This window comes from Scyliorhinus canicula, chromosome 6 (genome assembly GCF_902713615.1).
Source record: "Scyliorhinus canicula chromosome 6, sScyCan1.1, whole genome shotgun sequence".
NCBI classification, from domain to species: domain Eukaryota; kingdom Metazoa; phylum Chordata; class Chondrichthyes; order Carcharhiniformes; family Scyliorhinidae; genus Scyliorhinus; species Scyliorhinus canicula.
The window spans coordinates 188,346,852-188,467,173 of NC_052151.1; the positions used below are offsets into that span (position 1 = coordinate 188,346,852).

The 120,322-nt window shown below is 49.0% G+C and overlaps 1 protein-coding gene and 1 long non-coding RNA gene across 2 annotated transcripts; both read right to left on the bottom strand.

Annotated features, from left to right (window-relative positions):
* Positions 1–9,144: 9,144 nt before the first annotated feature.
* lgsn (lengsin, lens protein with glutamine synthetase domain) lies at positions 9,145–37,652 on the bottom strand. Its single transcript, XM_038800665.1, has 4 exons — positions 37,551–37,652; positions 21,749–22,487; positions 18,965–19,137; positions 9,145–11,341 (listed from the first exon to the last, which is right to left on the bottom strand). The coding sequence occupies exons 1-4, from the start codon at positions 37,596–37,598 to the stop codon at positions 10,163–10,165; spliced, it is 2,139 nt and encodes a 712-aa protein (XP_038656593.1). The 5' UTR covers positions 37,599–37,652; the 3' UTR covers positions 9,145–10,162.
* Positions 37,653–68,043: 30,391 nt separating this feature from the next.
* LOC119967753 lies at positions 68,044–111,570 on the bottom strand. Its single transcript, XR_005461062.1, has 4 exons — positions 111,399–111,570; positions 77,481–77,696; positions 76,877–77,081; positions 68,044–68,550 (listed from the first exon to the last, which is right to left on the bottom strand). It is a non-coding gene; the product is annotated as an uncharacterized LOC119967753 (long non-coding RNA).
* Between the last annotated feature and the right edge of the window lie 8,752 nt (positions 111,571–120,322).

The window sequence follows — 120,322 nt, forward strand, 5'->3', positions numbered from 1 at the left end:
GTATTGCCATTGTCGCCAGGCAGGAATGTTTCTTTCCAGTCGGAGAAAACTTCAGCAGTCAAGGGCATTCAGCCTCTGATCTTTGGGTAAGCGTTCTCCAAGGCGGGCTTCAGGACACGCGACAATGCAGAATCGCCGAGCAGAAACTTATAGATCATAGAATTTACAGTGCAGAAGGAGGCCATTTGGCCCTTCGAGTCTGCACCGGCTTTTGGAAAGAGCACCCTACCCAAGGTCAACACCTCCACCTTATCCCCATAACCCAGTAACTCCACCCAACACTAAGGGCAATTTTGGACACTAAGGGCAATTTATCATGGCCAATCCACCTAACCTGCACATCTTTGGACATTATAGCCAAGTTCCACACACATCAGTACGGCCTCAACCGGGACCTTGGATTCATGTTGCATTACATTGACCCCCCCCCCCACCAACTGTCCTGGCTTGAGACAATTCACACCTCTTTAACCTGTGATTATCCCTCTCTTTAGTTGCTCTGTCTGGACCTGTAGACTTAATTACCTGCAAAGACTCGCATTCAAAGTATCGTATTGCATCTTTGACTTTGTCCATAGTCATGTTTCTGGAACCCATCTCTTTATTCACCTGAGGAAGGAGCTGTGCTCCGAAAGCTAGTGATTTCGAAACAAACCTGCTGGACTTTAACCTGGTGTTGTAAGACTTCTTACTGTGCTCACCCCAGTCCAACGGCGACATCTCCACATCGTGGTACATCTCTGCATGCGTAAGCACAGGGGCAATAGGTAAATGGGACCAGGTGCAAGTTCAGATTCTCAGGCAATGGTAAACCCACATGATGGATATAAAAGATTCCAAGGGCACTAGTTTGGATCAAGGATTGGCTGACTGACAGAAAGCAGAGGGTCGGGATAAATATATCCTTCTCTGGCTGACAAACTGTAACTAGCGGGGTACCACAGGGGTCAGTCCTGGGATCTCAACTGTTTACAATCTATATCTGCAAGCAGGACAGAGTATAACATAGCAGAATTTGCAGATGATACTAAAATCGGTGGTAAAGTAGGCAGTGAAGAGGAGATAAAGATTTTACAGATGGATGTAGATAGGCTGGGAGATTAGGCCAAAATTTGAAAGGTGGAGTTTAATGTGGATAAGTGTGATGTTATCCATTTTAGCTGAAAAAATAGAAAGGGAAATTATTATCTAACTGGAAAGCAGATTCAAAATGTATCTGGGCAGAGAGATCTGGGTGTCTTTGTTCATGAATCGCAGAAAGCCGATATACAGGTACAGCATGCAATTAAAAAGGCAAATGGAATTTTAGTGGTTATTGCAAAACGACTGGAATATAAAAGTAGAGAGGTGTTGTTGCAATTGTACAGGGTGTTGGTGAGACCACATCTGGAGCAGTGTGACCAGTTTTGGTCTCCTTATTTGAAGAAGGATGTGGTGGCATTGGAAGCAGTTCAGAGGAGATTCACCAGAGTGATTCCGGGGATGAAAGGATTGACCTATGAGGAGCGATTAAACAGTTTGGCTTATACTCGCTGGAGTTTAGAAGGCTGAGAGGGAATCTGATCCAAGTATATAAAATACTAAGAGGGATTGATAAAGTAAATGTAGCCCAACTGTTCCCTCCCTGGTGGTGCAATCTTGAGCAAGAGGTCACAGATATAGGTTGAGAGGCGGTAGGAACTGAGATGAGGAGGAACTACTTCTCATAAGGGTGGTGAATTTGTGGAATTGCTGCCCCATACTGCAGTGGAATCTGAGTCATTAAATGGTTTCAAGAAGGAGAGAGATATATTTAGGATTAAAATAAAATGGGTTAAAGGGATATGGGAACATGCATGGAGGTGGAAGAGATCAGCCATGATCCGATTGAATGGCGGAGCAGACTCAAAGGGCTGAATTGCCTTCTGCAGTTAATTCCAATGTTCCTATTAGGAAGAAGAGCAGGAGAGCATTCCCCAGTTTTCCAAACAATATTGATGCCTCAACCAACATCAGTAACAAAATACACAATCTGGTCTTTATCACATTGCTATTTGTGGGAGCATACTGTGCACACATTGGTTGCAGCATTTCCTACATTACACCATTGATTATTCTTCAGAGATATTTCACTGTCTGTAAAGCACTTTGTGACATGAAGAGTATTATGTAAGTGCAAATTATTTAATTTAATTATTTAAGCAAATTCTTTTATTTTTCTCTCAATCGTGGTGTGCCTACTATTCTATTTACAATAAATAAGCCCCATCACATTCTTACTTAATACACAATAAAAACAGCAGGGACACTCATAGCCTCTGCCATCGTTTTACTCGGCAACTATTTGAGCCTTTGTTCTAAATACTCCCTTAACTGATGGTAAACAGTGCCGTTGCTGCCGCTGTCTGACGGATAACAAAAAGGCACTGTCCTGCTATTGTCCGATTGAGAAGCAATTACTGCCAATGCTGTGTCGAGGTTGCCCTCTAGTGATAGCTGGATTTTTAATCTTCACAACAAGGCATCGCTGTTCTTTGCCGAGTAGATTATAGCTGCCTGCTGATGCAATTAGCCTGTTTACTTTTATGCGCAGCTTGCTGCAGCTCATTTGCTTTGGTGTCCCTCTGATTATCTGGAGAATAGAGAATAACACAACATCCCACATGTACTCAATAGTTTATAAAGACAAAAACAAAATACAACACAATGCAGAAGTATACCGCAACAGAGATAAACCACAGAGCAGTTATTCCACAGCAGAGATGCACATCACAGAAATAAACAACACAGATATATACCAAATCGCAGAAATATACAACAGATATATACATCACAGAAATATACAACAGAGATATACAACATCACAGAGATATACCATGACACAGAGCTGTACAATACATATACCTCATCACAGAAATATGCAACAGAGATATATGACAGCACAGAGATATACCATGACACAGAGATATACAACGCAGAGATATACCTCATCACAGAAATATACAGCAGAGATATACGACAGTACAGAGGTATACCATGACACAGAGATATATCATGACACAGAAGCATACAACAGAGATATACCACATCACAGAAATATACAAGAGATATACGACAGCACAGAGATACACCAATGCACAGAAATATACAGCAGAGTCCAGAGCCATACCACGACACAGAGAAATACCATGACAGAGAAATGTACAACAGAGGTATACAACAGCACAAACTATGATACAGAGGTATACCACGTCACAGAGATATACCACGGCACAGAAATACACCGCACTAGAGCATTTCACAAAATATAGGTTTATACCACATACATCTGCAGGACAAAATTGTATTCCTTTTAATTCATCTTGCAGTCTGTTAATCTTTTATTGTACAGAAATCATCATTAAGGCATAAGTAAATCAATCTAAATATCTTCTGTCCTGCGCGTAGACTAAACAATTAAAGCAGCTCGAAGTTGGATCTTTGTAGAAAAGTCCAACAGAAGGTAGTCGTGATTCACTGATGGGGTTGAAATTCACTCAGGCCTCGTTCCCTCTGCTCGTTGTCTGGGCTGGAGGAAGGAGTTAACGGGACGTTATCAATTCGGGTTCTGTCTGGTAGCCAATATCTCGGAGAATGCAGAGAACCATCTTTCTTTCTCCTGTGTCTTGTTTTAGTTATCTGTAGGTGCGGAACAGGCTATCCAATTAATCCCACCACCACTGCACATCCCCATAGCCAATGCCTTTTTGAAAGTTCCTCTTGAATCTGCTTGTACCACTCCTTCATGCAGTGCAGTCCAGATCATAACAATTCACTAAATACAGAAAAACTTCATTATCCCTTGGCTTGTTTTTCTCATTATCTTAAATCTATATCCTCTAGTCACTAACCCTCCTGCCAGTATCAAAACAACACGTAATTTTGAACACCTCTATCGAACCTCCCTTAACCCTCTTTGCTCTAAGGAGAAGACTCCCAGTTTCTTCAGTCTCTCCACATATCTAAAGTACTTTAATCCTGGTACCATTCTAGTAAATGCCCTCTGCACCTGTTTCAAGGCCATGACATCCTACCTAAAGCGTGGAAACTGGCACATTAATCCAGCTAAGGCCTAACCCACGAATCAGAAAGGCTTCATGTAACTTCCTTGCTTGTGCACCCTGTGCCTCCATTTATAAAGTCCTGAATCCCAGATGCTTTTTTAACAGCCTCATCCTACCTCCTTCAAATCACAACCTGCCTGTCCACCCTAAGCTTTGTTATGAATTGGTCCTCTGTAATGTTCAGTGGGAGTGATTGCACTGTGGAAGCATGGTAGTTGTGTTGTTGAACCAGTAATTATTCCAGAGACAATGATCTCTAGTTTCTCAGCCCAGTGGAGAAAGACTTGGAGACAGGGTGACCAGGAAAATAGAGAGTCATGTCAGAATGGCTCCCTGTTGCATTTCCACCATCAGAGTTCCCCACTCCGTCCCCTACTGCCCCCGCGCCAATATGTAGCTATTGATGCGACCTCCAGATAGCCAGACCAGATTCCATCGGAACCAGAGACTCCATGTCCCACCAAAGACATTGCCAAGACAAAAGGCCTCTACTCTGGCTGAAACCAATCCTGTGAGGTATTCCTCCTCCATATCATGGTTCTTCCTGCTGTTGACTTTCTTTTACAGAAGACATCATCAGGAGAATCCATGCTTCATAGATTTCACAGAATTTACAGTGCGGAAGGAGGCCATTCGGCCCATCGAGCCTGCACCGGCTCTTGGAAAGAGCACCCTACCCAACCCCACACCTCCACCCTATCCCCATAACCCAGCAACTCCACCCAACACTGAGGGCAATTTTGGACACTAAGGGCAATTTAGCATGGCCAATCCACCTAACCTGCACATCTTTGGACTGTGGGAGGAAACTGGAGCACCCGGAGGAAACCCATGCACACACGGGGAGAACGTGCAGACTCCTCACAGACAGTGACCCAAGCTGGGAATCAAACCTAGGATCCTGGAGCTCTGAAGCAATTGTGCTAACCACTATGCTACCGTGCTGCCCATTGATGGGCATGTTAATGAGCTCGCACCCTTGTCTACTTGCCTCAGCAACACCCACCTCTTCCAGCGGGACTGACAGTGAGACATGACTGTGGGCCTGATTTTGGGCTTCCCAGTTCCCTGGTCCACCCACCGTCCTTAATTGACCGGGCTCACAGAGGCAGCTTCTTAATGGGGTTCCTCCAGGGGGATTGAGGCCAATTTCCCTCCACAGCCACTTCCAGCTTGCTGGTCCAGAATTGAGGCTGACGTCGGGATCTCAACCCAAACGGGAAAATCTAACTCAGTGAGTTCAAATCCCACCACAGCAACATGAAAATTGTAATGAAATTTAAAACAAAGAATCTTGAAATAAATGTTTGCATTAGGGTAAGTGAACATAAAACCCAATTAAGTCACGCCCTTCAAAGATCCTTACCTGGTGCGGGGGCAATTGTAATTCCAGTTCCTTTTCCGGCCTTTTCAAGGCTCGATGATCTTACTCTTTAGAGATGTCCACTCTAAGTTGTTGGAGGCCCATAGAATGTCAGTGACCACCGCCAGAGCGACCATTGAGAAATAGTGCCTGTCCTTCAGTACACAGGGTATCCCAGAGATGTTGGTTACCGGCAATGCAACATCTGTCACAAATGAAGAGTTCTTGGGATTCCTGAAGGCCAACGGATTACGGCACATCCGCATGGCCCTGTTTCACCCAGCTTCAAACAGGCTGGTGGAAAGAGTGGCACAAGTATTCAAACACGGATTAAAAAAGCAGATTTTGGGGTCAATGAACATGAAACTGAGGAGGGCTGGGTTTCTCCCCTCCCGGCGGGGCGGGGGGGGGGGGGGGGGGGGGGGGGTCCTGGTGGGACTGGGTGGCGTGAACCAGTCCGGCGTCGGGCCTCCCCAAAGGTGCGGAGTGGCTCCCGCTCCGCCAGCCGGCGCGAACGGGCTTTGGCGCCCCGCGCATGCGCCGGTGCGTCAGCGGCTGCTGATGTCATACCGGCGCATGCGCAGGGGAGGGAGTCTCTTCCGCCCCCACCATGGTGAAGGCCATGGCGAGGCGGAAGAAAAAGAGTGCCCCCATGGCACAGGCCCACCCGCCGATCGGTGGGCCCCGATCGCTGGCCAGGCCACCGTGGGGGCACCCCCGGGGTCAGATCGCCCTGCACCCCCCCCCCCCAAGGACCCCGGAGCCCGCCCGCGCCACCAATCCCGCCGGTACCAGAGGTGGTTTAAACCACGCCGGCGGGAAAGGCCTGTCAATGGCGGGACTTCGGTGCATCGTGGGCCGGAGAATTGCTGCGGGGGGCCCGCCGACCGGCGCGGCGCAATTCCCGCTCCCGCTGAATCTCGGGGGGGCGGAGAATTCAGGACACGGCGGGGGCGGGATTGACGTCGGCCCCAGGCGATTCTCCGACCACCCGGGGGTGTCAGAGAATTCCGCCCCAGGTTTTTGTTCTGCTATGGGGGTGGCACGGTGGTGCAGTGGTTAGCACTGCTACCTCATGGCACCAAGTACCCGGGTTCGATCCCAGACCCAGGTCAATGTCCATGTGGATTTTGCACATTCTCCCCAATTCTGCTTGGGTCTCACCCCCACAACTCAAAGATGTTCCGGGTAAGTGAATTGGCCATGCTAAGTTGCCTCTTAATTGGAAAATAAAAATAATTGGGTATCCAAATTTATTTTTAAAAATACTGTTCTGCTTTATGACCGGTCCGCATGCCACGACCGGGGTGGCACCGGCTAAATTTCTAATGGGCCAGAGGTTTTGAACCCATCTTAGCTTGGCTTTTCCTGATATTGGCGGTAAAGTGCGCCACAGCCAGGAACTGCAAGGGCGTTGCCCTGTTCGTCGAAAACCACCCATATTATTTGTACCACCTGACACAGTCTGTGTTCCAAACTTTGCAGATGGCACCCAGTGGGTCTCAGGGACAATTGTCCACCAGATGGGGTCGGTATCTTATCAAGTTCAGGCGCCAGGTCGTGTCATGAAAAAGCACCTCGATCACATATGGTCCAGACGTCCAGTTGTATGAAAAATTCCTTGGGAGAGGAAAGTTAGGGCAAAACTAAATCCGATGCCCGCAGAGACTTGAGTATTATCGCAAGCGGGTCAAGATGCTGAAATGAGATTCTAGATACGGAATCTCACATGGAAACCCAGGCATCGGAGGTCTACGACAGGGAGCAAGAAATGCAGCAGTCTCAGACAGTGCATCCACTACGATGTACCGAACCAAACGACGTTCGCCATCCAGATATATGTCACCAGATCCAGCCCTGCAAGTGCAGGAAGCACAGCCATGGGCGAAGAAAGACCAGTGCCCTCCTACTCTGCAGTCGTCAGAAGAGTCTTCGGACTTAAAAAAAATTCATTTACAGGAAGTGGGCTTTGCTGGTTAGACCAGCATTTATTATCCATTCCTAGTTGCCCTTCAGAAGGTGGTGGTAAGCTGCCTTCTTGAACCACTGCAGTCCTTGAGGTGCTGGTAGGAATGGAGTTCCAGGATTTTGCACCAGTGACAATAAAGGAACGACGATATATTTCCAAGTCAGCATGGTGAGTGAGTTGGAGGAAACCTCCAGGTGGTGGGATTCCCAGGTATCTGCTGCTCTTGTCCTTCTAGATGGTAGTGGTCGTGGTTTGGAAGATGTTGTCTAAGGAACCTCAGCGAGTTACTGCAGTGCATCATGTAGATGGTATATATGGCTGCCACTGTTCGCCGGTGGTGGAGGGTTGAATGTTTGTGGAAGGGGGAGAAATCAAGCGGATTGCTTTTTCCTGGATTGTGTTGAGCTTCTTGAGTGTTGTTGCACACATCAAGGCAAGTGGAGAGTATTCCATTACACTCCTTACTTGTGCCTTGTAGGTGGTGGACAGGTTTGTGGGGTCAGGAGATGAGTCAGAGCATTAATGTGACTTGTCCAGTTCAGTTTCTGATCAATGGTAACCCCCAGGATGTTGATTGTGGGGGATTCAGCGATGGTAATACCATTGAATATCAAGGGGCAATGGTTAGATCCACTCTTGTGGGAAACGGTCATTGCCTGGCACTTGTGTGGCGCAAACATAACTTGCCACTTGTCAGCCCAAGCCTGGATATTGTCCTGGTCTTGCTGCATTTGGACATGGACTACTTCATTATCTGAGGAATTGCAAATGGTGCTGAATATCGTGCAGTCATCCGCAAACCTCCCCACTTCTGACCTTATGATGGGTGGTCATTGATGAAGCAGCTGAAGTTGGTTGCGCCTAGGAAACTACCCTGAGGAACTCCTGCAGTGATGTCCTGGAGTTGAGATGCTTGACCTTCAACCACCACAACCATCTTCCTTTGTGCCAGTTATGACTCCAATCAGTGAAGAAATTTCCCCAATTCCCATTGACCCCAGTTTAGCTGGGGTTCCTTGATACCATACACATCAAGGTCAAATGCTGCCTTGATGTCAAGGGCAGTCACTCTCGCCTTACCTGTGGCATTCAGCTCTTTTGTCCATGTTTGAACCAAGGCTGTAATGAGATCAGGAGCTGAGTGACCCTGGCGGAACCCAAACTGAGCGTTATTGCAAGTGTCGCTTGAAGGCACTGTTGATGACTCCCTCCGTCACTTTGCTGATGATTTACATAGAATTTACAGTGCAGAATGAGGCCATTCAGCCCATCGAGTCTGCACCAGCTTTTGGAAAGAGCATCCTACCCAAGGTCAACACCTCCACCCTATCCCCATAACCCAGTAACCCCACCCAACACTTCGGGCAATTTTGGACACTAAGGGCAATTTATCACGGCCAATCCACCTCACCTGCACATCTTTGGACTGTGGGAGGAAACCGGAGCACCCGGAGGAAACCCACGCACACACGGGGAGGATGTGCAGACTCCGCACAGACAGTGACCCAAGCCGGAATCGAACCTGGGACCCTGGAGCTGTGAAGCAATTGTGCTATCCACAATGCTACCGTGCTGCCCTACAATGCTACCGTGCTGCCCTACAATGCTACCGTGCTGCCCTATGTCGGTGTGATTGGCCTGTCAGCGGCGGGACTTTGGCCCATCGCGGGCCAGAGAATCGCCAAGGGGGGCACGCCGATCGGCGCGGGGAGCACGCCAATTGGCGGGGCGCGATTCCCGCTCCCGCCGATTCCTGGGTGGCGGAGAATTCCGGCCACGGCGGGGGCGGGATTTACGCCAGCCCCGGGCGATTCTCCGACCGTGCGGGGGGTCGGAGAATTCCGCTCCTGATGTATATCGTAAATAAGCCAAGTTTTCTTCCTACCAACTCGGTGGCCTACTAAACGGCCTTTCTTTTGATAATCTCATTTGCCCATTTTAAGATGATGGTTTGAAGGCTGAGGGGCAATCCGTTGCTGGGAACTGGGCTCGTCCATTACTCTTGACAACTGTTTTATTAAACTTAATGCCTAAAGGAAACAATGGTCCAATATTTCTCATAGATCTCCTGGTATCAAAGCAAAAAAAAAACACTCTTCAATTAGAAATAATTTATAAGTAGCTTGCAAAGAAAAAAGCAAGACAGTTTTGTTAATCCGTCAAAGTCCATTAAAATGTTACGGCGTACAGCTTTCTAAAGCATTGTAGAAATATCCTTAGCTCCATGGTTTCATGGCACAACCAGAACTGAATTGGAAAGAAAATAATTTCCTTCCCAAGCATTAGCTTAACAACCCAGATTCCTCGTCATCACATAAAATGGTGTAAGGACTCCTACTGTAGGGAATGACACTGTCCTGCCAGCACAGCACAACTTAAAGAATGAGGACTTGGTTTGTGATCGGAGAACTTTGGCATTGTCATTAAGCAGCATGATATATTATATATGATATATTGTCCATTACATGTTGTATATGGTATATTCTATGGTGAATATAGTATATTTCAGTGCATTTGATATATTGTGGGTTATATATTAAATATGATCTGCTTCATGTGATATGTAATGTACGGTCTGTAGTATATAATATACTGTATACTATTCAATACAAATGATCTGTTGTATATGATATACTGTATTCTGTACATTGTATCTCATACATTGTACCTTATATATATAATGTGCTGTACATGATGTGGTATATAATGTTGTATATGATATATTGTATGGTATCTGTTAATATTTTACTAGATGAAGTATTCTAGGTACTTGTCATCCTCGCCATCTAATGCCTGCGTCTTCAATTCAAACCGTTTGACAGCAATGAAATGTTGGATGAAAGGTTCGCCCAACGCCCGCCGGATGCAGTGGTCGTGCTCCAGTGCATCAAGTGCATCCTCCAGACGAACGGGAATGGCACAGGGTTTGAGCGGGTGAAGAATGGGGGCAGCCCGCGTTTCGCTTTCAGACGACCCCCTCCTGAGCCCATCCAGGCCCGCGGCCACGGTGGCAGCGAGGACGATGTAAGGATTGGCCATGGCCGACGCCAGGCGGTTTTCGAGACGGGCTCCACTGCCCCCATGGAACTTGGCGTTAAAGGCACAGCTGTTGTCGTTGGACCCGCACGTCACACCAACAACCCCTTCGCCTTTCCCATTGCTGTAGCGCTTGCGGCAGCATTGACCTGGGGCTACCAGGCAACTGAGGGCTGCGGCATGCTGCGCCAGGCCAGCCTGCCACCTCTTCCCGATGCCTGACAGCTCCTGCGCTGCTGTTGGATCACAGAAGAGGTTCTGCCTCCCGTTCGCATCCCACAGAGAGTGGGAAAGGGTCCCGGAGTTGCCAAAGCCGGAGGGTGTGAAGAAGCTGGCAGCGATATCGTGTTTCCTTGCCAGCTCTTTGACACCCGTTCTGAACGTGAAGGCATTGTCTGCTGCACCCATCCCAAACTCAGCTCGAAGTGACACCTCCATTTGACCGGGCCCCCGGGAAGAGGAAAAGCTTTCAATATCAACCCCAGCACCATACATGGCATCAAATAACTCCTGCACAAAGTTCTGGTCATGATTATTCAGGAGGGTTGCAGCAGGGAAAGATGTTGATGTGTTTAGTGTCTGAGCAAAAGTGTAAAGCCAAAACTCATAGGTGAAGGACGAATGCAAGGTGAAGCCATAAGCCCGAAGCTGGTTCAGTTGAAGCTTTGCTATTTGTCTAGGAGATGTCAGAAGAGGGTTGCCTGTTATTGAGCAAGAATCGCAAATTACCCTGGCTGTTTTCTCAGCCCACGGGAGGACTCTGAAGGTTGAGATGTCGGGCATTAAGAGTATGTCGCTATTGAAACTGGGATGATCTGCTTCATTTTCCTTTGGACTCCACGTCAGCTCCAGGTAACCTCTTGGGAGGGGCACCCCGTAAAACACTTTCTCCTGTGTAGGAAGCACAAGTTTGACTGAGTTAATCTCCATGCAGTTCTCTGGCAATTCAAAACCATTTAGAATGATAGAATCTCCTCAGCCCATCGAGTCTGCACCGAATATTTGAAAGAGCACCATACCTAGGCCCACTCCCCTGCCCTCTGCCCATAATCCCACCTAATTTACACATCTTTGAACACTAAGGACCAATTTTATCAAGGCCAATCCAGCTAACCTGCACATCTTTGAACTGCAGGAGGAAACCGGAGCCCCCAGAGGAGGCCCAATGCAGACACAGGAGAATGTGCAAACTCCACACAGATAGTTACCCAAGCCGCATCAAGTGTTGGCTATTGAAAAGTGTATTTACACCACCAGTTTAGCACACGGTAAAATGGTCAGTTGTCTTGAAGTCCCTCCAGAGTACAAGCTTGTATAAATCTGTCAAGCAAACGGGACTGGGGGCTAATTTAATTGCATCTACACAATTAGATAGTTAAACTCAGAATTGAAAATATGCTCATTAGAATGCATGAACAAGTATAGGCCATTTTATCCATCGAGTCTGTTTTTACTGATGGCTGTTCCTATAATGGACAAGCAATACTCCGGAAACTAGATCCAATTTCATTCTCCACCCATTCAATCATGGCCTGCAAGTCACCTTCCTCACTGTGCCATTACATACCCTCCCCAGCCACACCATCTTCTTCTGCTGAAGAGAACTATAGTGAGACATGGAATACTTAACTCCTAGCAACTCAGCACTCAAACCTGTTCCATCATTCAATCAGCTCCTGGCTTCTTTACTTACATCCAGGAGAGATGGTGGCATGATGGTAATGTTAGTGGATTAGTAACTCAGGCACCCAGGCTATTGCTTTAGGGACACAGGTTCAGATCCCACCATGGCAGCTGGTGGAATTTAAATTCAACAAGTTAATCTGCATTCTAAAGCTAGTTTTTTGAATGGCAACCAGGAAATTATTGTTGTAAAGATGCATTTCCAAAAATGTATTGGCTGGATGTGGGCATTGCTGACTGGGCCTGCATTTTTGCCCATCTTCACTGTGGCTCACAACTGTCCTTTAGGGAAGGAAATCTGCCATCTTTCCCAACATGGGGGGGGGGATTCTCCGATGCCGAAATCGCGTTCGCCAACCGGCCGGAGAATCCCCGTTGCTGCCAAAATCGGGGGCGGTGCCACATCCCCCTCCAAAACAGTGTACTCGCAGAGTACGCCGCACGCCGTCGGGACGGGCTCAGGACATTACCTGAGGCCCTCCCCCGATGCTCCGCCCTTGATGGGCCGAGTCCCGGCGGCGCGGGGCGCGTGTGCTAATTAATTCCGGGAACCCGGCAAGGTGGCTGCGGACGGAGACCACGCTGCCACAGTCAGTGGGGGGGAGCCGATCTGGGTTTTCTCCATCTGGGATTCCTCCAGGTGCTCTGGTTTCCTCCCACAGTCCAAAGATGTGCAGATTAACAATAATAATAATAATCTTTATTGTCACAAGTAGGCTTACATTAACGCTGCGATCGAGTTACTGTGAACAGCCCCTAGTCACCACATTCCGCCGCCTGTTCGGGTACACAGAGGGAGAATTCAGAATGTCCATAATTACCTAAGCACGTCTTTCGGGACTTATGGAGGAAACCAGAGCACCCGGAAGAAACCCACGCAGACACGGGGAGAAAGTTCAGACTCTGCACAGACAGTGACCCAAGCCAGGAATCAAACCTGGGACCCTGGCGATGTGAAGCAACATTGCCCACTGTGCTACTATGCCACCTGTGGATTGGGTGGATTAGGTGGATTGGTCATGCTAAATTGCCCTTAGTGTCCAAAAAGGTTAGATCGGGTTACTGGGTTACTGGGATAGGGTGGAGATCTGGGTTTAAGTAGAGTGCTCCTGGGCGGCAGAGTGGTGCAGTGGTTAGCACTGCTGCCTATGGCGCTGAGGACCAGGGTTCGATTCCGGCCTCTGGTTACTGTCTGTGTGGAGTTTGCACATTCTCCCGTGCCTGCGTGTGTTTCGCCCCCACAACCAAAGATGTGCAGGTTAGGTGGACTGGCCATGCTAAATTGCCCCTGAATTAAAATTTTAAAAATTTATTGGGTACTCTAATATTTTGTTTTTAAGTAGGGTGCTCTTTCCAAGGGCCGGTGCAGACTCGATGGGCCGAATGGCCTCCTTCTGCACTGTAAATTCCACGATATCTATGACAGTTGCACACTACATATTGTTTGAAAATGCCAGTCCAATGAGCGGACTGATTAGTGTTAAACAATTGTCTGTACAATCTGTTAAACAGGTCTGTATAGAAACTGTGTTTGTGTTTTCTATATGGATCTTTATGTGTTATTCCCTCGCTGAGTGTCAAGGCTGGAGACCTTTCTTCCTCCCAATTTCTCTCACTCCCATAATCTGCATGTCATCAAAACATGACTTATTGAATTACCTTGTCTTCTTTCATATTGTACTCAGCTTAGGTTGGACATATTAAATTATAGGCCTCTGGCCTGGACTCAATACAAAAAATAGTGAAGATTCATTTCAAAATTCTTTGCAAATATTGAGTTGCTCTAGGGCAAGGTCCCATAAATAACCATAATGAAATGGATGCTGGGCAAAACAGTAAGAAGACTCTACTTTAGCACAGGACATTGATGTCTCACCTAATGCTTCACATCTTTTTCAGTAATGTAATGAAGTAGGTTTTTGCACTCAATCCAGTGTGATTCTCCGGAAAGATTTCTAAGAGTGGGAATTGCCGCGAATTTCCCAGCGCTTGGCCCAGCGAGGCCGGCAACACTATTCAACGTTAATTGGTCCATTTAACGAGGCCTCACGGGCTTATAGCCACAAACGAAGGCTTGCCAGCTGATTCGCCGGCACTACGCTCGCCAGCCTCCCGCTACCAAGGTCGAGCAGCGCTTAAGCTGCACTTGTTCCTCCAACCCCCCTAGCCAGCTCGCAACAATGGCGCCAAGTAGACCGGCCTCCAAGATTCGGGGACGCTGACCTGGGAGGCTGCTAGACGCTATGGAAGCCAGTCCTGTTCTCCCGAGGGTCCAGGAGGGGCAGCAATAGGGCAGCTAGTGCCGCCTGGGATGCAGTGGCGGCGACAGTGAGCTCAGGCAGTGTGACCAGGAGGACTGGCCTCCAGTGCAGGAAGGTCAATGACCTATACTGGGCAGCACGAGTAAGTAGACACCAACGCCTCTCCCCAAGAACTTTCCACCCCCATCGGATCATCCACCCACCCCCAAAACCCTTTGCCCACCCCCTCTCCCCCTTCAACCCCCCAACCCTCCCTTCACACCCCACCTCCTACCACTGTGAACCATGCGTATGACTAATGATGCCCTCTTTGTGTCTCCTCAGGAAAAGCTCTCCCACAATTGCCAGGAGAGGGCCAGGCTGGCGACGGCGGGGGGGGGGGGGGGGGGGGGGGGGGGGGGGTACCAGACATCATATGGAGGTGATCGTGTGGCCGAGTACAGGTCACCAACACGGAGGCTGGAGGACGCCGCAGTGATGAGGAACCACCGGGTTCCACCCGGGGGATCTGTTAAATGTGAGTTGTTATTGTCTGACTGACTGACCCATCCCTCCCACTGACCGCGTGGCCATTCTCCCGCAGGTCCTCCAGCCGACGGTACCGGCCCATCCCGGGTGGCCTCCTCTCCAGACTCCCAGGAGTCCACCTCAGTGGGGAGCTGTGAGGATGCCACCATAATAGTCACGTTACAGTTGTCATCCCCGCCCTCCATCAGCGCAGATACACGCGCCTCGGTGAGACATGTTAGTGGTCAGGCCTCTGGGGCACAATCTGGTGAGCAGCACAGTGCTGCTGATGTACATCAGGTGGAGGCAGGAGCCCCCCAGGCAAGACAGCAGTCGGAGTTCTGCTGGATCCCAGCGCCTGGCACCATCGGGAGAGCGGGGAATTGTATTACACGTTAAACACCCTCATGCACAACCAGTATGATGTCTCTGTCACTTCCTTCTGCAATGCGGGCCGACCTCCGAACCCTTGGCCCATGTTGCCAGGCATCTTGCCCTCTCGCCTCCGGGCACACAGCCTACAGGTGACGGGTGTGAGCGACCACTCAGCAGACAGGCAGAGGTCAGGCTATGGCATAGATTGAGTAACACCGGCACCTAGCTCTCTGCGGGTTATCATCACCCCCATGCCCTTGACAGTTACCTGCTGATGGTGCTGTCACTATTGGGCGACTATAAAGGCCTCCTTGGCCCTCTGGACTTGCTGGAGCCTCACCGCTGTTGCCTGTCCCACAGCCTCAGGCTGGTCCTCAGGTTCCTCCCCGGCCTCATCCTCCAACCCCTGCTGGTCCAGCGCCACCTCATCATCCTCACCCTACTCCAGCTCCTCTTCGGTGGCCAAATGGTCCTCATCACCAACCTCCAGCTCGTCGCCCCGCTACTGTGTGAGGTTGCGGAGGACACAGCAGACCAGCACAAAGCGGGTGACCCTCCGGGCGGTGTACTGCAGGGCGCCACCGGAGAGGTTGAGGCATCGGAACCACATCTTGCGGAGTCCGATGGCCGCTCAGTGACAGCCTCTGTACTGGCATCATTAGCCAGGTCCTTAGCAGGTACCCCTTATCCCCCAGGAGCCAACCGCCCATCCAGGGGTACTCCTCAAAGAGGCCGGGGATGATCGACTGCCCCAGGTTGTAGCTGTTATGGACGCTCCCCAGGAAGCGTGCGCACACATGCATTATCTGGTGGTCGCACACAAGAAAGATGTATGTTAACTAAGGGCAGCCCCAGATGGTGACATGCATAACATCTATGACACACTAGACCTGGGCATCACTGCGATGGCAGAGAAACCTGCAGCCAGGGCATCTTGTTGGGTTTGGTTCACGTCAAAGAGGATCTAGTTTCCCACTCAGGCATACAGGGCATCAGTAGCCTGTCGGATGCACCTGTGGACTGCAGCCTGTGAAATTTACACGTCCCCACTCAAGCACTGGAAGGGTCCCGAGATGTAAATGTTCTGGGCTGCAGTGAACTTGACGGTGTCCTCCTCCTCCATGTGAGGACATGGCGCAGGTGCTGCACCGTCTCCTTGTTGAGGCATCCTGCGGCACACGCTGTCCGTCACCTGTTCAAATGATTGGCAGCCAGGTCCTCAGGGTGTGGAGCAGGGTCCAGCACATGGACTGCCGCCTTGAGCATCTGCAGACGCTGCTGCTGCTGCCGTCTCCGGCGTCTGGCTGCCCGGCCTAGCAGCAGTGCCACTGGGGCACATTCTGCATCCAATATCCCTGCCATAGCGCTCAATATCGGTCAGGAATTGGGGGAGGGTGTTAGACGGACAACCAGCGGTGGCTGCCACCCCAGGACTCTCCATCCCACCCATAATGCCTTGCCCATCCAGTCTCAGCTGCAGCGGGCCATCCTCACCAGACCCCAGACTCTGTATGCCGGACCCCCGTTCGTAATGTCACCTGGACCGGGTGCTGGATCCCTCCCCGTAGCACTCACCCAGCCTACGGCCGTGGACATGTCCCTGGAGCTGTGACCTTGTCCTGGGTATACGGATATTGGCCGCTGCGTGTGTGGTGTTACCTTCCGCAGTGCTCAGGCATCACGGGATACTAGGCAGTAACTCCCACATGCTACATGGCCCACCCACTCACGGGAATCCAATTGGGATGTGTGCAGTGCTCACATAACCACGATTGGCAATTCCCTATTAGCGATAGCCTTCAGCCGCGCAGCCAGAGGCCTCACCAGTCGGTGGGGGTTATGGGTGGTCAGTGGGCCAGGCGGGTAGGGACAAGGGTTGCCCCCAGAACGGGTAAACATGATTGAGTGGTTGGCACGGTGGTGCGGCAAGTGGTTGCACCCCAGTTGCCCCCCCCAGCATCCCCCTTTCCATGGTGGTCCACCCCAGCCAAAGGTCCGCCCCCCCAGCCAAGGGTTCCCCCAACCCCTATCAAGCACTGGGGTGATAGGTCCAGCGCCCCCGGGCTCTTTGCCTGTGAAAAAAGATGGCTACTTACCTCCTTGACTCCCCACAGAAGCCCTCCACCAGCTTCACGATCTTAAAAAGGAGTACTAATGGGCACCAGCGTGAGCACTTGCTGGGGAGGCCGATGGGAGAATGATGGGAGGCTTTAGGATAAGGGATGATTTCTGTTAATTGTATGGATAATTAAGAAAGCAAATGTAATGTTGTCATTTATCTCAAGAGGCTTGGAATATAAAAGCAGGGATGTACTTCTGAGGCTTTATAAAGCACTAGTTAGGCCCCATTTAGAATACTGTGAGCAATTTTGGGCCCCATACCTCAGGAAGGACTTACTGGCACTGGAGCGGGTCCAGCGGAGATTCACACGGATGATCCCAGGAATGGTAGGCCTAACATACGATGAACGTCTGAGGATCGTGGGATTATATTCATTGGAGTTTAGGAGGTTGAGGGGAGATCTAATAGAAACGTACAAGATAATGAATGGCTTGGATAGGATGGACGTAGGGAAGTTGTTTCCATTAGCAGGGGAGACTAGGACGCGGGGGCACAGCCTTAGAATAAAAGGGAGTCACTTTAGAACAGAGATGAGGAGAAATTTCTTCAGCCAGAGAGTGGTAGGTCTGTGGAATTCATTGCCACAGAGGGCGGTGGAGGCCGGGACATTGAGTGTCTTTAAGACAGAAATTGATAAATTCTTGATTTCTCGAGGAATTAAGGGCTATGGGGAGAGAGCGGGTAAATGGAGTTGAAATCAACCATGATTGAATGGTGGAGTGGACTCGATGGGCCGAATGGCCTTACTTCCACTCCTATGTCTTATGGTCTTATGGAAATAGGGCTTAAGTGGTGATTATAGGTTTCTCGCCACGGTACACGAGATCCCGATTTCGCCTGCGAGAGCGGGCCGGTTGCATTGCACACTGTTTGGCGCCTGGCACAGATTTTGTTTTCTGCCTCTCCACTATTTACCGGCTTCGTTCCGCTTGAGCGAGGGTGTAACGAGGCCGGAGAATCACGCCCATATGGTTTGAGCGCACAACCTTTGTGCTCAGAGGTTGCACTCACAACAAAGTAAAGCTGCATGATAGAGCTTGTCTGCTCACCATTCATCTGCAACATCTGTCTGTGTAAACGCGGAAGGGATTTGAACACATTACCTTACATTTCTTTTTTTTTTAATTTAGAGTATTTTTTTTTCTAATTAAGGGGCAATTTAGTGTGTTCAATCCACCTAGCCTGCACATCTTTGGGTTGTGGGGGCGAAACCCACGCAAACACGGGGAGAATGTGCAAACTCCACACGGACAGTGACCCAGAATCGAACCTGGGACCTCAGCGCCGTAAGACTGCAGTGCTAACCTACTGAGCCACCGTGCTGCCCTTACCTTACATTTCTAAGCAGCTTTCTTCAATGGGTGTGTTAACCTGTCAACCAAAAGCCAAATTACATACTGTCGACCATCACGTGAAGGCTGGGATGATGCAGGAGTGTGTGAATTCTCCCTGGAGCACAGCAGACACATGGCATGTAAGAGTTGCTCAGGGTATTCAATAAACTGCTATTGTTCTAAGCACTTGGTCACCAGTCATTGGAACCCAGCGCTTTTACACATACTATACCTGAAAAAAACGAGATGGCACAGTTTTCGATCTTGAAATCCCATGAAAGTCACTTGCTTCAAAACGGATGAACCTAATGTCTTCTCTTGTGATCTGTTGCTTCACTTGCTCAATAGTAGTGCTTGTTTGTGAGAGAGTTGCACTGCTATTCATAGGTAGCTCTCTCATGCTATCTATAGGATAGAAAATGAGGATTACATTACATGGAGAGCACCATACAGAAGTAGACCATATGGCCCAACAAGTTTATAATCATGGCAAGGTTGTTTATAATTAAATAGTGCATTATGTAACATCAGAATATCTCAAAGCACCTTCAAGCCAACAAAGCGCTTTTAAACTGAAGTCACTGTTGTGATATAGGAAATGTGGCAGCCATATTGTGCAAAGCAAGCTCCCTCAATTTAGTAATGTGATAGTGAACATCTAACCTGTTTTTTTTGTGATGTTTCCAACAAGATAACTATTGAGTACATCAATGACAAGGAAGAACTCCCCTTCTCTTCTTCGAAATAACACCTTTGGGTCAACCATGTCCAGATGATAGGGTAGATAGTAACTCGGTTATGTCTTCTTCGAAAGGCAATATCTCCACAAATGCAGCTCACCCTCAGTAACGTACTGATTGTCTAGATTTTGTGCTTAGATTTCTAAAGGGACTTGAACCCAAATCTTTGGACTCGATGCTGGCCACTGAGGCACGGCTATTACAATGGTAGACCATTGCTTCTAGGGAACTGCTATATGAGCATTTCTCCTTACACCGAGCCCATGCCAACTTTGCCTACATCAATCTGTGAGTGGGGAATAGCACTGTGCTATGCCTGTGGGCAATATCATAGAGGATGGTGTGTGACCTCCAACCAGCAGGTGGCGGTGCAGACACACCATGCGTCTCAAGACCATAGTCATGTGACCAGGGATTCCCATATAAGTGGAGACACAACCAGCCATCACCAGATGGTTGTTGGGGACAGTAGTAAGACATACAGGTGAACACTCAAGCTAGATGTAGTTCCAGAGGAGTACAAAGAAACTCCATAATAACTTACTCTGTCACAGATCGCTATCTTACCACATGTGATTTAATAAAGGTCCTGCATTGGACAAGACTAGGTGTTTGGTGGATTCCTTTGCAAGACATAGAAGACCAAACACAACAAGCACCAGTCCATAAATTCTAAGGCTGTATTTTGTTCAGTACAGAAGATTGAGGAGTGATACTAGTAGAAATGTTTACAGGGCAGCACGGTGGCACAGTGGCTTAGCCCTATGCCTCACGGCACCGAGGTCCCAGGTTCAATTCCTGCTCTGGGTCACTGTCCGTGTGGAGTTTGCACATTCTCCCCATGTATGTGGGGGTTTCGCCCCCACAAACCAAACAATTTACGGGCTAGGTGGATTGGCCACGCTAAATTGCCCGTTAATTGGAAAAAGGAATTGGGTACTCTAACTTTATTTTTTTTAAAAGAAATGTTTACAAAGCACTACAAGATGATTAAAGGAATTGATAGCAAGTTAGGTGGAGAGAAACTATTTCCTCTGCTGGGGGAGGGCGAGGAACACATTTCACTGACTGAAAGCAACCAATCGCACCAAACCCAGAGAGATAATCTGCTCATTTTGGAAAGGTCCCTCCTGAAGGAAGTCAACCAGTCCATCTTCAAGTGATTGATTTGAGCTCAGACCAGATAATCCTGGTGAAGACAAATTGCCATCTCCTCCAAGTGGAGAAATGGGGCAAAGGTTATTAAACACCTTTTCAACATGGTTTCTTCCATATTTCTATTAGAATATATCTCTCCATAGCCTCGCACGCGTCCATCCCTCCCTCCCCCATCTCTCCTCCAGCCCTACAGTCTCCAAGATATCTATGCTCTTACATATCTGATCTCTTTCACATTGTTTCACTACTATTGGCAACTGTACTTGGGGCTTTTCACAGTAACGTTATTGCAGTGTTAATGTAAGCCTACTTGTGACAATAAAAGATTATTTATTTATTTTATTTATCTTCAACTGACAAGGCCTGAGGCTCTGGGATTCTCTCCCTAAACCACTGTCTTTCTACCTTTTTTGGTCCTTTAAGGCACTCCTTACAAACTACCTTCTTGACCAAGCTTTTGGTGTTCTGAACTAATCTCTCCTTATTTGGCTCAGTTTCAATAGTCCTGTGAGGTGGCTTTGGATCTTTTCCTACATTTAAGACACTTCATTGTTGCTGCTGCTGAGGCCGGGTGAAATTCTCCCACCAGAAATTTCATCAATTGCTTTCTACTATATTTGAATTGGCTGATTGGATTAACAGAGGGGTAAAGGCAGGCACTAACCATGGGGGTCTTGTGGCTGCGTGAGGAGCTGGAATTCTCCGGCCATTGAGATTCTCTGTTCCCGCAGGCAGTGCAACCCAGCCGGTGGGTTTCCCGGCGGCATGGGGTGGCTTCATGGGAAATCCCATTGACAAGCGGCGGGAAGAGAGAATCCCACCAGCAGCGAACGGCGCGCCGCCGAGAAACACACGGGTGGGGAACCGGAGAATCCCGCCCCCTGTCTCTGAGGCAGAGGTTTTTGGAAAAATCCTACTCCAGAAATTGATGACCAAGGAAGATGTGGCAAATCCTTCCGAAAATGGCAGACGGGAGGAATTCCCGGTGGAAAGAATGTTGGCGTCTCTATCAACACTACCCATAGTTCCAGACTACAGCATGCTTGTAAAAGTGCATGTAGCCACATTAACACGGACTCCCTGAATGAACTGCAACACACAATCAGCAAGGTACTTACCTGTGACATTTGAATCTGAGTCATGCTTTGAACTTAGCCCGCTGTCAGTGAGAGTAGATATATCTGATGTCTTCAATGCCATTGCTTTGGTTTTGGTACTCTCTGAAGTTGCAGCATCTGAAGTGGACACTGGCAGCATTGGTAGCTCATCACCCGTGGATGCCTGGCTGGGTCTCTGTGCTGTCTTCTGTTCAGGGACCCGGGGAAATACTTTTGAGGAGGCAGAGGGTTTATCTTCTTCCTCCTGGGGTTTCTCTTCAGGATTCTGAACCTTCAAACAGGAGGGCGAACAATTGCTTTTACTGCTCACTTTCTGTCGGCTGGTAATTAAAGGACTCTCCTTTAGAAGGGCTTTCAGCTCCTCCATTGTTTCTTTTGAAATCCCGACCTTTGAAACAAATATGCCTCGAGTCTTTTCCTCCTCGCTACTTGTTTCCCAATCCTCTGCGGTCTTCTCGCCTTGCTTTTGACTGTCCCCACCGCATCGACTACACTTTCCGCCCCCGAGTTGCTCACCTGTCCCTGGGGATTCAGTCGGCTTGTAAAGGCCTGGTCCTGTGACAATTGACAGACCAGGTCTGTGAAGGTAGGAATGACCTGTGGAGCTTGATGTGTGCTTTTTCTCGATTCTTTCCCAGTCCAGGGGTGGCATGAATTTTCCACTGACTTTCACACTCCTCCTCTGCCCAGTGCAGGATATTCCACTGCCATCAATTTCATCTGTTCCATCAGTCGCTTCCTATCAATACGATATTGCATTGGGTTACTAATTGGAAAGGACACTATCATTTGAATGAACCTGGACAGAACAAAACATAGTCATACTTGAGAGAGAAAAGCAACTTATAGTGCAATTTGAACATTACCACATATATAAAATGTTTGCCAAAAGTATTTTAAACCAATTAGTATTTGCCATCAAATCAGGAACAGAACATCAAAGACCCTTCAATTTTCAAGTACCAATCAGCCACAGGCATGATGAGCTGAATGGCCTCCTCCAGCCCTCTATCATTCGATGCCTCTATGATGCTTTATAATTTTACTCTTTGACTTGATTCAGAGTAGCAAATTTGTATCGTACACCATAAGCCAATTCCATAATTGGTTCATGTTGGACCCCTCATTTCCCCTCTGTGACTGGGTATGTTCACTTGCCTACTTTTTAGATCAACAGATACCAGGAGGCTAACACAACTCAGTGACAAGTGAGCTTTGACAGGTTAAAAGAACAATGGTGCAGGCAGGAAAAACCTCTCGGCATCTCGTACCAGGCGGTGTGGTCATTCAGCCCTTGAGCACGTCTCACCATGTTATTACATCGTGACTAATCTGCATTTTAATTCCATCAACCCATCCTGGTTTGGTAATGAAACAAAAATTAGTCAACCTCAGTTTTGAAATATTTAGACACAATGGCCAGGATTCTCCGCTACCCAGTGGGGCGGGCCGTACCGGCGTCGAGGAGTGTCGTGAACCACTCCGACGTTGGGCCGCCCAGAAGGTGCAGAATCCTCCACACCTTCAGGGGCTAGGCCGGGGCTGGCCGGGTGGGCAGCGCGCCAACCGATCGCGGGCCAGGCCACCGTGGCCCCCCCCCACCAGGGCCATATCCCCCCTGTGCCCCCTCCCCCCTCCCATCCGAGGACTCCGCAGGCCGCCCGCAGAGCCAGGTTCCGTCGGTAAGGACCTTGTTTGATTTACGCCGGCGGGACTGGCCGAAAACAGGCGGCCACTCAGCCCATCGCGGAACAGAGAATCGCCGGACGGGGGGGGGGGTCACTGCCAACGGCCCCCGACCGGCGCAACATGATTCCCGCCCCCGCCGAAAAACCGGGGCCGGAGAATCCGGCAGCCGGCGTCGGGGCGGCGGGGTAGGATTCACGCACCCCCGGCGATTCTCCGGCTCAGCGGGGGATCGGAGAATCCCGCCCAATGGCTTTCTGGGAGGGAGAGTTCCACATTTCTATCACCCTTGTTCTGAAAAAACGCTGCCTGACGTCACCCCTGAATGACCTCGCTCAAATTGTAATGTTATTATTTGGCCTCCTATTCTGGAGTCTGCCGCCATCCCGCACCCACCCCCACACCCCATCGGAAGAAATAGTTTCTCTCTATCCGCCCCATTTAGTCGCCTCAATAAGATCAGCCATTAATCCTCTAAACCAGGGAAATACAAGCATAATTTAAGGAAGCAATCCTCATAATTTAAACATTTTGGTCTGATGCTGCAACCTGGAGTAAGTATCAGAGTGAGAGCTCAAACTAGGATCAGCAACACAGGGCAGCGCAGTGGTACAATGGTTAGCACTGCTGCCTCACGGCATTGAGGTCCCAGGTTCAATCCTGACCCCGGGTCACTGTCCGTCTGAAGTTTGCACATTCTCCCCATGTCTGCGTGGGTCTCACCCCCACAACCCAAAAATGTGCAGGGTAGGTGGATTGGCCGCGCACAATTGCCCCATAATTGGAAAAGAAAATAATTGGGTACTCTAAAAAAAAAATTTTTAATAGAATCAGCATCATTTGGGGAGGGCGAAGGCCAACTTGTTGAGGTAGGACAATCTCCCTCTTGTCGTTGCCGGGCTGGGTATAGGCAGTAAAGATGAATATTTTACCACAATTCTTGTTTTGTTTCAACATCTGCCGGTCTTTTTGTCCAAGGTATTTTTCAGGGAGATGACAGGCTGATCTCCTCATTTGTCTGGGTGGGGAAGGTTGCAAGAATAAGAAGGGTGATACTGCAGAGTGGACGGCAGGTGGAAGGGGGCTAGGCCTTCCAAATTTGATGGGCATCGAATGCAAAGGGGGTTCAAGGTAGAATAGGGAGGTAGGGTCTTTGTGGGTGAGGATGGAGGTGTTAATGTGTTTGTTGCAAATTATAAAAATGTTGAAAATTTGGAATAAAAATACTCTTTAAAAAAAGAATCAGCATCACTGAAAAATAACAACCTCCGTGCAATATTTTATTAACATTTTTCACTGCGCTCAAAGATCCCTCAAGTATTTAATCCCTCATAAAACAAACATTTGTATTCCTATTCCCACAACAAAAAGATAGCTACTCATTTAATAACCTTTGGGATTGTTGATTAAACTGGGAACTTAACATCACCAACTGTGATAATGACAAGTTATGGAAACAGTCAAGCATCAATAATGCAATAATGATAGCAATTAGAATGATACAATCCAAACAGTGCAGAAGGAGGCCATTTCACCCATCAAATCTGCACCTACACTCTGAAAAAGCACCCCATCTAAGGTCAAGCCCACACCCTATCCCCAAAATCCAACCTAACCATTTGGGCACTAAGGGGCAATTTAGCATGGCCAATCCACCCAACCTGCACATTTTTGGACTGTGGGAGGAAACCGGAGTACCCAGAGGAAACCCACTCGGACACGGGGTCACCCGAGGCCAGAATTGGACCCGGATCCCTGGGGCTGTGAGGCAGCAGTGCTAACCACTGTGCCGCCCTTAACAATAAATGTTATGTTAACAAGTATCTATTGAAATTGAAAGCACTGGATAATGGAGGGGGTGGATAATGGAGGGGGAGAGGGCAGCATGGAAACGGATGGAGAGGGCGTCCTGTGGAGATACAAGCCTGGGGGCCCTGGTAACGGCGCCGTGGCCGCTCCCTCCTACGAGGTATACCACGAGTCCGGTGGTGGCGGCTACCCTCAAGATTTGGGGGCAGTGGAGGCGACATAGGGGAGAAGTGGGGGGCTCGATGGAGGCTCCGTTAAGGGGGAACCATAGGTTCGTCCCGGGGAACATTGATGGGGGATTTCAGAGTTGGCACAGAACGGGCATCAGACAGCTGAGGGACCTGTTTATTGATGGGAGGTTTGCGAGCCTGGGGGAGTTGGAGGAGAAATTTGGGCTCCCCCCGGGGAACATGTTCAGGTATCTGCAGGTAAAGGCATTTGCTAGGCGGCAGGTGGAGGGATTCCCTTCGCTTCCTGCGAGGGGGGTGAGCGACAGGGTGCTTTCGGGGGTCTGGGTCGGAGAGGGGAAGATATCTGATATCTACAAGGTTATGCAGGAGGCGGAGGAGGCATCAGTAGAGGAGCTGAAAGCTAAGTGGGAGGGGGAACTGGGGGAACAGATCGAAGACGGGACATGGGCTGATGCTCTGGAGAGGATTAATTCTTCCTCCTCGTGTGCGCGGCTTAGCCTCATCCAATTCAAGGTGCTGCACCGGGCCCACATGACTGGGACGAGGATGAGTAGGTTCTTTGGGGGTGAAGACAGGTGTGTCAGGTGCTCGGGGAGTCCAGCGAACCATGCCCATATGTTCTGGGCATGCCCGGCACTGGAGGAGTTCTGGAAGGGGGTGGCGAGGACGGTGTCGAGGGTGGTGGGATCCAGGGTCAAGCCAGGATGGGGACTCGCGATTTTTGGGGTTGGGGTGGAGCCGGGAGTGCAGGAGGCGAAAGAGGCCGGTGTGCTGGCCTTTGCGTCCCTAGTAGCCCGGCGAAGGATCTTGCTACAATGGAAGGATGCGAGGCCCCCAAGCGTGGAGACCTGGATCAATGACATGGCGGGTTTCATTAAGCTCGAGAAGGTCAAATTCGCCCTGAGAGGGTCGGTACAAGGGTTCTTTAGGCGGTGGCAACCTTTTCTCGACTTTCTGCCTCAACGATAGGGTACGGGGACGGTAGCAGCAGCAACCCGGGGGGGAGGGGGGGGGGGGGGGGGGGAAAAGGGGGGTGGGGGCGGACAATGACTATGTTTGTTTATTTAATTTTAATTTATTTTTAAGTTCTTTTATTGTTCATTGGGGTTGGGGGGTGGGGGGATGGGATACATATGGTCTGGGGGTGTTACAGTTATTATGGGTTATTTTGTTGCATTTCATTGTTTGTCGTTATGTTTTATATTTTCTGTAAAAAATTCCAATAAAAATTATATTTAAAAAAAAGAAATTGAAAGCACATACCTTTTTCAACTCATGGACACAGTCAGGTAGTTTATTTTTCAACATTTAAAAGGGTAGCAGATTTAAATAGCATAACAGCTTTACTGTTCCAGAAACCTTCTCTGCTGTTCACAAATATTTATGTCAACTCTAAAAATTCATAAGTCACACACTGCCAGATAAGGCTCTTCCTGCAGTGAAAATGTTTGAACTCAGCACTGAGTTCAAGTGGCCCTGCTGAGCTTGTGTTTCCCCAATGCGTGAGTCACATCCTAACCCCCTTTCCCTGCTGGTGAAAATAGGAACTGTGGGAAACAGGCAGGAGTTCCAGATCCGGGTTCCCAGTGCCATTTTGAATGAGTCATGTCCTTGAAAATCTCGGCCTTTGTGTTCAAGTCTCTGGGAGTGGAACTTAAACCCACAACCTTCTGACTCAGAGGAGAGAGTGCTACTCAGTGAGTCATGAAGGAGTCAATGGGTGGCATGGCAGCACAGTCGTTAGCACTGTTGCTTCACAGTGCCAGGGACCCGGGTTCGATTCCCGGTTCATATCACTGTCCGTGCGGTGTTTGCACGTTCACCCTGTGTCTGCGTGGGTTTGCTCCGGTTTCCTCCCACAAGTCCCGAAAGACGTGCTGTTCGGTCAATTGGACATTCTCAATTCTCCCGCAGTGTACCCGAACAGCCGCCTGAAATTGACGACTAGGGGATTTACACAGTAACTTCATTGCAGTGTTTATATAAGCCTACTTGTGATACTAATAAAGATTATTATTATTGTTATGAATGACACCAGATTGCATCTCTGGGCTGTTTCCATTTACCAGAGATAATTGCTCATCCAGGTCTTTTCTGAATGATGAAGATTAGTTGTGTGATGCAGACAGTACAAAATTCAGAGTAAAAGGAACAATAAAAATGCTGATAACCAAACAGCTCTTTGCACCACACTGAGGGAGGACCTCCTTTTGTCACTCAAGAAGGTGATGCACTTGTCCGAGCATCAAGACTTTTGGATTTGTCTTCAGCTAAATTTTGAATTTGTCAGATTTGTTTCTGCTCTTATCATTTTAAGATGCCAGTAGTGCAGACACGGGAAGGATTCTAACGTAATTTCTGCAGAACACAGTCTCGCCTTTTGACTGTGCTAAAACTGTGCTTAAAATGTAATAGGGCCCCCATGAAATTGGCATTGAAAATCAGACAGCCCTTCAATTAATCCCTTAAACCACTGTTGTTTGTGATATACATAAATGATCTGGACGAAGGTATAAGTGGTCTGATGAGCAAGTTTACAGATGATACTAAGATTGGTGGAGTTGCAGATAGCGAGGAGGACTGTCAGAGAATGCAGCAAAATATAGATAGATTGGAGAGTTGGGCAGGGAAATGGCAGATGGAGTTCAATCCAGGCAAATGCGAGGCAATGCATTTTGGAAGATCTAACTCAAGAGCAGACTATATGGTCAATGGAAGAGTCCTGGGGAAAATTGATGTCCAGAGAGATCTGGGAGTTCAGGTCCATTGTACCCTGAAGGTGGCAACGCAGATTGATAGAGTGGTCAAGAAGGCATACAGCATGCTTGCCTTCATCGGACGGGGTATTGAGTACAAGAGTCAGCAGGTCATGTTACAGTTGTATCGGACTTTGGTTAGGCCACATTTGGAATACTGCGTGCAGTTCTGGTCGCCACATTACCAAAAGGATGTGGATGCTTTAGAAAGGGTGCAGAGGAGGTTCACCAGGATGTTGCCTGGTATGGAGGGTGCTAGCTATGAAGAAAGGTTGAGTAGATTAGGATTGTTTTCGTTGGAAAGACGGAGGTTGAGGGGAGACCTGATTTAGGTCTACAAAATTATGAGAGGTATGGACAGGGTGGATAGCAACAAGCTTTTTCCAAGAGTGGGGGTGTCCGTTACAAGGGGTCACGATTTCAAGGTGAGAGGTGAAAAGTTTAAGGGAGATGTGCGTGGAAAGTTTTTTACGTCGAGAGTGGTGGGTGCCTGGAACGCTTTACCAGCGGAGGTGGTAGAGGCGGGTACGATAGCATCATTTAAGATGCATCTGGACAGATATATGAACAGGTGGGGAACAGAGAGAAGTAGACCTTGGAAAATAGGCAACAGGTTTAGATAAAGGATCTGGATCGGCGCAGACTGGGAGGGTCGAAGGGCCTGTTCCTGTGCTGTAATTTTCTTTGTTCTTTTTTTTGTTCTTCAATTAGCACTTAGTCTGTTAAGTGGAACGGCCCCAAGATCTGTGCGAGGTGCCTGTGTCTGCATAATGTTTATTACTCATCTTTGGTCAGACTCTCAGCAATCTGAAGAGTTAGTCTGCAGCTAAATCTTTTATGTAATCTGACATTTTACAGGTAATTACTATTTATAAGGACTGTCCAAAGAAGATCAGGATGTTTTCCCTTTTGTTCTGGTCTTAGAAAGCTGTCCATATTTCAGTTGGTGAAGACACACACTAATATGAATGCGACCATAGGGGCTAGAATGGTCCTGCCTTAAACCCCAGACCGAAATTTATCAATTAGTCCACTATTTTTATTATTCCTTGGTTACACTCAGAATATCCTATGATATGGACAAATAGTCTAAAATGCAACTTTAGGGTCATTGAGAGTCGGTACAAGCAGCAGCTAATCTGAGGATCATAGAATACCACAGCATAAAAGTAGGTCATTTGGTTCATTGTGCTTCTACCAATTCTTTGGGAGAGTTACCCAACTAATCCTGCTCCCCAATCCATGAAATTGTGCCCTGGCCTGAATCAATATAGAGGTATAGAAAAATTAGAGCACAAATAACTTTAGACAACAAGGACAGAAACAATGAGTGAGCCCATATCCAGGACAAGCATCTTAATTCTTATAATCCCAGAATCCGTAGAATCCCTACAGTGCCGAAGGAGGCCATTTGGCTCATCAAGTCTGTACCAGCCCTTGGAAAGAGCACCCCAATTAATCCCACGCCTCTACCCTATCCCCATAACCCAGTAACCCCACCTAACCTTTGGACACTAAGGTGCAATTTATCATGTCTAATCCACCTAACCTGCACTTCTTTGGGCTCTGGGAGGAAACCGGAGCACCCGGAGGAAACCCATGCAGACATGGGGAGAAAGTGCAAATTCCGCACAGTCACCCGAGGCCGGAATTGAACCCGGGTCCCTGGTGCTGCGAGGCAGCAGTGCTAACCACTTTGCCGCCGTGCTGCCTAATGCCAACATTAGTCTCCAGATATGACCCCGTAGTGTACGAGGCTTGCTCTTGCACATCCTGCCCCTTGACCCAAGGAATCCCACAATGGGATCAGAGTCAAAGGCCTCAAAATGTGGCTCCACAGCATTAACAGGAGAAGCTGAAAAAGGTGTTGCACCACTTCCAGCCACTTCTGGCATCGGCCAGCTCAATGCCCTATCCTATGATTGCAACGGTGTGAATGTGGGTGCACCATGATTGCGCCAGAAGCATGCACAGATCGTGACATCAAGCAATCTCTCAGATGGGAGTTCACGTTGCCAATTTAGACCAAGCAGGTCCTGGCCTCACCCTCACCTAATTCCCAACTAAAGAGGCTTTCAGCTGCATGAGAGATCCACCACCTCCAAATATTTGAAGGGCCAGTGATCCAACTTACAGATAAGATGGTTTGGACTTTTGCTCTTACAAAGTTTGTGGAAGTCCTGTGATATGATATTGGAGGGATTTTGAAGCAAGTGCAGCTGTATCCTCACAAGGAGGTCAGAGTAATTTTCTCCACTGGAATTTCACATTCAGTTTGAGAGTGAAAGTGTGGGCCTAAAACTAGAGTCCTAAATTTAAATAAAGGGAATTACAAGGGTTGAAGACAGACAGTGGGATTTTCAGGCCTCACTGCGGTGTGTCTTCCAGTGGCAGAGGCGGCTCAGAATTGGCCACCGGTGGGATCTTCTAATCCCTCCGATGTCTACAGTATTTCTCATGGCTTGTCCATCCTGCCGTCAGGGAACCCGCTACAGAAAATCGCCTTTGGCAGGACCGGAAGATCCAGCAGGGTGGGGAAAGGCTGGAAACTCCCATGCAGAGTTCGCTAAAGTGGACAAAGGAAATAGGCTAAGATGGTAGAGAAGCAGTGGCAGACATTTAGAGAGATACTTCATAGCTCTCAATAAAGATATATTCCATTGAGAAAGAAAGATTCTCTGAGAAGGAAGCACCATCTGTGGCTCATTCAGGAAGTTAGGGATGGCATCAAATTGAAAGAAAAGAAAAACAAAGCTGTGAAAATTGCTGGAAGGCCAGAAGATTGGGACAATTTTAGAATCTAGGTTAAATGAGAGAGAAATTGAAATATGAAAGAAAAGCAGCAAGAAATATAAAAATGAACAGTAATAGCTTCAACAAGCTTGTAAAAAGGAAAGTGAATGTTAGTCCCTTTGAGGTTGAGACTACGGACTAATAATGGGAAACATGGAATATCAGAGACTTTGAATAGTATTTTGTATCCGTAGAAGGTACAAAAAAACCCAAGATTAGCAGAAAATCAAGAAGTATCATAGAATCATACAATGTACAGTGCAGAAGGAGGCCATTCGGCCCATCGAGTCTGCACCGGCTCTTGGAAAGAGCACCCTACTTAAGCCCACACCTCCATCCTATCCCCGTAATCCTGCAACCCCAAGGGCAATTTAGCATGGCCAATCCACCTAACCTGCACACCTTTGGAGAGAGGAACTTAAAACAATCACGATCACTAGAGATTAGATACTAGGAAACAAATGGGACTAAAGGCCGACAGGCATTCTGGACCTGATGGCCTGCACCCGAGGGTCTTTACGGAAGTGGCTGTAGAGATCATGGACACATTGGTTGTAATCTTCCAAAGTTCCCTAGTGATCCCAGTGAATTGGAAAGCCACAAATATAACACCTCTGTTCACAAGAGGTGGGGGACAGAAGGTAGAAAACGATAGGAGTGTTGGCCTAACATTTGTCATTGAGGGCTATAGTGGCAGTGTTTCAGGGTCTGTAACACAACAGGGAGATGCAGTGCAGACAGCAGAGAGGGAAAACTGCGAGCTGAGGGAAGAGGAGGAGGTGATCTCTCCATAGAAGCCCCAAGCCACCACGGATTGTAATCAGGGAGAACGTTTCCTACCTCCACCTCACCCAAGAGTAATGGCTGAGGCACCTGAGATTCGCCAGCAGGTTGGTCACTGAACCGAGAAACACGCAAACTTCTCATTTAAGACCTTCATGGCAGTACCCATCTGTGACTTCACGCTCCAGTGAGCTGGCACATGAGATACCGGTTTCCTCTGGCTTGTCTGCAGCTCATGCCCACTGACTCACCACGTGCAGATCCCAATTCTCTTCTATCCTCTAAGGTACGGTCTGTGTCAGTGTCTCAGCTGGTGACTGAATTGCCAGAACAAATGACAATGCTTCCCATCAGAGGTCTGGTGTGGTTCTTGCCCTCCCTTGTCAACGTTGGTGTTCAGAGAGACTTGGGTGTAGTCATACAAGGAACACAGGAAGTTAGCATGCAGGTACAGAAAGCAGTTAGGAAGGCAAATGGCATGTTCGCAAGGGGATTGGAGTACAAAAATCAAGACACCTTGCTACAGTTGTATGGGGTTCTGGTGAGAATACACCTGGGAGTTTGGCCTCCAAGTTTAAGGAACGATATATTTGCATTGGAGGCAGGGTAGCAAATGTTGATTAGATTGGTTCCTCGGTTGAAAGGATTGTCCCATGACGAGAGGTTGAGTAAATTGTGCCTATACACTCTGGAGTTCATAATAATGAGGTGACCTCATTGCCACGGCCAAGATTTCGAAAGGGTTTGGCAGGGTAGACAACGAGAGGCTGTTTCCCCTGACTGGGCAATGAAGGCACGGTCCCAGGGTAAGGGGCCAATCGTTTCTGACTCAGGTGAGAAATCACTCCACTCAAATGGGTTGTGAATCTTTGGAATTCTTTAAGCATGCTCAGTTGTTGAATATATCAAAGGCTGGGATGAGGAAGTGAACAAACGAATATGATGGACAGTAGGACCCTGAGGGTAATGAGTTCACAGACAGAGAACAAAGGGATGAGCACAGCATGGCTAGGAAGGGGGAGGGGAGCTTTGCCTCGTGGAGAGAATAGTGAAAAGGATGCTGGGTAACAAGAGGCCAGGATTGGGAAAATGGGAAGTGAGCCAATCAGGATATATGGCCAGGTCAGGAGGTGTGTAAAATGACCAATGGGAAGTTTGTATGCAAATCTTGATGTAATTTGAAGTATATCTCCAGTGTTCCTTTGTCCTGAGGTTCTCTTTATCCTGGGCTCTCAGAAGACAGTGTGTGTGTCCTGAGGTCCTATGGATTGAGTCAGCCTTGCAAGTTAGTTATTATTAAATGATATGATACCTGCAAATCCATCTCAGATTTTATTGAGTCCAGACCGGCCACAAAGAATCAGGAATTAACAGGGATAGACAGATTTTTTGGTCTCTCAGGGGACTATGGAATTGGGGGTCGGGGAGGGGGGAGGGCATTTGAAGCTGAAGATCAGCCATGATCATTTTGATAGCAGGCTCCAGATGCCGTATGGTCTATCGTTGCTCCAGTTTCTCATGTTCCTCATGAGGATGCAGTGGCTGGCCAGCTGGCAGGATTTGTGGGCCCAAAGGTGGAACATCAGAAGGGTTGGGGTGAGGGAAAGGGGTTTCGATTGGAAATAGAGAGGTACATGTTCTCACCATCTGTAGTCTGCATTTCATATCATATTTCAGGATGAGAGTGAATGTGATTGAGAAGAGCCTTGAGGCAGAAACACACCATCATCCTGGATGTTCTTGGTGATGCCGGATACAATAGGTTCTTTCACAGTCAGCCGCATGATATGGAGAAATGTCTCCCCCAGAGGGTTCAGGAGATGTAGGCCTGTCTGTGATGGGGGTATGGCACACTGAGCAACACGAGAGGCATTAGGGTGCAGTAGATAGCAGATGTCATGGGAAAATATATTCACGCACTTCGACCATCCAAGTCACGCCATTGTACTTTTTGTGGCACCTCTGCCAGGTTTTAGGAACATACTTCAGGATTTGGTCTTCCGGTCCTCCTGCTCCCTTTCCCTTTGGAGAGAGATCCTAGCTCCCAATGGAAACACGGCTGCTCTCCTTCTGTCAGCCAGCTGGAATAAAGTCAGTTCTATGTTCTATGCTTGTCGCTACATTTAGTGTGCTTTTGCTTTTTAGCCAATCCTTCAGTCTGTTGCAGCTTCCTTCCAATGAGTACAGCTTCCCTTTAAGAGGAGCAGGCTACCTAAAATACCTGCTAGCCATGGATGTTGCTGGACCTTCTGGTGAGAATTCAGCCAGTCAGCAGACTGTTCACTGCTGAGTTTCAACAGGACAGGGTGCGAACAAATCATCAATTATATCCTCTGTACCAAATCGTGCCTTTTACCCCACAAATCTATGGCAGACAATGGGATCTCACCCACATGCATATTTTGGGACAATAAATTTTGTCCATAAGCAAATTTAGATCTCTGACTCCAAGATCAAATGGAAAACTCTTACTATTTTATTAATGTATGAATATATTTTAACAGGAAGGTCTTACAACACCTACTTACATTTGTATAGCACCTTCAACATAGTAAATCACCCTAAGGTGCTTCACAAATGCGTTCAACCAAAATTTAGAAACATAGAAAGTAAAAGCAGTAGGAGGCCATTCGGCCCGTCAAGCCTGCTCTCCATTCATTATGATCATGGCTGATCATCAAGTTCAATACCCTGATCCCACCTCCCCCCCCCCCCCCCCCAGCCATATAATTAATAGAACATAGAACATTACAGCGCAGTACTTGTGACAATAAAGATTATTTATTCATTTATATTCCTTCGTCCCTTTAGTCCCAAGCACTATATCTAATTCCTTCTTGAAATTACACAATGTTTTGGCCTCAACTACTTTCTGTGGTAGTGAATTCCACAGACTTGCCACTCTCTGGGTGAAGACATTTCTCCTCACCTCAGTCCTAAAAGGTTTCCCCCGTTTCCTCAAACTATGACCCCTAGTTCTGGACTCCTCCACCATCAGGAACATTCTTTCTGAATCTACCCTATTCAATCCTGTTAGAATTTTGTAAGTTTCGATGAGATCCCCTCTCACTCATAGACTCAGAGAATTTAAAGTGCAGAAAGAGGCCATTCTGCACCAGCTCTTGGAAAGAGCACCCTACTTAAGCCCACGCCTCCGCCCTATCCCCGTAACCCAGTAACCCCACCTTGCCCTTTTGGACACTAAGGGCAATTTATCATGGCCAATCCACCTAACCTGCACATCTTTGGACTGTGGGAGGAAACCGGAGCACCCGGAGGAAACCCACGCACACACGGGGAGAACATGCAGACTCCGCACAGACAGCGGCCCAGCCGGGAATCGAACCTGGGACCCTGGAGCTGTGAAGCAACCATGCTAACCACTGTGCTACAAGCTGCACTCTTCTAAACTGGAATGAATATACTCCGAACCAATTTAGTCTCTCCTCATATGACAGTCCTGCCATCCCAGCAATCAGCCTGGTAAAACTTCACTGCACTTCCTCCATAGCAAGAACATCCTTCCTCAAATAAGGATACCAATGCCCTATACAATTGCAGTAAAACATCTCTATTCCTATACTCAAATCCTCTCACTATGAAGGCCAATATACAGTTATGGGCCAGGGTTTAGAAAACTCCAAAGTATTTCATGGAGTTCACCTGGCCTACAACTTTTATTGATTTCAGTTCCGATTAGCACACGAGCTTGATTTAGCATCAAAGGAAGGAGGCATTAGGACAGGTGACTCCTTGGTCAAGGAGTCGTAAAGGAGGAAAGAAGGTGGAAGGGATCCCAGAGCTTTGGGCCTATACAGCTGAAGATACAGCCACCATTGAGGGGGTTTTTGGGATGGAGGTTACAGAGATAAGGAAGGACAAGCCCACGGAGAGATTCTGACATTCAGATGAGAAATTTAAGAACAATGCATTGCCAGAGGGTGAGCCAGTGTAGGTCAATAAACACAGGGATGTTGGGTGACTTGATGCGAGTTAGGATTCGAGCGGCGAGGGTTTGGATGAGTTCCAGCTTATGCAGGTTCGGTGGGGGGAAAGGTCAGCCAGGAGAGTATTGGAATGATGGAACATGGAGGGTAAGAAAGGCATGAACAAGGGTTTCAGCAGTGAATGGGTTCATGCAGCTTGGAGAAGGGCACTATTACCGAGGGGGAAATGGGCAGTTTTGGAGATGGACCGGATATCGAGCCACAAGCTCAGCGAAATAAAATGCAAAGATTGCGGCAAATAGTGAGTAGCTTAATCTCATTCGTAGCAAATGAAGAAATGCGGTTGCCTTGCCATGCACGTCAACCATACCACGTGCCGCATCGTAACCATTTCGCCTGAAAAACCTATTAGATTCATTAATGAATCTCTTATATTTGGAAACACTCGTTTTGGATTTCCTCACCAGTGGTAAACTTGGCTTCCCCTACCCTATCACATCCCTCATGCTTCTAAAAGCCTCAACCAGGTTATCCCAACACCCAAGCCCATTCAGGTTCCCCGTGGTTATCACTTCTCAATCCATCCTTGCCAATTTTCTTTGCCCCTTCTCCAGTGCCTCCTTCTTCCTCCCCCTTCGGGTACCATGCCCTAAGAGTTACATTGTATTATTCCACGATTATGCTTGGAAATGTATTGCAGTGGTTTGCCGTTGCCTCCTGCAGTGTGGCGGACCAGGAAACTCTCCCACTCTTACCACCTGCCATCAAACATATTGGGTTTACAAGCTGGTAATCAAGCTGTTCAGTGCCTCTATATCCTTTTACAATAACACTCATGAACATTAAATAGAAAAATAATGGGAACATAGACTTTGTTTTCAAACAAGAAGGCTTTTTAACGCTCAGTACTGTTTATCCCGCATCTGACTGGCACACACACATGGCACTCAGGATTGTAGCTTTGGCTAAACACACCCTTTTCCTTGTTTGAGCTCAAAGGGAATGATAGGTATAGAGACAGCACAATCCGAGAGGTGATGTGCAAAGAAGTTAGGAGATGGAACTTATTCTCCTGACTCTCTGCCCTTCTTCAGGTCACCGTGTGGAATACCGATGGAGGGAGGCTTCTTCCAGCCACTGCCCCTCCATCATGGCGTCACAGTCGGGGACAGGGGTGGTTGGATTGACTGGGAATTCCAGAACTGCTGCCTGTGACGCCTTGCGAGTGCAATCGGTCCAGCCCACTCACCTTGCCCATTCCACTCTCCATTTCCAAATCAGAAACTCTAGCAGGGGTTCGGATACCCTGGAGTTTCCTCCTTGGGCCAAACTTCTGTGGAATTCTGAGCAAGATCCATTTTCCCCATGTCAAGTTAAGCCCAAGTATCCTTCCAAACTTAAAATGCGCATAGATTAGTATGAGCAATTGGCCCAAGGTAAAGAAACGTTTATCCATCATCCATACACATCAGGTACAACACGTGTTTACAAAACTGCTGTCCGGCCTCTTTACCGTGATTCACATTGAGTTCTGAAAATACTGCTGACATTCAAAGATAACACAAAGCGGGCTCAGTGAGGATAAATGTTTTCATTCGTGAAGAAGGAATTACGATTAAAAGACCAGAAGAATGACTTTCTCCCCTTTTCCACCTGAAAATGAAAATTGGAGCTTGACCACTGCTGCCTCTGGTGGAGGCGGGTAACTCAGCACGTTGCCCAGGGAACGCAAACCTAGGACACTTCTGATCTGTACTCACAAGACAGACTCAGTGAGCCAACCATGAAACCCCCAGGGCAACACGCATGCAATATAGATCTTTGTTCTTTGGCTTACTGTTACAGTGAGGATCTCCTCTTCCTCTATATCTTGCATCGCCTCCATTCAAATCGCCATTCAACATAATGTAAATTGGGCAGAACTTTGAAAGAATAGATGTCATCTGTCGAATATTTATAGATAGCCGGACAATGGTGAATAGATAGAAAATTCTGTGTTTAGTTTAATCAGTGACTTTGTTTTCCCCTGGCCTGAACAGCATGATGCCTGAAAGGAATTTAATCCCTCCCAAAACATCTGACTCCTTTATAACAAAGGCTGTAACTAATCCAGCTGACTTGCCCTGGAAGCGGGAGTGGAAAACTCCCGAAGCCCTCGCACGGTTCAACAAAACAAAACCATTGTTGTGGGGGGAAAATGCAACTCTTTGAAGAGACAGTGCAACAGCCGGGACATTTGACTTCTGTTTGTTTCTAAATGAAAGTTCTCTTTTCATTGAACAACAAATGAATAGAAATTAAGCAATACTTTACAAAAATCTAGATGGGGGTGGGACGGTTGCAACAGGGTCTTGGACTGTGTCTCCGTTGACTTTGCATGATCATGTAGCCTCAGCCCATCTTACATTTTTATTCCCGCTAAGATTCATTCCCGGTGGATGTCCTGGCTAAGAGGAGTCGGAGCTGCTCAGACTTTGGTCATGGTGCCTCACTTGACCCACCTGCTCCTACTGCTCTTCCTCCAGGTCCTCCACTTTCAGTAATCAAGCCTCCAGACCTCTTTGTGAGATACCAAACCACCTTACAACATATTCCAAGAGCTAAACATTGTGTGGCCCGAAGCCAGGCAGGCAGGCAGGCAGCCAAAAAGAAAAATGGCACTGCCAGCCTGCGTGCTGGTCTGCTATCTTCGTTCCCAACAACAACAATATTCATGAGGGCAGGGGAAGGGCAGGCTAGAGAGCTTTCCCACATTCAACAGGCCAATCACGATATGGAGCTAAGGAGTTCACTTTCTTTGCTGCTGTAATTTGCAGGGAGGCAGGCCAGTGGCCCTTGGCAGCTGACTGTTGCAAACTAGCTCAGCGAGGACTGGGACAAGGTCGGCTGTCAGCTTGCGTGCGTGAAGCTGCAGTTCGAAGTGGCACGAAAGATGCCCAGCATGGCAGAGCGGTGCTACCCCTTCATGGAAAATTCACTGATTTTAAAGAACACATCACCAGCCTTCCCCTGCCCCAGGCTCCAGGCCTCCTGTTGCCCTCCAAAATTGGAGAAAAGTTGCCAATTTTGTCGGAAAACATTAATGCACAAAAGCGAGTCATAAAGTAGCCCGTAATTCCATGGACCCACCTGTTTCCAGAGCTATGGCCACTGATTGGCTGTTCAGCCCATGCCCAGCCTCAACGGCAGGTCACGGCCACATTTCCTTTCAGGGGTGGGCTCACCACCCAGAATTGAACCCGATTCCTTACTCTCGCCTCCCCCAGGAAAATCCAGCCTCATATCATCATAACTCACTGCAGTGGCTTGAGATATACACTGGAGGCTTAGTCATAAACAAAGGAGTTTATTGATGAAAGGCAAAGGCATTTAGATATCAGGCAGAAAAAGACTATACACCAGGCCTTTATACTTCACTATCCTGGTCCACACTGTCCAGGGTCCTGCTCCCGGGGCCCCGCTCAAACTACCCATTGGCCAGGGTTCGTACACTCCCGTGTGATTGGCCCTGAGCCGGTCATGTGGTCAATGGACTCCCTAAAGGACTCATGTTACCACATCCACCTCTCCCCTTTAAATCACTTAACACACCACTCCAAAACTATGCACAAAAATTACAATGGTTAACAGGGACAACCAAGGGAAATGAGTCCATTAAAGAGTCAATTGGTCCGGAGACCTCCGGGTCATCCCAGACCTCTGTAGCCCAACCACAACCTCGGCACTCTTTTGGGTGATTGAGTGGTCCACAGTCGATGCCACCTCAGAAGGGCCCACTTCGACGGCTGGCGAACTGGTCTCACCGGCCTCGACAGGAGCAGCAGGTGGAACAGAAACAGAAGTCCCTGGCTCCCCCTGGATGGACCGGGTTACAGGGGTATTCACAATACTCGCTGGACTTGTCGACTCCACGTCAGGGATCTTCACTCCTTGATTCCTCAGGTGGTCGTTGTGCCTTTTAATCTTCCCATTAACATCAACAATATAAGAAACAACCCATCCTTCTAACCAATGCGAACCGGCAGCTAAATCTCAGACCAGAATCGGGTCCCTCACCCAGAATGACCTGCCGCCTCTCTGCTCTGACCGCAAACTCTCCTGGGAAGCCTGGCGTGCCTCCACCCTCCCTGCCAAATTTAGAAATACAAGATCCAATCAGGTTCTCAACCGACGGCCCATTGAGCAGCTCAGCTGGTGTGACTACCATGGTTGTATGAGGGGTTGAGTTGTACAAACTCTGGCGAAGTGGTTTACTTTTTCATGGCATACCCGGCATTCAGACCTTCGACTCCGGGTGGTAGGGGTTATCCTCATGTGTCGTACGTCATTTGCTGTCATGAAACGCTGGAAATCATCGCCAGTGAAGGGGTTGCCGAGGTAGCGGTCTCCATCTCTTGAACTGATAGTCATTTAGAGTGGGCATCTACCAGCACCAAAAACATCTTGCCAAGGAACGGGTCCTCATAATCAGCGTGGACTCTGGTCCACGGGCGAACTGGCCATTCCCAGGGGTGAAGCGGCAAAATTTGCTGCATTTGGTAAGTATGGCACTGTTGTGCTATTTTCAATGGCTTTGTCTATACCTGCCCACCAGATATAACTGCATGACAACATCTGCATCTTTGTCTGCTCTGGGTGGTCGCTGTGTAACTCTTAAAGGAGGGGCCCCTGGCCTGAGACAGGATGACCACCCGTGATCCCCACGGCATCACGCCACCTTCACCGGTCACATGTACATTTCTCACATTTTAGGCTAACACGTTGCAACCCAAAACCTCTTTAATACTACCTCTCGGCTGTCCATGTGTTCTTCTGGTGCATAGCCAGTGACTAGCATGTCATCAAAATGCTGGAACACCACACTTTAGAGAAGGTAAGACTAAGGGTTGATTTGATCGAGGTTTACCAGATAATGATGGAGCTTCGATGATTGTGTGCGTGTTGGCCAATTAGGGAGGATCAAGGGTCACTTTAATAAGTTAAGTACGATAAGAACTGGGTTAGATGGCAGGATGTAGTTCTTTTCATTTTCCAAGTTGGCAGCTCGTGTAGCGAACATCAACTCTCACAATTGTTTCAGGCAAGAGCAGGGGCTTGTATGAGGTAATCTTCATCCCAGCCAGAAATAAAAGGTAAGTACCTGGTAACAGTAATCTCACTCCTGGACCAGTTGGCATCACCCAAAGGGGTGCAGACAGGATGGTCAAAGAGAGATATTTCTCTCCGAATTCGCCAGGATATTTATCTTGTATTTTGGATTGGATTGGATTGGATTTTTTTATTGTCATGTGTACCGAAGTACAGTGAAAAGTATTTTGTTCTTCCCAGATGATCACATAGGATGCGGAGTGTATATATTGTGATGTAAATTCATCTTAACACTTTGTAACCGGCCGAGGGAATCCAAATACAATCATACCATGGTTAGAGCACAGATGCAGGCCATTTGGCCCGTCATGTTCATGCCGCCTCTCCAGAAGAACAGTTCAACCAGGGCCAAACCCCTGCCTTTTCTCCGAAGCCCTGCAAATTAATTTGCTTCAGATGATTATACAATTCCCTTTTGAAAGCCATAATTGACCCTGCCTTCCCACACTCTCAGGCAGTGCATTCAGCTTCCAGCCACTCGCTGTGTAAAAAGGTTGGGCTGGATTCTCCGGTTCGCTAGCCGTGTGTTCCTCAGTGGCACACTCTCACCGCCAGCGGGATTCTCTTCCCGCCACCTGCCAATGGGATTTCCCATTGTGGCCACCGCATGCTGCCAGGCTCGTAGGGTTGGGTGCACTGCCGGCGGAACGGAGAATCTGGCCATTGGAGAATCCCGCCCATTTTCCCTCATGGTCACCATTGGTTACTTTGCGATTGCCTTAAATTGGGTTCTTGACACCTCCGCCAATGGGAACAGTTTATTTCCAGCTACTCTGACCAGATGATTTGGAATGCATCTATCAAAATCTTCTCTCAACTTCTCTTCTCCAAGGAAAACAACCCCAGCTTGTCCAATTTATCCATGTAACTGAAGTCTCTCATCCCTGGAGCCATTCTCGTAAATCTTTCCTGGACCCTCACTAAAGCCTTCCAACAGTGGTGCCCAGAATTAAACACAACACACCAGCTGATGCTGAATCAGACTTATATAAATGTACACCATAGCTTCCTTGCTTTCGTACTCCCTGGGCGGGATTCTCCCCTAACCGGCGGGGCGGGCGTACCGGCGCCGAGGAGTGGCATGAACCACTCCGGCGTCGGGCCGCCCGGAAGGTGCGGAATCCTCCACACCGTCAGGAGCTAAGCCGGCGCCATGTCCCCACAGCATTAGCCTCAATTGCTGGGTTAGTCGTCCAGCGATAAAACCAGTAGATCGCCATCTCCTCAAGGTTACAGGGATTGGGATGAGCAAGTCTCTGGAGGAATTTGAACGTGGGATGAAAATTTTAAAATCCGAATAAGAGAGAGTGAGAGGAAAAGGAAGAGGGGAAACAAAAAAAGAAGAAATTAAAGTTGCAACCACATTCAGTCAAACAGTAGTTTGAAGTGACTGTTTCAACAATTAAATCAATCAGCACCTTCAACAGCATTGTGAACTTACCTGTTATCATCACCTCTGCCTTTTGTTTCAATGAGGGATTTGCTGTTCTCCACCAATCAGTTAAGATGAAAGATCGCCACCAAAAATGTGCACCCGATGTTATTTCTTTTTCCACCTGCCGTGGGTGCAATTTGAACATGGATGTGGTTTGTGACTATCTCTTGGCTGTCTAGAGCACAATCGGCAGCAGGGGGAGCTCTTCAATAAGTCAGTCGTAAGACTTGTCCTCAAAAGGCTCAAGCAGCTTGACTTCAACCAGCAGCCACGAGAATCATAAAATTTACAGGGCAGAAGGAGGTCGTTTGGCCCATTGAGACTGTGCCAGCCCTATCCCCGTAACCCAGTAACCCCACCTCACCTTTTTGGACACTAAAGGGCAATTTAGCCTGGCCAATCCACCTAACCTGCACATCTTTGGACTATGGGAGGCAACCGGAACACCCGGAGAAAACCCACGCACACACGGGGAGAAAGTGTCCGGTGAAGGGGAGACAGTCACCAGAGGCCGGTTTTGAAAACGAGACCCTGGAGCTGTGAGGCAGCAGTGCTTTTTGTTTAAAGTATTTTTATTACGGTTTTGCAGAATTTTTCCATAATAAAACAGTCGTAACCATAATAACAAAACAAACTAGAGTGAACATTAACATAGTGCAAAAAGAGAATATACAATAACAATTCAATAGACAATCCCCCACGCGACCCAGACGAGGCAACAGTGCTAAGCACTGCTAAGCACTGTGCCACCATGCCGCCCTAAAATTTTTAATAATCTTTATTATTGTCACAAGTAGGCTTACATTACACTGCAATTAAGTTACTGTGAAAATCCCCCAGGCGCCACACTCTGGCGCCTGTTCGGGTACACGGAGGGAGAATTCAGAATGTCCAATTCACCGAACAAGCACGTCTTTCAGGACTTGTGGGAAAAAACTGGAGCACCCGGAGGAAATCCAAGGAGACACGGGGAGAACGTGCAGACTCCGCACAGACAGTGACCCAAGCCGGGAATCGAACCCGGGTCCCTGGCACTGTGAAGCAACAGTGCTAACCACTGCGCTACCGTGCCGCCCACAAAAACTGCTGTAGGGACAGAAAAAAGAGTTGGAACATTCAATGAAACACAGCCACCCACGCCAACTGCTGCTGTGTTCGCCATCTATTCAGTAGCTACCGTAATATCCCACATGGGACCTATCGGGTTGGGAATGTTTGTCTTCCCCGTGCGCCTTGCGGAGAATGATCTCCCCCGCTAGGAGTGGGGTATCTCGATTATCTAATATGTATAAGGTTGGCCAATAAGGCCAATGAGAGAGGAACCCGGTCAGCATTTACCAGATAGTGTATATATCGTTCTGTAACTAAAATTTTGCTTCTCCTTTACTTGGTGTGAACTCCCCATGTCCTTATTAACTTCCTGCAACATGTCTGATTTCTGCCCTCAGGAAGACAGGTTTGCATTTCCTTCAGCATCTTTGATCACCTCTGGAAATCCCAAAACATCTCACAGCCAATATAATACTTTCAAAAGTGTAGTCACTGTTTTAATGTATGAAACACAGCAGCTAATATAGTGCAAGCTCCCATAGATAGCTGTAAAATAAATCTCTGGCTGAGGGATAAATATTGGCTAGGACACGGGGAGAAAACTTCTCTTCTTCAAAATATATGGGGCCGGATTCTCCGTCCCGCCAGCCCCGTTTTCTGGCGCAGCGCCCCTGCTGGCAGCAGCATTCTCCGTTCCTGCAGCCAGCCATGGGGTTTCCCAATGTGGCCACCCCATGCCATGGGGAAACCTGCGGGCGTGGCTGTGCTGCTGGCGGAGGGGAGGATGACACCGATGGAGAATTCCGCAGATGATATTTAATACTCACCTGGGTGGGCAGACGGGACTTGGGATTAACACCCCATTCGATAGGAAACACCTCAGCCAGAACTCCTTCAATACCGGCACTGAGTGCCAGCCTGGATTTTATGTTCAAGTCTCCATTAGGTTTATGAATGATTATGGATCCAACACTTTCATCCGCAGAGGTGGAAGTCCGAGGGGCTGAACACAGCTGAGACAGAAGATGGGCATTTAAACGACGTGGCAAAACTCCACAGCACAGATCAGCACAGTTGCACAGTGGTTAACACTGTTTCCCTCACGGGGGCGACGTGTGGCGCAGTGGTTAGCACTGGGACTGCGGCGCTGAGGACCCAGGTTCGAATCCCGGCTCTGGGTCACTGTCCGTGTGGAGTTTGCACATTCTCCCCATGCCTGCGTGGGTTTCACCTCCACAACCCAAAGGTGTGCAGGTTAATTGGATTGGCCACGCTAAATTGCCCCTTAATTGGGAAAAAAAATAATTGGCAACTCTGAATTTAAAAAAAACACTGTTGCCTCACAGCACCAGGGCCCTGGTTCAATTCCGGCCTCGGATGACCGTGCAGTTTGCACATTTTCCCCGCGTCTGCGTGGGACACCTCCAGGAGCTCCGGTTTCCTCCCATAGTCCAAAAATGGATTGGCCATGCTATTATTATTTGCCCCTTAAGTGTCCAAAGACATGCAGGTTAGATGGAGTTACAGGGAAAGGGCAGGAAAGTGGGCGTAGGTAGGGTGCTCATTCAGGGCATCAGTGCCGACTCGAAGGGCTGAATGGCCTCCTTCTGCACTGTAGGGATTCTATGATCTAACCGAATGGTGGAACAGGCTCGAGGGGCTGACTAGCCTAATCCTGTTGCAGACCAAGGAAGCTATCGGAAAGGTGTGCAGGTTTGGGAGGAATACCTGTGGCGACCTATTTGTATTACTAGGTAGAAATAGGTACTTTGCTTGAAAATAGTCACACCTCACAACTAAAATGGAGGTGTCGATAGTGATTAAGTTGAAAAACTGCTGACAGAACATCTTTAAATTATGTCAGGCACAGATAATATCTAGAGGCTAGCTGGATAAACAGAGGCTCATGGCAGGCTTAAAAACGCTGCCTTTTTAAGTCATGTTGAAGTGAGTCACTCGCGCAGTAATCTGGATTATGTTCTTTATGCTTCACTGTTACATTCAATGAAGGTCAACAAGATGTATTGGCCTCGTGCACTGGTATCAAGTTGTACTTTCTACAGGCTATTTATCTTTCCTCTATATGCTGCAAACCTGGCCATTACTATCTGCATAATCAACTTCATACACAAGACATATTTAGGTCTGACCTTTGTTTCTCGTGTGTTCACAAAGAAAAAATGACTTTTGAATAAATAGCACTGCACCGCAGGAGGTTCCAAAGGCCTTTGAAACCAATGAAGAACATTTGATGTATTGTCATGTTGGAAATGCAACCGCCAATTTGTGCACAGCAAGCTCCCATATACCACAATGTGATAATGACCGGGTAATGTGCTTCTAAGTGTCAGTTGAGGGATAAATATTGGCCACCCCTGCTCCGTCAAAATAATGACATAGGCTCCGTGGGTGGGATCCTCCACTTCACCAGCAGAGCACCCACGCCTGCGGGTTTCCCATCGGCATGGGGGTGGTCCACAATGGGAAACCCCATTGGCCGGGAACGGAGAATCCCACTGCCGGTGGGGTCGCGCCACGCAGGAAAACGGGGCTGTCGGGACGGGGAATCCCGCACCAGGTATTTTACATCTATCTCAGGGGGTAGATAGGACATTGGTTTAACATTTCAGCTCAGATACAGTAGGATGGAAAGCTGATGGAGGCCAATGGTGTTTAGGGAAGCGAGGTAGGTGAGACTGTGTGGATAGGAGGTAAGCAGCAGAGTATATGTAACTGACAACCAATGAGAAGAATGTTTGGGGAAAAAACAAACGGAGGCATGACAAAATCATGGGTGTCAGCCAGAGGATGTTATTGGAACCAGAGAAAAGTTATGGCAAAGAAAGAGGCCATTCAGCCCATCGTTTCTGCATTGGCAGAAAAATTAAACGGAGGACGGCTCGGTGGCGCAGTGGTTAGCACCGCTGCCTCACGGCGCCGAGGACACGGGTTCGATCCCGACCTCAGGTCACTGTCCGTGAGGAGTTTGCACATTCTAGCCGTGTTTGCGTGGGTCTCACCCTCACAACTCAAAGATGTGCAGGGTAGGTGAATTGGCCACGCTAAATTGCCCCATAATTGGGAAATAAAACAACTTGGTACTTGAAATTAAAAAGAAGAGAAATTAATCGTAGAGCACAAAAGTAAGGAGACCATTGTTAACCTATCAATAGAAGCATTAGAACAGGAGGAGGCCATTCAGTCTCTTGAACTTTCTTCTCCAATCTATTGGATCGTGGCTAATTTTAATGCTATCTACCCACCTTAGCTCCATAACCATTAATACACATGCTTAACAAAAAATTAGCAACCACAGTTGTAATTTTTTTAAATTGAGCCCCCCTCCCCCTAGCCTCAGCAGCTCTTTGGGAGAGAATGTTCCAGATTTTCGCTGCCCTTTGTGTGAGGAACAACTTCACCGACATCGATTGGATTGGATTGGATTGGATAACTGTCACGTGTACAGAGGTACAGTGAAAAGTATTTTCCTGCAAGCAGCTCAACAGATCACTAAGTATCATGAAAATAAAATAAAAAGAAAATACACAATAGGGCAACATAACGCACCCTGCATAGCCTGGCTCTAGTTTTAAGGTATGTTCCCTTGTTCTGGGCTCCTCCGCTGGAGGAAATAGTTTCTCTCTAATGCAACCTAGCCAATTCCTTAATCATCTTACATCTTGATTAGTTCACCTCTTAATCCTCTATGCTTCAGGGAAAACAAGGCTAGCCTCTGCAACCTGACCTCATAATTTAACCCTTTTAGCTCTGTAACATCTGGTACTGCAACACAGTAACAGGGAAACTCTCCCTTACCTATCATCCACCTACAGCTTTTGTTAGGCGAACGGATATGGGATCTGAGGTGGATGGACACAACGCTGGTGACCCTTGAAGTGAGCCATGGGCAGCTTGGAGAAGTGGAGACTAGACCAATTCTACATCATTTCCATCTACATTGTCCAACTCTCACCCACACCGGGCCAAATCTTGCACCTAAGTCATGGACAGGTGAATTCTGGAAGTAGGAAGTTGTAGCCATTGTCCCATATTTAGTAGGACACAATGTACTTGTGGTGTCTTCCGGATTCATCAGCATAGTGCTAGGATTAAATTATGGGGACAGGATGCAAAAACGTGGTTTCTATTTCTTTGACGATAGAAGATTAAGGGGTGATTTAATGCAGGGGTTTAAGATGATCAAAGGATTTCATTTGGTAGTGAGAGAGAAAAGAGGTTGGTTCGCACAAAGAAATAAGAGCATTTAATACTGTAAATGCTCAGTGGGTCTGGCAGCATTTATGGGGATATAGCTAGTTAATGGCTGGAATTTTCCCATATTTTTTTCAGTGTCAGCCGCTGACAGAAACTCGGCGTGTAGCTCCTGGCTTTTCAGCCACCCTGAAAAAATATTAAGCGGAGTGGTTTACACAGTCGCTGTGGTGGGAAGGTACATGATAGAACCGGCAAGGACAGCTCCACGGAGATTGAAGGGTGCCCAGATCTGCAGAAGATAAACACCCTCAGTCCCTCCCTCCAGCAGCACCCCCCCCCCCCCCCCCTCCCCTGCCCAGCAATAACTATCAGCATCGGTGACTGCTCCCCCTCCCCCCATATCACTATCAGCACTGGGGCTGCTACCCACACACACCCCTCCCCCCAACCCCACCATCAGCATCCCGCATTCCCAACAAACATAATGACCGCAGCTGGGCTCCCTCGAAGGTCCGCCCCAGCACTGCCCCCCCCCCCCCCCCGCCCCAGCACTGCCCCCCCCGCCCCAGCACTGCCCCCCCGCCCCAGCACTGCCCCCCCCCCGCCCCAGCACTGCCGCCCCCCCACCCCAGCACTGCCGCCCCCCCACCCCACCACTGCCCCCCCGCCCCAGCACTGCCCCCCCCCACCCCAGCACTGCCCCCCCGCCCCAGCATTGACCCCCGGCCCAGCACTGCCCACCCCCCCCCCCCCCCATGTTCCTCAACTGATTCCTTTCTTCCAAACCTGTTGTAAACCTGCCAACGTAAGGTGTCACCGGCAAGATTTAAATATTCAGTGAGGGAGGTTTGTGTAGTGAGGGGGACTCTGTAATGAGATTAAAATATATTTAAATCTATTCAAATGAGATGAGGGCAGCGCGGTGGTTAGCACTACTGCCTCACAGCACCGAGGACCCGCATTCGATCCCAGCCCCGGGTCACTGACCGCGTGAAGTTTGCATATTCTGCTCGTGTCTGCGTGGGTTCCCCCCCCCAACAACCCAGAGATGTGATGGGCAGATGGATTGGCCACAGTAAATTGCCCATTAATTGGGGAAAGAATAGAATTGGGTACTCTAAATTTATTTCTTAAAAATGAGATTCTCGCCCTTCGTGGGTGTGAACCTCATTACATTACCAGCGAGAGGTGTGGGAAATCGGGAAATCGGATCTCGCCAAGCCATGGCAAATCTCTTCTCCGGATTCTCACGAGATTTTGCGCCCCATTGACAGTGAGAGCCCTGTGTTCCCTCTGCGCCCAATCATTTAAAAAAAAATTTTTAAAATAAATTTAGAGTACCCAATTCATTTTTTCCGATTAAGGGGCAATTTTAGTGTGCCCAATCTACCTATCCTGCACATCTTTGGGTTGTGTGGGCGAAACCCACGCAAACACGGGGAGAATGTACAAACTCCACACGGACAGTGACCCAGAGCCGGGATCGAACCTGGGACCTCCGGCGCCATGAGGCAGCAATGGTAACCACTGCGCCACCGTGCTGACCCCTCTGCGTCCAATCATAATGTAAATATTTATTTTGTTTTTCCCATTTGAAGTTGATAGTTTTATTAATATATGGATGATTAAGCATTTTCTGTAACTTGTTATGAAATATTCGACATGCATTAAATGCATTTAATTTTATTCATGGGGTCATGGCTAGTGAACAAGCCACTCATGTGACCCACTTACTAGCCTAAGTTAGCTATCACTGGGGTGGAGGGTGGGAGAGATTAAATGCTACAGATGTCATGGAACAAAAGGCAGAGGGAGTGGTAATGGTTGCAGTAAAGAAACATTGGTTCACAATGAGGGTGAATAATGAACAGACCTGTCCAAAACCAAAAACCTGAAAACATGATTTAAACCGGCTCATGACAAAAAACAGAATTAAAATGGGGGGCAGAGTTCACGGTATGAAGTTGTCGAACTCAATATTGAATCCAGAAGGCTGTAAAGTGTGCCGTTGGAAGATGAGGTGCTGTTCCTCCAGTTTGCATTGAGCCTCACTGGAATATTGCAGGCGGCCAAGGACAGAAATGTGGGCATGGGTCCAAGGTGGTGAATTAAAATGGCAAGCAAGAGGAAGCTCAGGGTCACACTTACAGACTGTCCACAAATTAGTCACCCAATCTACACATGCACGAACATCTGAATTAGGAGCAGAAGTAGGCCATTCGGCCCCTCAAGCCTGCTCTGCTGTTCGACAAGATCATTGCTGAACTGACTGTGGCATCAACTACACATTCCACCTAGCCTGATAACCTTTGTCACCCTTGTTACTCAGGAATTAATCTATTGACTTTCGGTGGTGGACATGAGCTGAGCAGTCGCACGAAAGGTGACTCTCTTCGAGGAAATTCTAACCCTGCCAAGGCCATCAAAGTGCAAAATGTTCCGCAACTTAACCCCCAACTCAATGCTGAGTCAACCAGGATGCTGATGAGCCAGGATGCTGATGAGCCAGGATGCTGATGAGCCAGGATGCTGATGAGAGCAGCACTGTAGCTTGGGGGCAGCATGGAAGCTTGGTGTTAGCACAGTTGCTTCACAGCTCCAGGGTCCAGGTTCGATTCCCTGCTGGGTCACTGTGCGGAGTCTGCACTTTCTCCACGTGCGTGCATGCGTTTCCACCGGGTGCTCCGGTTTCCTCCCACAGTCCAAAGATGTGCGGGTTAGGTTGTTTGGCCATGTTAAATTGTCCCTAGTATCCAAAAAGGTTCATTGGGGTTACTGGGTTAAGGGGATGGGGTGGAGGTGTGGGCTTGAGTGGAGTGCTCTTTCCAAGAGCCGGTGGAGACTCGATGGGCTGAATGGCCTCCTGCTGCACTGTAAATTCTATGAGTTCTATGAATCAGGCCGTAAAAATAGTGGGCGATATTCTCCCAACGGGGGTCTAAGTGCCGACGCCGGAGTGAAAACCGGAGTGTTTCACTCCGGCGTCAGAGGCCGATCCCAGCCCCCTATCCTCCTGCCCCCGGGGGGCTATGAGCAGCGTCGTGTAAAATCAGCGCCGCGTAAATGACGCGGCCGGCGCCGTGTAAATGACGTCACCCGCGCATGCGTGGTTGCCGTCCTCCCTCAAGGCCGCCCCGCAAGAAGATGTCAGGTGGATCTTGCGGGGCGGTGGAGGAAAGGAGGTCCTCCTTCAGACAGGCCGGTGGGTACCAATCGCGGGCCAGACCCCTTTTGAGATCCCCCCCTGTGCAGGTCCCACCCCCCCCCCCCCCCCCCCCAGCGTTCCCGTGCTGTTTCCGCCGGCAGCGACCAGGTGTGGACGGCACCGGCGGGAACCTGTCATGTTGGGCAGGCCACTCGGCCCATACGGGCCGGAGAATCGCCGCTCGCCCGTTGCAAACGGCGAGCGGCGATTCTCCCAGCGGTCAGCCGTGATTCTCGCTGCGTCGGTTGTGGGGGGTGGGAGAATCGCGTGCGGGTGCCGGGGCGACGTGGTGGGACTCGCGCGTCGCCCCAGCGATTCTCCCACCCGGCGTCTTGGGTCCTGCGCATGCGTAGTTGGTCAGGTGCCAACTAGCGCATGCGCAGTGACCGTCCTCCCCCAGGCCACCCTGCACAAAAATGGCGCAGGGATATAACATTGCCGGCCGAGAAATCAGAATCATAGCATTTACAGAATCATAGCATTTACAGTGCAGGAGGCCATTCAGTCCATCGAGTCTGCACCGGCTCTTTGAAAGAGCAACCTACCCAAGCCCACACCTCCACCCTATCCCCATAACCCAGTAATCCCACCCAACACTAAGGACAATTTATCATGGCCAATCCACCTAACCTGCGCATCTTTGGACTGTGGGAGGAAACCGGAGCACCCGGAGGAAACCCACGCAGACACGGGGAGAACATGCAGACTCCACTGGAAGTGGATTGGTGGCACTCCACAGCTCCCACCATGGAGCAGCTAGTGGAGAGGAAAAAGGTAGAGATGGAATTTGACCTGCTGTCCACTGGGAAAGTGAGCCAGGTCCGCCAGACACAGGGGGGGGGGGCCTTCTATGAGCATGGAGACAAGGCCAGCTGCCTGCTGGAACACCAGCTGAGGAAGCAGGCTGCCTCAAGAGAGATGAAGGACGGGAGTGGTATGATAGTCACGGCCCAGACAAGATTAACAGAGCCTTTTTAAACATTTACCGGGGACTGCACACCTCCAAGTCCCCGGAGGAGGACTCAAAAGATGAAACAGTACTCAACGGGCTGGACATACCAGTCATGGGGGAGGAAAGGTGACAGGGACCGGAAGCACCACTAGGACTAGAAGAGATCGTGGAACGCAGTAACTTCATGCAGCGAGGGAAGACACTGAGACCGGACTTGTTCCCGGTGGACATCTACAAGAGGTTCGTGGCAACACTGGCCCCGCACCTATGGGAAATGTTCAATAACTTGCTGTCGAAGGTGGTCCTGCCGCCCACACTGGCACCCGCCTCGATCTCACTGATCCCCAAAAAAGACAAAAACCCGATGGAGCGCAGGTCATACAGACCCATCTCACTCCTGAACACTGACGCCAAAGTCCTGGCGAAAGCTCTGACGAGGCGACCAGGGAGCCACTTGCCAGAAGTGATCTCGGAGGATCAGACTGGGTTTGTCAAGGCCAGACAGCTAACGGCGAATTGCCGTGTTAATGTAAGCCTATTTGTGACACTAACAAAGATTATAAAAGAACATCAGGTGCTTGCTAAACGTGATTATGACCCACCCAGGGAAGGGACACCAGATGTGATTGGCCCCATGGAATCCGAGAAGGCCTTCAATCGAGAAGAATTGAGGTATGTCATGGAGGTGCTCAAACTGTTTGGGTTTGGGCCAGGGTTCACCTCATGAGTGAAACCTCTGTTCAGCGCTCCCATGGTGAGCGTATGGACAAACACCACCAGCCCTGAATATTTCCAGTGTCACAGAGGCAGAGCTGCCCATTGTCCCCGCTGCTGTTCGCACTGGCAACTGAGCCACTGGCCATCATTTTTAGGTCAGCAAAGGGGTGGACAGGCATTCAGAGAGGCGGCAGGGAGCACAGAGTTTCACTCTATGCAGATGACCTGCTGTTTTACATGTCGAACCCTCTGGCCAGGATGAGCAAGGTAACTGAACTCCTGAGGGAGTTCAGAGCCTTCGCGGGTTAACAAACTTAACCTGAGCAAGAGCAAAATCGTTCCAGTGAACTCCCGTCAGAGAGGAGCAGAGCTGGAGATGCTACTGTTCAAACTGGCCCAAAATTCTTATTTTTATAAATTTAGAGTACGCGATTCTTTTTTTTTTTCCAATTAAGGGACAATTTAGCGTGGCCAATCCACCATGCACATCTTTGGGTTGTGGGGTGGGACCCACACAGACAGGGGGAAAATGTGCAAACTCCACAGAGGCAGTGACCTGGGGCCGAGATTGAACCCGGGTCCTCGGCGCCGTGAAGCAGCAGTGCTAACCATTGTACCACCGAGCCACCCGAGCCAAACCAAATTAAGGCACCTGGGGATCCATATAGCCTACGCTCCATAAGTGGAACTTGCCCAGCCTCGTAGAGGAGGTGAAGAGGGACATGGGGAGATGGTACTCACCATTACTCTCCTTGCCGGGAAGAGGGTTGACTATAAAAATGAACGTACTGCTAAGAGTCCTCTTCCTATTCAGATCACTCCCAATCTTCATCCCCAAATCCTTCTTCACCAGGGTTGATAAACTGATCATAGCCCTTGTCTAGGCGGGAAAGGGTCCTCGGATACAAAAAGCCGTCCGACAAAGAGGGTTCTTCCTAACCTCCTATTCTACCGCAGCGAACACTTGAGTATGGGGATGGTTGGGAAAGCCAGAGGTGGAACGGGTGCAGATGGGGGGGGACATCCCTCCGGGCGCTGGCTACGCTTCACTCCCAGCCCCCACAACCAAAATGCTCAATGAGCCCCATTGTGGCAGCATACTTGTTTCTATTTGCACTGTCAATTCACCTGATTTGTTACAAGTGCACTCAGATACATGGGGCTCGATCTCAGTGACGCCGTTGCGCTCGAGCGAGGGAATAGTGGGAGAGGCCAAAAACGAGAACCGTGCAGGGTACAAACCGCTTGCAATGCAACCGGCTCGTTCCCACACGCGGAATCGGGATCCCGCCATTACGTGGTGAGAAACGAATAAGCACCACTTAAGACCCATTTCTATACAATTAATGGGAGCCACCCCATATCCAACAGCCTCTTATGATCCAGCGGCCTCTCCAGCAAGTGGCCACACTGGCACCGATTAGTACTCCTTTAGAAAAAATGTGAACCTGGCAGAAAAGTGTGGAGAGCTGACAAGTGTGGGGAGCCGAGGAGGTAAGTAGCCATCTTTGCTCTCAGGCAATGAGCCCAGGGGCACTAGGCTTGCTGCCCCTGTGCTCGGAGGCAGGTGGAGGGGCAACCGGGGGGTGTGCAGTCCCGGTTGGGGTGGGCTGCTAGGAAGGGTTGGGAGTATTGGAGCTGGGGGTGGGGGGAGAATAATCGGAGTGGGGGGGGGTCTGCTGAGGGGCAACTGTGCATGGGTCCTCCATGCTAAACCCTGGATCGTTTGTACATATTCCGTGGGCAACCCTAGTCCTTTCCTGTCTGCCCCGCCGACTACCTATAACTTCCAGCGACCGCAAAGGCCTCTGGCCGTGCGGTTGAAGGCTATTGCTAACAACAAATTGGCAATCATGGTTAGGTGGGCACTTTACAAGTGGATCCCCGTGGGTAGGAGTGCCATCGAGCATGTGGGCCTTATTGCCTAGCAGCCCAATCAGACCATGATGCCTCGTCACTGTGGGAGGCAGCACACGGACACAGCAGCCAACCAACAAACACCGAGGGGATGGGAACCAGTCCTGGGTATATGTCTGCGGCCGGGTTATGGTGACATTCTGTTTGGGTGTCTGGGTGCAGGGTGTGGGGTGCGGTGAGCAGGAATCCTCCTCCCTGCGGCCGGGTGTGCATGGACAGGGCGTGCAATGTGGGGATGGGGGGGGCCAGGACCCCCATGCCTCAGGGGGATGGGGCATGGGGTTGGTGGTCGGGCCGCATCGCAGAACAAAAGAGTTCGAATGCCTGTTGTCCTGCCAGATTTATTGAAAAGCTATATTCCTAGTGTCAGGAGCCAATTCAAACGCAGAGGCAGAGAGAAAGACTTTAAACTGCTGCTTGAAGTTTATCCAATTTAAACTTAGTTTACCGGACATCTTGACGTTATCTGGCTTTTGCACAGCATCCATGTTGGCCTCGGTTTTATTTTTGTTCTTTGCAGATTTTCAGATGTGTAGCGATGCGCTGATTTATTTTCTTTCTTCCTTCTTACTGCTTGCTTTTCTGGAATTCACTCTTGGTCCCATGTGCTGATCTTTGTGAGGGGATTCCAGGATGGAAGGCAGAGTGATGACAAAGATACCCAAAGGTCTTTTGCAGAACTAAACTAGTTTTATCAACACTACTAAATTTGAGTTTGATACTTATTCTAAATAGCAAACATACATGTAAGAATTAAACTACACTCACTAACACTATCTCTGTCTACTAATTATAACTATTATATCTTAACTAACTCTGCAATACACTATCAATCTTATCTTCATCAGCTCCAGTCTAAACTCCTCCCATTAGCTTAAGAGCCAGTGCAATTTATAGTACTGTTCGTTAGCTCCCTCTAGTGACTCGGCTTAACATAAGCATTAACTCTTCATATGCTGTACATTTGTATAATGTCACAGTGCTTGTTAGGCAAATTTGACATTCTGAATTCTTCCTCTGTGTACCTGAATAGGCGCCGGAGTGTGGTGAATAGGAGATTTTCACAGTAACTTCATTGCAGTGTTAACGTAAGCCTACTTGTGACAATGATAAAGATTATTATTATTATTATTGATGGCGATCCATGAGATGAGACAGATTTTTAATGAAAAATGGATTGAATGGTTATGGAGAACGGGCAGGAAAGTGAAATTGAGACCGAGATGAGATCAGCCATGATCGTATTGAATGGCACTGCAGGCTCGAGGGGCTAAATTGCCTACTCCTGCTCCTAATTCTTATGCTCTTATTCAGTGGTCAATCCGAGGAGCACAGAGAAGATGTCTCTTGTGGGGAATCCAAATCTAGGGTGGGTCATGATTCTAGGGGTGTGGTGGGGTTCTTTCCAATGCCCTGGCCAATAATTATCCTTCAACCAACAAAAGATTATCTGGTCGTTGTCACATTTCTGTTTATGGGATCTTGCTGTGTGCCAATTGGAGGCTCCCTCTCCTATGTCACAACATTGACAACACTGTCAATCGCTTTGGGCTGTCCCGAGGCCATCCCATGCACTGTATAAATGCAGGTTCTTGCTTTCTTCATGCTGGGCTTTTAATTCCTCTACCAGAACCTCCCACAATAGGTTTGTTTCCCATGAGAGACATCAATCAAATTAATAACTGGCACCGTCTGAGACTGCTCTACCTTGGCCTGCTGGCAAAGCACAGTCAGCAGTAAACTACAAGCTGACGATTAAATATAGAATAAAGTATAGAGTAACAGTTACTTTAAATTGTGGTACAAGGCTGTAATTCAATCAGGGGTTTGAACTGCATCATGAAGCTAAATTAAAACTCAAGCAGTTTCTGTCGCCTACACCCCATACTGAAGTCTGTCCTTTTAACATACCTCTAGTGATATGCCTTTTAAAAAAACATGGGCCATAGCTATTACAGTTAATGTTGAACCCATAATGGCTTGTCTGGCAAATAACTCGTATGAATAACAAACTGTGTATTTAGACATGCTCATTACTGTCGCAGAATCATACATCATGAGGCAAACTTTTCTAAGATCTCTCCTCAAAGATGTCCAGTTGTTCTTTCAAAATGCTAGAATGTACTGAAGCTGTGTTCCTCAAACTGCATTGCTGCATAACACCCCACACAACACACCAGAGATTAGCAAATCCTCTTCTCGGCGGTTACTGTAATGTACCTAATCCTGTGCAATCTACATGGGTGACAGTAGCTAGAATGTGGAACTTGCTGCCAGGGAGTGGTTGAGCTGAATGGCATAGATGGGTTTGAGGGGAAAAAGATAAACACATGTCGGAGGATGGCATAGAAGGGTCTGCTGATCGATTGGAGCATAAATTGGGCAAGGGCAGCAGATACCTTGGAAAACTGCTACTTGCAAGTTCCTCTCCAAACAACACACCAATCTGACTTAGAATCATAGAACCAGAGAATCACTACAATGCAGGAGGAGACCATTCGGCCCATTGAGTCTGCACCGATTCTCTGAAAGAGCCCCCCCCCCCCCCCCCCCCTCCCCCCAGCCCCCACCCTATCCCCATAATCCAGTAATCCTATCTAACCTTTTGGACATTAAGGGGCAATTTAACCATGCTTAATCCACCTAACCTGTACATCTTTGGACTGTAGGAGGGAACCGGAGCACCCAGAGGAAACCCACACAGATATGGGGAAGAAGGTGCAAACCCCACACAGACAGTCACCCAAGATGGGAATTGAACCTGGGTGCCCAGCTAACCACTGTGCCGCCATGGAAATATATCGCTGATCCTTCACTGTAACTGGGTCAAAATCCAGGAATTTGATTGTCTCGCTGACCTTTTCTCCCTGTGAGGAGACACTTTCTCGCCATTACGTGGGCAAAATTGTCCCATTCCCCAGTAGGTGGGATTTGGGGGTGGTGGCGAGGGGTGGTGTTTTATAAAGTAGCAGTGAGCGGAGGTGGATTGGGAAAGTTTTTTAAGCAAAGAGGGAGCCAGTCGCGAGCAGAGAAGCAGTCCATTCTATTCAATCCCTACAGTGCAGAAGGAGGCCATTTGGCCAATCGAGTCTGCACCCACCCTCTGAAAGAGCACCATACCTAGGCCCACTCCCCTGCCCTATCCCCGTAACTCCGTAACCCCACCTAACCGGCACAACTTTGGACTATGGGAGGAAACCGGAGCATCTGAAGGAAACTTATGCAGACACAGGGAAAACTTACAAACATCAAACCAACAGTCACCCATGGCCAAAATTGAACCCAGATCCCTGGGGCTGTGAGGCAGCAGTGCTAACCACTGTACAATTGTGCTGCCCCAACAGTATCCCCAGAGGAGTTTCCTGTCCAAGCACTCGGCACTTGTGTTTTTTTTAATCTCTTGGCCCACCTGCATAAAAGGCCCCTGCATGATTCTAGAGTGGCCACTACTCATGGTGGCGCTGCTGACCCTCTGATTGGACCAGCAGCTCTTGGGGTTTGGGTGGAGAGGGTCGTTGTTGGTGGCTGCTGCTCTGAATAGGATGGTAACCCTAACAGCAGCCGTTAATTAGCTGCCGACCATAAAATTTGACGGGAAGGCCCTCCAGCTGTCTGTGCATGCTGCTGACATGGATTTGCTCCTGACGTGATCTCGACGATAAATTTACATTCCACAAGGACAATTTTCATTTATCGGGCACCTTTACAAAATAATAAAAAGTCCCAGTGTGCTGCACAAGAACAACTAAGCAAGAAAATAAAAAGCCGAGGCCCAAAAAGATAAAAACGTACAAACAAACAGCAAGAGTAGGCCATTTTGTCTATACAAGAGGACAGAGCCAGCAAAATGGCGGATTCTAGAAGGGGATGCGGGTCTGAGCACATGAAAGAAACAAAACGCGAACATTTTTCCTCAATTCTCTCTGTTTTTGATGTCTTCTCTCTTTCTCTCTCTGTATCTACAGTTTGAGTCATTTTTTCTATGGGCCATTTAGGTGATGGGACTCCATTCCAAATATGATTTCCGGTTGTTGGAGGGAGTTAATCTATTATGCAAAGCATCAGTGACGCAAAAAACCGTAAGCATTTCGTAAAAAAAAATAAAACAGCCCCACCAGGTTATTAGAGTTCACCATGAAACTGGTTTGGTCAGAATCCCTCAAATGTTTACATGCCTTAACAGTACAAAGGTGGAACACTGATAACCCACACAAACATCTCCTACATTTTTGTTCACAGTTGCCTCTATCGAAAGTTGGAGTCTACGAGAAGAACACCCTCTTCCCCCCCCCCCCCCCTACCCCTCGTGCCCCCCCCCCAAAAACAAAAGCTGTTGAGGTTCATGGAGGGGGAGAGGGGGTCAATTCTTAATTTCAAAACTGAGATGGATAGTTTAGTGCGAGATATTACAGAACCTAGGCAAGTGAATTGACTTAAAATACAGATCAGCCTTGATCTTTATTGAGTTGTAGGGCAGGCTCGCGGAGCTGAATGTTTTCGATTGTCATAAGACCTATCTGGTTCACTAATATCCTTTACGGAGGGAAATCTGCTGTCCTTACCTGGTGTGGCCTACATGTGACTCCAGATCTGTAGCAATGTGGCTGACTTTTAACTGCCCCACTGAAATTGCAGAACAAGTCACTCAGTTCAAGGGCATTTAGGGACGGGCAACAAAAGCTGGCCTTGCAAGGGCCACACACCAGCCTCCCGTACCAGCCTCCACGAACAGGCGCCAGAATGTGGCGACTAGGGGCTTTTCACAGTAACTTCATTGAAGACTACTCGTGACAATAAGCGATTTTCATTTTTCATTTTCACATCCCATGAAAGAATATTGAGAAAAAAAAGCCTAATTCATCAAGGATTGGGCAGCACGGCAGCAGAGTGGTTAGCACTGTGGCTTCACAGGGCCCAGGTTCGATTCCCCGCTGGGTCACTGTCTGTGTGGAGTCTGCAAGTTCTCCCAGTGTCTGCATGGGTTTCCTCCGGGAGCTCCGGTTTCAGCCTACAATCCAACGACGTGCAGGTTAGGTGGATTGGCCATGCTAAATTGGCCTGAGTGTCCTATAAGGTTAGGGGGGGTTATTGGGTTACGGGATAGGGTGGAAGTGAGGGCTTCAAGTGGGTCGGTGCAGACATGATGGTCCAAGTGCCTTCTGCATTGTATGTTCTATGTTCTGAGTTCTATGTTCTATGTTCTATGTTCTAATTGTACGAAACATGGAATTTACAAAGAAAACATTCCCAATTCATCCTGACATTTTTGTTTCTGTGAAATTAAGGGCACGATTTTCTGGTAGTTCCCGCCCCACTGACAGTGGCCCCCAACATGGATTCCCCAGCGCCGGAGGACACGAGCAACAGGAATCCCATTGACATTGGTGGGCCCAAGAAGATCCGGCCACTGGTGAATTGGGGGTCTCCTCCACCACTGCAAACCACACCATGGGAGGGATGGAAAATCCCACCCAAAACGAATGCTGTTTGATCCTTTGCTGCTATTCAGTACTCCATACTCTCAAACCTTACTCCTTACTGGGGAAGTAACAATGGATGTAATTGTTTATCATGTTAATGTATAAATCATCCCAGGGCAGCACAGTGGCACAGTGGTAGAACTACTGCCTCACGGCGCTGAGATCCCAGGTTCGATCCCAGCTCTGGGTCACTGTCCGTGGGGAGTTTGCACATTCTCCCCATGTTTGCTTGGGTTTCGCCCCCACAACCCAAAGATGTGCAGGCTAGGTGGATTGGCCACGCTAAATTGGCCCTTAATTGGAAAAAATTAATTGGGTACTCAAAATATTTTTTTAAACGTCTAAATCATCTTGCAATTCACAGCACAGAAAAGACACTCTGCGAGCTGCAAATTGCTGGATGATTTGCCCCGCTCCATCATTAGCTTCACGAAAACGACAACTTGCCCACAACATCCACATGAGTTTCCTGAAGTTGTTGCATTTGCGGGTTAATTTCCCACTAAACAAGCAGCAAAAGTTAGAGCTGGTATTTAAGAGTGTAAGTACTTCTTTTTAAAGCACTTTTTTGAGATTAATGCTCCTGCAATGCCACTTTACCCTCTCTGACCCAGAAAGGGAACAATTAAAATTGTGGGGTAAAATCATGGGGCTGGTTTAGCACAGGGCTAAAGAGCTGGCTTTGAAAGCAGACCAAGGCAGGCCAGCAGCTCGGTTCAATTCCCGTACCAGCCTCCCTGAACAGGCGCCGGAATGTGGCGACTAGGGGCTTTTCACAGTAACTTCATTTGAAGCCTTCTTGTGACAATAAGCGATTTTCATTTCATTTCATTTTCATTCCTTCAGGAAGCAAATTGGTGTTCGAGATTTCCAAACCTTAACATCTTTTTTTAAAATATAAATTTAGGGTACCCAATAATTTTTCTTTCCCAATTAAGGGGCAATTTGGCGTGGCCAATCCACCTAACCTGCTCATCTTTGGGTTGTGGGGCGAGACCAACGCAAACAGGGGGGAAATGTGCAAAGTCCACATAAACAGTGACATGGGCCAGGAACGAACCTGGGTGATCGCGCCGTGAGGCAGCAGTGCTAACCACTACATCGCCGTGCCGCCAAAACTTAACATCTTAAACAAAATGTCATATCTTTCCTTTCTGTTTCTTCCTCTATCTCTTAATCCAATCTTTCATTCCCTCACTCTGTATCTGATTTGATCCTAATTCTGATTTCCTTCTCCGTTATTCGTCTGTTTTCCTCTCCATTTTTTAATCTCATTGGTTAAGGAGAGAGACTATAAGTCCCACCCTTCATTAATGTCCCAGATGCCTCATTTTCCTTCAATGTGGCATTTTCATCTTACTCATCCAGCAAGATCCAATGCAAAACCTTTGTGAGCGTGAGCGGAAGATGTCTAACTAGCAGAGCATATACTGACACGTGCCATTCTAATGAGTGTAGCTTGGTGGCACAGTGGTTAGCACTGCTACCGCACAGCACAGGGGGCCCTGGTTCAATTCCAATCTTGGATAACTGTGTGGAGTTTACACATTCTCCCGTGTCTGCCTGGGTTCGAGTGCTCCAGTTTCCTCCCACAGTCCAAAGAAGTGCAGGTTAGGTATATTGACCATGCTAAAAAATTGCCCCTGAGGGCAGGATTTACTGGTCCTGCCGTTGTCAATGGAATTTGCCATTGCTGCACCCCTCATCGCCGAGAATATCCTGCGGGCGTGAACAGAGAGTAAATTCCACCCTTAGTGCCCAGGGATTATTAGGTGGGATTATGGGCAAAAGGAATGGGAGTTGGCATATGTAGAGTACCCCTTCAGAGGGTCGGTTCAAACCCGATGGGCCGAATAGCCTCCTTCAGCACTGTCAGGATTCTATGGTCCAACGGAGAATTTCCAGGCATTTTACGACGCTAAAATAGGCGCCTAACCTTCACCGATTCCGGGACCGGTGAGGGGCTAGCAGCAAAACAGCCGGAGAATGGCCAGGTCCTTGGCCACGCATGTGCACTATGATGACCTACAGTGGTCACACCGTACAACATGGCACCAGTTGTGCTCGGACCAGACCTGCCATCTGTGACCCCACCACTTGGCCACCGCCCACCAGTACCCCCAGCCCTCGCGGAAGCCCCCCCTCCCCCCCGGCCAGCGGCACGGATCCCGGCTGAGTGCGGCAGTGCTGGACACAGTCCGCCGCCAGCACGCTAGGTTCCCGGCCGCTGAGACCACACGTCCCCCACGCGTTCTGGAACTCGGCCCATCGGGGGCGGAGCATGGGACCTACGGCGTCAAACTGATTTGGGCAGCGGAGAATCCCGCCCATGGTATTTCCTATGAGCAGGTGACGACCCCTCGCAATCCGGTTAAACTCTGGAGACACAAAGGGCGGGATTCTCCGTCCCACCAGCCAGCAACTGGGGTTCCACACCGTCGGGAAATCCCCAGGTGTGGCTGCGCTGCCGGGCAACGGAGAATCCCACCAGTGGAGAATCCAGCCCCGAGTTTCTGTCACCAAATGAAAAGGAATCAGCAAAAGACCAAACATGGTGCTAACAACAGCAAAAGAGGAAAGATCGGGGAATGAAGCATACAACACCAACAGACGGTGCAGCAGTAGGTTGTGAGGTAAAACGTCCGACAGGGAAATGGGACTGCGGTATTTAATGCCAGGAATAGAAAGTGCTCAGGCCCCTGACCCCCTGAGAGGAGAGTGGTAGCTATTTCAGAGAACCATATGCAGTGCAGGAGGCAGACACTTGGCCCATGGAATGCATGCACGCTCTTTCAAAGAGTTTTCTGGTTAGTCTCACTCTCCTGTTCTTTCCCCAAAGCCCTACAAATGTTTCCCCTTTGAATATTCACCCAATTCCCTTAATTACCAATATTTCTTATTTGAAACACATTTTATTGAGGCATTTATATTATAAATTTGAACACAATGGCCAACCACACACCCAAAAAACCCAGCCAACATGGCTTACATAAACAACCCCCCAAACAACAATTCCCCACCAACCCGCCCCCCCCCCTTGTCCAACTCCCCCTGCTCTTTTTAATATTCTCTTTTTAAACCATCCCTCCCCGCTGACAGCTTAGTCCTTTCCAAAGAAGCCGATAGACGACCCACCATCCGTGACCCCACAGGCCACCTCCGGGCAAACCCTACCATCGAGCCCTCAGGGCGAACTTAATTTTCTCAAGCCTGAGAAACCCAGCCTTGGCACTCACACAACTGAGTCCCTCCATGCCAGCAAGACCCGTCTCCGGGCGACCAGGTAGGCAAAGACCAAGACAATGGCCTCCCTCGCCCACTGGACACCCAGGTCTTCCGACACACCGAAAATCGTCACCTCTGTACTCGGGACCACCCTTACTTTCAGAACCTCCGACATAACGTCGGTAAACCCCTGCCAGAATTCCCCAAGCTTCGGATAAGCCCAAACCATATGGACATGATTTGTGGGCCCAGCCGTATACCGCCCACACCTATCCTCCACCCCTTCAACAAAGCTGCTCATCCGGGCCACAGTTGTATGTGCCCTGTGGGCCACCTTAAGCAGGATAAAGCTACGCCTGGCACACGATGAGGATACATTGACTCCCCTCAAGGCGCCCTCCCACAGCCCAGCTTCCAAATCCCTACCCAACTCTTCCTCCCATTTCCGCTCCACCTTTCCTATCGGGGCTCCCTCCCAGTCCATCAGTTCCTTATAGATTTCCTATACCTTCCCACCCTACCCCCGGTTTCGACACCACCTTCCTTATCTCTTAATTACCAATATTAACCAGCATATTCACTGATAACAGAAATAATGAATCAATCTTCCCAAAAGAAAACTGAAAATCCGCAATCTCTCACCACATGTTTTGTTTTGCTCTTTAGTCACCGATGTTTACAAAAGGATGTGAAAAGGGTATAATCAATATATTATGCAGGTTTTTCAAATCCATATGGACTATGCGTCTCAGTTTCACAGTAACATTTTGAATCTTTAGTGAAGTCTGATTTGGCTAAGAAGGTCATTGCCGTCATAATATGTTACGAGGAAGGCCAGATTTTGAAAACATGCAGTGAAGTTCAAATTTACAGATGACAAGTTTAGAAAAAAATTAAATATTCTTTAATATAAAAGTAACTTACGACATCCAGTGATGTCAGCCGTGGCACAATGGTTCTGATGCAATATGTCGTAGGTTCAAATTCCACTCCAGAAACTTCCACACAGAATCGAGAGGTTGACATTCTAGAACATAGAACATAGAACATAGAACAGTACAGCACAGAACAGGCCCTTCGGCCCTCAATGTTGTGCCGAGCCATGTGACCGGGTCTAGACCGGTGTGGCCTTAAAAGTGAAGCACTATTTTGAAGGCGAGCAGGGGTATTGTCTCCAGGGTTCGGGGCCAATATTTAACCCTGCCTTTGAGCCAGAAGCTTTGGGTTCGGGTCCCACCACAGGACCTGAAGGCCAAGGAACGTATTTTCAAAATGCGGTCAAAGTGTGTCAACATGCAGATGTCCCCTCCAGAGTTGGATAGGGCCCACCGAATTCTCCGGAAAAAATCCCCGGGTGAACGATTCCACAGCTTCCAAGAAAAGGAGCGGGTCCTGAAATGGGCCAAAGAGAATCAGGATTCACAGTGGGAAAGAAGCACCGTCCGGATATACCAGGATGTTGGAGCAGAATTTAATGTAGTTGAACGTACTCTGCCCCACAATGGAAACTGCTGCGCCAGTATTCCATGTCCAACAAATGCCCGTTCATCTGCACCGCAATCCTCAAGGGGCCACCCGAGGCATCACCACGCAATTTAACATGCAGGCATCCTCTTCAGGCTCATCCAAGTGGATAGTATGAGCTCTAGGCTTATGCCCACCTCTACCGGGGCACCTGGAGCTCTGGTTGGGTTACAGTCTGCACTCTTGCCTGGGCCAGCTACCACATGCCCTGCAATGACCCAGCTCAGGGTCGCCCTTAGCGGATTCCAGGGAGGTTTCCGGTCAAGGCAGTTCAACGTTCGCCCAATGGGTCAGGCCTTTATGGCGCTCGCTCCAAGACATGGTAGCGGTCTGGGGAGGGGTCCTGCACCGGTTGAGTGTGCTACCCTACGCATTTACTTCCATGCCTTGTATTTCCTGCACCCCTCCCTCTGTGCTTTCCCAGGACAGCAAATTTGTATGGTTTGTTGTAGATTCAGGGAAGATTTGGCCAATAGTTACTTTTGGGTGGCTGCATTGTTAATGCCGCATATTAGACAATCTCACAGCATTTCATGCGGGGCAGTGCCGTGTTTGCAAAACCCGGCAATTTTGTGCAACCTGGACACGTGCTCAGTGACAAACTCATCTGGGGTCCTCTCTGTGGCATTTAAACAATACCATTGTATGATAACGCATGGGGTTGGGTTAAAGTGCCACCCCACTAGAGTGACTAGTTGGTCAAAGATTTGTGTGTCAGGCGCCACCAGGTAGATAAGGTTTCATATCACTCCGAATGTATGTGCGCCACAGGCAGTCAGCGAGATGACTGTCTGGCAATCATTCTCCGTGATATAGTTTGCACTGAAAATATGGTGCATTTAATCTGCATACTGATTCTCGTCTTCCAAGCTGGCATAAAAGATAACTAACCGTCCAAGCAGAGGCATAATGGAGAGAAAATTTCAACCTTTATCCAACAGTGACTGGGAGGTGGCTTATCCAATGATGTAGCAGCAGCGATTGCTATTCAGTTTGACCCTCATAACCAGTTTTATAAGGCCACAAAGGAGTCCACGCCTAGTATTTCCAAGAAACTTAATTTATTTACAATGACTATTATACACCCAACTGGGTCTGCCTTGCTGGTGCCTACCTGGCCAGCTTTATATATCATGCAACTCGGCGTTTTTTTTAAAGAGGTCCTCTGCCCCTTAGTGGGGCAGCTCGCATTCTGCAAGGTGCGCAGGGAAGTTAATTGTCCCCACCTCGTAAGATAATTATAACAGTAACAGTATGGAAAATACATGACCCTCGATGGAAGCTAAGTATTGTAAGGGTGTTGGATTTTGTTATCCATTTGTAGCAGGGAGGGCCAGAGAGCTTTCTTTTTATTTACATAAGAACATAAGAACTAGGAGCAGGAGTAGGCCATCTGGCCCCTCGAGCCTGCTCCGCCATTCAATTAGATCATGGCTGATCTTTTGTGGACTCAGCTCCACTTTTACAGATGAACGGGAGTTACCTCACTGGCAGCAAAGTTTTAGCCAGTGAACGGGAGTGAGGTGGGGGGAGGGGCTGTGACCTGTTTAAATGAGGTTCAATGAGCCCAGCTTGTTGGTGGAGGGAGGAGTTGGTGAGGCGGGAATACCGTTCTCTGGTTGGCAATTTGCAGATTTATGGGGGGGGGGGGGGAGGACGGTTTGGAGGAGGGGGGAGGGGGATAGGGGGTAGCGACCAGGAATTTTCTTTGTCTCGCCTTATGGGTGGGGTCGGTGGCCACCTGAGGTGGGCCTTGGGCCTAGGTATTTGGCGGACGAACTGGATATTACCTCATGGTGGAAATGGCTGACTCTGGGTTGAGGGGGTGTGAGAGTTCTCCCTTGGAGCGTAAGGGGTTTAGGGGGTCTGGTGAAAAGGTCAAGAGTTTTCTCGCATCTGAAGAATTTAAGGACTGATGATGTGATTTTGCAGGAGACCCACTTGGGGGTGAGGGAGCAGACCTGGCTCCGGAGAAGGTGGCGAGCCAGCTATTTCATTTGGGCTTCAATAGTAGGGTCCAGTGGGGTGGCAATTTAAATTAACAAATGGGTCCATTGCTTGGTGGACAAGGTTGTGCCGGATCAGGGTGGGAGGTATGTGATGGTCACTGGGTCACTGGCAGGTAAGCCAGTGATGCTGGTAAATGCATATGCCCCAAATCGGGATGATGTTGCATTTATTTTATTATTATTTTTTTTTTTTTATAAATAAATTTAGGTTACCCAATTATTTTTTCTAATTAAGGGGCAATTTATCGTGGCCAATCCACCTAGCCTGCACATCTTTGGGTTGTGGGGCGAAACGCACGCAGACACAGGGAGAATGTGCAAACTCCACACGGACAGTGAACCAGAGCTGGGATCGAACCTGGGACCTCAGCGCCGTGAGGCAGCTGTGCTAACCACTAGGCCACCGTGCTGCCCTGATGTTGCATTTATAAGGAAGTTGTTGGTCTAAACACCAGACCTGGGCAAGCACCAGCTGATTTTGGGGGGAGATTTAAATTGTATGCTAGGGACGGCACGGTGGTGCAGTGGTTAGCACTACTGTCTTGCGGCAACGACGACCCTGGTTCATCCCGGCCCCGGGTCACTGTCTGTGTGGAGTTTGCATATTCTCTCCATGTTTGCGTGGGTTTCACATCCACAACCCAAAGATGTGTAGGGTAGGTGGATTGGCCATGCTAAAATTGCCCCATAATTCGAAATAAAACAATTGGGTACTGTAAATTAATTTTTTTAAATTAAATTATGTGTTAGACTCGAGACCTAACTGCTCTAAACCAAAGTTGTTGGCCCCTTCGGGGGTAGCAAAGACATTTTTGGAGGAGACAAGGGGTGCAGATCCATGGAGGCTCATGCACCCAGGGAGGGAGGGGGTTACGGATTCTTGTCTATTCTAAGATAGACTTTTTCATGGTGTGAAAGTCCCTTCTTCCCAAGATGGGGAAAGCATTTCAGACCATGCTCCGCACTTGATGGACTTGGTACTGGAGGTAGGTCTGGTTCAGCTCACGGTCTGGATGTGGCGTTATTGGTGGACATGAGGTTCTGTCGGTGTGTATTGAAAACTATAGACAACTATGAAGGATTTAATGGGAATAGGTCGGTCTCATCCTCCATTTTGTGAGAAGTCTTGAAGGGGGTGATTAGAGGGGAGATTATAATGCACAAAGCACATGTAGATAGGGAGCCTAGAGAGGATCACCTGAAGCCAGTGCACGATATAATATAGGTGGACAGTAGGTACTCAAAGGACCCAACCCCGGAGCTCCTGGCAAGCAGGAAGAAACTGCAGATGGGGGAGGCGGAGGTGTAATGTCACTGGACTAGTAATCCAGAGACCCAGGAAGTTTTACAGGTCGGAGCCACGGAGGGGGGTGTAGGGTGTCTTATTCTATCTCCAATAAGAGTGGATAGTCTGGTTGATTGGAGGTGTCCAAAATACAACTTTATTGCTAATTATTCACTTCAACACACTTGCATGAGAACCAAATCAAAACTTAAAAACAAATTGTCAAACAATACATGAGTTGGTCAATTACATGACAAAAAGGGTTTTTTTTTTAATTTAGAGTACCCAATTATTTTTTTTCCCCAATTAAGGGGCAATTTAGCATGGCCAATCCACCCAACCTGCATATGTTTGGCTAGTCAGGGTGAAATCCACGCAGACACGGGGAGAATGACGAGGTGCGGATGAGGCCCTTTGTAGGGTGAACACATCTTCTGGGTTTGATCCAGCTTAAAGTGGTATCTAGGATGGGTTGTTTCTTCTTGGAGTTGGATGATAGATGCGAGCGCTGTTCTGGGGGTCCAGCCAACCACGGCGCACATGTTCTGGTCTTGTCCCAAGCTTATGAGCATTTCATCTCCATCTTTAGCACCATGTCAGATATTTTCAATATTGAACGGGAACCCTGTCCGTTAGTTGCCATATTTGGGGTGTCAGCAGTCCCAAGTGTCTATTCTATAATTTTCAAAACAAAAAACTCTAATGCAAAACATTTTTTTTAAACCTGAAAAATACATCCAAAAACACGCAAATGGCTAACATAGAACATAGAACAGTACAGCACAGAACAGGCCCTTCGGCCCTCAATGTTGTGCCGAGCCATGATCACCTTACTCAAACCCACGTATCCACCCTATACCCGTAACCCAACAACCCCCCCCTTAACCTTACTTTTATTAGGACACTACGGGCAATTTAGCATGGCCAATCCACCTAACCCGCACATCTTTGGACTGTGGGAGGAAACCGGAGCACCCGGAGGAAACCCACGCACACAGGGGGAGGACGTGCAGACTCCACACAGACAGTGACCCAGCCGGGAATCGAACCTGGGACCCTGGAGCTGTGAAGCATTTATGCTAACCACCATGCTACCCTGCTGCCCCTAGTAGAAAAAACTTCTACTCAGCCATGCTTGATGTGAAATGGTGCCCTCAAGGTATAAGCCCCTGGCAACAGACGAGCCACTGTTCTGGGCATTACTGGCTATGGCAAATTCTGCCTTAGTGAGCTACTAGGTGCAGGAAGAGAATTGGAATTGGAAAATCACAAAAACCACACCCTTTGGTCATTATCAATATGCAGTTTTAGGGAGCTTGCTGTGCTTATGTTGCTGCCAATATTACAATAGCGAATACCCGTCAAAAGTATTTCACTTTCTGTAAAGCATGTTGGGATTTCCCAAAATGCAAATCTTTCTTTCTTCGTGTTACTTACATCTTGGACTTTCTTATTCAGGAAAGGTGTTAGAACTGCAAGTATCTGAGCTTCACGTTAGCAGAAACATGAAGCAATTCATTTGCAATGAGCCACGTTCAAAGGGGAGGTGCTCTGCCAGTAACCTTCAGTCTATATTACGTTGAGTTGAGCTGCAGCTCTGACATTTAATCATTTCGGTAAACAAGATCAGTAGCTCCTGAGTATAGTAGCTTGTGTCATTATTGGACCTTGTTACCTTCGTTAAAGGCAACCTATTTTAGCATCTCGCCCTTCAAGGTCCAGCAGGGTAGATTTACACAGGGATTTTGTCAGAGCTGCTGCAGAAAACACGGCAAAGGTTTTACTTCCTCCCCAATTCTGTTCCCGATGTTGATCACTCTGTGTGTGAAAAAGGATTGCCTTCTGTGAGCCGAAACACATAACCTGTCGAAACAAATCCTATCTCACAATTTAAGAAGGACTAATACTTATATAGCACCTTTGACAACCTCAGGGCGCCCCAAGATGCACTGCAGCTAATAAAGTCCAGCTACTGTTGCAATGTCGGAAATAAAACAACCAATTTATGGATCAGCCGGCAAGCTCCTACAACCATTGAAACAAAGTAGGAGCAGGATTAGGCCTTTGGTCCCTTGAGCCTACTCTGCCATTCAATATGATCACGGCTGATCCCCTAACTCAACATTATACTCCTGTTGTGAAAGGGAAAATGCTGGGAAAATCTCAGCAAGTCTGGCAGCATCTGTAGGGAGAGAAAAGAGCTAACGTTTCGAGTCCAATGACTCTTTGTCAAAACTAACAGAGAGAGTGGGAAATATTTATACTGTGGAGTGAGAATGAAAGATGAGTCATAGCCACAGAAACCCAGGAAAACCGGGTGCTAATGGCCACAGATACCAAGGGGAAAGAGTGCTAATGGCAGTCCCCAGAGAGGACAAAAGATGTGAAAAGTCAAACAGCAGGAAAACTAACATCAGAGGATGAACTGTAGATGTGAGGGGAGGGTAAGGAAAAAGCAAAGAGGAGAAAGGTGCAGGAAAGGTGGATAAAATTTGGTGGGGGGAAATTAAATGTATATTAAGAAAGAAAGAAATGGTAAAAGACAGTTAAAATGAAATGAAAACAAATGGGTCGAGGTGGGGCTGATCATCTGAAGTTGTTGAATTCGATGTTCAGGCCGGAAGGCTGTAGCATGCCGAACCGGAAGATGAGGTGTTGTTCCTCCAGTTTGTGTTGCGATTCACTGGAACATTGCAGCAGGCCAAGAACAGACATGTGGGCATGGGAGCAGGTGTTAAAATGGCAAGCAACGGGAAGGCCATGGTCCTGAATGCGCACAGGCCGAAGATGCTCAGCAAAGCGATCACCCAGTCTGCATTTGGTCTCTCCGAGCGTTCCCTCCGAGACAATCTAGTCCACTCCGCCACCATACCCAGTACCTCTCCCATCACCCATGGCACCTTCCCATGCAATCGCAGAAGGTGTAACACCTGCCCCTTTACCTATTCCATGCTTAACATTCCAGGCCCAAAACACTCAGTCCAGGTTAAGCAGCGTTTCACTCGCACCTCTTTCAATCTGGTCTATTACATTCGCTGCTCCCAATGTGGTCTCCTCTATATCGGCATTTAAATAACGCTCTACCATTCTGTTTTTCCATCCAAAGTAGATAACCACATTTATCCATGTTATACTGCATCTGGCATGGCTGGGATTAACGATCACGTGGCCAAGTTCTGATGCCGGCGTCAAAAGCGACGCGAGCCACTCCGGCGTGAAGGGGATGCCAGGCCCAGGTATTCACCCCTTCCTAGGGGGCTAGTATTTCGCCGGAGTGGTGTCCGCTGCTCCGGCGCTCGAAAACTGGCACAACACGGCTGCTGCGGGTCCGCGCATGCGCGCCACGGTCGGCGCGAGTCCGTGCATGTGCGTGGGTTCCCTTCTCCATGCCGCCTCCCGGGCAATAAGGCAGAGCCCTACAGGGGCCCGGCGTGGAGGAACATACGCCTCCCATGGAATTAGCCCACCCACCAATCGGTAGGCCCCAATCGCGGGCCAGGCAACCGTGGAGGCCCCCCCTGGAGTTGGATCCCCCCGCCCCCACCAGGACGGCCCTCACAGCCAGAACTCCGAGGTCCCGCTGGGTGGGACCATACGCAACCCACACCAGCGGGACTTGACCGAACCCGGCGGGCACTCGATCCATTGAGGCGCAGAGAATCGCCGGGTGTGGCGCTTTCAACGGGCCCCAAGTGGCACGGCGGTGACCCCACAGGTGCCAGAGAATTGGCGGCCCGGTGTCGGAGCAGCGATTCGTGCCCCTCCCCCCCCCCCCCGGCGATTCTCCCACCTGGCGCAGGATCGGAGAATCCCAGCCCATGAATTCACTCACTCACTCAACTTGTCTAAATCACCTTGACGTCTCTGATCACCACTCACATTCCCACCAAGGCTTATGTTGTTAGCAAACTTGGAAATATTACATTTGCTTCCCTCATCCAAATAATTTGTATATAGTGTGAATAGCTGGGGCCCAAGCACTGCTCCATGCGGGATGTTGCTAGTCACTGTCTGCCACTCTGAAAAATACCCATTATTTTTACTCCCCATTTCCTGTCTGCTAACCAATTCTCAATCCCTACCAATACATTATCCCCAACCCATCCCATGTGCTTTAATATTGCACACTAGCCTCAGATATGGGACTTTATCAAAAACTTTCTGAAAAGCCAAACGTCTGTGATAAGTATTCAGGTAATCTATTTCAGTGATGTTCATTGAGAGGTATTTAATCGTCAGCACGCCAGGAAGAACTCCCTTTCCCTTCCTCAAAATAGCACCATGGAATATTTTATTTCTAGCTTGTCAGAAAGGTAAAATGAAAATCGTAGGAGATTTTAATCTAAATATAGGCCACCAATTAATGGAAAAAATTCTAAGTGTTATTTTGGGCAGGGTTGGCAGGGTGATTCCTGAGATCAGCATCTTGCTGTTAACAAAATGAGTTGCTTTTAAACGCTCCCTCACCACTCACTCCCAGTCAACACAAAAGCACGGCGGTGTGCAGATCTGCTCCTCGCTTTGGGGATGCCGACCTCACAAGGCTTCTTTTTTTTTTATTCATTCATGGGACGTGAGCGACGCAGGCTGTGCCAGCATTTATTGCCTGGCCCTAATTGCCCTTGACGGGCAGTTAGGAGTCAACCACATTGCTGTGGCTCTGGAGTCACATATAGGCCAGACCAGGTAAGGACGGCAGATTTCCTTCCCTAAAGGACATTGGTGCAGATTGGAATTCACGACAATCGACAATAATTTCATGGTCATCACTGGACTCTTAATTCCAGATTTTTGTAGAATTAAAATATCACTATCTGCAGTGGCGGGATTTGAACCTGGGAGCCTAAAGTACTCTGGGTCTCTGGATTACTAGCCCAGTGACAATACCATTATGCCACCGCCACCCCGGATGCAGTGAATGTGAGACGTGGCATCCTGTACCCCCGAGGGGGTCGGAGACAGGGCCAGCAATGCTACCTGGGAGGCAGCAGCAATGACTGTCAATTCAGGCAGCATGACAAGGAGGACGGCCATACGATGTCAGAAGAAGGCCAATGACCTCACTGAGCTGTAAGGGTAAGTTACCACCTGTCTCCTAGTATTGGCTCCGCCTTCCACCCTTCAAATTCCCAACACCGCCCCCTCGAGAAAGAAAAATCAGTGGCTGAACCTCGTTCTCTCCCCACATCCAATTTCAGGTGTGCGGCTCACAATGCCCCCTCTTTGACCCCACAGAATAAATTGACCCATAATAGGCGTGAAAGGGCCAGGACGGGCAGCAGAGTACCAACTCGGAGTCCTCATCCGCTATGAGGAACAAGCCCTGGAAATCGCGAAATTGAGCGAGGAGAGTGCACTCACTGACAGCGAGGTTGGCCTGTGCCGCAGAGGTCAGGATCCACTGTCCCGTCACCCAGGTGACCTGTTTCAAGTGAGTGGTTCACGTCAGACAAAATGATCCCTCCTTCTCACTGACCACATGTCCATTTTCTCACAGGATCTCAATCTGATGGAGGCGGGCTATCCGGAGCCATCCCCAGCCCTGCCAACCAAGAGACCACCTTGGAGGTGAGCTCCAATGAGCCCAGCTGACACATCACAGCTATCATCCTCACCTTCCACAAGTGCAGACACACACCTCGGTGGGGAACATTAGGCGACAGGTTTCTGGGGCACAATATAGTGAGAACCACACAGTTACACCAGGTGGAGGCAGGACCATCCAAGAGAGTCAGCAGTCAGAGGTCTGCTGGATCCCAGGACTGATCCCAGTCAGAAGCTGAGCCTCTGAATAAGGTTATCCTAGAGCTGATGCAGATGTTGGGATACAGCCATGAGATTCAGGAGGGCATGTCAACGACACTCTGGCAGGTGCATAGCCGATTGGAGGAGTCCCAAAGGCTACGGGTGCAGGAGCTGATGCCAGCAATGTGTGGCACTGAGGCCAACACTGCTGATGGAGACCACAGAGGAAAACCTGCAGCATGAGGTCAGTGACGTCAGTGGTGGTTGCCAAGGCATGGTTCAGTCTGTGACGACCAAAGCTGAGGGCCTCGAAATCATGTCGATGAGGGACATGTCCCAGACACAGGTGGACAATGCCGAGGCTCTGCAGAGTGTGGCCAAGTCATAGAGGACCATCGCCATGGGCATCAACACCATGGTGTGGCCAATGGGGAGGCACCAGGACCGGCGGAGCTGGATAACGCAGACACCTCCGGAGCTCAGTCCAGCTATCTCTCCATCCCATGGAGACCCCCAGGGCCCAACAGGCACCATCAGGGATGAGGAAGCACTGGCGGCCTACCTGATGCCTGTTACCAAGGAGACAACAGCGGTCTCTAGTTCTCCCGTATCCCCACCTCCTGACACCGACGCATCTCAAGGTCAGCGGGCAGAACAGGATGGCACAGCGACACCAGTGACACCAGCAAGTCTGGGTCCTAGGCGAGCCCGAGGACATCCGTCAAGGCATCAAAGGCCACAGGGCCCGAAAAGCAGCACTGCCGCCTCCTTTGATGTGCATACCCTTTTTAAAAAAATAATTTTTATTCAAATTTTCATATAAAAGAAAACAATAACATAAAATTCTAAGAACAAAAAAAAAAATAGAACCCCCCCCCCCCCCCCCGTAAATACAAAAGAGAAACAATAAATTAACGCCCGTCATTGGCAAAAAACAGATATTCAACCCAAAATAAAAACAAAGAGACCCCCCCCCCCCCCCCACCCCCCCCCCCCCCCCCCCCCCCCCCACCCCCGCTGACCTTTTGTTTTTACCGTTCTGCCAGGAGATCTAGCAATGGTTGCCATCTCCTGAAAAACCCCTGCACTGACCCCCTTAGGGCAAATTTCACCCTCTCCAATTTAATAAACCCCGCCATATCGTTGATCCAGGCCTCCACACTTGGGGGTCTCACATCCTTCCACTGAAGAAGAATCCTCTGCCAGGCTACTAGGGATGCAAAGGCCAGAACACCGGCCTCTTTCGCCTCCTGCACTCCCTGCTCCACTGCAACCCCAAATATTGCGAGTCTCCAGCCTGGATTGACCCTGGATCCTACCACCCTCGATACCATCCTTCCAAAATTCCCCCAGCGCTGGGCATGCCCAGAACATGTGGACATGGTTTGCTGGGCTCCCTGAGCACCGAATACTCAGGTCCTCGGTCCTCGGTCCCAAAAAACCGGCTCATCCTTGTCCCAGTCATATGAGCCCTATGCAGTACCTTAAACTGTATGAGGCTAAGCCTCGCACACGAAGAGGAGGAGTTCACCCTTTCTAGGGCATCCGCCCACGTCCCCTCCTCAATCTCCTCACCCAGCTCCTCCTCCCATTTATCTTTCAGCTCCTCCACCGAGGCCTCGTCTACCTCCTGCATCACCTGGTACACTTCCGAGATCCTCCCCTCTCCAACCCATACCCCCGAGAGCACCCTGTCCTGGACCCCACGCGGCAGCAGCAGGGGGAACCCCGCCACCTGCCGCCTGACAAACGCTCTTACTTGCATGTACCTAAAGGTGTTCCCTGGGGGGAGCCTGAACTTCTCTTCCAGCTCACCCAGGCTCGCAAACTTCCCGTCTATGAACAGGTCCCCCAGCCTCCTGACACCTGCCCTGTGGCAACTCAGGAACCCGCCATCAATTCTCCCCGGAACAAACCGGTGGTTCCCCCATATCGGGGACCCCATCGAGGCCCCCACCTCCCCCCTTTGCCGCCTCCATTGCCCCCAAATCTAGAGGATAGCTGCCACCACCGGGCTGGTGGTATACCTTGTTGGAGGGAGCGGCAGCGGTGCCGTTGCAAGCGCTTCCAGGCTCGTACCCACACAGGATGCCATCTCCAGCCTCTTCCATGCCGCCCCTGCCCATCCATTACCCACTTAAGCACCATCGCTGCGTTGGCAGCCCAATAATACCCACAGAGGTTGGGCAACGCCAGCACCCCCCCCCCCCCCCCCATCCCTGCCCAGCTCCAAGAACACCCGTCTCACCCTTGAAGTCCCGTGTGCCCACACAAACCCCGTAATGCTCCTGTTAACCCGCCTGAAAAAGGCCTTCGGGATAAGGATGGGGAGGCACTGGAACAGGAACAGAAACCTCGGGAGCACCGTCATCATGACTGACTGCACCCTACCCGCGAAAGACAGCGGCAGCATGTCCCACCTCTTAAACTCCTCCTCCATTTGCTCCACCAGCCTTGTGAGGTTTAGCTTATGCAAGGCCCCCCAGCTCCTGGCCACCTGAACCCCCAAGTACCTGAAGATCCTCTCCGCCCTTTTCAGTGGGAGCCTCCCAATCCCCCCTCCTGGTCCCCCGGTTGATGCGCACACCCAGGACACACGTAGATGTGGTAGTAAGATGAAGAAGACTGAGAATCACTGAGTAGACACTGGATTGGGGGGGAGGGGGGCACTATGGGATGCATTGTCTGTAGCTAGGGTCAATGGAAGTGTCAAATGTGCAAATCATGTTACACCTGATATATGTGAAGCCACTTTTACGTTAACCTTCACAGCGGCCCCAGCTCACCTCCACCCACTCTTGCCCTCTGCTCCCCCACTGCCCGCCCCCTGGACACAGTCGCACAAGATCAAACGCCCCGATACAGACCCCTTTCAGAGGATGGATGTGATTGCGTTGCCAGCAGAAAGACAGGAGTCAGACTTTAGCATTAACTGAGGAGTGCCAGAGCTTTCCTCAAAGTGGGTTATCATTACCCTCCTGCCTTGTATGTTGACCCACTGACAGTGCCATCACCCCTGGGGTGATGTTTCACAGACCCATGAAGGGTGGAAAAGGGTAGTTGGGGAGGGGGTTGTGAGTGGGAATGAGGAGGAGGAGGGAGATGGTGGGTGGAGGAGTTGGAGGGGATGGCGGGGGATGCGGGGAAGGAGGGGGATGATGGGAGGGGGTGAGTTGATGGACAAAGACTCAGCCTATGAGAGGCGGGTGAGAATGAGAGCCTCTCTGCACCTCCGGTCATGCCGCCACCTGTATACCATGAACTGTTGCCGGCATCCCCCTCTGGGTACCGCCTCGTCTGGATGGACGGCCGAGTCTTCAGGGTGTGCACATAGGGGTGCTGCTCCAGTTTGAGTCGATACTGTTGCCTTCTCCATCTGGCTGCCTGGGTTGCCAGCAGCATCGCGAGGGCATCCTTTGCAGGATCGACAACAGCCACTGTTGTACCAGCCACTCTGGCCTCTGAAAGGAATTGGAGAAGGAGAAATGAAATGAAATGAAAATCGCTTATTGTCACAAGTAGGCTTCAATGAAGTTACTGTGAAAAGCCCCTAGTCGCCACATTCCGGCCCCTGACCGGGGAGGCTGGTACGGGAATTGAACCGTGCTGCTGGCCTGCTTGGTCTGCTTTAAAAGCCAGCGATTTAGCCCAGTGAGCTAAACCAGAGAGGCTGACAATTAGTTAAGGTCCACCTTGGGACCCTCAAATCCCCCGTGCCTACCCTACCCGAGTGCCAGTCACCGAGTCAGTTGTGCTGCAAAAGCTCACTCTGCACACTCACCCCCGGCCCAAGACCCCAGGCCCCTGCCGGGAACATTAGGGGGTCCGTACCCGGAGCCCTCCGTTATCCACACACTGACCCTTTGGTCACGAGGATATCCCCAGTGCTGAAGACCAGCTCGAGTGTTTGATAGTTGGCTGCTGCCTCTATGGTGCTAACACTTCGAGATCAGGCAAACTGATCAGGCTTCAATGTTTGATTGAAGTACGATGCAATAATCATGATCTGAGACATGGCTCGTGTACCCACGAGAAGCCTCTTGAGAAAATGTTGTTTCTTAAACGGTGAACAGTACCTTTACACAAAAGATAAAAATAAACCACATAACAGTTCATATATCACATCAACCAACATGAAAATGCCTTGGTGCTGCACACTCACAAGCACCTTTTCTTGCAGAATATCAATGCAAACACAAAACTACACCAGTGCATTTATACAAAGAAAACCAACCACACTTGAAACAGGCAACAGTACAATGAAGTTAACAGCATCTAAATCAACACGGCGCTCTCTTCCCCTCCCGCAGCTCCCAGCAGTAGACTCGCATCAACAGTCAACAGTACAATAAGGTGGGCAGCACGGTGGTGCAGTGGTTAGCAATGCTGCCTCACGGCGCCGAGGTCCCAGGTTTGATCCTGGCTCTGGGTCACTGTCTGTATGGAGTTTGCACATTCACCCCGTGTTTGCGTGGGTTTCGCCCCCACAACCCAAAGATGTGCAGGATAGGTGGATTGGCCACTCTAAATTGCCCCTTAATTGGAAAAAATGAATTGGGTACCCTAAAAAATTTTTTTTTTAAACAGTACAATAAGGTCACCAGCAATCTTCAAAAGCATTTCTGCAATACCTTCATCAAGTTGCACAGTCAAATCGGTTCGCCATCCGAATCCTTCTCCAGCACAGGTGGTGGGTCATTTTACTTATTTATTTTCCTCGCTCCAGGACACAGAAGCAAAAGAGACACACAGCCTCCAGGCGGCTGCACAGCAGCATTCGGATCACTCCGCCTCTCTCCCACTCTCACAGCTCCCAGCAGTAGACCCTGAAAAGCGGGAAAGTCACGCTGATGCAAAGCACACCAGAAGAGTGAGAGAACACCCCTCCTCCCTCTCCAGCACTGGCAGAATGTCATCTTACTTCCTCCCTTTCCTGCCCACAGAAGTAAAAGAGGCGACACCAGGCAAACACACGGCAGCCAGACGTTAAACATTGAACAGTCAACAGTACAATAAAGGCAGCACGGTGGCGCTGTGGGTTAGCCCTGTTGCCTCACGGCGCCGAGGTCCCAGGTTCGATCCCGGCTCTGGGTTACTGTCCATGCGGAGTTTGCACATTCTCCCCGTGTTTGTGTGGGTTTCGCCCCCACAACCCAAAGATGTGCAGGCTAGATGGATTGGCCACGCTAAATTGCCCCTTAATTGGAAAAATTAATTGGGTACTCTAAATTTATTTTTTAAAACAGTACAATAAGGTCACCAGCAATCTGCAAAAGCAGTTCAGCAATGCCTTCATCACAATTGAATCGGTCCACCACCCCGTACCTTCTCCAGCACCGACAGCAGGTCATCTTACTGCCTTCCTTTCCTAGCTCCAGGCAATAGAAGCCAAAGAGGTGGCAGCAGAGAGACACACAGCCTCCAGGCAACTGCAGCTGCAATAAGGATCAATCCGCCTCTCTCCCCCTCCAGCAGCTCCCAGCAGTAGACCCTCAAAGGTGGGAATAAGTACATCTGAAAGTCACACGAACAGAGCACAGCAGAAAAGTAAAAGAGCACTCCTTTCCCCTCTCCAGCACTGGTAGTAGGCCAGCTTACATCTCCCTTTGCCATATTCCAGGACACAGAAGCAGAATAGGCAGCAACAAACCCATGGCCTTCAGGCAATTGCAGCCACAAGCAGGAGCAATCAGCAAACACATCCTACAGCACCACTTGAGGATATTTTGTTTATTAAAAGGTCAACAGTAACAAAGATTTGAAAATTAACTACATAACATTCCACATATCACACTAACCATTAAACAACAAGGAAATATCACCGTTCCATATTGGTACCAATGCAAAGCGATAGCAGCCCATTTCCACAAAAACACACCGTATCACCCCTCATAGGTTGCTCAGCAGAAATGGAGGATAAGTCTGAGAATGTGTTATCTTGTCCACTACTTTGTCATAGAAATGATCAATGTATTGCTTGCTCCAGTGCCACTCTCTGTCCAGGAGCTGCAGTTGTGCAGGCCCTCCCACACAGTCCAGTCTCACCAGAACCAAATCCTGGCATCCACATATTCCACTGGCTCTCGCGGTGACGTGCCAGTTACATGCAGCACTCACCACACCAGCAACAAAAACATCAGCAATCTGGGAAAGCATTCTTCGACGCCGTTAGCAGGTGGCCCATTTGGATCAATTTTTTTTTTTTTTTCTTTTTTTTAAAATTTAGAATATCCAATTCATTTTTTCCAATTAAGGGGCAATTTAGCATGGCCAATCCACCTAACCTGCACATCTTTGGGTTGTGGGGGTGAAACCCACGCAGACACGGGGAGAATGTGCAAACTCCTCACAGACAGTGACCCAGGGCCGGGATTCGAACCCGGGTCCTCAGCGCCGTAGGCAGCAATGCTAACCACTGTGCCACCGTGCCGCCTCCATTTGGATCAATGTCAGACACCAGGTCCCGCAGCATCTTCTTGCTTCAAACCGGATTGCCTTTTGGACCCGTACGTCCCGCTGAGCCCGGTGTTCCAGGACCCAGGTATCTTTGAAAAAACTGTCCTTCTTTCCGGCTGCAGAAAAGGAAAGAAACAGCAATTGCAGCCTCCGGGCACTGCAGTTACCAACAGGAGCAAACAGCAAACACAACCTGCAGCTGTGTGATCTCACAACTAACAAGGCCAATTCCTTATCAACATCTTCAGCTGTGAAGCTAGAGGCTGCTCACAGTCAAAGGGAGTTAAAGTGACCTTCAGCATTTAACTAAGAACAGGGTTTTGCCCTGGAAGTGTTTGGTAGGAAAGGCAGCTGCTGTAGTTGCCCCTGTTATGGGTCTCCTCAATACTTGAAGATAGCTTGAATGCCTCACGGATGGAAAGCCCCTTAACTGCCTCCCCCTCCCTCCCACCCGGGGCGACCTCCGGCATGGAAGGCTTCAGCCCCCACCAAGCCCAAACCCCTGCAGGGCTCCCACCAGCCAGCAACTCTGCCCCCCCCCCCGCGCCTCCCCCCCTCCGCGCCTCCCCCTCGCGCCTCCCCATCCGTCCTCCCCCCACACGCCTCCACCTCCCCCTGTGCCTCTACCCTCCATGCGCCTCCCCCCGGCACGTCTCCCCGCACCTCCCCCCACACTTACCCCCCCCCCCCCCCCCCACTTACCCCCCGCGCCTCCCTCTGCATGCCTGACAATGGAGGCTACTCACCTCCTCAGATCCCCCTAGCAGCCATTGTGCCAACTTCATGTTTTTAAAAAGCAATATTAAACGACTCCCACGTGATTTCTTGCTGAGAGCAGATTAATTCCCGGAAGATAGTTACATTCGACTTCAATCTCACTAATGAGATGGAACCTGGTGCTAATTGGGGTTAATGATATGGACGCCACATTTGGGTGCGTTCCGGAACTCGCCATCGGGAGCGGGTCATATAGATGGCAAATGATTCGTGGCCAGTGCAGATCTTGATTTTGCCTATCCCGCTATTTAACTGGCGTGCACAGATCCCCACCGGACGTAGCATGGTGGTTAAATCAGGGCCATAGATTGGAAAAGGCAGATGGGCAAAGGTAGCCTAGATGTGGAGTTCATTGAATGCTTTCAGGATATTTATTAGAATGGCATGTTTTGGAACCAGCCTGGTATAGCATGCTATATTAGACCTGGTAATGTGCAACAAATGGGCGTAGTTAATGATCTCATAGTGAAGGCACCACTGGGGTAGCAGCGACCATAATATGATTGAATTTTACATTCAGTTTGTGGAAGAGAGGATTGAGACTGAGACTATGGCTGGATTCCCCATCCAGTGACACCGGAATTGCGACGATTGGGCGGATAATCGGGCATCAGCCGGAGATTGAGGGTGCCACCAGGTACCAATAGAGCGCCATGCTCCGGCGCCTTGATGGCGACATAAATGTGTTTCACGCCCCCTGCCAGAGTGGGCATACGAAACGTACGAAACTCCCTAGTGCATCCATCCAAGGCGCTGCCCCACTGCAGGGGAAACAGGGCAATGGATGCATGCACCATGGCTTTAAGCACTCACCCTGGCACACCGCCTCTCTCAGAGCAGGTGCTCCGCTAGTGGCAATATCAGCCAGCCCACCCCGCAGGACTGCTGGCTGTCACCAAGCCCTGCCTGCCCTCTTGCTCTCAACCATATTGTCCCCAAATAGGTAAGCACAATCCATGCATTGCACAGAGCACTACAGCTATGGTCCCAAAGGGCGCCCACTTACCTCGCCCTGCCCCGTCCGTGGGCCCTGCCCGTACGCATGCAACCAAGCATGGCACTGGTATGAGAGAATACAAAAGGGTCCAGAGGGGAAATCTTTTCACACAGAGGGTGGCAAGTGTCTGGAACGAGCTGGCAGAGGCAGTGGTAGAGGCGGGTACAATTTTGTCTTTTACAAAGCATTTAGACAGTTATATGAGAAAGCTGGGTATAGAGGGATATGGGCCAAATGTGGGCAATTGGGGCTAGTTTAGTGGTAAAAACTGGGCGGCATGGACAAATTGGGCCAAAGGGCCTGTTTTCATTCTGTAAACCTCTAGAAAGGTATGACTCTATGATTCCAACCCCACATCCCCCTGAGATATTCCCACACAATTCTAGCCTCTTCAAACATCCTTGATTTGAGTTGCCTCACCAGCCCTGGAATTCACTCTCTACACATCTCCCCCTGTTGAATCCACGATAAGCAGAACGCATAGACGATTGTAGAAATTACGAAGGTTTATTTCAATACCATTCCAATACTCCTCTGAAGGTCTCCTTCCTCGATCTGCACCTAGGCTGGGGTTTTTATACAGCTGAGGCTCTCCTTATACCGGGGTAGCCCCGCCCCCTTAAAGGGGAAGTTGCCCCACCCCCTTAAAGGGGAAGTTTGCGGGGGGCAAAGAGGAAGTTCATATTCCAGGGAGGTCATGGGAAAACATATTGGCCTGATCCCAGGAACTTCTTTGGGGTTGTAGCACCCCCTTTCTATCTGGCTTCCCTCCTCTTTTGTTTTAAAGTGTTAAGTTAAAAAAAAAATTTAGAGTACCCAATTATTTTTTCCAATTAAGGGGCAATTTAGCGTGGCCAATCCACCTATCCTGCACATCTTTTTGGGCTGTGGGGTGAAACCCACGCAGACACGGGAAGAATGTGCAAACTCCTCACGGACAGTGACCCAGAATTCGAACCCGGGTCCTCAGCGCCGTAGGCAGCAATGCTAACCACTGTGCCACTGGCTTCCCTCCTCTAAGACATTTCTTTGAACCTACCTCTTTGATCTAGTTTTCAGCCATCTGGCCTAAATCACTTTATGTGGCTTGGCGTCATGCTTTGTTTTATAACGGCTCCTCTGAAGCAACTTGGGATGTTTCATTATGATAAAGGTGTTTTAGAAATAAAAGTTTGTGTTTTTGTTTAATAAGTGCAGGCACAACTTGTTTGTTTAACATGTGCGAGCACATCTACGAAAAATAACTGATAAAAGACTTGCACGTGATATCCCATGGCATAATCTGAAGAACGCAGTGTAACAGTTTAAACATGTGCGATGCCTGTTCACAATAAGAAAGGAAAAATTGATTACATGACCCAGAGGTGGAACCAACAAAGTGCAGAGGAAGACTGAACTGCTTTAAACTGATTCATAGAACCAGCTGTCCATGTTGCACATGTTATGAAACGTTGTAGATTTTATTTAATTAACCCCATTAGAAAGTCAATAAAGTCGGAAGCAATAATGTCATGCTACTCTATCATCTGATTTTTTAAAAACTCCAGGGCCCTATTTTAATCCTTGAAGTTGCATTGTTAATGTTAAACTGTGTTCAATTAAGGCTGCGCTTTTGCAAGGTTGAATTTAATTTTTTCATATTCAACTGTTACATTCTTCACAGAAAAAAAATGTGATTTTCAAAATCGCCAGTAAAAACTTTTGACTGTGAAAAGATTTAAACTTACTTCTTCCCAGTCAAAACATTCAGTTGAACCCATTTAGTTCAAGTTTTGGAACCAAGTTATCGTTTTGCTAATGATTACAGCTTTCCTCACTGACACCACCTTTGCTTGTAGAAGTAACAGAATACAATAATTATTAATTAGGAAGGCACCCTTTTGTTTGGTCGATCCTTGATAGCTCTTAATTAAGAGTTAAATGGCTCACAATGCAGTGCCTTATTCCTTATGAGGAACCCAGTCAATGTTAATTGAATTGATTAACAGATTTCAACAATATAACTGATACACTTGTACTACCTTGTGTGGGTTGCTCCCCCACAACCCAAAGATGTGCAGGGGAGGTAGATTGGCCATGCTAATTTGCCCCTTAAATTGGAAAGTTACCTGTTTTTCAGACAGTAAAATGTCCTACTCACCCATCACCTGTCTGCTTTATATTGGCTCCTGGTTTAGCAGCACCTCGATTTTAAAAATAACCCCTTGGGCGGAATTCCCTGTTTCGCCAGCACCATTTTTCCGGCTCGGTGCTCTCCGCCAGCAGCAGGATTCTCCATTACCACAGCCAGTCAATGGGGTTTTTAACTGTGGGCCACTCCACGCCGTCGGGAAACACGTGGGGATGGGTGCACTGCCAGTGAGGCGGAGGATCCCGCCGATGGAGAATCTCGTAGCTTGTTTCCAAATCCCTCCATGGCCTTACCCCTCCCTATCTCTTTAGCCTCCACTAGTCCCCCAACCCCGTTGAGATCTCCAATCCCGGCCTCTTGCCGCATCACTGATATTCATTGTTCCACCTTTAGTGGCCGTGGCCTACAGCTGCTTGGACCTTTGGCTCTTGAACTCCCACCCGACACCTCTCGACATCTTTTTTAAAATAAATTTAGTGTACCCAATTCATTTTTTCCAATTAAGGGGCAATTTAGCGTGGCCAATCCACCTACCCTGCACCCACAACATTTGGGTTGTGGGGGAGCAACCCACGCAAACACGGGAGAATGTGCAAACTCCACACAGACAGTGATCCAGAGCCGGGATTGAACCTGGGACCTCAGCGCCATGAGGCAGCAGTGCGAACCACTGCGCCACCGTGCTGCCCTTGCGACCTCTTTTAAGAGGTTTCCTGAAATGTGTTTCTTTGACCATGCTTTTGACCACCTGTCCTAGTAACTCGCACGGCATCAGATTCTTCTGGACAGCTCTTCTGTGAAGTATCCGAAGACAAAATACTATGGTCAGTGCTATACAAATGTAACTTGTTGGTGAGTTTAAACACTGCATTGTACAAAAGAAGAAATTGTATGGGATTTCTTAAGCACATTTTGCAACTTCTGGAAATCTCAAGACTATTTACTAGCAATTAAATACTTTTAAAAATTAGTCACTGTTGTAATGTAGGAAATGTGGTAGCTACATTATACACAATAAGATCCCACATACAGGATAATTGACCAGATAATTCTATTTCTGTGATATTAATTGAGGGATAAACTAAGACAAGACACTAGGGAGAACTCCCTGCTCCTTTTTTCTTTGAAATAAGTACACCCATTTTGAAGGGGCCTCAGCTTAGCATTGCATCTGGAAGATAGCACGTCTGACAGTGTAGCATTCCCTCAGCACTGCACCGAAGTGTCATCCTGGATTTTGTGTTTAAGTCTCTGGAATGACATTTGAACTCCTGAGCCGCTGACAAAGAAACACGAAAGCCACCTGTTGATCCAAGACTGGTATTATATCATAGCTGAGTGGGATATGTTAGTTGGAGCAGTCGGTCTTTTCCTGTCTGTCATTACCCCTGTCACTCAGGTGGGCAGTGGTGTTTGTCTGTAAACAATGGGCGAAATTCTCTGGTCTCCCCTCAGCGTGTTTCTCGGCGCACTATCTTCTGGTCGTGCCGCTGTCAATGGGAAAAGCGCGGTGGGAGTGCGGTGGGAGCGCGGCATCGGCAGGACTGGAAGATCCGGCTGTTTTGATCAGCTGAAAGATCTTACCCAATGTATCTTAAAAGCTAATGTAATTTGCTATATGATATAGAACACATAAGAACAGACTGGTTTTGGCGAATATGGGGAAGGATCCGTTAACATTGGGAGAGAGAGCCAATTGACCTTTTTTTAGAATGTTGTGGATTGTGGTGGAATTTGTCACAGCTGTCAAGATGTGATCAGAGTTTTTGAAGCAGGTTGTTGGATATGGACTGGCGTGAAGCCTCCTCGGTGAGATGGAAGCCAAAAATATTTCCTTTTGTCAGCTTTGTACTTACAATGCATCAACTGGGCAAGGAAAAGCCCGAGGCAAAAGCAGTGTAATTTCAATAACATGCAGTGGTGGAGATATGCGGTGGAAAAGCTGTGTATTTGTAATAAGGTTGAGTGGCAGAGGTGTGTGGTGGAAATGCTGCGTAATTGTAATAGCTTGGAGTGGCAGAGGCATGCAGTGGAGAAGCTGTATAATTGTAATAGATTTGACTAGCGGAGGTATGCGGTGTATTATGGGCCAGGGTTTAGAAACTCCAAAGTGTATTATGAAGCTCACCTGACCTATAACTTATGTTAAATTTGGCTATGATGAGCACAAGAGCCTTCACTTCATCTGTGATTCATCAGAAATCCTAAACGTTTTTATCAAAACAAAATTTATTCTAAGAATGTATTTAACATATATAAAACACTTAGCAAGAATTTGTTATCAGTTTCAAACATGAAAAAAAACACACAACAGCTGCAGTAATATATGTATATAACTCTTAATGAATCTCCCTTATCTGTTCCAATCCAACACAAAATCCAATAAACCCCAAACCCCTTTCAAGGGCATGACGCAGCACACTGTAATCTCACTTGAATGGGACTGGTTGTTTCCCCGAGATTCTGGTCCAGTTTCCAAACAGCAGATTCAAACTCCTTCCGGAAAGCAACTCTATCTTTAAAGTTACCAAGGCAGTTTGCCACACCCAATGTGCTTTAAGTTCACTGGAACAGCTTCAAAATAAAACAGAAAACAGGGAAACCTCCTGCAACTTAACGCAATGCTTCTTCTTCTGCAGTCCAGACGACCAAACTGAAAATTGAAACCGAAACACTAACCCCCCTCCCCCTCCTCACCTGACAGATACGGCCCAGCTCCACCCACAAATGACATCACTGAAACTGTGCTACAAGCCATGTGATGAACAAAACCTTTCTTAAAGGGACACTCACATGACAGGTGGAAAGACTGTAATTTGTAATAGCTTTTAAGTGGCAGAGGTGTGCAGTCGAAACACTGTGTAATTGTAATAACTTTGTGAGCGGAGGTATGTGGTGGAAAAGCTGTGTAATTGTAATAATGGAGAATGGCGGAGATATGCAGTGGGAAAGCTGTGTAACTAATAGATTTGAGTGGCGGAGATATGCAGTGGAAACACAGTGTAATTGTAATAACTTTGAGGGGTGGAGGTGTGTGCTGGAAAGGCTGTGTAATTGTAATAACTTTGTGAGCAGAGGTATGTGGTAGAAAAGCTGTGTAATTTGTTAAGATCGTTCTCATTTGCTCCTGTTTTTCCCCCTGTTTATTCCGTAATTTCCTCCTCCTTTTACTTTGCTGTTGCACTTTGGATTCCTGAATCTTTAATGGACCTGTGCCTTTCTGGAAAAGCAGCCTACACCTTTAATTTACGGAGAGAATTTCAGCAGCAGGTGACATCAGTGATGATTTGATTTGATTAATTTGGCTGATGGCCAATGAATTGGCCAAAAGGGCTGTTTTCTGTCCGGTAACAGGTGGTGATTGGATCTATTCCCACTGAAATGGCTCAGAGACTCAGGAGCTTTTAGCTTCACTTTGCAGCTAGGAGAGAACACCTCCCTTTTTCCCATTCTGTTTCCTCCAGAAATAACCAGCACATTTTAACCAAAAGGCCACTGTAAGAACCAACCCCCTCTGCAGAAAAAGCTGATGCAAGCAGAATCCAGAATTTGATCATGCTTTCTGCAGAACAGACTGCTGTGAAAAGCTGTGCATCTACTGGAAAAGCTGTAACATATTGCTAATTGCAAGGAAGATCATTACAGGCTGTAAATCAGAGACTTTAATCCACACTCATACTGTGAGTAAGTACACTAAACAACTCATCATCTGAAGCAAGGAATCTTATCTTTTGACATTAATCCTTTTATTCCTACCCTTTTCCGCCCCTCTTGAGTGTGTGGGTAGAGGGGAAGTTAAAGGGGGAGTCAGTTATTAGCTTGTCATTAAGCAGTGGTATTTACTGCATATGTCATATTTGTTCTTGTTATGAATAAACAGTATTTGTGTTTAAACTTACAAACCTGGTGACTGCAATTACTAGGCAGACAAAGGCCAAAGATTTCGGGAATTTCTATAAGAATTATTGATTAATTCACTTGTGTTGTGACTCCAGGGCTCGTGGAACTGGAATTAATCGTGTACTTGCCCGGGGTGGAGTGATAAATTGTAATAACTGTGAGTGGCGGAGGTATGCGGTGGAAAAACAGTGTAATTGTAATGATTTTGACAGAGTTATGCAGTCACTGAATGTTGTTTGCGTAATTCAATGACAAAGACATTATATGATCGGATTATACATTAAAATGTCAAGCATCAACATGCAGAACCATTAAATGATCTGGCTGAAATGTAAATAACATTGCTTAAATGCTAACAGGAAATACATGGTGACGTTTGTTTTCTTTTCATGAGTAACTGATTTTTATTTACTTAAAGTATTTTCTTAAAACTTTGATCTTTGTATTCACATTCAATATCTCATTTACTTTGTTGGCAGCCTTCTTGTTCATATATTGATTTTGTTAGACTGGGGACATCGTTGTGTGAGAGTTGGAGAGTAGACTGACTAGCTATTTTCAAAGAGATAACAAAAAACATGTTACTGCATACAAAATGGCATATTCTTTGGAGATTACATTACAGATATTGAGCCAAATAGCTCCAGGACATTTCTGCAAGAGTTTCTCAGGACTGCATCCTAGGCCCAACCATCTTAAGCTGCTTCATTAATGACTTTCCCTGGCTTCCGGTGACAGGGAAGTGCAGAGCGGATGCACGAAAGGTGGCTCTCCTCCTGGAACTCCAAAGTGGCGGTAGAGGAGGAGCTGGTCACCCTGCAAGCGGCGCTGGAACAGACAGGGTGGAGTCTAGAGACATAGGAGGCAACGATCAGAGGGCTAGAGGAGGCCCCGATCAACCAGAGCATTTGGATGGAGTCAGAGATGGCTAGATTGGTGGCGGCACAAGGGACGCTAAGGGGGAAGGCTGAGGACCAAGAGAATCGATCGCGCCGCCAAAACCTCCGCATCATGGGTCAAACGGAGGGCACCGAGGGCAGGAACCCGAAGGAGTATATGGCCCTGATGCTGGGCAAAATGGTCGGAGGGGAAAGCTTCCCCAGACCCCAGAAGTGGACAGAGCCCACAGGTCACTCTGGTAAAGGCCCAGGGCGAGGAGCAGCCACGGGCTGTCATTGCGAAAATGCGCCGGTAATAAGACCGGGAAAAGATCCTGAACTGTAAATGGGAGGGCCACCCAATCCGGGTGTACCAGGACATTGGGACAGACCTGGCCGAGCTCCGGGCGGAATTGAACAAAGCCAAAGCGGCCCTTTATAAGAACAATGTACGGTTCGGAATGTTGAACCCCGCCAAGCTCTGGGTGACTTCCAGGGCAGGGAATACTATTTCATCGCACCGTCGGAAGCAGATGAATTTGTGCACAAACAGGGGCTGGGAAGGCAACGACACCAGCAGTGAACCAGATATTTAACCGTATCAGTCAACAAAACATTTACAGACCATTTGCGCAGGACTGAACCGCCTAGTCTTCAAATCTGACGTAGAGTCTCAGAAAGGAGGGCGTGAGAGCAGTAGGACGCAGAAGAGGGTGAAGAAGAAGAAAGAGGGCAAAAAGACACGCATCGGTCAGCGGGAGGTATAGATCGATTCTGGGGTGGCTGAGGGAGGGTGGGGCACTACACAAGCAGGTGAGCTAGCACAAGGAGGTATGTGCACCCCCTCAACCCAAAGATCTGCCTAGTAGGTGGATTGGCCACGCTAAATTGTCACTTAATTGGTAAAGAATTGAGTATTTATTTTTTTTATAAAGGAAGTATGAATGAGGGGAGGGCCACAGCACAGCTCCCGATGGGGAGGGGGTGCCTGGCAATGAGGAGAGAACACTAGGTGGAGGCTAGGAAAACAAAGACATCACAAACAACCACTTTGGAGAGCCTTCAAACAAAGTGAAACACCAGAACGCAGGGGTGCATCCACAGGGTGAGTATGGTTGATCCCGCAGGTGGAGGGAAGGGACAGAAACCCCCCCCCCCCGTAAGAATAGTCACCTGAAACTTCAGGCCCGGTGAAAAGATGCAGAGTCTTCGCCCATCTGAAAAGTCTGGAAGTCGACATAGTCTTCCTCCAGGACACCCACCTGATCACGAGGGAGTGACTGCGAGTGGAGAAGAGCTAGGTGGATAGATGTGCAATTTGTGCTATGGCACAGGGGTGTGACCACACTGCTCAATAAGAGTTCAGCATCTGGGTCACTGTCCATGTGGAGTTTGCAGGTTGTCCCGTGTCTGCGTGGGTTTCACCCCCACAACCCAAAGACGTGCAGGTTAGGTGGATTGGCCATGCTAAATTGCCCCTTAATTGGAAAAAATAATTGGCTACTCTAAATTTTAAAAAAATAATAAGTGTTCAGCATTTGCAGCGATGAGGCTGGTTCAGACCAAGGGGGACAGTATGTCACGGTTAGTGGTGTAAGGAAGGAACTGGGACGACATGTAATTCATGAAGAAACCCATGGCGGAAATCCCCAACATGGACACATGCCAACTTATTATGGCCGGGGGGGGGGGGGGGGGGGGGGGGGGGGGGGATCTTTAACTGCGTACAGGGCCAACAGATAGATCAAACCCCAAATCTGGTGAAAAAATCAAACATGGCGAAGGAACTGGGTGTGTTCATGGATCAGATGGGGGCACTGGACCCATGAAGGCTCACACACCGAGGGGAGAAGGAGTTCTCCTTTTCCTCCCAGGTACACAGGATCGCCTCTTTGTCGTGGAGAAAGTGGAGCTTCCAGAGCTAGTAGAAGCGGAGTATTCCGCAATCGTAATCTCTGACCATACTCACACAATGTGGATGTGAGGTTGGAGGGGGATCCGGCAAAAGGCCCCCCCCCCATGGAGACTGAACACGGCGCTCCTCACCGATAAGGCATTCTGCGAACAGATATCATCACAAGCTACAGACGGAGGCGCTGAAGGCAGTGATTTTTTTTTTTGATTTTTTAAAAATAAATTTAGAGTACCCAATTATTTTTTCCAATTAAGGGGCAATTTAGCGTGGCCAATCCACCTACTCTGCACATTTTTGGGTTGTGGGGGCGAAACCCACGCAGACACGGGGAGAATGTGCAAACTCCACACGGACAGTGACCCAGAGCCGGGATCGAACCTGGGACCTCAGCGCAGCGAGGCAGCTGTGCTAACCACTAGGCCACCGTGCTGCCCTGAAGGCAGTGATAAGGGAGGAAATTATTGCATACAGGCATGACAAAGATAGGATGAAGAGGGCTGGTAGGCGGCACGGTAACACGGTGGTTAGCACTGTTGCTTCACAGCGCCAGGGACCCGGGTTCAATTCCCAGCTGGGTCACTGTCTTTGCGGAGTCTGCACGTTCTCCCTGTGTCTGTGTGGGTTTCCTCCCACAAGTCCCGAAAGACGTACTGTTAGGTAATTTGGACATTCTGAATTCTCCCTCTGTGTACCCGAACAGACGCCGGAACGTGGCGACTGGGGGCTTTTCACAGTAACTACATTGCAGTGTTAATGTAAGCCCACTTGTGACAATAAAGATTATTATTGTTATTATTAGGCAATAGCTGGTCGACTCCATACTGTAGGTGGATCGGTGATACTCCTCAGCCCCGACTATAGAGTTACTGGCGGAGAGGAAGAAGCTACAAATGGACATGGGAGAGCAGTGCACAAGCTCTGCTAGACATGGGGGATCTTCCACAAACACAGTGACAAAGCCAGCTGCCTGCTGGCCCACCAGCCTAGAAAGCAGGCAGTCACGAGGGACATAGCTCAGGTTAAAGACAGAAACGGCTGGCTAATCCAAACCAACCCAGAAAGGGTAAATGAGGCCTTCACAGCCTTTTACCGGGGGCTGTACACCTCTAGCACCGCCCCCCCCCCCCCCTCCCCCAGGGGGACTCGGGAATGAAGCAGCTTCTTGATGGACTGGACATGCCAGTTGTGGGGGAAGAGAAGAGACAGGGACTGGAAGCACCATTAAAACTGAGGGAAGTCACGGAGAGTATCAACTCCATGCAGGAGGGGAAGGCACGGGGGCCAGACGGATTCCCAGTGGACTTCTACAAACATTTGCGCCAGCATTGGTGCAGCACTTGCAGGAGATGCTTGCAGACTCGCTAGTAAGGGGTACCCTACCACCGACACAGCCTCAATATCGCTGATACCCAAAGAAGACAAAGATCCGACTGAGTGCGGGTCCGACAGGTCCATCTCACTGCTCAACGTAGATGCAAAGATCCAGGCAATGGGACTAGAGAGCTGCATACCAGAGGTAGTCACAGAGGACCAGACGGGCTTTGTCAAGGACATGCAGCTAACACTGAACATCAGGTGCCTGTTGAACATGATAAGGACCCCATCCAGGGAGAGAATACCAGAAGTGGTCATTTCCCTGGATGCAGAAAAGGCATTTGATAGAGTCAAGTGGAAGTACCTCATAGAGGTTCTGGAACAGTTTGGGTTCAGACCAGGGTTCACCTCCTGAGTGAAACTACTGTACAGTACTGTACAGTACTCTGAATACTTTCAGCTGCACAGAGGATTCCGCTATCCCTCATGCTGTTTGTTCTGACAATCGAGCCACTGGCAATTGAGCCTTCAGAGTGGCAAAGGAATAAAGAGGTATCCAAAGGGGGGGCAGAGAGCATAGAGTCTCGCTTTGTGTGAATGATCTGCTCCTCTGCATCTCAAATCCCCGGGGCCAGCATGGAAGGGATAATGAAACTCCGAAAGGAGTTTGGAACCTTCTCAGATTAAAAAGGTGCAAAAATGAGATCTCCCTGTGAACCCGCAGGGGAGGAGAGGCAGAGCTGGAGGGACTGCCATTCAAACAAGCCCAAGCCAAATTCTGATACCTGGGGATCCAAATAGCCCACGACTGTGTCATAATATCCACTCATGTGTATAGTGAGGTGCAGACAGGCAGTGATTGACACACAGGATGACCAGTAAGCACACAACACAGTGCAGCCAATCACCAGACAGGACACTACCACTATAAAACCAGAGGGCACTAGGTTTCCCGCTCTCTCTGGACCCAGCTACTGAGACAGTCAGAGTCCACGAGCTAGCCAGTACAAACACCATGCGGTAGCTAGTAAGTCTGGTCAGGCTGCTACTAGGTCTCCAGTCAGTTCAGTACAGTGTCGACCCACAGCTGAATATGTTTATCAGTTCTATCGTTGAATAAAACAGTGTTGGATCTTCTCCAGTGTTAGACGTCTGTTTCTAGCTTCCCTGCATCGAGTGCAGTCCACATCGAACCAACTTGCCTAACACATCATGGTACCAGAGTGCTACTGATCTTGACGGACCTACCTCGAGTGAATCAACATTGACCAGCATGCAGCCATCCGGTGAAATGGAAAACATCCAGCCTCCTCCGCAGCTCCGCATCTCCGGCAATCTCGCCGCCAATTGGAAGATCTTCAAGCAAAAGTTCCTCTTGTACATCGAGGCCTCCGACCTCGAAGCAGCATCAGATGCCAGGAAGATCGCGCTATTTCTCTCCACCACCATCCACATCTACAACTCCCTTACGTTCGCTGAAGGCGAAGACAAAACAAAATTCAAAATAGTCCTCCTGAAGTTCGACAGCCACTGCGACATTGAGGTGAATGAGAGCTTTGAACGGTACATTTTCCAGCAGAGGCTTCACGGTAAGGATGGACCTTTTCAGTCCTTCTTGACCCATCTCCGCCTCCTAGGGCAGTCATGTAACTATGACTCGATGGATGATTCCATGATCCGGGATCAGATCGTTTTCGGGGTCCACTCCGACTCCCTTCGGCAGCAGCTCCTGAAAGTCAAACAGTTGACCCTCCCTGTCGCTGTCGGGACGTGCATTGTCCATGAGCAAGCTAAGAATCGTTACTCACACATCAGGGCAGCAGAGACTGCAAAGCTGGCCTCCCTCCCAGGCCATCGCACTGATGCAGGGCCTGAGCATCGAGGAGAGTGGCCATTTTGCGCGCTTTTCCTGGGTCCTTGCACATGCGCGCCACGACCGAGTGGACGACAAGACCGACAACCCGACTGCGCAGGTGCGTACGTCGACCGACCGCATTGCGCATGTGTGATGGCGCATGGAACGCGCTGACGTCGGCGTCATGACGTGTCCGAATTGTGGCTCCGCCCACTTAAAGCGGCAATGTCTGGCAAAAGTCCGCCGGTGTCTACAGTGTGGCAAGCTTGGCCACTACGCAGCCCTTTGCAGATCTGCTCCACCGCTCAGCAGCCAGCGGTCCAAGCTGCGGCGCAGAAGTGTCCGCTCAATACAACAAGGCATGCCAGATTCCGATCCCGACAGCCCAACAGACCCTGATGCTGAGTGCCTCAAGTCCCCATACCGGGTGGGCATCATAACTACACATGCGCTGCCTTCCACCACAACAGCGAAACGCCTCTCGATCCTCAGTGTGGATCCCGACGACGAGTTGTGTGCTGTCCTCACAGTTAACAAGGCTCGCATCCGTTTTAAACTGGACACCGGCGCGCCTCATAAACAGGGGCTGGTTTAGCACACAGGGCTAAATCGCTGGCTTTTAAAGCAGACCCAGGCAGGCCAGCAGCACGGTTCGATTTCCGCACCAGCCTCCCCGAACAGGTGCCGGAATGTGGCGACTAGGGGCTTTTCACAGTAACTTCATTTGAAGCCTACTTGTGACAATAAACGATTTTCATTTCATTTTTTCATTTTCATCTCAAAATCCGACCTCGACACCATCTGCGCCAGACCAAGCATTCTTCCACCGACCTGCCAGCTCCTTGACTGCAATGGCAATGCCATAGCTGCCAGTGGCTCATATCACCTAGGGGTATCCAATAAGGCGATCAAGGCAACAGTGCGGTTTGAAATTATCGGGCCTGACAGACCATCCCTGCTCAATGCTCGAACCTGCAAGCTCCTGAATCTGGTTCAGCGCGTCCACACCATGTCATCATCACCGGCGACGCCCTCGCCTGATGGAAACTTGCAAGCCGACATAGATGACATTATCACGCAGTATCACAGCGTATTCGATGGAATGGGCACGCTCCCATACCGATATAAAATCCTGCTCAAGCCGAACGCCACCCCTGTAATTCATGCACCACGCTAGGTGCCGGCGCCCCTCAAGGATCATCTGAAGATGCAATTACAGGACCTCCAAGACCAGGGCATCATATCGAAGGTCACAGAGCCAACAGACTGGGTCAGCTCCATGGTCTGCGTAAAGAAGCCGTCAGGGGAACTCCGCATTTGCATTGACCCTAAGGATTTAAACCGCAACATCATCCGGGAGCATTACCCAATCCCGAAACATGAAGAGTTGACCAGTGAGATGGCTCATTCCAAATTCTTTACTAAGCTGGACGCCTCCAAGGGTTTTTGGCCAATACAACTGGACGCGTCCAGTCGCAAGTTGTGCACGTTCAACACCCCGTTCGGTTGCTACTGCTACAACCGGATGCCTTTTGGTATCATATCTGCCTCCGGAGTATTTCACTGAATCATGGAGCAGATGATGGAGGGCATCGAGGGGGTGCGAGTATACGTTGATGACGTAATTATCTGGTCCACAACGCCCCAAAAACACATCGCTCGCCTCAAGAAGGTATTCCAGAGAACTCATGAACATGGTCTCCAGCTCAACAGGATCAAGTGTTCATTTGGTCAATCGGATATTAAGTTTCTAGGTGACCACATCTCGCAGCAGGGCGTGCGGCCAGATGCCAACAAGGTCTCGCCGATCAACGCCATGAAAACCCCGGAGGACAAGAAGGCGCTCCTCCGCTTCCTCGGGATAGTCAACTCCCTCGGGAAATTAATTCCCAATATGGCATCCCACACCACGGCCCTCCGCCATCTCGTCAAGAAGTTGACGGAATTCCAGTGGCTGCCCACGCATGAAGAGGAATGGCGTGAGCTGAAAGCAGAGCTCACCACAGCCCTGGTTCTAGCGTTCTTCGACCCAACCAAAGAAACCAAGATATCAACTGATGCAAGCCAGGACATCATTGGGGCAGTGCTCCTTCAGCGAGATGACTCCTCGTCCTGAGCTCCATTGGCGAATGTCTCCAGGGCCATGACGCCCACTAAGCAACGGTACGCTCAAATTGAGAAGGAGTGTCTGGGCCTCCTGACAGGGATAGTCAAGTTTCACGACTATGTTTATGGCCTGCCAAAATTCACGGTAGAAATGGACCTCAAGCCTCTAGTCCACATAATCCAGAAGGATTTAAATGACATGACACCTCGGTTACAGCGAATTCTTCTTAAGCTACGCCGCTATGACTTCGAACTTGTCTACACGCCAGGCAAAGAGCTGATCGTTGCAGGTGCCCTAGCCAGGTCCATTACCACACCGTGTCAACGAAGTGACTTCATCTGCCACATAGAAGCGCAGGTGCAGTTGTGTGCCACCAACCTTCCGGCCTCTGATGAACGGGTGGTCCAAATTCGTGAGGAGACGGCCAAGGATCCTCTGCTGCAGCGTGTGATGCAGCACCTTACCAATGGCTGGCAGAAGGGACAATGTCCCCAGTTCTATAACGTAAAAGACGACCTGACGGTTCTGGAGGGAATCCTTATGAAACTCGACAGAATCGTAATTCCTCAGAGCATGCGGGCTATGGTGCTGGGCCAACTCCATGAGGGTCACCTAGTGGTCGAGAAATGCTGATGCAGAGCTCGGGAGGCGGTCTATTGGCCGGGCATCAGCCAGGACATTGCTGACTCAGTCCTCAACTTCCCCACCTGTCAGAAGTTTCAACCCGCTCAACCCAAGGAAACGCTGCAACAGCACGAGATCGTGACCTCTCCATGGTCCAAAGTAGGTATAGACCTTTTCCACGCCAAGGGGCATGACTACGTACTCCTGGTCGACTACTTCTCCAGTTACACAGAAGTGGTGAAATTGTCCGACCTCACGTCGAAGGCGGTAATCAAAGCCTGCAAAGAAATGTTTGGCAGGCATGGGAAACCGCTCTTGGTGATGAGCAACAACAGTCCTTGCTTTTACAGCCAGGAATGGTCTGATTTTGCACAATCCTACAACTTCCGTCACGTAACTTCCAGTCCCCACTACCCGCAGTCAAACGGGAAGGCCGAGAAAGGGGTCCATATTGTAAAGCGGTTGCTATGCAAAGCTGCAGACTCAGGCTCCGACTTCAACCTGGCGATGCTGGCATACAGGGCAACCCCACTGTCCACTGGGTTGTCTCCAGCGCAGATGCTCATGAATCGCACCCTGAGGACCACAGTTCCAGCCATCCATGTTCCAGACCTTGACCACCTCACGGTCTTACAGAAAATGCAGCAGTCACGGCCCAACAGAAGGCCATATACGATGCTCATGCCTCGGATCTACCCGAGCTGCCCCTAACTGATCATGTTCGTGTCCAGTTGCCTGAGGGCGGCTGGTCAGCCACAGCTGTTGTGATCAAACAAGTGGCCCCAAGATCATTCCTTGTCCGCATGGCTGATGGCTCCCTGCTATGGCACAACAGACGGGCACTGCGAAGAGTTCCACGCCCGCTACCTGACCAAAGTACCCCGCTGCCTACGATGCTTCCTCCGGACGTACCCTGCCACAAGGCCACCGATCTACCAGCAATCCTGCCGGCCCCCGCGACCACCGCGATGGCAGCGATCCCGCCTATCCATGTGCAGGCAGCTCCTGATCCACCTCTGCGGCGATCGACTAGAATTATTCGACCACCACAAAGACTGAATCTGTAGACTGAACTTTTGTACATTTTGTGACTTCATCGATTTAACCTCTGTAAATATTGTTTTGTTTGCCATGTATCTGCACGATCGACACCCTCCTATGTACATACGTTCATTTAGACACCCTGTGTATATAGTCAGGCATATGTGTATATATATGTGGTGCTGTCACTTCCGGTGGCGCCCTCGAGGAGACAGGTCGCAGGTCGGATCGCTCCTGCCCGCGATGGGCAAACGGACCTTTGTTAACGGTCTTTTTTGGGACCTGGCGGCCTGAATCGGTGGAGGAGACGATGGGGAAGAGGCTTCCTTTCCGGGGTATGGGCAGCTGGACTGGAGGTGGTCAGGTGGGGCGGCAGGGATCGAAGCGGGAGCAGCGGGGACCCCAGACCGGGCGGCCAAGCATGGCGGACGGCAGGGACCGAGGACCGGAGGCTCACTGGCCAAGGGAGCAACAGATGGAGTTCTTCAAGAACTGCTTCGCCGAGCTGAGGAGGGTCACGCTGGACCCGATGAGAGCGGTGATGGACCGAATGGTCGAGACACAGGCGGTCCAAGGGAAGGCGCTCAGGGAGGTCGAGGTGAAGCTTTCCAGCCCGGCGGGCATGGTAACGGAGCTGGAGCACGAGGTGGAGGAGCTGAACGCCCGTCAGAGGAGGATGCAGGAGCAGCTTGAAGAGCTGGGGAACAGAGCCAGGAGGCAGAATTCACGGATCATTGGCCTCCCGGAGGGCTGCGAGGGGTCGGATGTGGGCGCATACGTGACGGGTATGCTGGAGGCGCTGATGGGACTGGAGGCCTTCCCTCAACCCCTGGAGTTGGATGGGGCACATAGAGCCCCCGCAAGGAAGCCCAGGACGGGCGACCGACCGAGGACCTTGGTGGTCCTTTTCACCGGCTTGCTGATGGGGAACGTGTGCTGCGATGGGCCAGGGCGGAGGGGAGCAGCAGATGGGAGAGCTGCGAGGTGCGCATTTACCAGGACTTGGGAACGGAGCTGGCCAAGAGGCGTGCAGGATTCATCAAGGTAAAGGCAGCCCTCTACAAAAAGGAGGTGAGGTTTGGAATGCTGTATCCTGCAAAGCTCTGGGTTACGTTTGAGGGGCTCCGCTGCTACTTTGAGACACCAGAACAGGTTTGGACTTTTATTGAAGATGGGAAACTGGACTTGAACTGATGGGCGCTTGGTTCTTTCGGTGCTGTACAGTGGCGGCGGTCTGTTGACCTAATTTGCTCTGATTGGGTGTGGACTTTTATTAGGGGAAGAGGCTGGACTTGAGCTGGAGGACTCTGGGCTCCCGGAGCTTTTGTGTGGCGGCGGTTTGTTGGACTGTCCTGTGCTGTGGTGCTTTGTCCAGGATTGTTTTCGGCCTGGACGGAGAGTGGGGGCTGGAGGGCGCGCTGTTTGGGATGTTTTGGGGGGACTGCAACAAGGGGAGGGGCCCTGCAGGGGGGGCCCTGCACTTGGTACCTTTTGGCGGGAGATCGGGGCCACTGATAGGGGGATGGGCTAGGGGCTGGTTACGGGACTTGAAAGGGCACGGTGGGATACAACCAGGTCAATGGGTCCCTGGTGTGTGGGGGGAGAGCCCGAGCGCTCGGACGGGAGACGGGCAGGCGCCAAGGGCAGGGGTCAGCGTAGCTGGCGTAGGTCAGGGGGCACCAGGGAGAGTCGGAGGTGGGGCAGGGCGGGCTAGAGCCAAGCGCAGGGCTGACCTGGCAGGGAAGAGGCCGAGGAGAGGGTTAGGGCCATGTTGGTTTGGTTGAAAGCGTGTAGCATGGGTAAACAGAGCTGGCAGGGGAAGTGCCTTATTAACATGTTTATTCTTTCCCACTGTTCGTTTTCACTATGTTGGGGCTCTTTACACGTGGCCATTTTTCTCTCTGTAATGTTACAAATTTGTGTTAAATAAAAAACTCAAAAAAAACAAAAAGACATATATAATATATATATATACATATATATATATATGCACGCACACCTTAGTATTTAATTATCTAATAAAAAGGGGGGGAGATGTCATAATATCCACTCATGTATATAACGAGGTGCAGACAGGCAGTGATTGACACACAGGATGACCAGTAAGCACACAACACAGTGCAGCCAATCACCAGACAGGACACTACCTCTATAAAGCCAGAGGGCACTAGGTTTCCCGCTCTCTCTGGACCCAGCCACTGAGACAGTCAGAGTCCACGAGCTAGCAAGTACAAACACCATGGGGTAGCTAGTAAGTCTGGTCAGGCTACTACTAGGTCTCCAGCCAGTTCAGTATAGTGTCGACCCACAGCTGATCATGTTTATCAGTTCTATCGTTGAATAAAACAGTGTTGGATTTTCTCCAGTGTTAGACGTCTGTTTCTAGCTTCCCTGCATCGAGTGCAATCCACATCGAACCAACCTGCCTATCACATCAGACTGGACATGGATCCACAAATGGAACCTGACCAGTTTGCTGGAGGAAGTAAAAAAGGACCTGCAGAGGTGGGCCCACTCCCACTCTCCTTCGCAGGGAAAGAGCAGATGATTAAAATTAACATACTGACCAGGTTCCTCTTCCTGTTCAGATCCCACCCAATCTACATCCCCAAGGTCTTTTTCAACATGGCAGACAAGGTAATCATGGCATTAGTGTGTGTTTGAGGCGGGGGGGGGGGGGGAGAAGCTGAGGATCCAAAAGAAGGTCCTACAAAGGAATAGAAACATGAGAGGCCTGGCCCTCCTGAACCTACAGTTATACCACTGGGCAGCCACAGCAGACAGAGTGAGGGAATGGGTGAAGAAACTGGGAGCAGAATGGGTGAAAATAGGGGCAGCACGGTGGCCTAGTGGTTAGCACAACCGCCTCACGGCGCTGAGGTCCCAGGTTCGATCCCGGCTCTGGGTCACTGTCCGTGTGGAGTTTGCACATTCTCCCCGTGTCTGCGTGGGTTTCGCCCCCACAACCCAAAAATGTGCAGAGTAGGTGGATTGGCCACGCTAAATTGCCCCTTAATTGGAAAAAATAATTGGGTAATCTAATTTAAAAAAAAAAAAAAAAAAAAAAAAAAAAAAAGAATGGGTGAAAATGGAGGCGGGTTCCGACATAGGGATATCCCTCCGAGCCCCAGTCACAACCTCTCTCCTATTCCCCCCCGACCAAGCACTCGAGGAGCCCAGTGGTAGCAGCAACGCTCCGGATGTGGTACAAAATGAGGCAATACTTTGGCCTAACCGAATGTCCACCATGGTCCTCATCTGCAACAACCAGGTTCACTCCCGCAATAATGGACGCCAGCTTCAGAAGGTGGAGGCAGGATAAGGGAACACTGATGGTCAGGGACATGTACACGGATGACCGAGTAGTGACCCTGGGGGAACCCACGGAGAGGTTCCAATTGCCAAAAGGAAACGAACTGAGACACATACAGGTCAAAACCTTCCTCCATAAGGAAACAACGACGTGTCCCCAGATACCAGGACATTCTTTAGTCAAAGAACTGCTGGACGTAGGCAAACTAGAGAAGGGAAAATTTGGGGACCTGTATGGGAGGAGGTACGCTCTCCCCCACCCCCGGATGAGATAAAGGAAAAATGGGAGAAATAACTAGGCATGGAGATAGGGAGAGAACTCTGGAGTGAAACACAGCACAAGGCGAACTTCAGATCTACATGCACAGGGCTAAGCCTAACGTAGCTAAAGATGGTGCACAGAGCGCACCTTACCAGAACCCAAATGAGTAGGTGCCCTCTTTCCAGAGGTGGAGGGAGGCCGGCCAACCACACCCACATGTTCTGAGGCAACGTTCAGGGTTCTGGGAATGAGGGTGGAACGATGCCCAAAAGTGGAGGTCTTCAGGGTCTCAGATCAGCCAGAACACTTCATGGGGAGGGGGACCAATGCCCTAGCCTTTGCCTCCCTGAACGCCCGCCGGAGAATCCTGCTCAGCTTGCAATCGGACGCACCACCCAAGGCTGCAGACCAGCTGGCTGGCCTGGCGGAATTTCTCAAACTGGAGAAAATAAAAGTTGCCACCCAAGGGTCGGAAGATGACATCACCAACTTGCTCCAAGATCTGTTCGTAGCCAGCAACCGGTAGAGTAAGGGGGGAGGAAGGGGAGGAAAACATAAGCGAGTCACGGAATAAAGTTGAAGAAGGAAGGAGGGGCAATGGCGGGGGAGGACACATGGGAAAATGAGGGGGACAAGGGACATGTAGAGACATCTGTAAATATGCTCCAGGGCCAAACTGGGAACGGCAACAACGTACGCCGTGGGGGGGGGGGGGGGGGGGGTTGGTGGTCACAGCCACGACAGGAGGGAAAGTGTATGGAAATATTTGTACTGACTTCAACCTGTTTTGTTTTTATCAATTTAGAGGATCCCATTATTTTCTATCCAATTAAGGGGCAATTTGGTGTGGCCAATCCACCTAATCTGGGTTGTGGGGCCAAAACCCACGCAGACACGGGGAGAATGTGCAAACTCCACACAGACAGTGACCCAGGGCCGGGATTCGAACCAGGATCCTCAGCGCCATAGTCCCAGTGCTAACCACTGTGCCACCCCCTCCGCCTGTCATTTTAACCTCCTTTTATTTCTTGCCCATGTTTGTTTTTTTTCCTCTGGTAGGCACGGTTATGCAAAGTAACATAGGAGTTGTGAAATACAAAATGTGAAAACCCAATAAAAACACTTTGATAAAAAAAATCAATGACTTTTTCTTCAGAGAAGTGGGAATGTGTACTGACGATTCCACAGACCTCAGTTCCATTCCCCATTCATATAGAACGTAGAACATAGAACATTACAGCGCAGTACGGGCCCTTCGGCCCTCGATGTTGCGCCGACCCGTGAAACTATCTGAAGCCTATCTGACCTACACTATTCCATTTTCATCCATATGTCTATCCAGTGACCACTTAAATGCCCTTAAATTTGGCAAGTCTACTACTGTTGCAGGCAGGGCGTTCCACGCCCCTACTACTCTCTGAGTAAAGAAACTGCCTCTGACAGCTGTCCTATATCTACCACCCCTCAATTTAAAGCTATGGCCCCTCGTGTTGGTCATCACCATCCGAGGAAAAAGACTCTCACTGTCCACCCTATCTAACCCTCTGACTATCTTATATGTCTCTATTAAGTCACCTCTCAGCCTTCTCTCTAACGAAAACAACCTCAAGTCCCTGAGCCTTTCCTCGTAAGACCTTCCCTGCATACCAGGCAACATCCTAGTAAATCTCCTCTGAACCCTTTCCAAAGCTTCCACATCCTTCCTAAAATGTGGTGACCAGAACTGCACGCAGTACTCCAGATGCGGCCGCACCAGAGTTTTGTACAGCTGCAGCATAACCTCGTGGCTCCGAAACTCAATCCCCCTACTGATAAAGGCTAGCACACCATATGCCTTCTTAACAGCCCTATTAACCTGGGTGGCAACTTTCAGGGATTTACGTACCTGGATGTCAAGATCTCTCTGTTCATCTACACTACCAAGAATCTTGCCATTAGCCCAGTACTCTGCATTCCTGTTACTCCTTCCAAAGTGAACCACCTCACACTTTTCCGCATTAAACTCAATCTGCCACCTCTCAGCCCAGCTCTGCAGCTTATCTATGTCCCTCTGTAACCTATAACATCCTTCAGCACTATCCACAACTCCACCGACCTTCGTGTCATCTGCAAATTTACTAACCCATCCTTCTACACCATCTTCCAGGTCATTTATAAAAATGACAAACAGCAGTGGCCCCAAAACAGATCCTTGCGGTACACCACTAGTAACTGAACTCCAGGATGAACATTTGCCATCAACCACCACCCTCTGTCTTCTTTCAGCTAGCCAATTACTGATCCAAACCGCTAAATCACCTTCAATCCCATACTTCCGTATTTTCTGCAATAGCCTACCGTGGGGAACCTTATCAAACGCCTTACTGAAATCCATATACAGCACATCAACCGCTTTACCCTCATCCACCTGTTTGGTCACCTTCTCAAAAAACTCAATAAGGTTTGTGAGGCATGACCTACCCTTCACAAAACCCTGTTGAGTATCGCTGATCAACTTGTTCTTTTCAAGATGATTATACACCCTATCTCTTATAACCTTTTCCAACATTTTACCCACAACCGAAGTAAGGCTCACAGGTCTATAATTACCAGGGTTGTCTCTACTCCCCTTCTTGAACAAGGGGACAACATTTGCTATCCTCCAGTCTTCCGGCACTATTCCTGTCGACAAAGACGACATAAAGATCAAGGACAAAGGCTCAGCAATCTCTTCCCTGGCTTCCCAGAGAATCCTAGGATAAATCCCATCTGGCCCAGGGGGCTTATCTATTTTTACACTTTCAATTCCTGAAACAATGAAGCAATCCGTGTCCAACGTATAGCGAGATCTAGACAACCAGTAAACGTTTTTTCACAAATAGATAATGACATACAATTTCAAACCAGCATTGTTCTGGCGGATTTCCCAGCATTGTTAGGGCCAGTATCAATATAGACGTTGATGTCCCTCAAGGGTAGAGAATTAGTCATTATAACACCTTATTCTAGACTCTTCAGTGAGGAGAACCATCCTCTCAGTATGTACCCCGTCGAGCCCTCTCAGGATTTCATATGTTTCAATACAATCACCTAATCTTCTAAATTCCAGAGAATATTGAAAAATTAGAAATTAAGTGGAGGAGTTGACGTATCGGCCAAGCTGTCCAAAACATTGCAGAACAGTAACCAACAAAGCAAATTGAATTACGTAACCTAAACTATATAAGTCACAGGAGTTCAGAGCACCAAAGAATCCTACAGCAAAGATGGAAGCCATTTGGCCCATCGTGCCCATGAGGGAAGGGCTATGGGTGTCATATACATGGACTTTAGTAAGGCGTTTGATAAGGTTTCCCATGGCAGGTTGATGGAAAAAGTGAAGCCGTATGGGGTTCAGGGTGTACTAGCTAGATGGATAAAGAACTGGCTGGGTAACAGGAGACAGAGAGTAGTGGTGGAAGGGAGTATCTCAAAATGGAGAAGGGTGACTAGTGGTGTTCCATAGGGATCCGTGCTCGGACCACTGTTGTTTGTGATCTACATAAATGACCTGGAGGAAGGTATAGGTGGTCTGATTAGCAAGTTTGCAGATGATACAAAGATTGGTGGAGTTGCAGATAGCGAGGAGGACTGTCAAAGAATACAACAAAATATAGATAGATTGGAGAGTTGGGCAGGGAAATGGCAGATGGAGTTCAATGCAGGCAAATGCGAGGTGATGCATTTTGGAAGATCAAATTCAAGAGCGGACTATATGGTCAATGGAAGGGTCCTGGGGAAAATTGGTGTACAGAGAGATCTGGGAGTTCAGGTCCATTGTACCCTGAAGGTGGCAACGCAGGTTGATAGAGTGGTCAAGAAGGCATACAGCATGCTTGCCTTCATTGGACGGGGTATTGAGTACAAGAGTCGGCAGGTCATGTTACAGTTGTATAGGACTTTGGTTAGGCCACATTTGGACTACTGAGTGCAGTTCTGGTCGCCACATCACCAAAAGGATGTGGATGCTTTGGAGAGGGTGCAGAGGAGGTTCACCAGGATGTTGCCTGGTATGGAGGGGGCTAGCTATGAAGAAAGGTTGAGTAGATTAGGATTGTTTTCGTTGGAAAGACGGAGGTTGAGGGGGGACCTGATTGAGGTCTACAAAATTATGAGAGGTATGGGCAGGGTGGATAGCAACAAGCTTTTTCCAAGAGTGGGGGTGTCAGTTACAAGGGGTCACGATTTCAAAGTGAGAGGGGGAAAGTTTAAGGGAGATGTGCGTGGAAGGTTTTTTACGCAGAGGGTGGTGGGTGCCTGGAACACTTTACCAGCGGAGGTGGTAGCATCATTTAAGAGGCATCTAGACGGGTATATGAATGGGCGGGAACAGAGGGAATTAGACCTTGGAAAATATGAGACAGGTTTAGATAAAGGATCTGGATCGGCGCAGGCTGGGAGGGCCGAAGGACCTGTTCCTGTGCTGTAATTTTCTTTGTTCTTTGTTACCCTTTCCCCATATGCCTGCACACTCATCCATGGCCCGGAATCCACCCCCCCCCCCCCCTCACCCCCCCCCCCCTTCCGTAGCTCTGCACAATCCCCTCCCTGAACAGTCGCACCCCAAGAAGCTTCCCCCCCACATTCCCCTCCTGCACACCCTCCTTCCCTGCCCCCTCCCCCTCCCTTGAACACGCACACTCCCCTGTATGAAAATGAAAATTGCTTATTGTCACAAGTAGGCTTCAATGAAGTTACTGTGAAACTGTGGTGAACGTATTGCTACTACAATTCACCACTGTATTGTATTATGTTGATGCCCTTGTGGGCTCCGCCAGTGGCTCTGCCCCCTCAGGGGTGGTATATAGGCCTGTAGGCAGCACTCAGTACAGAGCAGTCGCAGGGAGGCACAGATCTAGCTTATTAAAACCATTGTTCACTTCTACTGATCGTCTCGTGTGAATTGATGGTCGCATCAATTTAATAAGCTAAGATATCTCAATGGGAGCAGCCCTCAAACCTGATCGACTGGAACTCGACCCTCAGGCAGCTGAAGCCAAAGGAATCTTTTCACACTGGCTCCGCTGTTTTGAGGCCTACCTCGTCGCTTCCTCCTCGCCCGCCGTCACCGAGGCACAGAAGCTGAATCTGCTCCATGCCCGAGAGAGCCACAGAATCTCTGTACTAATCGAAGACGCGGTCGCGATCCTGAAAAGATATTACGTGAGGCCGGTGAACGAAGTGTTCACGCGGCATCTCCTCACCACACGTCATCAACGCCCCGGGGAATTGCTACGCGACTTGAGGGTACTCGCTCAAAACTCTAACTACAAGGACGACACGGCCTTGCAGCACATGGAACTCGCCATCCGGGCCACCTATGTGGCTGGAGTCCAGTCCAACTATGTCAGACAGCGTCTGCTCGAAAAGGGCGCCCTCGACCTAGAAGAGACGGTAAAACTATCCACCTCATTAGAGGTAGCCTTCCAGAGCCTAAATGCTTTCACTTCCGACCACGCGATTTCCTCCTGGGCGCCGAAGGCGCGACCATCTCCCGACCCAAGGGTGTCCCAGGCCTGTGCCGCGTGGCTGCCCACCCAACCCGGGGGGCCGACCTGCTATTTCTGCAGTCAAAACCAGCACCCCAGGCAGCGTTGCCCAGCTCGGAACGCGACCTGCAGCGACTGCGGCAAGAAAGGACATTTTTCCAACGTCTGCTTGGCCCGACCCAAAGTTCCAAAATCGCAGGCTAGACTCACAGATTCACAGGCCCGCAGACCCCGCCGCCCGACACGTGCAACCGACGGGGGCCGCCATCTTGGCCGCAACCTTGGGACTACCCCGCTACCACGCCGGCTACCCACAACTTGGTGCTGTCACTCTCAACCAATCATGGCCCAAGCACCTCATGAACTCCATGATGACCGCCCGAGTCAATGGGCATGAAACGCCATGTCTGTTTGACTCTGGGAACACGGAGAGCTTCATTCATCCGGACACGGTAAGGTGCTGTTCCCTATAGATTTCCCCTACATCCCAAACAATCTCCCTTGCTTCCGGATCACATTCAGTGCAGATCCGGGGGTACTGTGTCGCGAACCTCACAGTACAGGGTGCCGAGTACGCCAATTTTAAACTCCATGTCCTCCCCCATCTCTGCGCTCCTCTCTTGATAGGACTGGATTTCCAGTACAACCTCAGATGCCTGACCCTGAAGTTCGGTGGACCCCTACCCCCTCTCACCATCTGTAGCCTCGCGAACCTTAAGGTCGCCCCTCCCTCGCTCTTTGCAAACTCACCTCCGACTGTAAACCCGTCACCACCAGGAGCAGGCAGTACAGTGCCCAGGACAGGACTTTTATCAAGTCGGAGGTCCAGCAGCTCTTGAGGGAAGGGATCATCGAGGCCAGTAATAGCCCCTGGAGAGCCCAAGTGGTGGTCGTCAGGACCGGGGAAAAGAACCGGATGGTTGTGGACTGCAGCCAGACCATAAATCGGTTCACACAACTCAATGCGTGCCCCCTTCCTGCATAGCGGACATGGTTAATCATATTGCACATTACCGGGTTTTCTCCATGGTAGATCTGAAGTCCGCATACCACCAGCTTCCGATCCGCCTGGAAGACCGCCACTACACTGCCTTTGAGGCAGACGGCCGCCTCTTCCACTTCCTCAGGGTCCCTTTCGGCGTCACCAACGGGGTCTCGGTCTTCCAAAGAATGATGGACCGAATGGTTAACCAGTACGGGCTGCGGGCCACGTTCCCGTACTTGGATAACATCACTATCTGCGGCCATGATCAGCAGGACCGCGACGCTAACCTTAATAAGTTCCTCCAAACCGCTCATGCCCTCAATCTCACCTACAATAAGGAGAAATGCGTTTTCCGCACAACCCGACTAGCCATCCTCGGCTATGTCGTGGTAAATGGAGTCCTAGATCCCGACCCCAACCGTATGCGTCCCCTCCTGCAACTCTCCCTTCTCCACTGCCCCAAGGCCCTGAAAAGATGCCTGGGGTTCTTTTCATATTATACCCAGTGGGTCCCCGACTATGCAGACAAAGCCTGCCCACTTATCAAAGCCACCATCTTTCCCCTGACGACTGAGGCCCGCCTGGCCTTCAGCCGCATCAAGGCAGACATTACCAAGGCCGCAATGCACACGGTGGACGAGTCCATCTCCTTCCAGGTGGAGAGCGACGCGTCAGATGTCGCCCTGGCTGCTACCCTTAACCAGGCAGGCAGGCCCATGGCCTTCTTTTCCCGTACCCTCAACGCCTCCGAGATTCGATACTCCTCCCTCTAAAAGGAATCTCAAGCCATTGTGGAAGCTGTGCGACATTGGTGCACTACCTGGCCGGTAGGAGGTTCACCCTCGTCACCGACCAACTGTCGGTAGCCTTTATGTTCAACAACACACAGCGGGGCAATATCAAGAATGATAAAATCTTGAGGTGGAGAATCGAACTCTCTATCTATAATTACGATATCGTGTATCGTCCTGGGAAACTTAATGAGCCCCCAGATGCCCTGTCCCGCGGCACATGCGCCAGCGCGCAAGGTGACCGACTTCGGGCCATCCACAATGACCTGGCCCCCGGGGGTCACCCGGCTTCTCCACTTCACCAAGGCCCGCAACCTGCCCTACTCCATCGAGGTCAGGGCCATGACCAGGGACTTCCAAATCTGCGCAGAGTGTAAGCAGCACTTCTATCGGCCAGACAAGGCCCAACTGGTGAAGGCCCTTTGAGCGCCTCAGCGTCGATTTCAAAGGACCCCTCCCCTCCACTGACCGCAACGTGTATTTTCTCAACGTCGTTGACGAGTACTCCCGTTTCCCCTTTGCCATCCCATGCCCCAACATGACCACGGCCAATGTCATTTAGGCCCTGCACAGTATCTTTACCTTGTTCGGTTTCTCCACTTACGTCCACAGTGACCGGGGCTCCTCGTTTATGAGCGATGAGCTGCGTCAGTACCTGCTCGGTAAGGGCATTGCCCCGAGCAGAACTACCAGCTACACCCCCCGGGGAAATGGACAGGTGGAGAGGGAGAACGCAATGATATGGAAGGCCATCCTTCTGGCCCTACGGTCTAAAAGTATCCCAATTTCCCGCTGGCAGGAGGTCCTCCCCGACGTGCTCCACTCCATTCAGTCGCTCCTCTGCACAGCCACGAACGAAACCCCTCACGACCGTCTATTTGTCTTCCCCAGGAAATCCACCTCTGGGGTCTCCTTCTGTCCTGGCTGACAACACCGGGGCCTGTACTCCTCCGGAAGCACGTGAGGAGCCATACGTCCGCCTCCCCTGGTCGAGAGAGTCCAGCTCCTACATGCCAACCCTCTGTATGCCTGCGTGATGCTCCGCGACGGCCAACAAGATAGTCTCCCTCCGGGATCTGGCACCCGCCGGTTCCCCAGCGACCATCACCTATGCACCCCCTACACCAAATACCGCCCCCGCCCCTACCTCCCCCATCCAACCCACCGTGATGAAGCTCCAGATGACATGTTCCGGGAGTCAACGAGCCCAACACCCGTGCCCGCAGCGAGTTCAACACCCGTGCCCACAGCAAAGCTGGAGCTGAGGCGATCACAGGAACGATGAAGGCGCCGGACAGACTCGATCTGTGAGCCCACTTCACCCCTGCTGGACTTCAATTTTTTAACAGGGGTGAATGTGGTGAACATATTGCTACTACAACTCATCACTGTATCATGCTGGACTATTTTGATGCCCCTGTGGGCTCCGCCTGTGGCTGCGCCCCCTCGGGGGTGGTATATAAATCTGCAGCCTGTAGGCGGCATTCAGTACAGAGCAGTCGCAGGCAGGCACAGATCTAGCTTATTAAAACCACTGCTCACTTCTACTGATCGTCTCATGTGAATTGATGGTCGCATCAGAAAAGCCCCGAGTCGCCACATTCCGGCGCCTGTTCGGGGAGGCTGGTACGGGAATTGAACCCGCGCTGCTGGCCTGCCTTGGTCGGCTTTAAAAGCCAGCTATTTAGCCCAATGTGCTAAACCAGCCCAGTATCTATACGATTTGTCTTTTAAATGTCAAACGCTGTTTGGACCAAGGCTGTCATGATTTCGGTCTAATTATTTGTTTATATTTCATTTGAAATAAGCAGAATACACAAGGAAATGCAAAATCCCCGTTTCATATTTCCTACAAAGTGTTTTATAGGGTCATAGATGACTACAGTACAGAAAAGTCCATTCGGCCCATCGCGTTGGTTAAAAACTATTGTTTTATTTGAAGAATGTATCAGTGTGTGTCTGCTTTAGGCATTGGCTGAGGTAGGTATTGGTCAGACCACCCAAACCCTCCTGATCCTCTTCCATTGTGGGATCGATTGCATCAACTTGCAAGGGGAGGTGTGGTCTCAGTCTGTGCGCCTCCCTCAGTACTGCTAGCTTGGATGTAAGACTACTAAGCCTCCGGAGTTGGAGAGTTCGAATCTAACCCGGGAACTAGAGGCGAGGGGAGCGTCACTGGAGATGGCACCCCACATTTTTTTTAAAATAAAGATTTTTTTTAATTCCGAGGGGAGAAAATCCATCGTCCTTTCGTGCCCTTTCGTCATCAGGATGGAGCCTTTCCCTGACAGGAATTCATCAAGGCTTTCCAGGCACTGGGCGCTGACTCATTCCACAAATTCTTCACATTCCTCAATTTCCCATTGTTCCTCTCCCCCACCAACAAAATGAGCTCGGCCTTCCCAGAAACGTCCAGTTCCTGTCCTTCCGGCTCAAAGAGGGAAGTGTGTCTGGGTGATTGGCCACGATGGCTCTGCGCTGTTGCACAAGCTCGTCTCGGCTTCCTGATGGAGGAAGTTGCGGAGTTGACCCCAGGCTGCGTTGGGGACGGACGTGTCTATATGTATTTTTTAGCCGATATCCCTTTTGTAACGGGGTGGAGGGGGGAGGGTGGAAAGAAATATTAAACGGCCCGCTTAGCGAGATATCTGTCATCTGAACCAACCTCTTAGCAACTCGAATGACCGTCTTTCTGGCCAATTAAAGCGGTGATTCAGGATCACGCACTGAACACATCAGCAGCAAACAGTACATTACCTCCGAGTGTCACTGTGACTCACTCACACCGCACTACCTGTTCGTGACTAATTCATAGGATGAAACAAAACCCTTTTTTTTCCTTCTTCTTCCATGCCACATGCTGTCTCCCAGTCCTCTTCACTTGAACCAGACCTCCTCCGGGATTATAATGGGGTTTGCCACTTACACCTTAAAAGAAAACCTTCCACTTGCTTGCAGGCTTCCCCTGAACGTTTCACAGTCAATGCAGGGCGGGTGAAGTGTGATTGGCTTTTATGGTTTAAGAGTGGCAACAGCCAAATTCGAGCACAAGCAAGTTCCCCACTAACAACAATATGCGGCGAAATGGCCTCACAATCTGTTTCTGTGACATGTTGGTTGTGTGAAAAATATTGCCACATAGAGTTTTGCTTTAAAGTCTCAACCAGGCAGCGTGGTGGTGCAGTGGTTGGTGCTGCTGCCTCACGGTGCTGAGGTCCCAGGTTCGATCCCGGCTCTGGGTCGCCGTCCATGTGGAGTTTGCACCTTCTCCCCGTGTTTGCGTGGGTTTCACTCCCACCACCCTAAAGGTGTGCAGGGTGGGTGGATTGATCATGCTGAATTGCCCCTTAATTGGAAGGATGAATTGGGTACTCTAAATTTATTTTTAAAAAGTCTCAACCGAAAGACAGTGTGGTACTCCCACAACAAATTCTGCACTGGAATGTCAGCCTGGATAGCATCCTCCAATCCCTGGAATTAGATTTCCCATAAATCAATACAATCCTAAATGCAGGAGGCCATTCAGCCCATCGAGTCTGCACTGACCCTCTGAAAGAGCACTCTACCCATATTCTACCCACTCTATCCCCATAACCCCACTTATTGATTATACACTATGGGGCAATTTATCCTGGGCAATCCACCTAACCTAACATTTTTTATTAATAATAATAATCTTTATTAGTGTAACAAGTAGGTTTACATTACACTGCAATGACGTTACTGTGAAAATCGCCTAATTGCCACACTCTGGCGCCTGTTCGGGTACACAGGGAGAATTCAGAATGTCCAATTACCTAACAGCACCTCTTTTGCGACTTGTGGGAGGAAACCGGAGCACGGGGAGAACGTGCAGACTCCGCACAGATAGTGACCCAAGACGATAATCAAACCAGGTCCATGGCGCTGTGAAACAACAGTGCTAACCACTGTGATACTGTGCCACCCACATTAGACTGTGGGAGGAAACCGGAGCACCTGGAGGAAACCCATGCAGACACAGGGAAAACGTGCAAATTCCACAGAGGCAGTTACTTAAAGCTGAATCAAACCCAGGTCGCTGGTGCTATGAGGCAGCAGTGCTAACCACTGTGCCACCGTGCTTCTCAGGAAGCCAATTTGCACACATTGAGTGAGTGGGAGGGAGAAACTTATGGAGCCTCCAAAGTGGGAAATATGACAGGCGGGTGACTTAATCAGACTGGAGCTAAACTCACTTTCGCGACATTGGGTTTGAATGTAGGCTTGTCAGTTTAACCTCAGTGGTGGGAAAGCCTTTAAGAACAATAAAATCTGGGCTCAAAATAAACAAACAGTCACTTGGATAAGTGTGAATTGATTGAGAAAACCAGCTTGGATCACTGAGGGAACTGATCAATGATGAGGATAATGGGCAGCACGGTGGTGTAGTGGTTAGCCTATGGCGCTGAGGACCTGGGTTACTGTCTGTGTGGAGTTTACACATTCTCCCCATGTCTGCGTGGATTTTGCCCCCACAACCCAAAAATGTGCAGGGTAGGTGGATTGGGTACACTAAATTGTCCCTTAATTGGAAAAAAAAATAATTGGGTACTCTAAATTTATTTTAAAAAAGAAAAAAGAACGATGAGGATAATGCAGTTGATGTGGTGTACATGGAAACCCAAAAGACTTTTAATTAAGTACTATATAATAGACTTGACAGCAAAGTTGAATCCAAGGAATAAGAGCCAGTGGCAACATAGATATTCGGTTGACTGACAGGAAACAAAGAGTGGATAGTTGTTTTTGAGACAGGCGAAAGGTGTACAGTGAGATTTGCAAGGCTCAGCACCCAGACATTGCTATTTGTGATATATATTAATAACTTAGATTTGGGTTTGCAGAGCACAATTTCAAGATTTTTAAAAATAAAATATTTTATTGAGGTATTTCTTTGGCCTTGTAACAGCAACAAAATAAACAATGTACATAACAAAGAAACTATTAGCATAGTGCAAATACCACCCCCCTCTCCCATTACTTACCCCCCTAATCTACACTAGCCTACCCCCCCCCCCCCTCCCCCTTCAGCTGATGGTTAATTCTCTGCGAGGAAGTCGACGAATGGTTGCCATCTCTGGCGAACCCTAACAGAGATCCTCTCATGGTAAACTTAATTTTCCCCAGGCAGAGGAAGCCAGCCATGTCCGATAGCCAGTTCTCCAATCTTGGGGGTTCAAGTCCCTCCATGCCAATAGTATCCGCCTCCGGGCTACCAGGGAAGCAAAGGCCAGAACATCTGCCTCTTTCTCCTCCTGAGAAAGGTCACCCGAAAATCGCCACCTCTGGACTCATTACCACCCTCGTATTTAATAACTTAGACATGACGTCTGTAAACCCCTGCCAAAATTCCCTCAGCTTTGGACATGCCCAGAACATGTGAACATGGTTCGCTGCCTCCCCGCCCCCGCACATTTCACACATCTGTCTTCCACCCCAAAGAATCTGCTCATCCATGCCACTGTCATGTGTGCCCGGTGGACGACCTTAAATTGGATCAGGCTGAGCCTGGCACATGTTGCGGTCGCGTTGACCCTACTCAGTAGACCCTACTCAGCCCAAAGACCCTCCTCTAACTCTCTCCCCAGCTCCTCCTCCCACTTTTGCTTCAGCTCCTCAGTCTGCGTCTCCTCTGATCCCATAAGCTCTTTATATATGTCTGAGATGCTTCTCTCTCTTATCCATTCTCTAGAAACCACCCAATCCTGAATCCCCCTTAGCGGCAGGAGTGGGAAGATTGGTACCTGCTTCAGCAGGAAGTCCCGCACCTGCAGATATCGAAATTCATTAACCCCTGCCAATGCAAACTTCTCCAGCAAACCTCATATGCAGGAAGCCTCCTTCTATAAACAAGTCCCCCATTCTCTCAATTCCCGCTCTCTGCCAAATTCGGAACCCGCCGTCCATCCTCCCCGGGGCAAATCGGTAATTATCGCAGATTGGGGACCAGACCACAGCCCCCTCTGCTCCCACATGTCTCCTCCACTGCCTCCAGACTCTCGGGGCCACCACCACTGGACTGTTGGAGTACTGCAGCAGCGGGAACGGCAGAGGCGCTGTTACCAACGCCCCCAGACTTGTGCCCTTGCAAGAAGCCGCCTCCATGGGCACCCATGCCGGCTTCCCCCCCCCCCCCCCCCTCCCCTCCCCCCCCCAACCAACCACCTCCTCACCATGGCATTAGCCGCCCAATAAGAATTGCTGAAATTCGGCAGTACCAGCCCGTACTCTCCCCAACTCCGCTCGAGCATTGCCCTCTTCACGCGCGGGGACTTGCTCCCCCCACACAAAGCCCACAATAACTTTACTGACCCACTTAAAAAACGACCGCCACAATTTCAACATTTGCAGATGACACAAAGTATTGTGAGCAGAATAGCAATAGACTTCACTCAACAGGAGAAAAAGATCAAAAGGGCAGATGGGATCCTGGACGGGTTTTCCCCAACTAGAAATCTGCGCATTATACTTATAGAGGGACCTGAAGGATTTAGAAAGGGTGCAGAAAAGATTCAGGAGAGTGATTCCAGGGATGAGGAATTTCAGTTTCATGGATAGGTTGGAGAAGCTGGGGTTGTTCTTATAACAGAAGGAAAGGTTATTAGATTTGGTGGAGCTGTTTAAGATCTTGAGGGGTCTGGACGGAGTAGATGGGGATAAACTGTTCCCTTTGGTAGAACAACATAAATGTAAGGGGATTGGCAAAAGAACCAATGGTGACCATGAGGGAAACCCTTTTGAGTTGTTACTGTTAGAAGTGGTTAGGATCTGGAATGCACTGTCTGAACGTTTGGTGGAGATAGATTCAATCGTGGCTTTCAAAAGAGAATTTGTAAAATCAATCAGAAGGGTCAACAACTGCTTGAGCACATAATTCAGACTGATGTTTCAGTGTAGTACTGAGGGAGTGCTGCATTGGCGGAGTTAAACCTTCTGAATGTGAGATTAGAGTGACTGAGGTGCCGCCTGATCTCTGACGTGGATGTAAACTATCCCGTGACATTATCTACAAGAGAGGAGGAGTCCTAACTGGTGTCCTGGTCAATATTTGATCTTTGTCCAACATCATTAAAACAGCTAGATCCTTATTACATTGCTGTTTGAGCTGGCTGTGTGCAGATTGGCTGCCACGTTTCCAGCATTACACGGTGACTACCCCCCAAAATACTTCATTTGCTGCAAACCATGCTTCTGACCTCCTGTGTTGGTGAAAGACATTGGATCAATGCAAATCTTTTTTCACAGAATATCAAATAAGGATTAAAAGGATTTTTGTGAATTTAATTTTAGGACTTGTGCATTTTTCTTTTAAAAACCACAAATTCACAGAACTGTTACAGCACAGGAGGCCATTCAGTCCATCTTGCACCAACTCTAATGAATAGCAATTCACAGTGCCATTTCCTAACTTTTCCCTGAAACCCCAAACCTCCTTCTTTTTCAGATAGTAATCCAAATTCCCTCCTGAAAGCCTCGATTAAATCTGCCTCCACCACACTCTCAGGCAGCGCATTCCAGCTCTTAACCATTCTCTACCTGAAAAATGTTTTCTAATACTGTCCAGTTCTCGATTCTTCCATCGATGGGAACAATTTTTCATCATTTACTCTGTCCAGACCCCTCAAGATTTTGAATACCTCAAACAAATCTCCTCTCAACTTTTACCTTCTCCAAGGAAAACAGTCTCGGGTTGGCCAATCCAGCTACGTAGCTGAAGCTCATCACCCCTCGAACCATTCTCGTGAATCTTTACTTCCCTCTTGGCTTTACTCCAACAGGTCTGGGAGTGTGTTGGCAGATGATACCAAAATGTGCACTCGGTTAGTAATTTAGCACTAATTAATAGTTTGCAGGTTGCTTTAGACAGGTTTGGTGACTGGGTTCCTGTACGGCAGGTGCCATTTAATGCAGATGAGTTGAGTACTTGGTTTTGGAGACTCCAGGTCTGTCTGTACTATGGAGGATACACATGTTAATGGCAGTACAGCAGGAAAACACCTTGAGAGCATTAGTTCACCCTCATTAAAAAGATACAGACTGAGTCTGCTAGATGGAGTTTTGGGTTATGGCAAGTTGTAATAAGAGAGTAGGTTATTTTTGGCCCAAGGTTGAAAGCAGATGCTAAGTGGGTGCTGTGCTAATAAAGACACACCTGTTTGTAAGTATGGATTTAACACACAATTTTGGGCCTAATGACTGATTACCATAATTTGAATTTGCCTGAGGCACTAAACCAGAAGCCTCTGAGAGCAGTACTCAAAATGCTGACTAGAGTCAAATACGTAGCGTCCTTGCATCCATTCTACAGACGGTGTGAGCAGTGTCCTGTCTGGCAGACAGTGTTACATTGCAGGGACTGTAGGAGAGGGTCCACAGGTTCTTGGTGACATCACTTGAGGTGTTGGTGAAAGAAGTTCAGATGAGGAGGCATGTCCTGTGTCCCAGTGGGAATGGATGCCACCTATCCTCGTCACTCGCTGTCCCTCTCTCCTGTGGCATCTGGGACTGCTCTACCTGGACTCATGTTCTCCTCCTAGACCATGTTTGTGCCAAATAGCTGGTGCTGTTTGTAGTGGCCGCTAAGTGAGGTACTAACCACCAAAATATCATGCAACTTTCTTAAAGAGCACCAGTAGGATTTTAAATGACAATGAGCCTCTTAATGAGCCTCTAGGTGGCTGTTCCCAGCACAACAGCTTATATTTAAATAACACCATGGCATAACGCCTTAACAACATAAAACACCCTGAGGCACTACACAGGAGCATTCTAAAACAAAATATGACACCAAGTCACATTAGGACATCTTAGGTCAGATGGCCGAAAGCTTTGTCAAAGAGATGGGTTTTAAGAAGCATCTTCAAAGAGGAAAGCAAGGTAGAGAATCAGAGTGGAGGCGGTATTCCAGACCTTAGAGCCCAGGAAACAGAAGGCATGGCCGCCAATGACAAAGGCTGCAGACAGGTCCAGAAGGGTAAGGTGGGATAGGTTAACTTTGTCAAAGTTAGGCTTCAGCTCCTTATCAAGATGATGTTTTGTGCTGAATGCGGGTCACTGTCATTTCAACTCAAACCTCAGCTAGACCACCTCTTAGGCTCTTTATTATAGAATTTACAGTGCAGAAGGAGGCCACTCGGCCCATCGAGTCTGCACCGGCTCTTGGAAAGAGCACCCTACCCGAGGTCAACACCTCCACCCTATCCCCATAACCCAGTAACCCCACCCAACACTGACGGCAATTTTGGACACTAAGGGCAATTTATCATGGCCAATCCACCTAACCTGCACATCTTTGGACTGAACTTGCTGTCCAAAGACACAGATTTATACATTTCAGAATGTCCAAAAGCACTTTACGGCCTATAATGTACTTTTAAAGTGTAGTCATGGTTGTAACCCGGGAAGTGGGCAGCCAATTTGTGCACAGCATGATTCCAAAAATAGGAATTTAATAATGACCAGATAATTTGTTTTTTGAGGAAAATTGGATGAATTTAAATATTGGCTGGGATACTGGAGAGAAATTGTGCAATAGGATCTTTCACATCAACCTGAGAGAGGTAGGTGGGGTCTTGGCTCAATATCTCATGTTCATCTGAGAGCTGATTCCTTCAGCGTTGAAGCCTCTGGTGGGATTTGAACCACCAAACTTCAAGTCAAGAGTGCTACTCCTTTCTCAGTTGTATTGCTAAGACCATTGAGAACAAAGGGTGGCATGGTGGCACAGTTAGCACTGCTGCCTCACGGCTCCAGGGACCCGGGATGAATTCTGACCTTGGGTGATGGTCTGTGTGGAGCTCCCCGTGTCTGCGTTGTTTCCTCCAGGTGCTCCGGTTTCGTCCCACAGTCCAAAGATGTACAGGTTAGGTGGATTGGTCATGCTAAATTGCCCAGAAGGTTAAATGGGGTTACAGAGACAGGGTGGAGGCCTGGACTTAAGTAGAGTGTTCTTTCCAAGTGCCGCTGCAGACTTGATGGGCCAAATGGCCTCCTTTTGCACTATCGGGATTCTATGATCCTAAAATAAAGAGCATTGTTCTTAGGGTAAATAAGGCTCTAATAGGCCTTCATTTAAAGGTAAGGTAAAGTTGCCATAGTCCCAGATGATCCCGTCTGTTTTAAAGGACTGTCCCTCAGACTGAAGGGACGATCCTTTAAAACAGAGATGAGGAGGATTTTCTTCAGCCAGAGGATGGTGAATCTTTGGAACTCTTTGCCACAGAAGGCTGTGGAGGCCAAATCCAAGTGTCTTTAAGACAGAGATAGATAGGCTCTTGATTAATAAGGGGATCGGGGATTAATAAGGGGATCGGGGTTATGGGGAGAAGGCAGGAGATTGGGGATGAGAAACATACTTCTGCTCCTATATCTTATGATAGACCATAGGCTGCTTTCCCTTTTGAGGAGGGAGAGCTGACTGGTCGTGGTTTAACCTGAGGATCACCACACCTCAAGCAAGGGGAATGGTTGAGAAGGAGCCTTCATGAATGAACTCCTTTAGGATTGTTATGTTCAGAATTTATCCTCGCAAATGAAGAGTGTTGAATCTCTGGAAGTGATGTGGAGGAGGATGACCAGAATGGTGTCATATCTCCAAGCTCTTAGTCGTAGAAGACAAGCCGCAAGATTGAGGAGCATCGGGAAATGGAGATTGAATTAGAAAATGACATTTTTTTTTAAATGATGACTGCAATATGGGCAATTGGTTATTTGAAATGGAAGGGAACGGGGGAACAGTAAGCTATTCCTATAAAAACCATTGACACAGTTGGCTTAGATGTCAGGAATTATTTATTTTCCCACTGGCACTACTTGCCAAGGCATGTTGAAGATGAATTACTCCAGTCCTTTGAAAGAAAGGGTGTTTCCTGTTATAATGGATACATTGGTAGTTAGTTCAGATTATGACAGATTATAGGTTACTGCAGTCCCTTGAATCTTTGCTTGATGGTTTTATGGAGTTGAAGAAGAATTACTGGAATTTATCCAAACTTGCCTCCAGTTACCAAACAAACCGAGTGCAGGATTAAACTGTTAGTGACATGGAGAGGGCCCATTACACCTGGAAAATGTTTCTCACCCCTCTTTTCATATGTTAATCTGAAAACAAAAATGACTGAAAGTCTGAAAGAGGAGCTGCACTTGTCCTAGAACACAGTTTCAATTAAAATTGTTTTCCCTCCGCAAGTTAAATTCCCATATATATATCAGCTGTGACTCAGTGGATAGCACTCTTATTAAGTCAGAAGGTTGTGGGTTCAAGTCACACTCCAGAGACTTGCCCACATAATCCAACCTGACACTTCAATGTGTTATTCAGGAAATGCTACATCATTTTGGATGAGATGATAACAGGAAGCCTCACCTGTTTTCTCAGATGGGCATAATGAATCCCATGGCTCCATTTTGAAGAGCAAACAAATTGTCCCCAGTTTCCAAGCTTCAGTCAGCCAACATTACTACATCAGATCACCGGACAGCATCTGCAGAGAAACCGTTTTAACGTTTCAAATCATTCCCAGGAGTCGTGCCTACAGCTTAATTTGATTCAACGCAGGAAACCTCGCCCAGCCTGGACACAGAACTGAGTTCTGAAGGGGAGATTTATTAGACTTGAAACATTAACTTTCTTTTTCTCTCTCCCCAGCTGGCTGCCCGACCTGCTGAGTTTTTCCAGCACTCTCTGTGTTTTTAATGCGAGATCTTCGGTATATGAATGTTCAAATTAGGAGCAGGCCACTCAGTCCCTCCAGCCTGTTCCATCATTCAATAAGATCACAGCAGGTGTGATAGTAATCTTAACTCCACATTCTTGCCTACCCCTGATAA

Excerpts from the sequence above, each read along its gene's own strand:
- lgsn (XM_038800665.1), bottom strand. The coding sequence starts at position 37,598 with ATGGAGGCGATGCAAGATATAGAGGAAGAGGAGATCCTCACTGTAACA. Across the intron at positions 19,138-21,748 it reads CTCAGATTCAAATGTCACAG|ATAGCATGAGAGAGCTACCT; the intron begins GTAAGTACCTTG and ends TCTATCCTATAG. Across the intron at positions 11,342-18,964 it reads TGCCATCTCGTTTTTTTCAG|GAGAAAGTGTTTTACGGGGT; the intron begins GTATAGTATGTG and ends CTTCCTACACAG.